The 139,405-nt window shown below is 51.0% G+C and overlaps 6 protein-coding genes, 2 long non-coding RNA genes and 1 pseudogene across 18 annotated transcripts in view; 6 read left to right on the top strand and 3 right to left on the bottom strand.

The window, feature by feature from the left end:
* Positions 1 to 14,320, bottom strand: part of ASB2 (ankyrin repeat and SOCS box containing 2) — a 42,858-nt gene extending 28,538 nt beyond the window's left edge. The window contains exons 1-2 of the mRNA XM_082449201.1: positions 14,175 to 14,320; positions 622 to 898 (exon numbers count right to left, since the gene is read on the bottom strand). Coding sequence (XP_082305327.1) covers positions 622 to 827 — 206 coding nt within the window. The 5' untranslated portion in view covers positions 828 to 898; positions 14,175 to 14,320. The remainder of the gene's footprint in view (positions 1 to 621; positions 899 to 14,174) is intronic.
* A 208-nt stretch (positions 14,321 to 14,528) lies between these two features.
* On the top strand, positions 14,529 to 24,638 carry LOC309654793. Of its 2 annotated transcripts, XR_014260444.1 has the most exons (4): positions 14,529 to 14,606; positions 22,833 to 23,069; positions 23,613 to 24,536; positions 24,567 to 24,638. It is a non-coding gene; the product is annotated as an uncharacterized lncRNA (long non-coding RNA). The 2 variants fall into 2 exon arrangements; XR_014260445.1 differs by lacking the exon at positions 14,529 to 14,606 and having other exon boundaries at positions 20,197 to 23,069.
* Positions 24,639 to 33,795: 9,157 nt separating this feature from the next.
* Positions 33,796 to 44,599, top strand: CCDC197 (coiled-coil domain containing 197). The gene is given in 7 exon segments (XM_082451961.1): positions 33,796 to 35,362; positions 36,649 to 36,989; positions 38,161 to 38,342; positions 38,344 to 38,379; positions 39,992 to 40,169; positions 41,157 to 41,302; positions 44,256 to 44,599. Coding segments are annotated over 7 exon segments (1,194 nt in total). The 5' UTR covers positions 33,796 to 35,255; the 3' UTR covers positions 44,460 to 44,599.
* A 9,990-nt stretch (positions 44,600 to 54,589) lies between these two features.
* Positions 54,590 to 79,670, top strand: OTUB2 (OTU deubiquitinase, ubiquitin aldehyde binding 2). The gene is made up of 6 exons (XM_082449222.1): positions 54,590 to 56,817; positions 69,490 to 69,585; positions 70,883 to 71,001; positions 74,364 to 74,448; positions 75,081 to 75,275; positions 76,615 to 79,670. The coding sequence occupies exons 1-6, from the start codon at positions 56,815 to 56,817 to the stop codon at positions 76,819 to 76,821; spliced, it is 705 nt and encodes a 234-aa protein (XP_082305348.1). The 5' UTR covers positions 54,590 to 56,814; the 3' UTR covers positions 76,822 to 79,670.
* On the top strand, positions 66,855 to 69,533 carry LOC309654785 (regulatory factor X-associated protein pseudogene; annotated as a pseudogene). Its single transcript has one exon. The product of its transcript is annotated as a regulatory factor X-associated protein pseudogene (transcript).
* Positions 79,671 to 81,388: 1,718 nt separating the features above from the next.
* DDX24 (DEAD-box helicase 24) lies at positions 81,389 to 99,943 on the bottom strand. Of its 4 annotated transcripts, none has more exons than XM_082449199.1 (9): positions 99,826 to 99,943; positions 97,419 to 98,138; positions 91,402 to 91,953; positions 90,177 to 90,330; positions 89,400 to 89,915; positions 87,321 to 87,396; positions 84,971 to 85,159; positions 83,444 to 83,573; positions 81,389 to 81,944 (listed from the first exon to the last, which is right to left on the bottom strand). In XM_082449199.1, exons 2-9 carry the CDS (start codon positions 98,131 to 98,133, stop codon positions 81,673 to 81,675), a joined length of 2,604 nt encoding a protein of 867 aa, XP_082305325.1. In that variant the 5' UTR covers positions 98,134 to 98,138; positions 99,826 to 99,943; the 3' UTR covers positions 81,389 to 81,672. The 4 variants fall into 4 exon arrangements, 3 of the variants coding, with proteins under 3 accessions (XP_082305325.1, XP_082305324.1, XP_082305326.1); XM_082449198.1 differs by lacking the exon at positions 99,826 to 99,943 and adding an exon at positions 98,755 to 98,843; XM_082449200.1 differs by lacking the exons at positions 89,400 to 89,915; positions 99,826 to 99,943 and adding an exon at positions 98,755 to 98,843.
* A 4,040-nt stretch (positions 99,944 to 103,983) lies between these two features.
* LOC309654784 (uncharacterized protein) lies at positions 103,984 to 116,194 on the top strand. 2 transcript variants are annotated; one of them, XM_082449223.1, is made up of 5 exons: positions 103,984 to 104,109; positions 104,504 to 104,653; positions 114,180 to 114,209; positions 115,226 to 115,387; positions 115,937 to 116,194. In XM_082449223.1, the coding sequence occupies exons 1-5, from the start codon at positions 104,037 to 104,039 to the stop codon at positions 116,170 to 116,172; spliced, it is 651 nt and encodes a 216-aa protein (XP_082305349.1). In that variant the 5' UTR covers positions 103,984 to 104,036; the 3' UTR covers positions 116,173 to 116,194. The 2 variants fall into 2 exon arrangements, with proteins under 2 accessions (XP_082305349.1, XP_082305350.1); XM_082449224.1 differs by lacking the exon at positions 114,180 to 114,209.
* On the bottom strand, positions 113,933 to 128,874 carry LOC309654791. The gene is made up of 2 exons (XR_014260442.1): positions 127,646 to 128,874; positions 113,933 to 114,215 (listed from the first exon to the last, which is right to left on the bottom strand). It is a non-coding gene; the product is annotated as an uncharacterized lncRNA (long non-coding RNA).
* LOC309654786 (interferon alpha-inducible protein 27, mitochondrial-like) lies at positions 124,859 to 130,619 on the top strand. 5 transcript variants are annotated; one of them, XM_082449226.1, is made up of 6 exons: positions 124,859 to 124,991; positions 125,959 to 126,030; positions 126,955 to 127,083; positions 128,881 to 128,910; positions 129,727 to 129,888; positions 130,409 to 130,619. In XM_082449226.1, exons 1-6 carry the CDS (start codon positions 124,874 to 124,876, stop codon positions 130,489 to 130,491), a joined length of 594 nt encoding a protein of 197 aa, XP_082305352.1. In that variant the 5' UTR covers positions 124,859 to 124,873; the 3' UTR covers positions 130,492 to 130,619. The 5 variants fall into 5 exon arrangements, with proteins under 5 accessions (XP_082305352.1, XP_082305351.1, XP_082305354.1 ...); XM_082449225.1 differs by having other exon boundaries at positions 124,859 to 125,027; XM_082449228.1 differs by lacking the exon at positions 125,959 to 126,030.
* The last annotated feature ends 8,786 nt before the right edge of the window (positions 130,620 to 139,405 follow it).

Below are 139,405 nucleotides of genomic sequence, written 5' to 3'. Positions count from 1 at the left end.
CAATTCAAAATTGCATGTGTGGAACTGCAGTTGTGGCCCATGTCATATTTCTACTGGTGCGACATGGTACTGCTGTAGATGGTCCTGCTAATGGGATGATGAGGTCGTGCTGAGATGGGGGAGCCAGAACAGGAGGCAGGATGGTTTTGCTGGGCAGATGTCATTGCTTCTCAGACATGTTTTGCCAGGGAGATGGCATAGAAAGGGTTGGAAGCCCTGGCCAGATTCAGAACATCAGTTCCTTTGCATCCAAACATAAAGCCAGTGGTACAAGGCCAAGCCATGGGCTCTTGAATCAGATAGCTCCAATCTCTGCACCACTGTCTGCTAGCTGTGTGACCTTGGACTAGTTACTCAGCCCTGAGCTTCAGTTTCCTCATCTGTAAAATGGGAATATAGCATACAGCCTCCTAGAAGGTCCTTAAGAGGGTAAAATGAGGCAAAGTGTGTACAGCACCCAAGGTGGTACTTGGCACCTTCAGAGCTCAGTAAGTTTAGATAACAAATGTAAATCATTACAGTGTGAAAATGCATCTTAGACACCAGGATAATTTGGTCTTGGATTAACAGTGTTTGGGATCTATGCCTGATGGACGCCCCATCTGGCCTCCCCTCGCTCACCTGGTCCATGGGTAGAAATGCGCAGGTTCGCGGTTGACACGTGTGGACACAGCGGCCTCACTGGTGGTTGGGCCCCGAGTCTTGTCAGCCAGGCTCTGCTCAATGGCCATCTGGACCAGCTCATCCTCGCTCAGGCTGCTGTACAGGTTGTACTCCTCTTGCCCAATGGCACGCTGTCTGCCCCGAGCACTGATCTCCGTGGCCATCCTCTTCCACCTCTCACCTTGGCCTCCAGAAGACACTCAGCAGGGAGGTGCAAGCATCAAATCAGAAAAGTCTGTGCGGAGATCAAAGCCACCCTGGTCACTAAGAGTTTTGCGAGGTAGCTATGTTTACACACAGGGAAGGCTGTGCTTTCTTGTGGCAATCACACAATCATTTTTCATCCATTCATTTTGTCATACGATCCACCCAACCACTCATTCATCTACACATCCATCCACCCGCTCATCTATTCATCACTCCACCAGCCTAACTATCCGTCCAACCAGCCACCCATCTGTCCAATTACTCATCATCCCACACATCCAGCTGTCCACCCACCCACTCATTTATCCATTCACCCTCCCATCTGTTCACTTAGCCATCCATCTGTCCAACCATCTAATCATCCATCCAACATCCACGCTCCTATCCATCCACTCATCTGTCTAGCCAATCATCCAACCATCCACCCGTCTCTCCATTATTCACCCTCAGATGTATCTGTCTATCCACCACCCATCCATTTATCCATCCATCCATCTATACATCTATATATTCAACCAACCATCCACTCATCCACCATTCATTTTTCCATTCCAGACAGCCTATCTATACACGTGTGCATGCATCATTCACTGAGAGATTATTTACTGAGCACCTCTTCTATGTCTACACCCTTCTAAGCACTGGTGATACAACAACAACGATCCCAAGAGACAGAATCCCTGCCCTCGAGGAGATTACACAACGGTGCCCACATTCCTTCCTTCCAATCATCCAACAACACCCTATCCACGCATTTCTCTGCCTTGTGCTAGAGTTGAGATTATTAGAGATGAATCACCTGATCTAGTTAAAACCAACTGTTAAAATCATTTGCCATGTAATTCCAAGGACTGTCTTCTTAAAAAAATTGCCTTAAGGAGAAATGGACTTTGGTTGAGTCAACTGCTTTTAGGAAAAGAAGTAAAATCAGCTGAGCCTGATTTTTGTTTTGACTGGCTGACATGCAGTGTGACTGTAGGTCAGTGATTCTGAGCCCTGACTGAAGATTAGAGTCACATGAGATCTTTTAAAAAAATATCCAAAATACCAGTGCTGTAATTCGGTTTGCTCAGCAAATATTCACCCTCCCCTTTCCCCTGGAGGCAGAATGTTGCCCCTTCCTTCCCCACTGAGATTGGGCTTGGCCATGTAACTTGCTCTGGCCAATGAATGTTAGTGGACATGATAAAGCAGCCACTTGACATGCGCGTGGGCAGTGGCACTTGCTCTTCTGCCATCGCCAGGACTCCCCCTTGGAGCCATTGCCCTTTAGCTGGGCCCCAGAGTGAACCCACCTGGGGTAGCCATAACCCAACCTGCACAGAGGACCTCTGTCCAGTGGGCCTGCAGCCTGAAGCTGAGTAGCCCAGCCTGGCCTGGCCTAGATCCGCCCATCGACCTGCAGAGCCAGAGCACGAGAATAAACGCTTGTTGGGGGTGCTTTGTCATATAGAATTCTTGTGGCTCTAGTTAACCAATACCCAAAAGACTAGGCCAGGCACTTCACAGAGAGGACATCTAAAAGGCCAACCACCAAACGTAAGGGTGCTTAACTTCCTAAGTGTTTGGGAAGAATTCAGATTAAGACCCCAATGCAATACCACTCTACACCCACCAGAATGGCTCAAGTGAAAAAGATGGGAAATGGCAAGTGTTGGAGAGGAAGTGGAGCAACCGGAATGCCCCCCATTCGTGGCAGAAGTGTCAAAATGGGATGGCATTTGCTAATGCTGAACATATACATGTCATGTGACCCCCAAATCCCACTCCAGTCTCTATGCCCAAGACAGGTGTACATATGTTCACCAGAAGACAAGTTTGAGAATAATTCATAGCAGCGTTATTCAAAATAAACCCCAATGGAAACTCCCCAAATGTCTATCAGGATCTGAATGGATTACTGCACTGTGGTATATTCACGTGATGGATAATATGCACCATTGAAATAGTCAAACTGCCACTACACACAATAACAGGAGGCATCTCACAAACCTGAGTGAGCAAAAGAAGTCAGATAATGAAGAACATACATACACGATTCAATCTGTATGAAGTTCAAGAACAGGCAAAACTAACTTCTGGTGATAGAAGTCGGGAGAGTGGTTACCTTTGGGGGTTACTAGGTGGGAGGGAACATGAGGGGGGCCAGTCACGCTGTATTTCTTGATCTAAGTGGTTACATGGTTGGTTGGTTCCCTTTGTAAGAATCCCTGGAGCCGTTCAGGTATGATCTGTACATTTCTGTACATTATACCACAGTAACACATCTACTTAAAAGAATATAAAACCGGTTCTAACAAGGATTGGTGTTTGGGCCCCGACTCGGACCCATTAAGTCAGAATCTCTGGGAACGTGGCCTGAGCATCACACTTCTTCGAAGGGCTCCACGGGTGACTGGGAACCACCACTTGGCAGGAGGACCAGCCATAAACCACAAGCCGGGGGGGGGGGGCACCCATCTGGGGTGGGGGCGGGGCGAGGGGTGGGATCTGACATGGGCTGAACCCTTGGTAGATATTCTTCTGTCTAATTCCTGTCACAGCCCTAAGAGTAACACCTGCTGCTCTGTAAGGCACTAGCAAATGAGAGTTGTTATTATCAAACAAATCTGGGTTTTCCAAACACAGCTAGAAAAGGCTGCAGCTCCGAAGGCAGCAGATGAGCAGCACAAGGGCACCTGGGGACGACGGTTCTGTGTCCTGCCTCAGCCTTCCTGGTGTCACTCCCCTCCACCTGCTTCTCCCCACCGATTCTGCCTGGTACAGGCCTTGACTTCCTCCTGCTCGGCCCCAGCAGTGGCCTTCATGCTGGTCTCCCAGCCCCACACCCCAGACCTCACCAAGTCCTTCCTCTGCCTAACAGAATAAAGCCTGCACGCCTTGCCTTAGCCTTCCACCTCTTCAAAATCTAGTCCCCACTCTCCCTTCACCCTCTTCCTCTGCATCCCTGACTTTCCAAGTAAGGCGAGGGCACACCTCTCCCCCAACCCAACCGTGGCTCCTACCCCAGTGCCCTTACTTGAGCTGTGCTGGACACATCTCCCTCCTTCCTGCATTTTAAGAACTCCTCATTCCTCAAGGCCCAGAGTAAGTGCCTCCTCTTCCAGGAAGCCTACCCAGTTTCTTCCAAGGAGCATTCTGCTGCTAGAACTTCTCCCTCCGGGCTGTGGTCAGTAGTTCATGTGTGGACTTGACCCTGGGTCGTCTTCCCAAGGCCAGTGCCTTACGAGGGGAGAATGCCTGGTTCAAGTTTACTGTGCGGGTGGCTGTCTGTCTCCACTATCGTAGGGCAGCACGGCAGACCCTCTTGATTGCCCACCCAACAGCCATTTCCCCCAATTTCTCTGATAGCAGAACCTGGCTTTGTTCAGGCAGCAGTGTGCCCTCTTCCATGGATGAAGCATGACTGTTCCAAGACAATTGGGACAATCTCACCCCCTTGGCCAGTGACTAATTTAGGGGTAGGCATGTAGCCTGGTTTTGTCCAAAGAGACATAAAGGAAATTCTGCGGGGGTCTCCCAGGAAGGACTTTCCTTTTCCTAATAAAAGAGAAAGCAGTGAAGAAAAAGACTCCTCGCCCACACCCCTGTTTTGTGCTGGAGGACTTGCTGCTTGGAGTGGTGGCAGCTATCTTGTAACCATGAGAGGGACAGTGTCACAACAGTGAGTTTGACGGAGTGAATGACAGGTCTTCTGAGTCCTTCATTATATTGTTGAGCTGCTGAACCTGTGCTGGGTCTGCCCATCCTGGCCTGCTTATTAGGTAAAGACTGAAGATCCTTATGGTTTAAGCCAATGGTAGGTGGATTTTTTGCTATATGCAGTCAAAAATCATCTTAAAGCATGGTTCTTAGCCCTGACCGAGTGTCTTGAACACATGCCAAGGCTCTAGTCCCACCCGAGACCAAGAGCTCAAAGCCTCCAGGGCTGGCGGCCAAACATTGCAATGTTCAAGGCTTCCTTGACAATTTTAGTAGGTAGCCAGTGCAGCTCCACATCAACTGTCACGTAGCTGCTCTGTGCTCCACACTAGGGGAGGGAAAAGGGGCATTCTGACCTCAAAATCACTTTGTGCCTAACGTTTGAGGTACTATTATTATTATTATTGTTACCATTATTATTATTTTGCAGCACCGACAACCTCAGTTTTGTTTATTGTGTAAAGAGCCCAAGACCGGCAATCAAGAGACTTGGGGGTTTACGTCCCAGCTCAGCCATGAGCATTTCTCTTTCTCTCTCAGGCTCTCAGTTTTTCCATCTGTTAAATGGCGGGATAGACTAGAACCTGCCCTCCATCCCTTCCATCCTGGAAGGGGGCACCGTGCAGCCAGGTGGTCCCCACCCCCAGCTGACCCAGGCCCTGCTTCCCACCCCTTCTTTGCTTCCCTGTGCCTGAGGTCCCTGCCTTGGCTTTTCCAGGGCTGGAGTTTGGCTCTACCCCCACCTGGCACAAGGCAGAGGCTCAGTTCATGTGGTGCTACCTTGACCGGAAGTGCTGATGCCCAGTGCCTGCCCAGCGTCGTGGTGCCCTCGCCTGAGGGCATCTGCTCCAGACCAGGGGCGAGGGGGAAGAGCACTGGACTAAGAGTCAGAGACCTGGCTTATAGTCTCCAAGTTGATGTAAAGTGCTGTGTGACCTCGGCCACATCCCTGTCCCTCTCTGGGCCTCAGTTTTCTCATTGCAAAAAGAGGGTTTTGGCTAGAAAGTTTCCAAGAGTTCTTCCAGTTCTAAAGCTTCTACAACTCATTGAGATGTTTGGTTAGCTCTGTGCTAGTGAACACCAAACTCTCTGTCCCTGGGGGTCCCTTATGGTCACTTCAACAGGTCCACCATATGTATGGAGCTTAGCATTGTTCATGGGGGAATAGCTAACCAAGCAGGAATGGAAAGGATCTCAGATCTGAGTGTCAGGAACCCTAGGTCTAATTTCAATTCTGCAACTTACTAGCTATGTGACCTTGGTCAAGTCACTTCCCCTCTGGGCCTCCGTTCCTTTATCAGTAAAAATGGGAATGAGACAACCCTTCACCATGTTGAAGGAGCCATATACATGTGCTGGTCAAGTGCAGGCAGCTGGGAGGGGACCCCTCCAGCCCCTCACCCTAAGGCAGCATTGGCCCTGCAGCCTGGTATGGGTAGCTCAGAGGTACACGGACAGCACCCGGCTCCAGCAAGCACCCCTTCCTTGACCAGATTCCTAGGGAGGCAAGGGCAGCCAGGTGATGGTTACCTGGAACTGCCATCTCCCGCAGCTAATTCCAGACTCCCCAGGCCCTCCCCCATGGATCAGACAGTGTCCAGAGACTTTCCCTTTTGTCACTTATTCCATGGCATCGCCCTGACAACAGCCCTAGAAAGTAAGAACATTTTTTGTTGAATTAACTTATTAATTCTTCTGCATCCTCACTCTTTTCAAAAAGACTTGATGCCCCTACGTGATTGATCCCATTTGATAGACGAGGCAATTAAGGTACAGAAAGGGGAAGGGAAAGGTTTGCATGAGGACAGGCAGCTGGAAAGTATGGATTTGGAGCCCAAGCTTCCTACCTCAAATCCAGTGCTCCTTCTGGGAATTCCAGGGACACCCATCCAAGTAAGTGACACTCACAAGGGTTCTGAGCAGGCAGGGGTAATATAGCCATCCTCACCCAACCCGGCACCTGCGCGGTGGGGACCATGGTGGGTTCCCACAGATGGGGGTTGACCTTGAAGGGACCTTGAGGGAGAAGAACTTCCCTACCCTCACTGTGGGGCCGGACATCTCTTGATTTTCTCACTGAGATCCTTAGCCTTTGAGGGGCTTTGAGTAAGTCCCCATCTTTAGAATCCTCACGTTCAAAACAGAGACTCTGGTAAGTACTGTTGTTAAGGAGGTGGTAGTAGAATTAAGAGATTCAAGCATGGACAGGCCTAGCACTGGGCCTGGCCGTTGGGAAGGAAGGGTGTGATACCAGGCTACTTCCCCATCATTGGGCCTGTGCGATTACAGGCTAGGGCTGCTGCCAGGGACACTGGCAGGTGGAACTGCTCAGCCTTAGCATGAGGGGGCAGTTAGGAAGCAGCCTATGGGGGACTTCCCTGGCGGTCCAGTGGTTGAGACTCCACGTGTCCACTGCAGGGGGCACAGGTTTGACCCCTGGTCGGGGAACTAAGTTCCTGCAGGCCACGCTGCACGGCCAAAAACTGAAAAAAAAAAAAAAGAAAAGAAGCAGCAGATGGGGTCAGCTTGGCCAGGGTCAAATCACAGCTTTGCTGGTTATTAGCTCTGTGACCTCTTAGAAGCTCAATTTCTCCACCTGTAAAATGGACCTAAAAGAGTATCTATGTCATGGCAGAGTGAGGGTAGGGGTGAGGAGGTGAGATCCTGGGTGATGCCCTGCCCCTCTCTTGCCCTCAGTTTCTCCTCATCTTCGTGCTGTCCAGCATGATTTCTGAGGCCTCAGCCTGGGGGCTAGGCTACCTTCTGGGCCTGAGTCCTGGAGAGAGGCCAGCGGTCTCAAGGGACCCTCTGGAAGGCTGATTGGGATTAAAAAATAGCCCTTTCCCAGGGAAAGCGAGAGTGTAGTGGGCCCTGCCAGTCGAGCCAGGGGCTTGCAGAGGGAGCGGTGGTCGAGAGTGGCCGATCCAAGGCCAGCTTGGAACAGGGGAGACTGGAGCCACCCCTGAGGCTCCCAGGGGCTCCTCTTTTGCTTCCTTTGTGGGGCCCCAAATGCTGGCTCCAGGGGAGCCCCCACCTCTCCCAGGGCAGTTATAAAATGGGGATAACAGTGGCTGTGATGGGGCTCCTTGAGTTAACACAGTAAAGCACTCAGAACAGTGCCTGGTCCATCCACAGCCAGTGCTCTTCTAAGTTGGGCCTCGGTTTTTACATCTGTGAAATGGGCATAGAAACATGGACCCCCCTGCAGGACTGGAGTGAGGACTAAATAATAACATTTGAAAAGTGGTCCTTCTTCTCACCAGTTCCTTCCCCTCTCTGCAAATCCAGGCTCCCTGACAGCCAGGGTCTGCCTGGGAGCTGCGGTGGGGTCTCTGTAGTCGTTTGGGGGCCTGTGGTGGGAAGAGTGGCTTCCTGGATGTTTTATCAGAAACTGGGCGTGGGAGGTGTGGCTGGGAGGGTTGGGGGCAGGAAAGTGACTGGTGGTCATCCTCCAGGGCATCAAGCTCCCCCTCAGCCGGGGACTTGAGTCAGGAGTGAGAGCCCAGACAAGCGGCTTCCTGTCCTCCACTCATCTGCCTTCCCTTCCCTTCCCGGCCTCATCCCCTGGCTAGTCATCCTTCCAGACGCAGTTCATGCAGCTCCTCCACCAGGAAGTCTCCCTGATCTGACGGCTGAGGCATCCAGAGCTGCCTCCAAGGGCACCCCTGACGTTCTAGTGCTCTGACTGCCCACTGTGGGCCTGGCTCGCTAGAGAGTCTGGAAACTTCCACAGAGCAAGCCTGTATCACATTTGTGCCATAACCCCAGGACATACCCAAGGCCAGGTACACAGTAGGTACTTAATAAATGTTGGATGAGCAGGTGAATGAATGATTAGGTCAAACCTTGGAAGCACAGCTATTATGAGAAGACACTGCGTGGTAGAGGGCGTGACCACAGGTGTCTGACTGCCTGAGTTCAAACCCCGCTCTGCCACCAGCTGGCCGTGTGATAGGGAGCAGGTTACTCTACCCCCCCTCCTCGTTTTGCCCCTCTGTAAAATGGAGATAATAATAGCATCTGGCCTACACAGGTGCTGTCAGACAAAACGAGGTAACATATAGAAATGTGGGACAGGGCACTCGGCATGTGCCCTGTGGCCCAGTAAAATCTGCTAACATTAGTCCATGGCTCCCAGGATGCTGCAGTTCTCTGCTCTGACCCATTCCTGCTGAGATGCTGTCACCTGGAACTCGTTCCCAGTTGGCAGTTTCCATGCAAACTGTTTTCCCCTGACAGCTGTGGTCAGGAGGGTCGGCTGTGGCTGTCGGCCCCCAGGCTGTCCCGGGCAGCCCCGAGGGACGCTGCAGAGACCCGCTGGGTGGCCCCAGGGGTCAGTAATGGGGTCAGAGCTTGGGAAGGAGGGAGATCTCCATGATCTCCCTAAACCCAGCCTGGGTGCAGGATGGCTTCTCCCCACCACTTCCAAATCCACTGCTCCCCAGGTCCCCTCCCTCTGCCGCCTCCCTTCCTGCTGACATGACCTGCTGTCCTAGGAACTTCAGAAGGACCCACAGCCCAACCCACTCCTCCCCATCCTGGGTTTGAAGTCATGTATGAGGTGACCACCTACAAATGACAATAGTGGGTTTCTGGTGAACACTTAGTTCCTGGATCAGGGCCACACATAGTAAGGGCGGGATGAGTATATCAGGCAGGGTCCACTTGGATGTTTTAGGTGTGAGTGTGGACTGTGCAATTCAGCTCTTATGCAAAGCACTATGGTTCAGACACTGCAACAAGCACTGGGAGAACCACAGCCCTAATGCCTCCCTTTGCAGCTCATTTACACTCTCACGTATGTTGTTAGCTTGAGCTGCGTGATAGATTTGTGATGAGGGTACTGTTCCCATTCTACAGATGAGGAAACTGAGGCACAGCAGGAAGAAACTGATGAGGAAGAGACCAGAGGCTACATCTTCTGACTTCACACCTAGTCCTCATCCTATGTAACCCACAGCCTCCAGTTTTTTTTAAGTTTTGAGTAAAGGCCTGGGTTAAACTAAATTAATTATCTATTTATCTATCTATCTATCTATCTATCATCTATCTATCTATCTATCATCTATCTATCTATCTATCCATTTCAGGGCCTCACATCACATGACCTTAGCCCAAGGCAGTCCTAAACACCTGCTGCTTGGCGAGCCTGGGGCCATATGAGGAAGTGAGGAACTGACCTGGGCTGTTCCTTGGCCCCCAGGGTCCTCAACCCCACTCCTTGCAATGCCCAGTATGTTTACGTCAAAGCTTATCTTTCTGATCTGCTGTTCCCCCAGGATCCAGAGGGGTCCTAGGAAATCTGGGGAAACACTTCCAGCTGGAGAGCTCGTGATTGTAAAACATTAAAGCATTCTCTCCCCTTCCTGGGTCCTATGGCTTTAAAACCTAAACTGTAAAAAACGCTGGTGCTCACACTACTATATATAAAATAGATAAACAACAAGGATCTTCTGTATAGCACAGGGGACTATATTCAATATCTTGTAATAACCTATGATGCAAAAGAATCTGAAAAAGAACATATATATATATATGACTGAATCACTTTGCTGTACACCTGAAAAAAATAGCCCTTTCCCAGGGAAAGCGAGAGTGTAGTGTGCCCGGCCAGTCAAGCCAGGGGCCTGTGGAGGGAGCGGTGGTCGAGATCCAAGGCCCGCTTGGAACAGGGGAGACTGGCTCCACCCCTGAGGCTTCCAGGAGCTCCTCTTTTGCCTCCTTTGCGGGGCCCCAAACGCTGGCTCCAGTATATCAACTACACTTCAATAAAATTTTGAAAAATAAAAATAAAAAGGCTGGTGCTGTGGGTCCCTGCACTGTTTCCTGGCCAATTTCATGTATTGCACCATTTGACTTCTCAAAACCTCCGGAGTCAGGGGAGGATTCTTCCCATTGCCCAGATGAGGAGACTGAGGCCCAGATTGTAAGTGGCAGAGAGCCTGCCTGCCCCTCTTTTCATCGGACCTCCTGACACCGAATATTTAGGGCAGTGGCCAGCGGTTAGTTACTCTGGAAGTCTCTGCTCTGGCTAAGGGGCGAGCCGGCCTTGCGGGGAGGTAGAGTGGAATCCAGGCCACCATCATTGGCCCCCAGAAGGGCCCAGGTCAAAGCCCCAGGGTGGGCCTTTGTAACAGGCAGTGCTGACAAGCCTTTGGCTGGTGGTGTCCAGGGCCTGGCAGCTAATGGGATTTGAGCCTTTTGTCCAGACTCTAAGGCTCCAAAGCCCCTCCAAGCTCTGCTAATCCAAGAAACTTTGATGCTGGTTACACACCGCCGGCTTCTCTCGGGAGTTAGGACTTTAGGTTTCCGAAGCTGGGCCAGGGTTGTTGGAGGTTACCGAGGGGATCTGACCACAGCTGACCCCATAGCCCAGGAGGGAAAGCTGAGCCCCAGGGACGGGGCATGACAGGCCCAAATTACCCAGGTAGGAGGTGACGGCCAGGGATCTGAACCTGTCCAAAGCTGCTTCCGCTCCCACGTCACCACACCCCCGGACCCTCTGTGCCCACTGTAGGTTTTGGAGACCAAAACCCCATCTGAAATGAGCTGAGCGCCCCTTGCTAACCTGAATCAGGATGAACCACTCACAAGTGGTCGAGGACCCTGATGACAAGTTTTAGAAGATTATTTACTTATCGCTGTACATTGAGGAAGCTACCCCAAAACAGGAGGACAGAAAGAGGGTGAGAGGGAGAGAGGGAAGAAGAACGAACAAGAGGAAAAAGTCCTCTTTCCTGTTTTTGGTAGAAAATATTCCATTTTCCGAGGAGAAGCATAAACTCCACACAGGCCCAAAGGCCCACACTCTGAAGCGGTGCCATGAGCACCAGCTAAGAAAAGCATCAGTGAATGCCAAGTTTTATCTCTGTGGGCCCCATGCTATTGAGTCCCCAGGCTCGTGGGTTACCGTCAGTTCAGCCTCCCAAGTGGAGGACACGTCTCTCACCCCCGGGCCCTGCAGGGGCTGGAGGTGACCCCTAGCTATTCTGACCCTGGCACAGCTAGGCGCCTTCCCAAGCTCCTCCTGGTCCATCTCCCTGCCTTTTCCTGCTGCAGCCAGCCTGGCTGGCTTGGCACCTACAGGTCTGGACGCAGGACTCCAGGGCCCTGCCCCAGTCTCTGTCCAGGGCTCAGCGAATGCCTTGTTTTGCCATCTGTGCCAGCACCCTGGGCTGGGGTGAGGAGGGGCCGGCTCACCGGTCTGGGGCTGAGCCTCTGACAGCTGCAGCGCCACCCCTCTGCAGCCCACGTATGGCCTTGCCTAGCCCTATTCTGGGTACCTGGAGGACAGGGACTCTCCCTCATCTTGGCCCCTGGGTGGCAGAAGGTTCTGGAAGCTCTCACTCCAGGCTTCAGAGGGGGAAGTCTCAGGAGGGGCAGGGGTGCCCTCCCAGAGCCCCCCTCCTCACCCAACCTAACCACACGCAGGACTGGCTGAAAATTGTTTTATTTGTGATCACACCAAAATCAGCTAGGATTGTTCTCCTTTCTGTTTTTGTTGGTCTGCTTTTTGCTCTCCTGCCTTTATTTAAATCTTTTTCTTCTCTCTCTCTACTTCTCCTCTCTTTTTCCACCCCTCTCTTCTGTGTGCTTTTCTTTAAAAAATTCAGGCAGATTAGGAATCACCTGACTTTTACCTTACCACCATCTCCCCAAAACGTTTCCCTCGACCGCGAAGCTCTTAACGACTTCACTGATACTCCCAGGCATTAATGAGTCCAGAAGAAGGTGCTGAGGATGAGAAGTAAAGATATAAACAAGTCCTGCGACAGCCGCCCACTCCAGGCAGCCTGACCCTCTACAGCTCAGCAGTGGAAGGACAGTGGGTGGGTCCAGAGATATTTTTGCGCCTCCTTTGGGAAGACTCTCTTGGATCCAGCCTGTCCACAATATACGGCACCTTATGATGCTTCGAAGGTGCCAGGACGTGTCTGTTTACCTCAGTGCCAGTCCCCTGGGAGGCTGCAGAGACCACGGCTTAGACTGTGGGCACTGGAGGCCCATCGGCCAAGAGGCCAGGATTTGAGTTCCAGCTCCAACTCCTCCTAGCTGTCCGGCTTTAGGCGAGACCCTTAACCTCTCGGGACATCAGTTTCCACATCCGGGAAATGGGAGTAACCATCACCTTTAACTTATGCCCATGAGAAGAGTCATTGAGAGCAACCACCGCAAGCCTGGCTCACGGTAAACGCTCAATGAACACTCACAGATATTGATTACTCTTATTAATTGTAAGGTCACCAGGGGTGGATCACACGGGGTCCCCACCCCGAGGAGGAGGAGGAGGGCATCATGGGCTGGCCTGTTTGTGCAAGAATGGATGATGCAAACAAGAAGGGTGCCAGGTGGAGGCAGCTGCCAGTCCCTGGAGGAGGCTGTGCTGTAAACAGACCTGCCACCAGCTGTCGGGACCCGTCCAACTGTTCCAGAAGTGACTGGAGCATCTGCCCCTGGCTGCCTCACTGCGCTCTGCCCCAGGCCTCCGACAGCAGAGATCAGGGCCTACGGCTGGTGGGCTGGCCCCTCAGGATCTGCCTGGGCCTCTGTGAACTCCCTCAGCCCCTATCTCACACATAAGCTCTTCCATCCTGGGCAGGGGGCTTGGCCTCTGCCCTGACTCAGGTCTTCATCGCTTACCTAAGGGTCACTGCCTCCCTGCCTCCTCATTCCAGGCCATCCCCCCGGCTTCCTGAGGAGATGCCTGAAGTCAGATTCCGCCCACGCCTCCTCTGCTCAAAAATGATCAGAAAATGTTCCATCTTCCTGCCTCGCCTGGTGGGACCTGCATCCCCCATCCCCACCCCCAGCTCCCCCTCCCAGCATCACCCCCGCTTCTCACCTCCTGACCCTTTGCTATAGCCACACTGCGCTTCCCACCATCAGCCCAGACCCACCCCGGCTTGTCTGCCTTTGCCCGAGCTGCCCCTCCACCTGGAGGTCCCTCTCCCACCCACCCTCCACCCACCTGAAGACATCCACCCATCCTTTCAAAGGCCATCACCTCCTTGAATATGTCCTCATGTTTACACACACACAACGCTTCTCATTCTTTATGTGGTGTCATAGTTCTTGTTTGCAGATTCTATTCCCTCTCCTAAACCCCACGTCATTGTAGGTATAGCCCATGGCATCCAAGGTTGCTATCACCTGCTCCCGCCACACACAGTACTGCACACACATAGACGCACCATAAATGGCACATGAAATTGACGCCCCCATGCATGACAATATCTTTCATTCAACCTAAAAGCATGTCTGAAATTCATTTGTCTGACACAGACATTGCCCAAGGCCTATGGAACCAACAATAGCATCATTGATAACTCCTTTTACATTTCCATTTTTAGAAGTGCACAGCAGAGTGATATTCTGAGCAAGAATCCTCCAGAAGATCGGACAAGTACGTGCAAACAGCCGATTCTTGTCCCCCAAATCCAAAATGAAAGTCACCAGCTCGCTTTAAAACTCAAGAGAATAAGAGAAAGAGGGAGACGCAAGAACATACTTTGACTTTAAGAGGTTACAAATAGGCACTGCAGCGGTAAGCCCCAGCCAGACAAGCAATCTTTCTGTAAAAGAAAGTTGAAAGCATGCATTACCTGTTAGGCTCTGAAACAAGGGTACAATTCAGGGGTAATAAAAAAGATTTTCTTGAGAGTGTCTTAATTCAGAACATGCTCCCTGAGCTTGCCTTCTGCCCTGGCCCTGGGCTCCTGGTTGCTGTGCCAGGCAGTTCTGAAACACTCTCCTTTGAAGCAGGGAGTTTATTTCGGGCCCACCGCATGACCAATGATGGCAAGCCAAGCTATAAGATGTTATGAATCTCAGATTTCCTGTTTAAAGATTACACTGGGGAAGCCGCGATCCTGGTTCCTCCAGGGCACGTCAATTACGGACTGCACTTCGGAGAGCATCTCGGAGCTTTGGCCCTCCCTTGATGTCATCACTTGTGATCCCTGACATGGAGGCCATATATGGATATGTTTCTGGAACTCCCCAGGAGGGAGCGAGAGAGGAGAGAGATGCAGAGGGTAAGAGACACGGAGCTGGGAGATAAAGACACAAGAGCAAGGAAGGAAGTGTAGAAAAGATGAGAAGGGAAGAGAACTGGCAGAAAAAAGCGGGACGAGAGGATGGAGGGAAGAGAAGTAAGAGGAAGGAGAGGAGACAGGGAGGCTGGGAAAGAGGAGAGGAAGGAGGGAGATTGAGAGCAGGCAGGAAGGCAGGGAGGAAGATGGGCTGAACGAGAGGGAAGGGAAGATGAGAGAGTTCAGTGTAAGGGCCTTTGCAGAAATCACTGCACGTGTAGCAGGTGGCAGAGCCTGATATTTAGAGGTACCAGGATCCAGTTGCTGGAGGCCATGGGGTGGGGCTGGAGCTACAAAGGGCAAATAAGCATGTGGGCAAGCCTTGAGCAGAGGCACACAGCAGAAGGGAGCCCTTCCTCCAGGGCCAGGGAAGAATACCCCGTTTCTGGAATCGACGGAGTGCCACAAAATGTCAGCCTCGGGTGGCAAAAAAACAACACGCATAGAGGCACACGCACTGAGCACACAGGATGCCAGGCACCCATATGCCTGCATCTGCGTTCAGATCTCAGGTGTCAGAGTCAGGGGGCTGCAAGTGTCACTTGGTGTTATTCCTCTAAATGGAAAATAATTTCAATTTCAAAGACCCCTTCCCCCTTTCAGGATATTGGATTTATGACCCCCTGGCGTGGCTCACTTTGCATAGTTCATCTGGAAATAAATCTCAGTGAGTTCAGGGTGCCCTGTGGTCGGGTCAGTGCTCTGGAGGGCTGACCCGCGGCTGAGGACATGATTAGTCTCAGGCTGTCTCCCAGCTACTCACATCACTCCCGCTGGGACAGTCCCCGCAGGCCACTGTGGCTGGCGACCCTTCAAGGACAACTCACACTCAGCCCCTCCCAGACTGTGTGCCATGGTGGCGGGGTGCAGGAGAAGGTGGCGGCTGTCTAGGGCTCTTTAATGTCTGGAAATTTTTCTCAGTGGTAAGGAGTTCTACTGGACTCCGTGGAATGCACCCCTGGGGTCCTGCTGCTTCCTTGGGATCCCTGCCAGACATGGGGCACAGATTCCTCTGCTGTCAATGTGTCACAGACCTCAGATTTGGCCTGGGAGGGCTGGGCCATGGGCAGACACAGGGTGCCTTCTCAGGTGACCCTCTGCCTTGCCTCTCCCTGCCCGTCCAGACAAACCACTTAGAGTCAAGAAAGCTGGAGAAACTCAGTCTCCAAATCCTGTTGCCTGTGCCTGCACTCATCTTTTGAAAATTAAGAGCCCAAATGGTGGGTGAAGCATCACGGGGTACAGAAAGTGCATTGGGGGTGGACAGCAGGGGGAGGGGACTGGCCAGATACACTTTGACTCATATATGATAACGTCTTCTGGCTGTACTCACACAACTTTTCCAGCAAGTGCTACTGTCACCCCATTTCACTGATGAGAAAACTGAGGCTCGGAGAGGCTGGGGAGTTTGTCCATAATCCCAGAATCTATAAGTGACGGTTTAGCAGTTTGAACCACATCTGCCTGCTGCAAAAGCCAATGCTTTTAGTCGCAGCTCTATCCCCCAGGTAATGGGAATCCAAATGTTGGGGCAGAACAAGGAGCCCTGCAAGGCTACGACTATAAATCGGTGAATATTTGCTGTTCCGCTGGTCCTTCACTCATCCCATTTAAGAGGCTTGAAGCTGCAGATAAAGGTCCACAGACCCTGAGATAAACACGGGTTGGCCTGTCTGTGGACATCACAGGTCACTCAACTCCAAAATGAACAGGTTGGGCTAACCTGGTGATTCCCAACCTTAGCTGTACGTTAGAATCCTATTAAACTTAGCCACGTCTGCCTCTCCCCCAGAGATTCTGATTTCATTCATCCGAGGCAAGGCCTGAACAGCACCAATTTTTTAAAACGTTTCATTAAAGAATAATATACCCACAGAAAAGCACACCTATCATAAGCATACAGCTCAATCAACTCACAGACACCCCAGCATCTACGTCAAAGAGAGAATATTACCAGCACCCCAGAAGACCCCTTTTGCTCCCTGCACCCATCTCAGTCCCACCACCCACCACCTCCTGCCAAGGGTGACCACTCTCCTAACAGCTAGTGGTTCAAGGTGGTTGAACTCCGTGTGAATGGAGTCACGCCTGTGTCTTCCTCCGCTGAACTGTATGGTGTGAAGTCCGTCTATATTGTTTCATGTAGTTATGGATTGTTCCTCCTTGTTGCGTAGTATATCCATGCTATGAATATGTCACAGTTAATTCACTCTGCTGCTGATGGACCTTTGGGTGGTACTTAGTTTTCAGCTATCATGAATAGCATAGCGGTGAACTTTCTAGACTATCTTCTGGTGAATATCCATACCCGTTTCCGTCGGGTCAGCACCTAAAACAGGAATCGCTGGATCAGAAAATCAGCATAGGCTAAGTTCCAGGAACACTACCAGTTTTCCAAAGTTGTTGTGCCAACTTACTTTCCCATCTGCCGTGTGTAAGAGTTCCAGTTCCTCCACATCCTCACCAACGCTTGGCATTTTCCATCTTTTCTCACATTATCCATTCTGATGGTCAATAGTGGTAGCTCACTGCAGTTTTAATTTATGTGTCCCTGATTACAAATTACACAAGCATCTGAGAAGTCCTGGCCCCAGTGATCTTTGGAGCCTTTGTGCAAGGCCCCAGAGGTGGTCCTGTGGAACAGTCCTCCAGGGAAGGTTTTTGTGGGGACAGAAAGGGCTAAATGGGGCATAGATGCAGAGGCAGAAACCAAACAACTGGTCAACCTGCAGGGCAGCAGAAAGAAGGCTGGGCCACCAAGAGAAAGCCCCCAGGGCTCACACATGGCACCAGGAGGGTTCTACTCTCCCGATCCTACATAGAGCCTCCCCTCCCTCCCTCTCCATCTCCTTACCCTGCTTCATTTTTCTCCATAGCACTTATCACCCCCCCTTAACTATTATACATTTATTTGTCACTTGCTTATTGCCTGTCTGTCCCATCTGGATAGTCTTTCTGTTCACTGCTGAGTATCAGTACCTACAACAGTTCCTGGCACATAGTAGGTGCTCATTAAATGGCTGTTGCTATATGTGCTTACACGCAAGCCACACAGCTCCTGGATCTAAACTGGGAAGGGCTGTGGCACGTCCACCAGCATCATCCTGGTTCTTGGCTGCACACACTCTCACACATAGACACAGACACACAGACACACAGACACACACACACACCAGACCTCTCCCTTTCAGGCTTCCCTCCATGTTTATTTTAATCTGAATTCAATGAGTAAAGTTTTGGGGAGGGAGGCAGTTCATAGAGCCCCAAACCTAGTAGGGACCAGAGAGGGAGCCAAGCCCAGCATGTTTTCCATATGACAGCGATACCTCTTTCAGGAAGGAGAGGAAGAGCCAGAGAAGGGTGAAAAGGGGGCGGGAGCTGGGATGTGGTTCAGTGCCTGGGACAGTTCTGACCCAGTGATGGAACATCATCTGCTAAAATAAGCACCTCTGCAGCCTTGGCGTCCTGGCTCCCAGCCCTGCTGCCTCTTAATATCAGTTTATTTTGGTTTCAAGAGATGAAGAGGGACAGGAAAGAGATCCACACCCTGGGCAGAGTTCTGGGTTGGAGAGGACAGAGGGCAGCCTGCAGGGGTGGGGAGGGCAGACGAAGGCCCCAAGTTCTGGGAGGGAGGGAGGTGCATCTGTGGAAAGGAAGGAGGGGACGAGGAGAAGGCAGAGAGAAGTCCCCCACCCCCTTCCTTTCTTTACCATGAGCACTGTGCCCTCTGGAGTGCGGCCAACTGACAGTATATTTCCTCTGGAGCAGTCTGGAACCCCATCAACCTCCCAGCTCTGGGGGCCAAGGCAGACTCCTGGGAGAGAAGACAGTCTGCCTATTCATAGAAAGCAGAGGGAGGGTGTAACCCCGCCCCTCAGATGGGAGAGAAGGGCAGGTCAGCCTCACACCTCATCAACACCCTAGATGTGGAGGTGACACCCTCAAGGATGAGGGGGGGCCCCTGGGGCCTGGCGAAGGGCAGCCTGATCCCGGCCCTGCTCCCTCCAGCAGCCCCCATGCATGTCAAGGGAGGAACAATGGGGTCTTGAAAGGGTTTGCATCACCGTTAGCAGATGTGAGGCACAGACTCCATTGTGGGACACGAGCTCTTTGCAGGCGGCTGGGGCCTTCCCGAGCCATGACCATCCACGACTGACCCTTCAGACCAGAGCGGCCAGGACAGACCAGCAGGACAGAAAGGAATGGCAGAGCCACGGCCTCAGCCAGCCTCACACTTCCCTGCTCTATACCTCATCCCCCGTCATACAACTCACCAGCCATCCTCAGCTGGCAGCCCCGAGTTATCCCGCCCAGAGACGCAGAGTGAGGCCGTCTACCTCGGCTCCTGGGCTTCAGCCCTCGGATATGGAAGCATCTGCCGCAGAAGCACTGTAGCCCCAGGGCCAACTGTCTGTAAGCTCTTTCTCCGCGGAGTGTCTTGCCCTTGGAGGAGGTCCCAGTAGGGGGTGGTCCTGGGCCTGGTGGGGACACGCTTGGTCAGCCCTGTGCAGACAACATCTTCCTTGCGGAGTCACCACCCACATGCAATCCCAGTTAGCACCGCCCTGTCCTGTCTCCAGCATGGGCACTGGTGCCGGCTAATCTCAGCCCAACCCTCGCTTGCTGTGGGACCTGGCTACAGCCCTGCACCCCTCTGAATCTCAGTTTCATCGTCTGAGAATAGGAGAGGGATGAGTCTTCTCTCCCATGGCTCTTAAGGGGTTAAATGAGGTCCCAGGGCTCAAACAGCCCACCCAGGGCCCAGCACTCAGGAGACGCTCATCCACAGTACTTCTTCCTTCCCACCTGCCACCTGCAGGGGGAGGGTGTGTGCAGGAGGGGAGGGCATCCCCCATGGGTCAGGCAGGCTCAGGTGACCAGTGAGTGGGCCTTGGACTGAGCCATCCTGCAGGCTGCTGACCCTGTGGGCCAACCTGAGTCACCATGCCTGAGTCACTGTTGGGGACTCGAGTTAGCTCTGTTAGCTGCTGGGAACAGATTAGCCACGAACATAAACATGTTCCAAGCAGATCTGGGAGCTCTCTATTGCCCTTGGGCAAGAGGGAAAGGCATCTCATCGCCCAACCAAGACAAGCATGCAGCAGGCCCTCCCTCCTGCCCCGGGGTGAGCCAGGCTGTGTCAGGCGCTGCATTTCCTGCTGGATCCAGCAGCTCCTTGCCGGCCCAGTGCCACCCCTCCATAACTGCAGTGGAGCGGTGAGGGCAGGAGCCTCTCGTATTCAGCCCCTGGCCAGCCGCTCTGGAGGCAGAGCTTGCGGGGAGCAAAGTGACAGCTCCAGAAATGCAGTTCTCACCCGTTTGGCATCTCTGCAGGGCAGCCAGCTGAAAGGCGGCTGACGGCTTCACCTTGGCCTTGTTTCTCGGGGAGTCCAAAGTGGCCATGTGACACTGCAGAGATGTCAGCCAGATCTGGCACTCCGAGGAAGGGCCTGGGCTTGCTGCGATGAGGAGGGCCTGGGTTCTGGGTGGGAGGCGGGGCTGAGGAGGAGGCAGGCAGTGGACCAGGCGCCCGACATCCTGGGGGTGGGAAGGGATGCAGATGCCCCCGTTTAGCAGCCCCTGCAGGGGTCCAGGCACCTGCATGGCCATCCCGGGAGGGAGGTGTTATCATCCTGATGGAGGAACCAAGGCCCTCCTGGGGCTCGCCTGCACTTGGTGATGGTGACACCTCCGCCCACATAGCCTCTGTCCCACAGAGAACTGAGAGGTCAGAAGATCAAGAAATGTCAGAACCAGAAGGTCCGGGGGTTCACCTGCTCCATTGTCCTTTTTCTGCGGAAAGGGAATTTGAGGCTGGAGAGTGAGAGGGGCTCACCAAGGCAGAAGCCACAGCTCCCAGAAATTCATTCTGCTTTTCCGCAGCTCCCTCCCAAGCTGACGGTGTGATCATAGTGGCTGCTAATCACATCATGCCCTGGACCCTAAAACCCAAGTTGCTGGGCAAATTGGCAGGAATCCCACCACATCAGAGGGGGATGGGCCCAGAAAGTAGGCCAGACATCCTCATGGGCACATTTACGATGCCTGTTACCCCCTGGAGACTCCCAGAAATGCTTCGAGGCAGGGAGGTTGTGGTTTGCAATAGACCACAAGCCCCAGTGACCAGCTGGAGGCTTAAGCACAGGCTATTTGGGTGTCAATGTCATTGTGCTTCCTTGTTCCCACTCCAATGGGTCAGGCAGGGGCCACTCCCAGCACAGAATTGCTTGTAAGTTGACTGCCCCAGATCTCCCTTGCGGAGCCAAGTGGCTAAGAACCAAGACTCGAGTCATCTGCCAGCTCCACTACTTGCTAGTTGTGTGACCTTGGACAACTTACTTAACCTCTCTGAGCTTTGGCTTTCTGATCTATAAAGTGGGGAAGAAATGATAGTACCTATGCCTCATAGGAAGGTTGCAAGGATTAAATTTTATATATAGTAGTCGTCCCCACCTTACCCTCGGTTTCACTTTCCATGGTTTCAGTTACCCTTGGTCAACCGCAGTCTGAAAATATTAAATGGAAAATTCCAGAAATAAACAATTCATAAGTTTTAAATTGCAAGCGGTTCTGAGTAGCATGACGAAATCTCACACCATCCTGCTCCGTCCTGCCTGGGACATGAATCATCCCTTTGTCCAGCATATCCCGGCGTTAGTCACTTAGTGGCCCTCTCAGTTATCAGATCGACTGTTGCGGTACCACAGTAGTTGTGTTCAAGTAACCATTTTACTTAATAATGGGTCTAAAGAGTAAGAGCACTGATGCTGGCAATTTGGATGTGCCAAAAGGAAGCCGTGAAGTGCTTCTTTTAAGTGAAAAGGTGAGAGCTCACAAATTAATAAGAAAAGAAAAAAATCGTATGCTGAGGTTGATAAGATGTAGCGTGAGAATAAACCTTCTATCTGGGAAATTGTGAAGAAGGATAAAGAAATTTGTGCTAGTTTTGCTGTCGAACTTCAAACTGCAAAAGTTACAGCCACAGCGTGTGATGAGCACTTAGTTAAGATGGAAAAGGCATTGAATTTGTACAATAGGTATTTTGAGAGAGAAAGAGAGAGGGACCACACTCACATATCTTTTATAATTGTTCAATTTTATTATTAGTTACTGTTGGTAATCTCTTACTGTTCCTAATTTATAAATTAAATTTTATCATAGGTATGTATGTATAGGAAAAAACAGTATATATAGGGTTTGGTGCTATCCATCATTTCAGGCATCCACTGAGGGCCTTGGAACGTATCCTCCATGGATAAGGGAGAACTTCTGTATATATACATTCCTTAGAATAAAAACTTACGTCAATAAATGTTAGATGTTGTTATTAGTTTAAACTTCCTAATAGAGACAGAGGGGATGGTGGTTGGTTGAAAACAGTGGTTCTTAGCTGGGGACAGTTTCCCCCCAGGGGACATTTGACAATTCCTGGAAACATTTTTGGTAGCCACAACAGAGGGAGGTGGGTTTCCTACTAGATGTTACTGCATCTAGTGGGTCGAGGTCAGGGACGCTGCTAAACATCCTATAGTGCACAGGACAGCTTCCCCAACATAGAATTAATGGTCAAAATGTGCACGGTGAGGTGGTGCAATGGGAAGAGGGCGTGCGAAGGGAGGAGGAGGTCTGCTAGGAGTGAGAGAGGCTCCCCAAGGATGGCTTTGGATTTCAGGAATAGCTGCCGTCAGGAGGGCCAGGTGTTTGGATTTCAAATACCTTGTGATTGTTATAGGGATGGCTCGCTGAAACGGGCTCATAAACAGCCCTGAAGGTCACCAGCAGAGGGAAATGCAGCCGTAGTTCAAGCAAAGCAGAAGCAAGAGCTTCAGGGATCACCATGAAGCTTAGGGTTCTCCATTAAGCAGGAAAGTTGGGGGGGACTCAGCCCTGCTAGTGCCAGGCGTCCCTGCTGGTAGCTGGTGCATTCAGACAGACACACAGACACACAGAACAGACACAGGCACACACACACACACACACACACACACACACACACACACACGTGCTGTTGATGCTTAGATCACACACACACTACACACACAGCTTACCTTCTTCCAGTGAAGAAAAGAGGTGAATTTAATCTACCAGTTGGCAGGGCAGTTAGCAAATGAACTAGTCTTATAAATATATTAAGTAACTGTTGATGTCTCTTGTTTCCTAAAAATATAGAACTGTCTCTCTTTCTTGGTGCATGTGTGTGGTGAGAGGCACCTGGCACCTTGGGGAGAGCTCAGGCCTGGCCTCTAGGGTGCTGGTCTTGGCCCTTCTGGAAAGTTCCGTGTGACCCTATGCAAGTCTTTCCCCTCTCTGGAGCCCTGAGGAAAGAAGGAAGGCACGGTCCTGAGAGCTGTTAAGAACACAGGCTCCTCCAGACTCTGAGCGCCTCTGAAACCAGAATGAGCAGCTGTAAGTTGGGGTACCCACGCCTCTTTGCTCTCTGAGAATAAAAATTCTAATTGTAAGTCAGCTGGAATTGAAATCAAGCCTATGTAAATATTTCAAAACCAGAAATAAAAAATGGGACAACAATGGTTTTGGACAAGTCTCTGAATCCTGGGATTCAGCCTCCCGTTACACATAATTGCAAAGTAACCGGCTGTTGGGCAGAATTCAGTCAATGCATGTGTTTGCACAGGTCACTCTCTCCCACACCCATGCACACACGGGCTTGTACACGCCCCAGCGAGGCTGACCCTCCAGGAGGCCCTGGGACCCCTGGGGTGAGCGGACACTGGAATGCGGTGGCCGAGAGCTTGAAAAGCATGGGCACTTGTGGTCAGTCTCACACTGTCCTGAGGGGCCGATGTGGCGGTCACCATTTCACGGATAAGGAGATGGAGGCTTTAAGATACGTTTCCAAGTTCACTCGGTTAATACAGGGGCTGGATTTAAAATTCTCTCTCTCTCTCTCTGTTCTTTCCCTTCCTCTCTTACTTCCCAATTTTCCAGATTCCACTGAAGCCAGCCAGCATCCCCTCCAAACTGCACTGTCATCGCTCCTGGCCGGGCCGCCGAGAAGCACGTGACCTGGGTGCACACCGGTGCTGCCAGCAGTCAGGGCTGTGCTGTGGGGGACGACTGCCAGCCCCTGGGCTCCTCTTCTTGTTGATGCAGGGCTTATGGGTGGCCCCAGATGGCCAGCTGGCCCCTCAGTCTTGTCCTTCTCTCCAGGCCTCTAGGTCTCTATTTAGCCTGACCAAATGGGATCAGGTGTCTGCTGTGTCACAAGTCCTGGGATGAGGACCATTGGGGCCTGAAGATAATCTCCAGGCTGCGGTGCCCAGAGGCCTGGTTTCTGACCCACGCAGTCTGGTGCCCGTCGGGGTGAGGGCTGCTGCGTCCCCAGGGGGCACATGGATGCTGAGAGAATCAAAACAGGCTGCATCTGACGCATGCTGCCCGGGCGGTCTTGGTGGGATCTCCGAGGCCTCTGCGGTCATCCCCCCAGAGATCATCCCCGCCTTCTGCAGCCTCATTCTCTCAGTGCCCCCAACCTTGCTCCATCCGTCTGCACGTGGCTGCACTGGACCCTCTTGGATCGGCAATGCCCTTTCCCTCCACCCTTTGGGCAGGTTCTGCACAGTGGCTGGTGCAGGATTAGAGTAGATGCGGCTTGGGTGGTCTGCTGAATGTCCCCTCTCCCGCTGCTGGACGGCTTACTCAGCCTTCTCGGGGCCCCAGGTTCTCACCTGTAAGTCAGGAGCCATAACCAGCACCTTCCTCATGGGGCCGATATAGGGTTTAAATGAGAAGGTCTAGAGCAGTGGCTGCTTGAGGCTCAATAACTGCAACTATCACTATTTTTATCCTCGAGGCACAAACTAAATGCCATGAGCTCTACTAAGAGCCAGAAGCAGTGTCGGCTGCTGGGATGTAGAAACCCTACATCCCAGCCCCAGGGAGGCAGAAACCCTACATCCCAGCCCCAGGGAGGCACAGCCTGGGGGGCAGGGAGCAGGGGCCAGGAAGAGGAGTAGGGGGAGGGAAGGGGGAGGGGAGGGGTGGGGAAGGGAGGAGGGGGAGGGGTTAGCGGGTGGGGGGGCGCGAGACCTTCCAACAAAGGAGGAACAGGCCGCCCTGAGTCTCAGCAGGTGAAGGTTGTCTCAGTGCACAGGTGGGGGCAGGGCATCGCAGGCAGAGGGCACAGCATGAGCCAAGGCCCGTGGCCTTGGAGCCCGTGGCCAGCTGGGCAACCACAGGAGGTGGGCCTGGGCAGAGTGCAGCGTGTGGGGAAGGGCAGACGTGGGGCTGGAGGAGTCGGCAGGCGCTGGACCAGGAGAGCTCTGCTGGCCACACTGAGGGCCTGGCCTGTGGGGGAGATGAGGGAGAGATGATCTGGTTTCCTTTGGGGCTACCAAAGACAGACCTTTACTGCTCTCGTGGATCAGTCCAAGGTCAGCGTTCCAGGTGGGTGGGTAGCTTGCTTCTCAGTCGGTGACCCAAATTCTCACGTTGCACTGACATCCCTTAAGGCCTGGCATCATCTGTATGTTTGAGGCAGGGTTGCCACTGGTTCCAGAATTCTGGAGGCTGGGAAGACCAAGATCAACGTGCCGGCAGACCCTGGCTCGTAGGTAGCTGGCTGTCTTTTCGTTGTATCCTCACGTGGCAAAGAGCAGCCTGTTGGGGGGGGGGGGTCCTTTCATTTCTACAGCCTGGTGCAAGGTACACGGGTGGGGGGAGGGAGGAGCAAGGGGGGAGGGAGGGAGGGAGTGAGGGAGGGAGAGAGACAGAGAGAGAGAGGGTCTTTGCTGAGAAATACTCGGATATATGTTTGGGGTGGATGTGACTCCCACCTCATTCTGGGCCTTCAGAGGAGGGGGAGAAGCTCCGCACAGCAGAGAGAGAAGATTGCGGACCCGGGAAGGAGACAGTGGGGGAGGGCGATGTGGAGGACCAGCCCTGCACCCAGGGGTGGTGGCGGAGGGGGGAGGGGTGGCAACCTCCCACCTGCCTGAATTTCCCAGGAAGGTCAGTCAGGCTCCTGAATGGTGGGTGCTGTAGACAGTGAGCCTCCGGGGGGAGGGGTCCAGTCTGGGTGGAGATAGCCAGCCTGGAGCAGGGGCCTTGCGGGGCAGGAGAACAGAAGCCCTGGAACTGGTGGAAGTCTTGGGAGAGGTTTTGGACTCAAAGGGCCAGAGACCCCAATGAGCTTGGAGCCAGTTGGAGCCACGCTTTGAGGGGTGAAAGGCCCCTGTGGACATCTGGCCACATGTGCTTGGCCTGCACTCGGAGCCTCTTCCTGGAGGACTGGGGGCCTATGTGTAGCATCTGTGACTCTGCCCCATCCCCGCCCAGCCTTCTGGGAAAGTCCTCTGTAAGTCTCGTCAAGGGGACAGAGCCCAAGGGGGATTAAGAAGCCCTGGTTTCCTTTTCCACACTGTGCTGGTTTCCCCTTTGCTGTCAAATCCCTGCTCTGCCCTTCTGTGCCCAGCAGGCTGACCAGAGCATCACCAAGGTCCCTGCCCTCTGGCTTTTGACTGGGTCCAGCCAATGGGAGGCCAGGTGGGCGGGACAAGAGAGAAGTCGGGGTGTTTATTTCTCCAGCTCCTCCTCTGCTTCGGGCCTAGGGTCCCAGGGACTCCATCCTGCATGGCTGCAGCTCTTCAGGCGGCTTCTCTCCAGGCTCCAGAGCATGATTTCCTCCCTGGGATGGTAACAGCTTCCCATTGCTCCTGGACTCCGGGTGCCTCAGTCTGCCTTGGTGCCCTTGACCCTGCCCACCCCTCTGTCCCCTCATCAACTTCATCAACTTCTCTTCATTTAATCTTTTGCTTGTGCCTGCTGTGTCTTGTATTAGATAAAATATAAGATATCCAGTTAAACTTGACTTTCAGACACATAATTAATCGTCCGTCAGTCTAAGTATGTCCCAAAAATTGCGTGGGATATACTTATGCTAAACAATTCCTTGCTGTTTATCTGGAATTCAAATTTAACTGGGAGTCCTGTATTTTTCTTTCTAAACCTGGCGATTCCACCTGCAGGGTCCCTGACTGATACACTAACATATCCCTCAGATCATGGGCATTTCCACCCACCCCTGACTAGAGGAATAGGTGGGTTTGAAGCTCTTACACTCTGCCCTGACAACACGGAGCTGCATACAGGCTGCTTCTTTCTCCTATTGGGGCAGTGGGAGGCTTCCCTGGGGGCAGGAGCATAGTCTAAAGATGAGGAGACTGGCCCAGACATCTCCCCAGTTGCATGGCATCAGCCCCTAAAATGCCCCCAGGGCCATGGGCAGAAACGGTCCCAGTCCCTGTTCCCAAGAGCAGGTCCTGGCCATCGGCAGAGACGTGGCCGAACTCTCAGCCTCAGCTTTGAGCTCACAGCAGAACCCCGAGGGGGTTGGCATCCAGGACAAGGACATTTGGAGAGAGAGGGCAGGGTGTCAGATGGACTTGGAATCTCTTAGACTCGCTCCTCTGCCACCAGCGGGAGAAGACGCGCTGCCTTTTCAGGGCTCCTGTGATTACATCAGACCCACCTGGCGATCTCCCACTTCTCAGTCCACTGATGCGGAACCTTAATCACACCTGCACAGGTGATGCAATCACGAGTGCGATGGCTCGTCCCGGGGACTGGGGAACCATGGAGCCAGGTTAGAACTTGGTTCACCTCTGCCCCCTTCCTCCTGGCCTTCAGAACTCCACACTCCCCTGGTCCTCCTTCCTCACTGCTGCCCCTGCTTGGTCTCCTTCGCCCCGTTCACCCACCAGCACCAGCGTTTTTAGGAACATCGGGATGCCCAGAGCACCTAGGGAGCTGGCAGATGCCACCCCAGCTGGGGATTCAGCCCCTACTCAGGGAAGCTCGTGGCCTGGGGTTTGGGGGCCTTGCCTCCAAGCTCAGTGGTGGAGTGACCTCCCAGGGTCAGGTAATCCCCCAGGAGAGTTTGGGAAGTGCTGAGACTCCACTGTGAGGGGTCCACCGTGAGGGGGCAGCTCTGGCATCTGGGGGTGCACGTGGGGTGGGTGACCCAGACAGAACTGGCTCTTTTTCCAGCTTGGCTGCAGCGCTTCAAGAGAGGGTCTGGCCTTAACCAGAAATGGCTGTGGACCCGAAAATGGCACAAATGCTGGATCCGGGAGTGGACTAACACCTGGCAGAGTAATAGCAATGATAGCAGCTTTTTTTGTGTTGGGGGCACTTACTGTGTGCCAGCTGCTAAGTGTATGTGTATATCAGCTAATTTAATCCCCACAACTACGTATGAGGTAGGTACTATGTTAACCCCCATTTCCCAGAGAAAGAAACTGAGGCTCAGCAAGGTCAGGAGACTTGCCAAGACCGGACAGCTCATGACTGGAGAAGAGTTGCTGAGGGATGTCACATCTGCCTGCCATGCCAAAATGTGACATAAATCTGTGCTCAACATTCACAACGTGGTTCTAAAGACACAAGACATTCTGTGGGGAAGCAGTTGAACTAGGACTTAACGAGGGACACTATGAGGAGACATATTTGGACTCAGTGTAAGGAAGGGCAGATGTTCTGGCGGCCAGAGTGGCCCAGAGGTGGACACGGCTACCTTGGGTGGGAATGAGGTCCCTGTTGCTGGATATATGCAAGTGAAGAGGCTGTTTCCATTTTCTGAGGCCCTGGTAACAACAGATACTGTACTGAACATCCTACACACGTCATCTTTAGGTTCTCACTGCTCCATCACATAGGCTCTGCTGTCGCCGATTTACAGAGGAGGAAACTGAAGCCCAACGAGATTAAGTGACTCAGTGATGGTTATGTAGATGGTTGGTGGGGGAGCTGTGACTCAAACCCAAAGCTGTGTATCTCCAAAGCTGTGCTTGTACCCACACAACTATCGAACGCCTGCTGTGTGTCTGGTACTATTCTTCTAGACACTAAGACCCAGCAGGGACAATTTAGTCCCAATCCTTGCCCTGATGGAGATCAGATTCCAGTAGGGAGGGAGACAACCCAGAGTAATGAGACCAAAATAGACCTCAGCGAGAATGAGGTGAGACCAAAGGTAAGCAGGAGTCAAGGGGGTTCAAGACGGTCAGGGGAGGCCACTCTGAGTGGCGCATCTGAGCTGAGATTGGAAAGGAAAGAAGAAAAAGTATTATAAAGAACTGGGAGAATGGTGCTCTAGGCAGAGGCAACCACGGGTGCAAAGGCTCTGAGTGGGGCAGGGGAAGAACAATGTGGGAAGAATGGCCAAGGTGGGGGCCAGATCACCGGGGGCCTGGTCATCCAGGGTTTAAACTTCATTAGTAGTTATTGGAGGGTTTTTAAGCAGTGGTGTGCTGCAACCAACTCATGTCCGCACATGAGAACCACTTGTTAAATCTTCAGGATTGTTGCACATTGTTAAACTATTTGTAGCTTGAAATCAGCCATGGTGGGAGTATTTACACCATGGAAATGGGCAGCAGGTGGGTAAACATTTATCTGCCTCACACTGGTTTTAGACAGGGAAGTGGGGAGAGTGGCTCTGCGCCTGAAGGAGCGCCCTCTGGCTGCAGTGGGGAGAATGGCCTGCAGGGGACAGAGAAGCAGGATGCCCTGCAGGGAAGGCCATTGCCTTGGTCCATGTTGGAGAGATGGCGGTTTGGACCAGGATGGGCCAGTGGATGGATCTGAGTGATTCTGAAGGCAGAACCAGTGGGCCTTGCTGAGGCGACCCCATTACGGGAGCTCAGAGCAGGGAGGTGACCTGCCCAACGTTACACGGCTGGAATATGGAAGCGGTACGATCGAGCCCAGGCCTGCCAGGCCCCTAAAGCCTTTCTGTTCCCTATACTTCAGTGTTTCCCTAAGTTGCCATGAAGATTCTTCCTGGGGAAGGTTATGGTCTAGGATGAAGAGGAAATCATTAACGATGTCCCTGGCTGCCCCCAGCCCTGGCTCCCGGTGGTCAGAGCACCCCTTTCCCACACCCCTTCTCAGGAGGGCGGGTCCTCTCAGCTGCGGTTGGGGGTGGGGCGTAGAGGGAGCCAAGATGTCACCGTCATAGACACGGGAGGCCCAGCTCCCACTGGTGGACGCTGGGACCATGGCATCTGTCCTCCCTCCCAGGAGGGCCCGGCCCCAGGAGGGCTGCCCCAGAGATGGCCTCGGAGGGTCCCATGACCTGCTTGGGCGATTCCCAGCTCTGGGATGCGGGACCTCCCCTGGGGCAGGGCAAGGACCAGGGCTGGAGCCAGTCTAGGACCTCAGAGGAGGGGCCGCCACAGCACAGCTTCCCGGGCCCGGGGCTGCTCTGGTTTTTGCTGGGGTGGGAGGGAGGGGATGGGGATAGATCTGAGAGTCTAGCTCAGTGGGAGCGGGGGATCTAAGCAGCGCCAGGTCTTAGCGAGATGCCGGCAGAATCACTAGGCCCTGCTTGTCTGCCCGCACCTGCTCCCCGCCCCCTCGCCCCGCACAGGCTTCACAAGCTCCCATCCCCTTCCCTGAAGCCGCCGTTGGCACCAATCCCAGCAACAGGGCTCATCTGCTCCAGCCCCTCCCTCTGTCAAAACTCACTCTCAGAAAAGGGTCCTGTGCTGCAGGATGACTGTCACTGTGACCTTCTGCAGGAAACGAGAAGGGAGGAACAGGAAACAAAACTAATCGAATACCTACCAGGTGTCAGGCAGAGCTGCTTGCTTTCCTCGAAGAGTTAAAATTACAGAAAGATTTCCCCTCATACTCTGCCCCTAAAACAAGGCTCTAAAAAGTTTATTCTTATCCTTCTAGACTTTCTTCTTTGTACACACACACACAGGCTATTTTTTTTAAAAAATGAGATAATGTTACGTGTTCTATGTGGATTATTTCATTTAATCCTAGCTTGTTATTATCTCTACTTTGCATTTCAGGAAACTGACGCTCAGAGAGGTTATGTACTTTTCCTAAGGTCACACAGCTGGTAGAACTGCCTGGCCCCACAGCCTCACTCTCTGCATCCTGGGCATCAGCTATGGGTGCAGAAGGCCAGCCTTGTTCCTGCTGGGAGGCATTTGGGGCTGCAGAGCAGGTGGGGCTGGAATTCTGGGCAGAGGCCTGATCCGGCCTTCCCTTCTGCTGTGCTGTGAGACTCAAGCCCTGGGGTCAAATTCCAGCCCCACTGAGTCCTTGTTAATGCTTTTTAAAAGGGGATTCTATTGCCATTTAATTGTGGCTCTGCCCTTGAAGCAGACTCCCAGCTGTCTGTAACGGACAGCTTGGCCTTGGATTTCTCTCTCCCAAAGCCCAGGGGATAGAGGCTGCACTGGGAGGTCTGCGACCTGGGCCACTCACCAGCTGTGGAACCTTGGCAGTTCCTGCCTCTCTCGCCTTGGTCTCCTCTCTTCAAAGTTCCTTTCAGCCCCAAGGTAAGCCCATGACTCCACCCCTAGTCACTGCAGCTTGCCGGATAGAGGAGGGGGAGGAAGAGGACGAACCAGAGCAGAGAGGAGGGCTCTGGGGCAGCTTAGTGGGTTTGGAAGGGAGTGGGAGTTTAAGAACAGGTTCTGGAATCCCTAGACCTGGGTCCAAGTCCCGGGGCAGGACCTATGCAGTTGCACAAGACCCAGGCTCAGAAGATTCCCTACTTGGTTTTACGTTCTGTCATTGCTGTCTTGAAATTCTTAACTTTCTGAGTAAGGAGCCCAGCATTTTCCTGTTACGCTGGGTCCCACAAATTGCACAGCCAGCCCTGCTACCGCTTATGAGCCGTGTGCCCTTGGCAAGTGATTTCACCTCATCGATACTGAGTTTTCTTATCTGCAAAACGGGGCGATGCTTACACCCGCTGGGAGGATTGTTCTGAGAATTCACAGAGACATGCCTGGTAAAGAGCCAGGCAGAAGTAAGTCCATAACCAGTGTCAAGCCCTGGTAATTGTGGCCATCTTTCTGTAGGGCTCTGTAGGGCCTGACAGGGAGAAATATCTCCGGAGCCACAGTCTGTCTCCCAGCCTTGTCCACGGGTGGGGGGCACGTTTCAGGCCAAAAATAAAATCCTCACTGGGAAGCGAATGGTGCCACCATGCCCACAGCAACCCCTGCCTGTGGCTATACTGGGTCAAGTGGTTTAGGGCCCTAAGTTCCTGGGAGATCAGGTGCTGTGGGGTTTGAGCCTGCAGAGAGATGAGGGTCTGGTGAGGCTGCTCCAGCACCTGCTTTCAGCCGGGAGAGGGTCAGTCACGTGACCTTCACAAATGAAGGCCTGACGCCCAGAGGTGCTGATGGCATCTCCCCAAGGGCCGCCTCCTTCACTCTATATCTTGGCTTGTAGGACCCCCAAGGTGTTGTCCCAGCACCTCAGCCTCCCAGATGTTTCTAGAGTCCCGACTTCCTGGATTCATATCAGCAATTTCCCAACGGTGAGACCTTGGGCAAGTTACTCAACCTCTCTAGGCCTCAGTTTCCCCATCTGCGAAACACTGACAGGTTTGACCTCGTGGACGTGTCGTATTAAGTCAACCCCCGCATGAAAAGTGCTTACAAGTGTGCAGACAAACGTTAGCCACTGCAACGGCTGGCCTGCCTGATTCCCCTCCCCGCCGAGCCCGACAGCAAGCTCCGAAATGCCAGTCTGACCACACCTCTCCTTCAGCCGCTCGTTGCCTTCAGGATAAAGACCAAACTCCTTGTTCTGGCTTCCCTGAGCCTCCATGCGGTGAGCCCCTGCTCAGGGGCCATTTCCCCTTCTAGAGTCCACAGCCTCAGGATTTGCTCTGGGAAACCTCCAGCCCCCAAGGCAGAGCCAATGATGTGACTGTCAGTCAAGCCAAGGGGCGGGCACATGACCCAGGCTCAGCCAGCTGGGCACCTTCTGTAAGGACTTTGATTATTATTATTTTTTTTTTAATAAATTTATTTATTTATTTATTTTTGGCTGCGTTGGGTCTTCGTTGCGGTGCGCGGGCTTCTCATTGCGGTGGCTTCTCTTGTTTCGGAGCACGGGCTCTAGGCGTGCGGGCTTCAGTAGTTGTGGCGCACGGGCTTAGTTGCTCCATGGCATGTGGGATTTTCCTGGACCAGGGCTCAAACCTGTGTCCCCTGCATTGGCAGGCGGATTCTTAACCACTGTGTCACCAGGGAAGTCCCAGGACTGTGATTCTTAAGGATGGAGAAGCTCATGGAAAGGGGTTGGGAGGGTTCATTTGGGAGGTTATCCCCCTGAGTTCCTGCTGCCTGGATCTCCAGGGCTGCCCTGGGCCCCGGTCCTCTCTGAGCCTGGGTTTTCAGCCTTTCTTCCGATTCTGTGCGATCTCTCACAGCCTTCCATTGATGCTTTGTCCAGAGTAGCCCTGTCAGTTTCTGTTGCAGGCATCCAGAGATGCTGGTGGATACACTCTGGCTCCAGACACACCCCAACTTTGACCTTCACCTTCTGCTTTTAAGTATCTGCCTGCGTTTCTCACAGTCCGTGCATGCTACTTCGTGCCTCTGAACCTTTGTCCCTGCTGTTCCTTCTGCTGGGAATGCCTTTCCCACCTTATTCTCCTCATTCATTCTTATCCCAAGAACCACCTCAGACATTGTCAACTCTGGCGGGACTTCCTCCAATCCTCCTCTGTACCACACCCCCGCCTCCAGGCTGGCTCTGACCCTCTGGGCAGCCCTAGGCCCTGGGCTTCTCTCCCTCAGCACCGGCATTCCCTCGTCTGAACCCAAGGCCAGATCCAGGCCCGCCCACCTCCATTTCTCAGTTGGCCACAACAAATGCTTTTGGGGCTCCAGAACCATGGGGGGTCATACAGGCAGCTCCCTTGGGACCTGCTCAGGGATTCCTCAGCCAACTAGGACCAAATCCATTGCCTGCTGATGAGGGGTCATGAGGGGAATTGCTGAGGAGTGGGAGATGGGGAATTGTCCCAGAATAACAATGAGCCCAACTCCTCCAGGTTGGCCATTGCTCCAGCCCCAGCCTTGGATCCAGAGCCTGTGCCAGCCTTTGTCATAGCCCCAGCCCCTGCCCCAGCTCAAGCCACAGACCTGACCTCACACCCTACCCTCGGCCCCAGCCCTGTCTCTGCCTCTGCACAGGCCCTTCCCTCCACCTCTGCCCTCACTGCAGACCCCCAGCATTCTTCCCAGTGAGACCCACCCAGACTGCCCTCTGTAGAGGCCCTGCCTCTGATCGAATGGGGCTTTTGGTGGGGAAGGACTGGCCAGTTAATTGGGCGGTGAATGGAGCAGGTATACCAGAGGTAGGTGCTGCGCCCAACTCCCCTCAGTGGCACAAGACCTGCAGCTCCAACAGTAGGTAACAGAGCCGAGCCTTAGGCAGGGGCAGGGGCAGGACCAGGTTTAGGTCCTGAAGGTTCCTTCTGTTCCCCGCCTCCCCTGCCCTGGGCCAGACTTAGTCCTGAGCCATGGACAGGGCTGAACCCTCCATGGTTGCTGAGTGCCCCAGCTGGGGAAGTGCCCGAGCTATAGCTACCCAAAATCAGGTAAAAGGAGGCAAAAGGGGGAGTCCCAGGACAAGCCAGTAGGATTGGGGAAGCTTGCAAGGTTGGGGTATCAGTAAAGACCACCACAGATGACCATCCTTGAAAGAAAAGCAAAAACAGCCCAAGTCTCCCCTGAGGTCACCAACGCCTCTCCACCCCTTCTCCTTGGGAACTGAACCAGGGCGGCAGGGGTGGGGAGGACCACAGGACCTCGGGGAATCAGGCCCTCCACTCCACCCACAGGTGGATCCTGCAATGGACACATCATGAGGACAGAAGCCAGCACTGTGATGTCACAGCTGAGCTGCGGCTTTGTGCTCCTGGAGCTGTCGAGTGAGTCATCTGGGCCCCTTCCTCCTTCCCGTGCTCGTGTACCCGTGTCCGATGCTCAGGGCTGGACAGGTTGACGTGTAGCCCCACCCCTTCTCTCCCTGCTCCTCCCACGTGCCGGGGCTGGCCCAGCAGATGGCCAATGAACAGCACGCTTAGGGAGACTGTCTTCTTTTGGCCATAACTAGCAACCAGACTTAGGTGAGCGGCCCAGGAACTCTTTGCAAGGCTGTGTTGAAACTATCTGTCAACTAGGCCACCTCCCAGCTTGACCATGAGCTCATTCAAAGTGTCTATCCCGGTCTCCATTCTAGCTCTGTAAAAGCTCAGAGTATATGATGTCAGTTAAATGCATAAATGGCTGGAGGGACGGGTGGGTAGAGATAGATGACAAAGGTATCTCCTTCCTATGTGGGCTACTCTCTCACCCATCCCCAGCTCTGACCCTCGGAGTCTTTCCTGAATGCTCTTGGAAGCTAGCACCTGTTGGAAGTCCCAGGCATCTTGGCACCCGTGGGACTTGATTGTGATGGAGCTGTCCCAGTTATGGGGTGACAAAGGCAATAATGCCACTGCAGAATGGCACATTTGGCTCCTCCAGAGCTGGGGGGCACAGCTCAAAGAACTCAGACTTTGAACTTAGTGAAACCCGAGTCGAAATCCAGCCCTGTTGTACATCCCCAAGCTGGTCACAGGGGCCTCTCTGAACCTCTGTTTCCTTTTCTATGAAGTGGGAAGTAAACTGGCTGCTGAGGACCGTCAGGAGAATCAGAAGAGAAAGCTGCTGCCTTGACTGTTGCTGTGGCCATCCATCTTCTTCCTGCCTGGCCCACGTGGCTCTCATCCTCCAGCGTAGCCTGAGGTGGTGAGGGGCAATGCCGGCGGCCGTGGACACAGGCCAGGAGGCTGTCCTGAGCAATACCGGTGACAAGGACAGGGACCTGCAGGTGCTGTTCCAGGAACTCTGCCAACTCCAGGCAAAGTACGAGCTGTCCCAAGCCCCGCCGTGCCCCCTGCCTCAGCCCCAGGGCCACCTGCAGTGGGCTAAACAGCTGGAACTGAGCAAAAAATGCCTGAGGAGTCCAGGCCAGGAAATGAACGGGGAGGGGACTGAGGCCCGGGAGTAAGTCAGGAGGGGCAGCTGATTTGCAAGTGGTGAGGAGGTGGGGGGCTTGGCTCCCGCCCTTTGACCTCAGACCTTGGGCCAGTCCCAGGCCCTGTGCAAGCTTAGTCTCCCTCCACGAAGGCAGGGCTGTGGGTGACCATCCCTACACATCTGTCAGCTTGGCCCCTCTAAAATCAACCTGCAGGGTTGCTGCCGTGTCTCCAAGCAGACGCCCTGAAGCCTTGCCCCTGGGTGACTCTTCAATTTCAGGCTGCCCACGAAAGCCTGAGTTAGATGCAAAAGGATATATTGATATCTGCGAGCGATTTTATGGAGAAAAGTCCCAACCGGTCCATCGGATTCTCATAGGGCTTCCCAACCTCCCCACCGTGGCTCACAGGGCCCCACGTGGTATTTGCCAGGAGAAGACAATTTTTTCCTGCATTTTCCAGGACTGTATGGATGAGAAAATGGGGCCTGAGAGGCAGAGTGGCTTGCCCTGGGGAAATCTGCAGTCACTCAGAGATACCCACCACAGCCCTTTCCTGCTCTGCCCTCTGCCCTTGACCACTGACCTTGAAGGCGCCCAGGGTGGGCAACCTATTGGAGACGCATCTTGCTTGGTGATGCCCCCTGACGGCTGGGCAGCAGCACGTGGCTGTCGCCCCTCTGGGGGCTGCCAGGGCCCCGACCACAGACTGAGTGCTTATGATGTGCTGGGAGCCCCAGACCCGGTCCCCACCGGCCTGAGAGGGAGGGGTCTGGTTACCCCTGTTACGGACGGGCCAGACAGGTACAGAGAGGCAAAGCCTGTGGCCGGATCACCGGCTACTGGGGCCTCAGGCCATCTGCCACCAGCTCAGCCTGCAGGAGGGGCTCCATAGACCCCACGCCACAAAGGCCCGGCCTCGCTGGCCCCCAGGCCCCTTCCTCATGGCCTGACCACAGGCATCTATTTGACCTGTTTGTGGCTCAGTTTACTCAGCAGTGAAATGGGGGTAGAGAGACTCGAGTCAGTGGCCCACTGATGGGGTCAGTGACCAGCCCAGCCCGGATCCGTGCAGATCCACAGAGGCTGGCCTTTGCCAGGGGTCACGACCTGGAAGTCTCCAAACCGTGTTCTCACGTCTGGCTCTCTCGCCGGCACTGAAATGTCTCTACAGACAGAGGAAGCTGAAGAGAGAGGTCGAGAAGCATAAGGTTTTTGAAGACTATCTGATCAAGGTCCTTGAGAAAATCCCCAAGGGTACGTATGTAGCTTCCTCAGCAGGCCTGTCCTCTCTGCAGCCACCTCCCAGCCTGGGAACCTGGGCGCGTGTGAGCTCGCTGAGCCTTGAGCTCGCCTGCAGAACGGGGATCCACAGGCCGGTGCCACCGTGGTCGAGCCAGCCAGGGCGCCAGCCACGTGGCCTGCAGCAAGTTCTCAACGTCTCTGGCGGGAACAGCAACAGTTCTGTGGACTCGATCATCCTTTCCGAGCACGTAGCCCGGTGCCCGAGGTTTAGCTAGCACCCAGTAAGTGTCCGCTGTTATTATTATCTCATTTGTCTTTGATTTTGCTCTTAGGAACTAAAACTACACAGGCATCTGAAATGAGTTTTGTGTTCTGTTTTATCATGATTTGCACCAGAATCCACTGTTATCAGTGCTGAAAACTTGATAGGAAAGAGAAGGGGAGCCAAACATACATAATTTTATTACCGTCACTGTCTTCACATCACCAATAATAAAAGTAACTATTACTGTTTATGAAATAGTCACTCTGTGCTAAGCTCTTTACTAAATCCTTTTACCCGCTTTAGGAGCTTCTGAGAACTGTATTACCCAGGCTCAGGGAGGTCAAGGGACTTGCCCAAGTCGCCCAGACAGGAAGTGGTGAGGCTGGGTCTCAGACTCTGGTCTATCTGATTTCAGAGTCACTGTGCTAAGTGCTCTGGAGCTGCAGGAGCCCCAAGGACTCTGCCCTGGAGGTCAGGGAAGGCTTCATGGAGGAGGGGGCCATTCATGGGGCTCAAATGTGTTCAGCAAAGGGGAACAGCGCTGCAGGCAGAAGAACAGCACAGATGTAGGCTGGAGCCACGGCCCTGTGCAGTGGGTTTGGGGTTGAGTTCCAGTGTGCTGGAGCGCTGGGATCCGGCAGGAGTCGCTGGGAGATGTGACTGGAAGGTTGAACAGCACCAAAGAGCCTTGAGCACCAAGCCAAGGAGGGGCGCAGGCCTCCCGGTCAGGCACGGGGTTTGAAGCAGACCCAGCACCCAGTGCTGCTTCTAGAAGCCTCCTAGTTTGGGACCTTCCTAATTCAGCAATTCAACCCTGTTCAACCCATCCAGAATGAGCAACCGCCAAAGCTGGGGATCCCGTCACTCGGGACAGCAACAGTCCCTGTCCTCTTCCTGCAGGCTCCCCCAGTCAGCAGTTTCTCCTGGGGTGGCGGTGGGGGGGTTCTCCTGCCTCACTGGGCAGCCTTGATCCAGAATCCTTGTTCTCAGCCCGCGGTGGCCTTTCAAATGCTGATTCTTCTCTTGAAGAGGTGGGAGGTCAGTGATGGAGTGCTCTCAACTTTGGGGCTCCAGTGGACAGCAGAAGCCCCACCTACCTTACTAAGATCACTGCAGGGGGCAGGTGAGGGCTGGGCATTCTGTGCCCACCCATCCTGCCATGCACTGTCTCTGTAGGCCACAACCAAGGGGAGGAGCCAGAGGCGGCCCCGGTGGAGGCCATGGTGGAGGCCCCGGTGGAGGCCGTGGTGGAGGCCATGGTGGAGCACTATGGGAAACTCTTCGCAATCAGCCAGGACATCCAGAAGCATCTGGAGGCCTTCTTCAAGATGAGCCAGGCCGTCCACCAAAGCCTGGAGGGAGTCTCTAGAGGGAGGCCATAGGGCTCTTATCCCGGTAACAGCTGTCTGATGCCTGGCCCATCCCCCTTGGCTCAGAGAACTGGGATGTAGGGACCCCCTTCCCTCTGCACCCTCAGAGAAGGCCTGGAGCAGGGGTGGGCTCCTGAGAGGGTCTGAGTGGGGCGGTCACTCCAGAGCCTTGTTCTGTACCCCTTTCCCTCCCTTTCTGCTGGGTTTCTCCTGAGGAAGAGTCAGCTTATACTTAAAAGGTGTTCTTCGTGGTAGAAAAGTCAGGATTTCTAGATTCAGACAGACTGGGGTTCAAATTCCAGCTCAGCCTCTGCCTAGCTGCATGACCCTGGGCACGTTTAGACCCTCTCTGAGCCTCAGTTTCCTCTTCTGTGACGTGGGGGCAATTCAACCTAGTTGGTAGGCTGTTGTGAGACACTGAACACAAACTGTCTCAGAGTTAAGTGCCCCAACAGGTCATCTCCCTCATAGTTGGTTAATCTTCTAATAAATTGAACTTCCACCCCAAGGGATGGGCATTCCATCCGGAAGAAACTGCCCTGGCAAAGGCATGGCATGATGAATTTTTGTGCTGCAGTTGGGGCCTGGGGACACGGAGAAGACAGAGGACGGGGACATGGAGAGGAAGGGAACGGGGAAAGTGAGGCTGATGAGTTGGCTGATTCTTGCAAAGGACAGTGGCATGGCATTTGCAGCCAGTCTCTGCCCCCTAGTGGTAACACTGAAAACCTACACCATTTTGTACGTTGTTTTTCCTTCGTGGACGGGGCACTGTGAGAAGCACTTAACAAGCTTTATCTCATTTAAACCTCACCCCAGCACCCGGAGGTAGGTGCTTCTATTCCTAGAGCTGAGACTAGAGGAGGGGAGTGAGGTGAGTATGCAAGTAGAAGGTTGGATCCCAACTTTATTGAGAATTTTAATACTTTGTTCATCATGGATTTTTTTTTTTTGCCTTAACTTTCATTTTCAAAAAACACTGCATTTGGGAATTCCCTGGTGGTCCAGTGGTTAGGACTCCGTGCTTCCACTTCAGGGGCACGGGTTCGATCCCTGCTTGGGGAACTAAGATCCCGCAAGCTGCGCAGTACGGGCAAAAACAAAAACAAACAAAAAAATTGCATTAAAATATTATTTATATTAATTCTGAGTTAAATGTTGCACCCTAGTCCCAGGCATGCTATTTTTCTCATTTTCAAAGTAAGAAAACTAGGCCTCAGAAAAGTGAGGACACATATATAACGTGTGTCCTCCAAACACATCTCCGCGGGGCCTGGCGTGGGAGTGCACACAGCACATCCTGTGCCCCGCAGGCCTGGGCCGCAGAGGCTGTCACAGCCTTGCCCCCTGGTGTCCTCCCAGCAGTTCCTGCAGCCGGAAGGGCCCAGACAGGTGGTTCTGCTTACGGTGAGAAAAACGGGCTCCAGGAGCTGAGTTGGGATTCAAACCCTAGTGATCCTAGACATACATTTTCCTGCATCTCCTGGTGCCTTAAAGGGCCCTGACCACCCAGAACTTTCCCCTCCTCCACCCCCATCATCGCTCAGACCCCCGAGCCGTGAGCTCCTCGGGACCAGGCCCAGGGCAGGTGCCCCGGGAGGTCAGCTGCACCGAATTGACCAGCCACCCTACCACAGAGCCTCAAGATCCGGCTGTGCCAGCTGCAGAAGAAGTGTCACCACAAGCAGGAGCAGTGGCGGCAGTTGGAACATGGTGTCACCTACCAGAAGGACACAGGCAGCTGTGATGTGAGTCAAGTCCACTGGCTGGGGTTGGGGGTCGGGCAGCACAGAGGCCGGGGGCTGCTGTCTCCTCGATAATGATTGGCCCGCAACACACACACACACACGCACACACACACACACGCACACACACGCGCACCACTTACCCACTTACCTCTCCTTGGTGACTGTTAGCTTTCACAGGGCTTCTCTAAGATGAGCCTGATGTCATGTGACAGGTGGGCGAACTGAGGCCACAGGTAGTTAAGGACCAGCTGGGATGCCCCCGTACAGTCCCTGGGCCTGGCATCTGCACTCCTAAATATTGGTTGATTCTTACTCATATCTATTCACAGATGAGAAGAATGCAGCTTGGAAAGAGTAAGTCAGGGCTGAAGTCCGGGGCCAGGATTTCTGGGTTTAATCCCTTGAGCTCCTCCTTCCTGGCCTGGAGAATGTGGACTAGTTACTCTCTGGACCCCCGGGTCCTCCGCGTACCAGAGCCTGTGCCCTTCTGGCCTTGGGGGCTGCCTGGAGGACACGGGGGAGCAAGGCTGGGGCACAGGGCTGTGCCAGGCCACTCCACCTGGGCAGGGTGCGGTCAGCAAATGTGGGACCTTCTCCGGCCCTTGTGGGATCCTAGTTTGGAAGACATGAGGGTTGGGGTCTGTGGGCTGCTGACTTCCAACCAAGGAGCTTTGAGGGGGAACTGGATTGGCCACAGTTTATAAAGTCTGTTATGGGTCTTTCTCTTGAAGGTGAGAAGTAAGGTTGCTGATCACAACCCTGAAGGCCTGAAGTCCACAACTCTGGAGCTTCCCAGAGTGAGGAGCCCTGGGTTCCCCCATGTCCCCTCCTGCCCCCTGCCCTGGGTGTGGACCACAGATGTGCCCAGCCGGGAGGACCCTCTTGGAAGTTAGTCGGTCCAATGTCCCTCTTTGCAGAGGTGGATGCTCTGGCCCCGAGGTGGGGGGGGGACTCGTCCAAGCCCCTTTGGTTGTGGAGCCGAGACCAGCAGGAGGAGGTGGCTCCTGGCTTCAGGACACTTCTCCGGCCTGAGTGAGCTGGGGACAGGGGGCAGGGAATTCTGGGAGGGGCCTGAGCCTGCGGAACCAACTGCTCAACTGCATGCAAACAGCCATCCACAGCACGGCCCAGCAGCGCTGCGCCTCTGCCCACGGCGTGCCCAAGGGCGCGGGTCTCTTCTCCAAGCTCGACCTCATCCGGCTGAGGACTCTCATGCCCAGGCTGGCCTCCGACTTGAGCCTGCCCTCGGCCTCGGCTCATGGGCATGGGTGGTGAGCTGCCCTATCAGGCCCTCCCTCCATGGCTGCATGGCTCCTGCACGGGTGCCGTAGGGTCTCAGGGTCTCTTTTAGGCTCTCAGCAAACTTGTAATGAACGCTCATTGGTGCAGGGTCAGAGGGTTGTGAAGGAGCTCCTGCCCTGCCTGGTCTTAATGTGGAGCTCCACCCCGGCACATCACACACACACACACACACACACACACGGGGTACACACTCATACAGACACTCATATGGGCTCTCCTCGCACCCTGCAATATGCATGAAACATACACTGACACACCTGCAAACAAACACACCAAGGAGCACACAGATGTAGTCACGTTTACACGGGGAGGCACATTTCAGTGACCGAGGGAGACTCTGTGCAGGGTCCTCAGTTTAAACTTCAGACTCTCGTCAAGTCCACTGAGATTGCCCTTCTCAGCGGGAGGGTCCCCACCAGGACCAACTCCCACCAGTCATAATGCTGATGCTGCAGTAACGGAGGTCATGTGATCAGATTGGCTTCCACCCACAGCACCATATCTTGTTTTCTTTTTAATAATAGCTTTATTGAGATATAATTCTAGTACCCTAAGATTTACCCTTTTAAAGTGCACACTTCAGTGTTTTCAGTACAGTTTCAGAATTTCACAACTATCATTAGTATCTAATTCCTGAATCTCTTCATCGCTTCCCCAAAATACATTTTGTATCTGGCTTCTTTCACTTTGCATGATGTCTTCAAGTTTCATCCACGTGGTAGCACAAATCATTTCTTTTTATGGCTGAATAATATTTCGCTGCATGGAGAGACCACATTTTGTTTATCTATCCATTAGTTGATGGACATTTGGGTTGTTTTCATTTGGGGGCTATTATGAATAATGCTGCTATGAACATTCATGCCCATGTTCTTGCATAGACGTATCTTTTCAGTTATCTTGGGTATATACTTAGGAGTGGAATTTCTGAGTCTTGTGGTAACTCACGAGGTAACTCAGCGAGGAACTGCTGAACTGTTTTCCAAAGTGGCTGTGTAATTTTACAATCCTATGATCAAAATATGAGGATTCCAGTTTCTCCATATCCTTGTTAACACTTGGTGGTCTGTCTTTTATAATTTAGCCATCCTAATGGGTGTGAAGTGGTACCTCATTGTGGTTTTGATTTGCATTTCCCTGATCATTAATAATGTTGAACATTCTTTCACGTGTTTATTGGCCATTTGTATATCTTCTTTGGAGAAATATCTATTCAGATCCTTTGCCCACCTTTTAACTGGATTGTTTGTCTTTTTATTGCTGAGTTGTAAATATTCTTTGTATATTCTGGATAAAAGTCCCTTATCAAATATACGATTTGAAAATATTTTCTCTCATCCTGTGGGTTGTCTTTTCACTTTGATGGTGTCCTTTAAAGCACAAAGATTTCAATTTTGATGAAACCCGATTTATATATTTTTATTTTAGTTACTTGTGCTTTAGGCATCATATCTAAGAAACTATTGCCTAATCCAGGGTCATGAAGATTTACACCTAAGTTTTCTTGTAAGAAGTTTATAGTTTTAGCTCTAGTATTTAGGTTTATGATGCATTTTTAGTTAATTTTTGTATATGGTATGAGATAGGGGTCCACTTTCATTATTTTGCATAAGGATATTCAGTTGTCCCGATACCATTTGCTAAAAAAACTGCTCTCTCCTCATTGAATTGTCTCCTCATTCTTGTCAAAAATCAATTGGCTGTAAATGTGAAGGTTTATTTCTGGACTCTCCATCCTATTCCATTGGTCCTTACGCCTGTCCTTAGCACCGTCTGGATCACTGCAGCTTTGCAGTAAGTTTTGTAATTGGGAAATGAGTCCTCCAGCCTTACTTTTCCTTTTTGAGGTTGTTTGACTCTTGTAACTGCATGTCTTGCATCGTGCGTGGAAGTTCCGTGTCTGGGTGGGTTTCAGGTCTGGTGTGACCCAAGGCTCAGTGGCACCACCAGGACCCATCCTTTCCACCCTCCCTTGTCTGCCAGCTTCAGCACTGGTTTCATCCTAAGTCATAGCTTGCTTTTCTCTTTCGAGGCAAGTTCAGTGGAGTTGTTTGAACTCAGGATTCTTAGCGCCTCTGGGACACTGGCGGCGAGTCCCATGGCCAATGTTGTCTAGCAGCAAGAGTCCACAGTGAGCGAGCCTTCGTCTTAGTTGAGAAGAACTCAGGAGAATTTCATAGGCAGTATCAGGGCCTCTCTGCTCCATGGCACAGCTCTTGGGGCACCATTCACAGTGAAGGCTGCATAACTGGCATCCCCTGGGGCATTGATCCTTCACATCATGATATGAATGAGCATTTAAGTAAGGGCACATTTGCCCTACAGTCACAGTGTGTTAATTTCGTCTTCTTCCCAAGAAAAAGGAAGAAATTACCCAGTGATGTCAGGGCATCCCAAAGATCTCCCTCAGCAATCACTCAGTCAAGACTCAGAGTCACCCACATGTGCTCGGCATGGTACTAGGGAAAGAGAGGTGGAGGGAGATAAAGGTCACCTGGCCCTTAAGAAATGAGTGCCCCTCAGAGAGGGAGGTTGGGGGCAGTCAGGGTGGGCTTCTTGGAGGAAGCAGTGAGAAGAGGCAGGCAACCACATTCAGGAAGCCGCACAAGGACCTGGGCTCTGAGCCATCCAGCTCTGCCACTGCTGGGCTGTGTCACTTCAGACAAGTCACTTAACCTCTCTGAGCCTCAGTTTGCTCATTTGCCAATTGGCATTGATACCACATCTTTGGCAGGGCCCTTGTGAAGACTAAAGGAGACACAGGTCAACCTTGATGTTACTTTGGTCCCTGGGAAGTGGTGTCCAGGGGCCAGAGTACAGTCAAGTGAGAGAGATTTCTTTTTTCTCCCAGGAATTTATGTTGGACAAAATGGAGACTGTGAGATTCATCTCACTGCTCACGGGACCCAGAGTGTGCCGGACAGCAGACAACCCCAAGGACCGGGGCCTCAGAAGTTACCCTAGACCATTCAGGAAACATTCAAAGAGTCAAGATTCGATCCCCAGGACCCCCTTTCCTAGCACCCAGACTTCAGAGTGCTCCAGCCTGTACTGACACAGCCCAGGGCCACCAGCCCTGCCAGCATCACGACCATCTCCTTACCTGCTTGGCCTCCTTTTTTCACCACCAGCGCTCCTGAGTGGGTGGGCGCCAGGGGAGGCGGGGCTCAGCGAGAGGCGGGGCAGCTAGGGCCAGGTGGGGTTGAGGGGGCGCTGTTCCCTGCATTGGGGGATTGGCAGGGATCGAGGTGAGGCCTGCCTGGGACGGTGGGCGAGACAGAGGGAGGTTCCCGAGTCAGAGGCAGCAGCCAGGTGGGAAGTCCCAGGTTGGAGACCTGCACCCAGAAGCTGGGGGTGCATTTCTCGCTGTCATTGGTGGGTCTGTCTGGGGCCAAGGAGCTTGAATGGATGCCCGACTATTGGGAACGCTGCAGTCATAGGAACTCTCACAAAGAGCCACCATAGGATGCGCGAGAGCTGGCCTGGCCCACGGCAGACCGTGGGTACTCAGTTTGTAGGAAGACATCTCATCACTGGTTCCCAGAAGCTGGATACCAGTTTGGTGCCTTCTGCCCACCTGAGGGTCCCTGAGCTGCCTGGAATGAGTGCTACTCTCAGGGGGACCGGGGGCAGGGCAAAGCCCCTCTCTGGGCTGGTTTTCCCACGTGTGAAATCGGGTGCGAGGATGTCTAAGGGAATCCCCTCTCCACTCTGATGTTCTTAGGTCAAGGTTGGAAAAGCCTCTCTGCGTGGATGGCACTGGCTTGGTGTTATTGAGCCACGGAGATGAAATCATCCTGGCGGCCACCGCAGCCCCGAAAAAGATTCTCTTCTGCGGGTCTGCTGATGTTAACTGATTTAGGTTAACTTTGAAAGTTTGGAGCAACCGATTTGCAGCAAATGGTGGGGCATCAGCAAATTACCTTTCAAAGGGGAGTTTCAGAAAAGATGCTGCTATTCCTTCAACAAGCACCGAGGGTCTGCTGTTTTCCAGGTGCTGTTGGGAGAGGGGACGGGAGGCTCGGAGGGAGGGGGTGGGAGGCTGAGTAGGACCTGGCCACTGAAATATTTAGGGAAGCTAAATATAAGAAAGAAGGTTATGTCGGGTCAGGTCTTAAGAGCAGTTTTCTTAAAAGGCCGGGGGTAGCTGCAGAGAAAACATCCTTTCGAGTTTCTGACTCTCAGGCCCTTTGGGGCAAAGAGAGCATCCCAGGTAGGGCTTGAGTCAGATTTCAGAAGGGAGAGGTTGGGGGAGGGCTGAAGAAACTGAAGGAAACACAGGGTAGGGCTTCCAGTTTGGCTGGAGCACAAAGAACCCGACAGGCAGTCTGAGATGGTGGGCTGGGGAGCCACCGTGGGGTCGCAAAGGCCAGGCTACGAGGTTTGGAGGCCATACCTGGGGGTGTCTTAGACCATTCTGGTTGCCATAGCAAAATACCATACACCAGGTGGCTTAAACAACAGACGTTTATTTCTCATAGTTCTGGAGGCTGGAAGTGGAAGATGACGGCATTGGCAGGTTTGGTGTCTGGTGAGAGCCCACTTCCTGGTTCAGGTGGTGGAAGGGGTGATGGAGCTCCCGGGGTCCCTTTCATAAGGACACAAATCCCATTCATGAGGGCTCCACCCTCATGACCTAATCGCCTCCCAAAGGCCCCACCTCCTAACACCATCACACTGGGGTTAGGATTTCAACATAGGAATTTAAGGAGCAGGAACATTCAGTCCATGGCAGGGAGCATCTCACATCCGTACCTCACTGCTTCCTTCCTCTCCACCCAACATCCACTTTCCAAAGAGATCTGAAGTATCTCGTTAGTCTCCCTGTAATGTGGGCACATGTTAGGCCAACAATTCTTAGATTTGAACATCCCTCAGGAGGGCTTGTTACAACGGAGTGTGGGTCTACCCCCAGAGCTTCTCATCCAGCAGGCCTAGGGTGGCCAGGCCTTAGAATCTGCATTTCTGACAAGTTCCCAGGTGATTCTGACGTTGCTGGTCCCAGGCCCACACTTTGAGAACTGCTGCTTGGGAGTAATGGCAAATCCCAAACGCCTAAGCGGGGCTCTGCTTCACCTGGAGTACCAACTCCCCCTGCCCGGATCTGCACAATGGGGCAAGCGTCATGGGGACCTGGCATCCTGGGAAGGCCATCCCCACCCCGTCTGACCTCCTGGGAGGTGCTGAACATAACACCCTGTTAGGGGCCCAGGGAACAGTCCTCTCGCTTTGCCCGCTGAGGCTCTGTGTGGAGCTGTTGTCCTCTGTCCCCTGCCATCTGCCTGCCGTGCACCTGTTGTGTGTACGTTTGTAGGTCTAGTTCAGATGTTTGGCACACTCCTTGGGGAGGAGGGCCATCAGAACAGATACCTGGTGTGGCAGTGACCTGGCCATTAGTCTAAGTTTGCAGCGGGCATCTGAGTCTTTTAGGAGCTCCCAGCCTCCTCTGGGCAGAGCTTGGGTCATGAAATGGACAACTGGGAACTGCGCTTAGGGGCCCTGCTCTCTCAGGCTGCTGGCATGTACTAGAACGCTGGGGTTTATCCTTGCTGGGCTTTTCTGTCAGACAGAAAGCTCTCTCAGCCCTGACCCTGTACCTTTAAAGCACTTTCCTCCTGGGTTCCATATTAGCTGGAGAAAGGCCTTCGAGGGCATTTGGAGAAAACTGCAGTGGTTCAGGTACCTTATGAAATGTCATTTCATCTGACTGCCCATCCGGATCCGGAGACCCCAAGACACTAGGAGGCCCTGGGCTTGGACATTTTCTGAGACTGAGAGCTCATTACCTGACATCGAATTCCAGCTTTAATTTTCTTCAAGTGTGAGGACATTCTTTCTACAGACCACTCTAGAAAGTGGCAGTTTCCCAGTTCCATTCTACAGAAGGGGCAGCTGCAGCTCAGTGCAATTCTGTGGCTTGTCCAAGGTCACACAGCCGCTCAGTGGTTGAGCTGGGACATTTAACTCAAGTCCATCGGGCTCCAGATGGAACAATGTAACTGGAAACAGTTTGGTAGCAAAAAGAACTATAAGAACAAGTACTAACATGCACTGGACGCTTGCTGTGTGCCACGTACTTTGCTAAGCTCGTCACTGTTCATGCAGCCTTCATACCCACCCTGTGAGAATGACTATCCCATTTTGCAGATGAGGAAATGGCGGCTCAGAGAGGTTGAAGGCTTGCCTGAGGTCACACAGCCCAGGGGGCAGGCCTCACATCTGTTTCCTTTCAGAGCTGATGTTATGGGCTGAAGGGGACATGGGTATGAATCATGAACTAGAGTCAGGAGTCAATGGCTTAAGTTCAAATCCAGGTGGAATCAAGTTCCCAGGTGGAATCAAGGGAGAGTGTGCTTCTATAGATCCCTGCTACTCAAAGTGTGGTCTGGGGACCTGCATCATGGGCATCACCTGGGAGTTTGTGAGAAAGGCAGAACCTGCATTTTAACAAGATCCTCTGGGGATCCATGTGCACAGTAAAGCACTGGTCTAATTTGCTCGGAGGCAAGCCTGGCGTTACCCTCAGGTGAAGGTGGGACTCCCGAGGACAGCACCAGCTCTCATCATCAGGCTTCTGCTGGGGTCTGGGAGGGGTGTCTGCAAACTGGGAGGGGTGTCTGCAAACTGGGAGGGGTGTCTGCAAACTGGGAGGGGTGTCTGTGAACTGGGAGGGGTGTCTGTGAACTGGGAGGGGCGATGTCTCTAGCCCGCCAATCAGCCAACTGGGCTCCCACTGAGAGCTGCACACGGTCCATATGTGCTTCGAGGGAGGTTCCTTCTGCCCTTTCTTTCCCTGCCTGTCCCTTCCCTATCCACTTCCAGCCTCACCTCCTTCATGAAGCCTCCCCAGCTGCCCCTGCCCCAGGCAGAGCGAGTAGAGCCCGCCTCTGGCTGCCACCCCCTTGTAAAAGGCTCTCAAGAGTAATTACCTCCTTATAGGTGTCACTTAATGGTTTACATTTGTATCTCCCCCACTGGAAGGAGAAGTTCTCAAGAAGAAAAGCTATGTCTTAGCCACATATTCCAGCACCCATTGTGGAGGCTAGCGCAGAATAGGCCCTCAAGAAATATGTGTTGAATGATTGCATCCTTATATCCTCTGAGTAAATGAAGAAGGAAGGAAGGAAGGAAGGGAGGAACGAACGAATGAACGAAAGTCTTAAGCAAAGGAGTGAATCTCTAAGTGAAAAATTGTAAGGACCATGTAGGAGCCCAAAGTGAGGGATATTTTGGGGGACAGAGGAATCTTGGCTACCACTTGGCCCTCAGGGTCATCCATGTCCCATGCATCGGTGCCGATGGATACCTGGGGCCATGCCACTTTCCAGGATGAGCTCTCTCCCCAGCAGTCACGTAGGGTGAGCCTTGCTAAACCAGGCAAGGGTTTAATGAGTCCTCCAAGGGAATTATTAGGGGAAGAGCTCCCTCTCTCCCCTCTCCATAACATCATAAATCATAGGAATGCTGTAGCCAGTCACCTGGGCTGTTCCAAGGAATGAGGAAGCAGGGGGCCTCAGGACAGCCAGTGCCCACATTGGAGCCTGTGACAGTGTCCACCTCTTTGGAGCCAGCAGAGACTTGCTCTGGGGTGAGTGAAGCCACACAGGCCCACAGGGCTTTTTCAGTCCTCACTGGCCTTTAACATGTGGAGTTGGGATGGATGAAATGCAAGGGAATAGAAAAACATGATTGACCTCTGTGTGTGTGTGTGTGTGTGTGTGTGTGTGTGTGTGTGTGTGTGTGTGTGTATTTCTGTCTATTACTAGTTTATGAACAATGGCTGGATACATTATCACCGGCTCTGGAGGATGGACTTGGGAAGTTCTGACTAAAAATAAGATCACATGATATCTATAAAGATGGCTGATCCGAAGGTTGGGAACTTTCAAATTTTCTTTTTTTTCTTTCATACCGAATAGTGTAGCACATCATTTTAAAAGATTTCAAAAAGTTGATCTAAGACCTTTATACAGTTTGGATTTTACTATAAAGTCTTTCATAAGATATAGTGGGGGGAGTGGGAATACCTACAGTTTTTTATTCCTGCAATGATTGACTTCATTTGTCTATTTCCTGTGATCTCATATAAGAAATTATTCTAGGCAAAATGCTGCCACTTAGAAGATGAACAAATTTTAATTCTCCTTCAGCAACTGGCAAAAAGGTGAGAATTGTGAGAGTTGGAAAGCCAGTCTGAGAGGAACAACTGCTTGAAGTATGGGAGTGGCAGGGTCTTTCGTGGGCAACTGAAACTGATACCTGGGCTCAGAGAGGTGCAGTAACTCACTCAAGGTCACACAGCAATCAGGTGGCAGAGCCCAAGTCTGGCTGACCTCAAAGTTAGAGCACTTTTCCTGATCAAAGCCTGGAACTCCGCCCCCCCTGCCCCCCACCCCACCCGCCAAATATCTCCAGTGGCAGAGAAAAGTTTACTCAGACTTTCAGGGGCCTGGTACTCAGACCTGAGGGAAATCAAATATTTTTGCACTTTTGCATTTTCATCTGAAAATTTTATGTGAGTCAATTTGCTTTCTATTTCGTAATACTTTGTTCTTATACAAAAAAATCATGTTTTCTTCCCTGTAAAAATCTTTGAGGAAAACAGATGATCCAGGAAGCTGCTCAGTGTTTTTGCAGCACTTCAAGCTCTGCCTGGCAGAGCTGGGGGCCCCCGGGACCACTTACCCCACACAACCTCCATCATCTGTAAACAAAAGCTCGAGTTTCAAGAAGCTTTTACCAACACCTCCAAGGCGAAGCTTTTCTGAGCTTTGCTCTCCAGGGGTCTAGAGAGTTTCCAGGGATCACAGCCCTGAACTTCTCCATTTTTCACGTCCTGGGGGATGGTAGTTGGGGGATTCACTCAGGCTCTGAGCTCTGCTGAATCTAACGGAGGCTGTGCTGTTGTGGCATCACCCCAGACCCTCTCTCTCCTGCTGCCCCACATCCAGCCACTGCAGGTCCTGTCCATGTCACCGTCTGCCCCTGGGTACTGTCCACTTCCCCCATCTCTGTGCCCCACCCTAGGCCCTAGCCCTCTCATCTCTGGCCTTCAGGTCTTCTGCTTCCACCCCCGCCCTCTAGAAACCCACTCTCCTCATAGCAGCCACAACGATCTGTCAAAAAAGCACATCTGATTGTGTCCACCCTCCCTCCTGCCCCTTCCAAGGCTCCCTATTGCCCTTAAGACAAACCCCTACCTGAGGCCTCAAGGCCTGCATGACCTGGTCCTGACCCCCTCTCCAGGTTGACGTGAACCACTCTCCCCTTCTTGACTTGCACCAGCCTGACGGGCCTCTCCCAGTTCTTAGAATTCACCAGCTCCTCTCCCCAGATCATCACCTATGCCATTCCCTCTGTCTCTAGTGCTTTGTCCCTTGGTCTTTGCTTGTGCCTACTCATTCGTTCAGTTCAGTTTTCTGGAGCACCTACTACGTGCCAGGCACTGTGTCACGTACTTGGTGTGCTGTGGTGACCTGGTCCCCACCCTCTTGGAGCTTCCCCAGGGCAGACACACATTAATGGTGATGAACGGTGATAGATACTAGGACAGGAAATCACAAAGTGCTAAGAAAGAGACTAACAGGCTGGGGGGACAGGGAAGAGGAGGACAAAGGAACCCTCCTCCAACTCAGCCTTCAGACCTCAGTCAAAATTCACCTCCTCTGAGGAGACTGCCCTCTCCCCCTGAACAAGGCCAGGGCCCTGGGTTACTGCTCCCACAGCACCCTGTTCTCTTCCTTCCCAGCGCTTGCAGAGTTTGCAGTTAGACATTGATTTCTGTGACTAAAGCAGTAGTAAGGAACGGTGCTGTGGAGCACCCACTCTGCATCCAGTGGGGGCTTGAGGAAGCAACCCCAGAGCTGGCTTCACCCACACAATTACCCAGAGATGTGAGTATCATTAACCCCACTTCCTAGAGAAGCAGACTGAGGCTGAGAGCAAGAGAGGCTGTATTAGTCATCTAATGCTGCATAACAAGTTACCCCCAAACTTAGCTTAAAACAATGAACATTAACTACTCATTATTCTTGTGGGTCAGGAATCTGAGCATGGCTTAGCTGCGTCCTCTGGCTCAGCATCTCTCCACAAGGCTTCAATCAAGCTGTCAGCCAGGGCTGTGGTTTCATCTGAAGGCTCAACCGGGGGAGAATCGGTTTCCAAGCTCACTCATGTGGCTGTTGGCAGATGAAGTTCCCATAGGCTGTTGGACTAAGGCCCTCCATTTCTCATTGGCTGTTGGCTGAAGGCCTCCCTCAGCTCCTTGTCCCGCGGACCTCCCCATAGGGCAGTTTACAGCATGGCAAGTAAGAGAGAAGAGAGAGTGAGCCAGACAGAAGCCACTGTCTTTGGGTAACCTAGTCTCAGAAATGACACTCCATCACCCTTGTACTCTGTTTGTCACAAGCAAGTCATTAGGTCCAGCCCATGCTCCAGGGGAGGGAATTACACAAGGGCATGAACACAGGAGGCGGGGTTGTTGGGGGCCATTAGAGGCTGCCCATCACAGAGGTCATGTACCTGCCCCAGATCTTGTAGCTAGGACATGTTCCAGCCTCCTTCAGGGGCCAGGCTCTCTGCCCCGCCTCAAGGAGGTGAGGATGGGGCGGGGACAGGAGGCTCTTGCCAAGCCCAGGACCCCCCAGTGGCCTTGGCTTTCTGTCAACCATACCCAACGCTTTCTCCTCCCATGGAAGCTGGGAGTATTCCCTGCTCAGCCCAGGAGGCTGTGTGGGGTATGAGCATTTGCTACCCAAACTGGAGAAACGTTAGCTTTCAAAACCCAGGCCTGGGTGGAACCCACAAATGGGCAGTTGGCTGGAAAACTGGCCTATCTATTAGCCTCCTAGGGCTGTGGGTTATGTTTAAACTGAAAAGTGAGCTGTGATGTGGTATAACTGAGCCTTGTAAAGTTATTTCCCTTCCAGATTTCCTTGCTTCATTTGAAAAGCCAGAGCAGCCTGGCAGGTACATTCCTTTTGTTTCTCCCCCCCCCCAAATTAACTCTCACTGTGCCTCCTAGGCTGGTGGAAAATTAAATCTCAGTCATCCAAGGGGCTCCCTCCTGTCCTGCCCGCACCCTATACGGGTTGTGTGGTCTGGACAACAGATTCAGTGCAGAGAGCCGGAGGTCACCACCCCACCAGAGTGGGAGCTGAGTGAGGCCAGTGATTTCTGTCAGTTTTGTGCACAGAGGTGCATAGTCGGTGCCCAGCACGCAGTAGATGTGCAATAAATCTTTGTTGAATGTTGAGTGAGGGGTCTTTTGTTCTGTGGCCACAGTCTTTACCCAAACATACATGCGCCTTGAATGGAGGGACAAAAGGGGTCTTGGCCAGCCAGGCCAGCGTCCAGCATTCCCCCAGGGAACACAGGCCTTTCCTCTTGTTCTGGGACACCTGCTTCCACCCCTTCCCCAATTCCAGAAAGTTCTCCCTATTCAGTCAGCCCCAACTCCCCATTCCCTAATCCCCCAAGTTCCATTGTTCTTTCCGGAAAGAACTTTTCTTAAAAATAAAAGCCTCTTTCTCAACATTGCCCCTAGGAGTGGGAGCCAGGGTAGACCACTGACTCCAGGGCTGGCCCACAGCTCTGCGGCCGGGGATGAGGGAGGGGGAGGGGGAATCTGATTCTATCTCATCCTTCCCAGCAGTGAAACAGCACACACGTTTGCATCTCAACAAAGTCTTCAGCTCAAAGTTGCATGCTCTGATGCGAGGGGTGGGGGCAGGAGGATGGCGTTGACATCCTGTAGGGAGGTGAACCACTTTACAACCCGGGGGGCCTGGTCCTCCTGCAGAGCACCCCGCCCTGCAGCTCGCAGAGCAGAGAAGGTCAAGTGCGTGAATCAGCACAACGTAAAGAGCACCAGAAAGTGGGTCTGCACTAAAACAGCTCCTGCCAACAGGGTACAGCTGCCTGAGATCCCCCATCATAGTCTCCGGACACTGATTTGGGAGAGGGCAGACGACCCTCCTTTCCGGCAAAGACACAAACCTCCCTGGGGCTCCTTCGTGCCACATGCAAATCCCTGCCTGTCCTCTTTAGGCTTCGCCACACAAGGATGAACAAGGCTCAGGCCCCAGTAAATGCCAGGCAAAGCCCACATGTATTGGGCACTTACTGGATACCAAGTACAGTGTCAAGTGCTTTTCATGATCATCTCATTGAGTCCTCCCGAATGCCCTTTGAGAAAGGTATGAATACCTTCACTTTACAGACGAGGGAACAGAGGTATGCCTTTCTCAAGGAGCGATGCCATGGCAATCACGACACAAAAATATACCTCAGGCCATTGCTCATACTTGTAATTACCAGGTCCTACTGCCCCCTCCAAATCACAGTTGCAAAGGATCAGCACCACAGAAGGACAGAGATGATGTAGTGGAAATTCAGAGGAATTCATGACCAGCCTGGCAATCTGGGATGGCTTCATGGAGGAGGAGCCAGAATTTGAAGGATGGGGGACTTTGACAAGTGAAGCCTGTGAAAAGGACATTCCAGGAGGAGCAGAGGCTTAGAGGTGGGAAAAATGGGGAAGGTTCTGGGCCCTTGGAGCCAGCCTCTTATGCTCGTGTACTGGGGAAGTGGGGAAGTGAGGGAGAGAGGGGATGAGAAAGGTGGGCACATTGTAGAGAATAAAATGGGGTCAACCTGTGAGAGCTCTCTGGGTCTGACCAGCCTGAGAAAGGCCAGACCATGAGTCACAGGGGCCACAGAGCCCAGCCCCAAAGTCTGGGGGTGTCCAGCACCCAGGTGCCCAGGTCCTTTCCTGGAGGACAAGACACCCCTCTCCAAACCTGTGAAGCCATAACAGCCATCCCCCAACCCCCACCCCACCACCCCACAACCCAGACACCTGGACGCCAGGCAGAAGCGGAGCAGGAAGAGGAGAGCAGATTCATTCCAGAAAGAACACGTTTACACCCAGCCAGGGGGTGGCCCCTAAAAAGACTGTTCACATTTGCAGCTCCATCTCAGCTTGAAAACTGGCTGAACTCCTTGGAAGCTTTTTTTCTCTTCTAACCAGACTTTAGGGAGCTCAGGAAGACGTCTGATTAGTTACAGACTAAAGAGATTACATTTTCCCTGCTCATCTGAGCCCCAGTTGAGGAAAGTTTCCATATACTGAGATTCTGGGTAAGATTGTGTTTTTGTTTAAAAGCTTCAATAGTAAAAATATATATATATATATATATTTTTTTTTTTTTAATTTATTTATTTATTTATTTATGACTGTGTTGGGTCTTCGTTTCTGTGCGAGGGCTTTGTCTAGTTGTGGCAAGCGGGGGCCACTCTTCATCGCGGTGCGCGTGCCTCTCACTATCGCGGCCTCTCCTGTTGCGGAGCACAGGCTCCAGACGCGCAGGCTCAGCAGTTGTGGCTCACGGGCCCAGTTGCTCCGCGGCATGTGGGATCCTCCCAGACCAGGGCTCGAACCCGTGTCCCCTGCATTGGCAGGCAGACTCTCAACCACTGCGCCACCAGGGAAGCCCGTAAAAATATATTTTTAAATCTTCTTTTAATGGCCTACATTGTCCAATCCCTTCATTGAGTGAGGAATCAGTGGCCTAGAGTGGGGCCTGGATGTCACCTGAGGCCACACAGCAGTGAGCGGCAGAGTCTAGAGCCAGCCTGGGGCTCAGGGTTGCCTGTGAACTCCAGCTCAGTGCTCCTTCCAAACGCCAGTGCTGGCTTGGGTCAGAGCTGCTGTGGCCTGGGGAGAGAAGGAGATGGGCCAAAGGCCCAGGGCTTAGTATGGCCCAGCATGAGGGCTCCTAGAAGCCCTCCTTCTGGAAGCCCCAGATGCCTCAGATGTGGGCTTGACCTGGGTTAAGCCTGAGACCAGGCCCCAGGCAATGCCCTCGCAGGCCCTTCTTCAGCAAAGACACCTCGCCCACACCCCCAGGGGCCACACCTGGCTCAGTCATTCCTCCAGCGAGTGAAGCCTACCTAACACAGTCTGGACCAAGCCCTGGATGAGGAGTCAGAAGTCTGGGATCCACCCCAGTTGAACCTCTTCCTAGCTGAGCAGCACTGCGCTGTGCCTGTCACCTCTCTGGCTTCCGTGGCTGTAAAAAAACAGAGCAGAAACTCTCCAAGTGCAAAAAGAGGTACCGGGAGTACACAGCCCCCTGCAAACACGGGCACTGTTCTTCAGCAGAGCAAATTCAAACCCAGCTCTGGAGTCAGGCCGCCTGGGATTGAATCCCACTGTGTGCTGGGTCAATGTGGGCAAGTAGCTTAATTTCCCTGTGTCTCAGTTTCCTTGTCTGTAAAACAAGGATAATAGGACCTACCGCCATAAACTAGTTGTGAGAAAATTAAGATAATATAGTTTGAGAGTTTTGGATGAGTACTCAGTAAAAATTAGCTTTTATTATAATGGCTCTTTGAGCCTTGATTGACCCCAAACTCCCCAACTAGTAAATGATATGCACTTGGAAGATACAGATGTTTGTCCACTAGAGCCTAGCCTGGTGCCTGGGGCAGGGGAGTGAGAGTGTGGTGTGGAATTACTTAATACATGCTCCAGGAAGTATTAATACTTATAAAAGGGGCACATACAATTCACTGGAGCCCCCTTTCCCCACCCAGAGCACCGTCTTCCAGCGGTCAAGGGCTGGTGAATGAATCTCTGAATGATACATATTCCTCTGTTTGATGTTCAGCAATAATGAGCTTGTATGCAGGGTGAGTCACCAAGCGTGGTTCACGGTCTGTGCCTTGTACATAGCCGTACAATTCCACAGGCACAGACTCAAAGATCCTGGAAAATCATTCATTCGACAAACATTAATTGGGTGCGTGGCAACCTACTGATTCAGGAGTTGGAAGGGTGTAAAATATTATTTTGAAGCTACACACGCAGGCAGGTAACAATGTTATTGGACACGTGTTCCTTAAGCACCTGTCCTCTGGTCTTGAGCAAACTATACTTATATGACCTGGTTTATGAATTAATGAGGGCCAGCTAATCTTTCAGAATTCAATTTGCAGTTTTGGTCAAAAGCCCTTCAGCCTTTACAACCTGTCTTCCTGGGTTGGGCTAACTCCTTTGCCAGTTAAAAGGTTTCTGTGTCTTTAAAAGGAGGCGGTACCCTGTCAAGTGTGCCCCAAAGGATAGGCTGGAGGTGCGTGAAGTCCCACCCACTTTCTGTGACGTCCTGTGACCCGGCTTCTGATTGCCCGCCTCAGACGTCAATCGAGGGGCGTGTGTCTCGCTGGGACACAGTGGTGGTCTAACCTCTGGTTTGCGGAGCGGTCGGGTGTATTCTCCGCTCGCCCCCACGCCTTCGAGGCCCCCGCCGCCCGACCCAACGGCGGAGCCAGCCAGTGGTTCCCGGGGCGCCCTCCCGCACCGATCCCTCCTCGCTGGGGCGGGACCTGGCCCGACGGCTCCGGTCACTATGGTCAGTGGTCGTAGCGGGGAAGCGGGGAAGGAGGAGTGGGAAAGGGGGCGCGGTAGGCGGGGTCGCCGCCTGGACGCATGTGCACTCGCGGGAGGGGGGCTCGGGCGCGAGGCTCGGCCCCCACCGTCAGACCTGCAGCGTTCGGACACCCCGGAAATACTGGGGGCCCAGTCCTTCCTTGGAAGGCCCCCGTGGACGGCCAGCGACGGAGACCCAGCCCGGCTCCCAGGCCCCCTGCCCCGGCGCGTTCGTCCCGGCTGTCCCCGGTTGCCGCTCGACGGTGGGCACCCGGAGGCTCTAGGGCTAAGGGTCGCTTCCTTTTTGTTAAGTAGACCTCCAGTCGGCAGCTCACGGCCCCACCCATCCGAGGGCTCAGCCCTGAGAGACCTCCCACTCCCAAGCCCCACGAGTGGACCTGGGGAGTGCAAGGGTGGCCGGACATCCTCTCCGTTCTACGCGTCAACAGAAGGTCTTTGGAGTTAGGACCCACGTGGAGAGGCTGTCTCAAGTTGTGGGACACGTGAATTAGGAGTCCCTGCAAAGCAAAGACTAGAGGAACCCCTGATTCAGAAAGCAGAAAGGGCCCCAGAGACCCTCTGAGCCAGGCCAACCGGGTCTTGGTCAGCTGGGGCCACTGAGGCCCAGACCGGGAGGGGGCCGGGACTGATCGTGGTGGACTTGGACCTGAACCCAAGCCTCTGGACTCCCAGTCCAGTGCTCTTTGTGTTACTACATCAGTCCATCTTGGGGGCAAGGGGAGGCGGGGGACAGGCGCTCTGCAGAGGACTGGGTGTGATGAGTGCCTAAAACTCTTCAACTCTGAGCCCCCCTGCTCCAGGGAGCTTGTAGAGTATAAGGACTGGTGGCCTGGCTTGTGGTCACACAGCCCTGAGTTCAAATCTCACCTCCATCCCTTGGAAAGCCAAGAGGCTTTGGTTGTTGCTTCCCATCCCCGGCACTATTTTTCACATCTGTATACTGGGCTGCTGTGAGGACCACGTGAGGTGATGCAAGTGGAGCCCTTGGCTCAGGTAATTGGGCACGGCTTTCCCCGTGAAAACAGGGTCCTGGAAATGCGCGTGCACGGGTGCCTGGCTTTTCGTGCTCGGCCTCCTCCCTCCCATGTCTGGGCAGAGAAATGGGTCACCGCTGCAGGGTGCCGCTGGCTTGGGGCACAGGTCAGAAACTGGTCACGGTCTGACACATTCTGACTGTGGTGTGGGCAGCCAGGTCATCTGCGCTGGCCTGTCCTAGACAAACCAGCCTGCTGCTGGGTGTGGCTGAGGGCTTCTGAGGCATCTGGAAGCACCAACTTCCTGCTTCTACCCAGTACCTAAGGGTTTACCTGGCTCTGCTGCTCCTGGAAGGGGACCCAGGTGTTTCTGCATCGCCTGCCAGGGAGTGGCCAGAGCTGGGGTAATAATGGGTTTAGCCACCCTGGAGCCGAGGCTGGCAGGGCTTCCAGCCACCTCTGGGTAGCTGAGAGCATGGCAGGGGTGGTGAGGGCTGGGACCTGAACTTCTGGCTTTCGTGCTGCACAGTGAGGCCTCTGACTCCATCCTCACGTCTGCCCTGGACTCACAAGACCGGAAGGTTTGTATAGAGGGCAGATGGAGTCAGAGCGCCAGCCCTCAGCCTGTGACGGGTGGCGTGGCTGCCTTGGAGAGGGATGAAGTGGTTAACTCACCAAGTAGGACGTCTGCCTGGGAATCCTGGGAGGGTGGGGGGCGGGGGAGAAGCAGTGCAGGGTGTGTTGTCTCCTGTTCACCCAGCATTTATTGAGCAACTACTGTTTGCCAGGTACCGTGCTGGGCCCTTTGGTTGTTTTCTGAGTCTGTGTGGTGTGGATGGTGGTGTGTGTGTGGTGGGCAGAGGAGAATGTCTTTGGAAAATACAGTGTTTTCTTTCTGTATTCATTTCAAAGTCACTGGGCTAAGCTTGAGGAAGGGTCCCAGGTAGAAGACACAGAACCCCTTGGGGACGCAGGGGCCAGGGCGAGCACAAAGCCTGGGGCTGCCTCTGGCAGAGGTTGTAGGTAGTGAGGGGTCTCATGCTCACTCAAAGGGCATTTCACATTCAGTGAAGAATGAAGGTCGGATGTGAATAGCAAAACCACAGGGCCCTTCTGTGCTTTGTTCTTTGGTTTGTCAGACAAGCCCCAGTAGGTACCCTAGTCCAACCCCATGCTGGGCACTGATGAGAAAGACAAGGGGCTTGCACACTCTTAGGAGCTCACTGCCTGTTGGACAAGGCAGAGCTGGACACAAGCAATTCCTGAGCTATCGGTTATGACCTAAGAGGCCTGACCATGGGCTTGGGGAGCACAGCAGGGTACCATGCACTCTGAGGGAGTAGGGAGTGTTGAGGAAGGCTTCACAAAGGAGTCTTTTGAATGCGGTATTGAAGGATGTATAGGAGTTTTCAGGAAGGATTTGAGGAAGAGTGTATTCCAGTCAGGGTGGGACAGTGTGCTTACAGGCTTGGAAACATGGTTAAGAGTGGGATATGCTGGGAAAGGTGAGCGGTCTGTATGGATGCAGGGAGCTTGGGGGAGGGAGGAGAGATGAGTTTAGAAAAGCAGATGGGGTCAGAATGTGCCATGAAGGGCTTCGCATGCTGCACTGTGGGGTTTGGATTTTATTCTGCGGGTGTGGCTGGAGAGGGGGGAGGACCATAACATATTTTTGACAAATAAGAGATGGTTGATTTGGATGCCATCTGGCAATGGAGTGGACAGAGGGTTGGAAGTGGCCAGGCTGGAGTCAGATACCAGCGCATACATCTGTTCACTCATCTGATCGTTATGCATTTTGGGGGCATTATTGTGTGGCAGACACTGGGGAATCTGGTCATGACAGGCAGGCAAAGTCCCTGCCCTCATGGAGTTGACATTCTCGTGGAGGGTGACAGACAGCATGCAAGTAAACGAGTGAACCTACATGTCAGAGAAAGCTCTAAAGACATAAAACAAGTCAAGGCAGTAGGGGTGGGGAAGGGGCAACTTTCACAGGGTGGTCAGGGAAGGAGGTTGCGCCATCTGAGTCATGTAAAGAGGCACAAAGTCATTCCATGCAGAGGAACAGCATGTGCAAAGGCCCTGAGGTAGGAATGGGTGTGTCTTGGGGGAACACAAGGAGAGTCACTGTGACTGGAGCTCACGAGAGTGAGGGGAGCAAGGCCGGATGGCGTAGGACCTGGGTGGTTGTCATCCAAAGGTTGAGTCTTCTCCCATGTGAAGGAAGCCACTGGAGGGAACTGGGAAAGGGCATGTCCTCATCTGCTTCACATGGTAGGAGCATGTGCTGGCTGCTGTGGAGGATGGTGGGGATGGGGGGTGGGAGTGGGAGCCAGGAGGTCAGTTGGGCAGACACGTGGTGCAGCCTCCCTTGGGGCAGATGGTGGCGGCTCTGGCCCGACACAGGAGCCGAGCTGACGGGGGAAGGGAGGAGTAGAAGAGGCCTCCCGGGTCTTTGGCATGAGCTCTGTCTGGATGGAGGGGCTTTTGAGGATCTGGTGACACCTGGAGGGGATGCAGGGGTGGAGAGAGAAAGCAGTTAGGGGCACAGTAATTCTGGGCTCTTGGTCAGACATCCCGCTGGCTGGCGGTGTTTGAGGCCGGAGCTCTAGGCAGAAGTCAGGGCGGGAGATCTGAGGGTCCATTAGGAGGATGCTATGAATCCAGGCGTCAAATGAGAGAGGGCCAGCATCTGAATTCGGGGTCTCTGCAAGGCCAGCCAATAACTGTGACCCAAGGCGGGTAAGGGTCCAGATGCAGGGGCTTCTCTATTTCCTGAACTGAACTGCAGAGATGGGGGAATGTGGGTGGTAGGCTGAGTAATAGCGCCCCGAAGACACCCACATCCTAATCCCCAGAACCTGTGACTAGGGTACCTCACGTGGCAACAGGGGCTTTGCAGTTGTGGTGAATTAAGGGTCCTGAAATGGGGAGAGTACCCTGGGGTACCCAGGTGGGCCCAATGATGTAATCACAAGGGTCCTTATAAGGAAGAGGCAGGAGGCTCAGAGTGAGGAGACGTGACAGGGGGAAGGAGGGATCATGAAGAAATGCAGGCGGCTTCTAGAAATTGAAAAAGGTAAGGGAGTGGGTTCTCCCCGTGAGCCTCCAGAAATGTCAGATAATAAACCTTGTTTTCAATCACTGAGTTTGTACTAATTGCTGTTTGTACAGCAGCAATAGGAAGCCAGTTCAGGACGCTAGGTCTCCCCTGAATCTTGGGCCTCCAAATGTTTCTGATCACTCATCAATAAGAATGTTTGATTATCCCGTATGTTGGTATATTATACATCATACCCTGAAGTAGACATTTAAAAAGCCATTTCCTTCCGGCCCCTGCAAACAGCCCCCTGTGGAGACCCCAGCCCCAAGCAGGCAAGGCCAGGCTTGGAGCCACGGGGAGCCTCTAGAAGTGACAGGGACCTTCTGAGGGGAGGTGTTTGGCTGAGTTCTGGGCCCTGGCCCTCTGGTGGTGAGCCTGCAGGCTCTGGCCTCTGCCATGGAGGAGCTGGTAGCTTGAGGTCAGGCCACGCGGTGCGTTGTGGCTTCTCGGGGGCTGGGCCTGGTTCACGAGGCTGACTCATGGCCCGGGGTCAGCACACCAGCAGAGCAGCCTCAGAGGGAGGTCCGGCAGGCTAACGGCTGGCCTTGCCCGCCGGGACCCAGGGTGGGCCCAGGAGAGGCCCACCAGCACCTCAGAGCCTTGGCTGGGGGTGCACACAGAGGCACCGAAGGGTACGTTGTGGGGGGTTTGTAGGCAGAGGCATGAGCCCTAGGCCGGGTTGCTGAGGAGCCATCAGGAAGTGATGATAGGGCGCACGAGGGCCAGGTGGGTTCTCTTTGTGGCGAGTTGGGGCAGAAAGGCACCCAGGTCTGTTGAATACCTTTGATGTGCTGGGTGACCAGCATCGAAGTTTCTCTCTGGATTGCCTCACTGTGTGACCTCAGGCGAAGAGCTTGACCTTTCTGGGCTTCAGTTTCCATTTGTAAAACAGAGCTACTGTGAGGCCTAAGTGAGATTATCCCCAGCGCCTGGCATACGGTGACCTCCCAGCAAAGGTAACTTAAGTCATTCAACAAGTGGTTACTTAGGGCCTTCCGGGGGCCAGCTGCTGTTCCAGGCACTTGGAGTACTGTGATAAAAGTGACAAAGGACCCTGTCCTTGTGGAGCTTCATTCTCCTATTGTTTCACCTCTCATGAAAGCTCAGAGAAGCTGGATTCAAACTCTGAAGTGAACTGTATCTGTTCCAAGAGGGGCCCACAGAGAACTCACAGGAGGAGCAGGGGTTTGGTTTGGGTCACAGGTCATGTCATGGGTCAGACCTTTACGGCCTGCAGGACTAAGCTGCCAGGGCCCAGTCCTTTCAGCGTGGCCCTCCCCACCCTGCAGCTCCCTGCCACCCCACCGTCTGCTGGGGGTCCCTGGAGACGGTTACACAGTGCTGGGCACATGGGGTTCCCGTGGGCAGGGGGCGCAGCAGCTTGTGGGATGGGAGCTCCTGCATCGCCCTGGCAATGGGACCTCACTCTGGCTCTGCTTGGTCACTGCCTTACCAGAAGCTTTCAGGGCTTCAGATGCCACACCAGTGGGGCAGGATCCATGGATTGGGGTATAGGTGGAGGGCTGGGGTGAACTTGGCTTTTCGCTGGTCTCAGGCTGGTTGAGGAATTCTTGGGGCTCTGTGGACAGGCTTTGGAGAGAAAACAGAGAAAAGTGGGGGAATCTGGTTTTCCTTGCGTTTGGAGGTGCGGGGGGTGTATGGATGAGAGATGGGGATCAAGCGCAGGGTCAGCTGGACTATTGTAGGCGGTTACATGCTGGCTCTGCGGTCTCCGAGGTTGTAGGAGGAAAGAGGACCCCACGAGGACTCAGATCTGGTCTGAACACCAAGCCCCCCGTTCCAGTGCCTCAAGCTCGTTCCCAGGGTTACTGGGAAGGAGCCAGTGATCGGAGAAACATCCTTCTCTCACTTTGAAATATCTTCCTCGGCTCAACAGCTCAAAGCTGTTTCCAAGCAGAGGTGCTATCTGCCTGACTTAGTTAATTAGCATCTATTTGCAAACCAGCGGTTGAAGGCTAAAATCCTTTAGGATTAGGTAACCTGATCAGGTCTGACGGGACATTGTCAGGCGAGGCCTGTCATTTTCCCATAACATCCTGGAAATTTGGGGCTATGATTTAAAAAACAAACCACCAATTAGAGTCAGCCAAGGTCAAACCCAGAGTACTGTACCTGATTTCTGGGCCAGTATACTGAGGCTGTTCTTCCAGGGGTGTGACCAGGGCCGTGCCGATGGGGACGGGGGTGGGGACCACCGGGCTGACTTGAGTCACTCTGGGCTGCCAGGCAGGGACTTAAAGGCACCAAAGCAGAAACCCACTCACCCCTCCCAGTGGCCCCAGTAAACACACCTGGGACCACGAGGGGGCACTGGAGCTAACTCAAAGCTCCATCACAGGGCAGGGCAACCAACCTGGGAGCCATTTGTCAGGAGGGGTGGATCTTAAATAGTATTGAGTGAAGAAAAAAAAAGCCACGATATCTATAGAATAATTTGTATGCATATTTAAAACACATGCATACATAAAACAACTCTGTATTTTAAAAAAGACATACATTCCACTTACATGAGGTCCCTAGGATAGGCACATTCATAGAGACAGAAAGCAGAGTGGTGGTTGCCAGGGGCCGGGGCCGTGTGGAGATGAGGGGTAGGGAATGGGGAGTTAGGGTTTAATGGGTAGAGTTTCAGTTGGGGATGATGAAAAAGTTCTGGAAAGGACGGTAGTGGTTGCACAACGATGTGAATGTACTTAATGCCATGGAACTGCACGCTTAAAAATGGTTATGATGGTATATTTTGTGTTATGTATGTTTTAGCACAATTTTAAAAAGGCAGATACGTATTGAAAGACATACCATAGGGAATACCTATAGAGGGTGGGGGGATGGCAGGATGGGAACAGCGATCAGGGATGAAGGGGGAAAAGGTGACAGAATGCCTTGCAGAGGCCGGTGCTCACAGTGGGTCTCTTGAACCCTGAGTGTGATGAGCTTGGCTCTCAGCGACCCAGAGCCCCCCGCCCCCCGCCCCCAAACTGCTGTTTAATATTTTTCTTGTAAGTTGACTTTTAAATAGCCTAAGTAAAGTTGTCTCAAATGCCCAGTCGATACGACTATGGCAAGTGGAAAAGCTAGGGAGGCTTCCCTGGGTGAGGCCCGTTTCCCCTTCCTGACCCACCTTTAACATTCTCGTTTTGACTGGTGATGGCGGGCTTTCTAACATCTTAAATACTTATCTCTGCATATGTAAGAGTAACTCCTTATACTCCTTTCCGCTGTCCCAGCGATACCTTCTCAGAAACTGCCCATCAAATAGAATTGATTGTATGCATCCTCCCACACCATTTGTCGTTTTCTTCGGGGGGCACTCCAGGCGCGAGCAGCGTTCTGTACACCTGCACTGCTTTTTAATCATCCGTCGTTTAAAAAGACCCAAGCCATCATTTTAAGTCTGCTGTGGGTAAAAACAAGACTTTTTGTTGGTGAGGTAGGTAAATAATGGGACTTTGGAATGAAAGGAGACGGCGGGTGGGTGAGTGAGAGAGATGGGCGTTGTCGAGTGGGGACACGTGCTGTTTCTGAATAGTACCTGTTTGTCATCCTGCCTTCCCCTCGGGTCAGCAGAGGTGGATTTTTAAATTCTGAAACTCATGGGATCCCGTGGATATTTGCTTTATGAGCACACCGTATGAGTGCAAAATTAACTGTACACCAGCCATTGGTATTTATTATGCCAATAATGTAAGTCTTCCATGATTTAGAATAGGTCAAAACATGTTCACTTTTTATAACTATGCCACTGAAGTTAATAAGTTTTGGACTTCCCTGCCGGTCCAGTGGTTAAGACTCTGCTTTCTACTGCAGGGGGCGCGGGTTCGATCCCTGGTCGGGGAAGATCCCGCATGCTGTGAGGCATGGCCAAAAAATTAAAAAAAAAAAAAAAAGAAAGAAAAAGTTAACAAGTTTTGTTTTAAGTTTAAAAAATTGCAAATGAAAATGCAACATTTTACGCTCCAAGTCAGGGGCCTTCTCACCCTTCAAAAGAGGCTAGCAAAGTGGAAAGGAGTTAAAGGTACACTGGAAGCCTGCTTTCTCCTTGGTGCAATTAGAAGGTTTGAAGAAAGTTGAAAAGAGATTAATTTTCGCTCCCAGTGTGGCCAATGTCTGCTAACCCCCGTGTCCAGACATCACCTATAAATGATCTCTCACTCCACCTGTGATGAGCAGCCCTCAGACTGGGGGACCCTGCTGTAGGCACTGAGGTCCGGAGCTGAGCAGTCTGCCTGTAATGCGCGGAGGGGGAGCTGCAGGGGCCCAGCCTGAAGGTGAGAAGGCCCCAGACTGCCCTGCACACAGTGTTCCTTTGAGGCCCAGCAGCCTTGGTCCCTCTAGAGCTCCTGGACTCTGAGCTCTGTCTGCTTAGCAGTTTGGCTTGGTAGAATGTCCATGGGCTTCAGAGTCAGACAGATCTGCAACAAATCTCTTCCTGGCACGAGGGACCGAACCTTGTCAGTAGAGTGGGTTTAGTAATTGTCAGTAGGGATTAAATGAAATAACGGGAATATGTAAGCCTCTGTCCCATAGCTTGGCCACACAGCTGGTGTACAGTAATAGCATCTGTTATTATTTCATACATCTTGGGCTTAGGGTAGCAGCAGATCATCAAACCGTCCTCCATGTGTTGGCTTTCAACCTCATGGTCACAGGATGGCTGCTGGAATGTAGACATTGCACCTGTATTAAGTCAGGAAGAAGGAGGAGAAGGAGGACATGCTGTCTCTGTTCTTCGCATCCAGAACCAAAAGCCTTCCCCAAAGCCCCCAGCAGATTTTCTGTGAGTCCAGTTGGCCAGCCCCGGTCACTTGGCTGCCCACAGCTGCAAGGGAGGCTAGGAAAATCATTGAGGAGGAGGGTTGTCATGACTTAGCCCAGGCATTGTCCATCACGTTGCCCAGAGTAAAACAGGAATCCTGTCTGTAGGGAAGAAATGGGTAATGGCTGATGGGAAAGCAGCCCATGCCTCTGCCCCAGAATGGTTATTTGATTCCTCCTGGTGGTTCCCCCCTGCTCTGCCAGCCTGCCACTGTGGTGTCAGAGCAGAAGTGAGGAAGGAGCCTGAGACTGACTTAATTTTGCAACAAAGTTTGGGTACAGAATAGAAGCTTCCAGAAACAAAACCTAGAATCCCTTCGCCCACCCACAAGCATTTGCACACTCTCTTCCCTCTTTTAGAAATACTTTTCCTCCTGTTTTTAGGGACAACATTCATCTTCTCACTGTTTGGCTTTCCTCTGGGAAGATGCCCGGGCTCCCCACATCTCGGGAGGGCTTGTTTGGGGCCACCAGAAAGGGAGAAAAAGGAACAAAGCATGAGTTCAAGGGAGGGCCCAAGCCTGACTCAGATGGGGTGGGGCAAGCAGGGAGGCTTCACCGGGGACATGGCTTTTATTCATTCATTTAGCAAACATCTCATCCCCTGCTCTGGTTTAGGCCCTGTGAGGGGCCCTGGGGAATCAAGTGAATGGCAGGCCTCAGATGGTTTGACAGCTGCCTGCTGGCAAGGGAGGCCCGCATGACTTTGGAGACTTTGAGGGGTGGGAGCTTCCCGGCCCCCCAGAAATGCCCCTTCCCAGTCACAGAGCCCGGATGCCGAGTACAGGAATCAGAGCCAGAGAAGCTCATTGTCAGACAGAAGTTTAGAGTCTGTCCAGGGTGGAGACCAGGTAAGCCTAGAAGTCACTTACGCCTCATTGTACGATTCTGTGGGCCAGCTCTCTGCTTCCGGTGGTGAGCTCTGGAGAATCTCATCATCAAAATCCAACACATTTCTCCAGATGGGAGGGGGTTTGTAACACCGAAGGCTCCTTTTCAAGCACTGCGGTACTGGGTTGAGGCCGCTGTCTAGTCAGTGAGGAGGCTGAGAGGCCGCCCGGTGACAGCTGTCCCCCGTGCAGGGGACACGGGTTCGAGCCCTGGTCTGGGAAGATCCCACATGCCGCGGAGCGACTAGGCCCGTGAGCCACAATTACTGAGCCTGAGCTCTAGAGCCTGCGAGCCACAACTACTGAGCCCATGTGCCACAACTACTGAAGCCCGCGTGCTTAGAGCCCGTGCTCCACAACAAGAGAAGCCACTGCAATGAGAAGCCCGTGCACCACAACGGAGAGTAGCCCCTGCTCGCTGCAACTAGAGAAAGCCCGTGCCCGACCAGCAACAAAGACCCAACACAGCCAAAAATAAATAAATTAAATAAATAAATTTAAAAAAAAAAAAAAAAAGATTGCCAGGGACTTTTCCTGTAGCGGGTTCCCGACCGTTGGTTTGCTAAGTGCAGTTGGGCCCAGCAGGTGCTGAAGGGTTGGGGTCGTGGACCCCCGCCAGGTCCCAGCAGCACGGAGGTGCAGGCTGTCGCCGAGGGCCGCGCTCTGCCCTGGGGCCCCCGCCCCTGCCCCGGCCCGGCCCGCTGCGGCCTCGCAGTTCACCCTGCTGGCGATGCGCCCCTGTGGAGGGCAGGACGAGGCTGTGGCCCTGGGGGGCAGCGCCCGGGCTGCCCGTTAGGTACCTGTGCGAAGTGTCAGGGGATGGCAAGGGGGAGGCGGGGGAAGACGAGGCAGACCTGCTGGACACTTTGGACCCCCCCGGGGGGAGGCGAGAGCACGGCTAGTTTGGAGGATCTGGAGGACGAGGGGACCCACTCTGGGGGAGACGGGGCAGTGGCGGGGGCAGCGTGAGCAAGACCTGCACCTACGAGGGCTGCAGCCAGACCCCGAGTCGGGTGACCAGACAGCGCAAGCCGTGGACGTGCAAGAAACACCGCAACAAGATGTACAAGGATAAGCACAAGAAGAAGAAAAGCGACCAGGCCCTGAACTGCGGCGGTGGGGCCGCCCAGGCTGGCAGCATGGGAAACGTCAAACTTGAGGAAAGCGCAGATAATATACTCTCCACTGTTCAACAGAGAACAGGATCTTTTGGGGATCGACCTGCAAGACCTACTCTTTTAGAACAAGTGTTAAATCAGAAAAGACTGTCATTACTAAGAAGTCCAGAAATGGTGCAGTTTTTACAGAAACGGCAACAACTACTAAATCAGCAAGTTTTGGAGCAAAGACAACAGCAGTTTACAGGAACATCAGTGTGAGGGAACTTATCAAGAAGTTCTACACGTTTTTTATCTTATTGTAGTGGATGGACATATTTTTATACTAAAGATAAATGGGGTAAGATTTGCCAGTGGAAGGTAAACAGTCATTTTCCTGTGAATGTGTGTGCATTTGGGGACAAATACGTATTGCGCATTGTGCATCTATGACCCTGTTTCTGTTTTGCTATATTTGTTCATTTGTTTTTTAGATTCCACATATAAGAGATATCATGTAATATTTATCTTTCTCTGTTTTCACTTCACTTAGTATGATAATCTCTAGGTCCATCCATGTTGCTGCAAACGGCAGTATTTCATTCTTTTTCTATGGCTGAATAATTTTCCACTGCATATATATACCACATCTTCTTTTGCATGTGTATACCACATCTTCTTTATCCATTCATCTGTTGATGGGCACTTGGGTTGCTTCCATATCTTGGCTATTGTAAATAATGCTGCAATGAACATAGGGGTGCATATATCTTTTCTAATTAGTGCTTTTGTTTTCTTTGGATAAATACCCAGAAGTGGAATTGCTGGGTCATATGGCAGTTCTATTTTTAATTTTTCTGAGGAATCTCCATACTGTTTTCCATAATGGCTACACCAATTTACATTCCCACCAATGGTGCACAAGTGTTCACTTTCCCTCACCAATACTTGTTATTTGTTGTCTTTTTGATAATAGCCATTCTGACAGATGTGAGGTGATACCTCATTGTGGTTTTGATTAGCATTTCCCTGATGATTAGTGATGCTGAAAATCTTTTCATGGGTCTGTTGGTCATCTGTATGTCTTCTTTGGAAAAATGTCTGTTCAGATCCTCTGCCCGTTTTTTAATTGGGTTGTTTGTGTTTCTGACGTTGAGTTGTATATCTTCTTTATATATTTTAGATATTAACCCCTTATTCAGATATATTATTTGCAAATATCTTCTCCCATTCAGTAGATGGCCTTTTCCTTTTGTTGAAAGTTTCCCTTGCTATGCAAAAGCTTTTTAGTTTGATGTAGTCTCATTTGTTTGTTTCTGCTTTTGTTTTCCTTGCCTGAGGAGACATATCCAAAACAATGTTACTAAGACCAATGTCAAACAGCCTACTGCCTATGTTTTCTTCTAGAGAAGTTTAATGGTTTCAGGCCTTACATTTAAATCTTTAAACCATTTTGAATTTATTTTTGTGCACTGAGGTATTATGTTCTATAAAATGAATCAGTTTGGAAGTTACAAGTTGATACCCCTACATGGTGGGCCTGACCCTGACTCCCTGCCCGCCAGGGACCATGGCGTCTGGGATACTAGTCACACACCGGCAGGTGCTTCTGTCGGGGGGAGGTAACATTCACTGTGTCCTGCAGCCAGCAATTCAGAGGCTTTCTGTTGGTGAAAGCCCAACAGTTGCTTTTGAAATTGTCACAGCTTCACTCCTTTTTCTGTCTTTCAGAGTGAAGCATCTTTCAACCTAATATCAGAAAAATGTGACATTCTATCAATTCTTCGGGATCATCCTGAAAACAGGATTTACCAGAGGAAAATCCAGGTAAGGCAGAGGGTCAGAAGAAGGGGAGCCTAGATGAAATGGGCTGGAGTTGGGAGCAGAGAAAGAGGTGCCACTTTGAAGGTAAAAAGCCTTCGCATTTGGACCAGGTTCCTGGGCAAATTAAAGGGCTTCCAGAATATTGTGATGTTGGCTATTTGCCTTAATGAGAAATCCTTTCGCTGCAAAAAAAAAAAAAATACACTTTTGTTTTTAAAAAGCTAGGCACTCTCCTGAGTGTTTCCTTTCTCCCTGAGACCTCATTACAACATTGCAAGGTCAGAACTTTTATTACCCATGTTTTACAGCTGAGGGAAACGAGGCACAAATTAAATGGCAAGCGCACGGCCCTACTTCTAGTGCCTGGAGGAGCTGGCATTTAGACCAGGCAGCCTGACCTCATAAAAGTCGTCTTTGTAACCGCCCTGCAAGGGCATCTCTCAGGAGGGAAAGCCCACTCCAGCCAGGCTATGAAAAAGGGGGGGTAGGGTTGCTGGAAGGATGCAGGGACAGTCACAGAACAAGGAGGAGCCTGGGCGCTCCCCTGGTGCCCCCTCTCCACCTCTCGGCTTCCCGCCGGGGCAGGAGCAAAGGCTGGGCAGCACACTGACTCTCGTGTCCCCTGGAACCCCCTCGGGAGCTGAGACGGAGTTTTCAAGGAGCGCATCCTTCCCTACGGCCTGCCTCTGGTAGGCCCATGGGGACTCCGGGCCATTTCAGAGGGAAGCTGACAGCCAGGAGCAGAGCTGGAGGGGGTGGCATGGGGAGGCCACACCTCCCAAGAAACCCTTTGAAGGACTGGCCAGACTGCTTGGTGAAGGCTGGGGAGGCCCTTCCTACCGACTCTGCAGCCTCCTGGCCCACCACACAGGCACACCCACCCTCACTGCCCCACCATGCACACCACTACTCTTCCTCTCGCTGCTCCTCCTCTCAGTGCCATTCCTCCAGGAAGCCTTCCTGGACTGCTGAAGTCTGATGTAGATGCCACTGCTCCGTGGCACCCCAGTGCTTCCCCTGTCCTCCTGTCACGATCATCTGACTGTCCATCTTACCCCAGACTGTAGGCTCCCAAGGGCAGGACTGTGGGACCCCCAGCCCCATTCATGCTCAGTGTCTGACACAGGACACACTCTGAGTAGTTTTATTTTTGTGGGATGAGAGTTGGGACACCGTGAAGGGCAGCCAGTCTGAGAGGAGGGAGCAGGTGTTACGTGGGGGAGGCAGGGGCCCCGGTCCTGACGGGACACGACAGGGGTGCTGTTGGTGCAGACACCCACATTTCCTCTGTCCCCCGCAGGAACTCAGCAAAAGGTTCACTGCGATCCGCAAGACCAAGGGGGACGGGAACTGCTTCTACCGGGCCTTGGGCTACTCCTACCTGGAATCTCTGCTGGGGAAGAGCAGAGAGATACTCAAGTGAGTGGGGCACAGGGGATGCTGGGTGGGCTGCCACGGGGCCGGCTGGGGAGGGACAGTGACCTAGCGGGCACTCTCAGCCCTCTGGTCTCAGTGTGCTTAGGCAAGTCGCGTTGGGTGCGTTCTCGAAAACTCACTGCAAGGAGAACACAAAGAAGCGTTGCCCCGTTGTTCTGGACGATCTCAGCTGACCTTGGATTTGAGTGTGTGAGTAACCCAGGGGTCCACCTGGTCAGCCTGGATCTAGAGTTGACGCTGTCCAAGGTCCCTCTGCCCCGCAGCTGCTGCCTGTAACGATCCTCCCTTAGACCCTCGGGTTTTGGCTTAGCTCGAGGCTTCTCATACTTCATCATTTGTGCAAACCCCCTGGGATCTTCTTCAGATGCAGATTCCAGTTCAGTAGGTCTAGGGTGGGGGATTCCGCATTTCTCACAAGCTCCCCGGAGAAGCCGCCCCTGCCTGCCGCTGGGCCTCGGACCACACTGAGGAGCAAGGAGCTGGGAGCTGCTTCTTAACCTTGGAGGTCTCACAGCCCTTACAGGATTTGATGAAGACCCCGGGCTTCCTTGTCAGACACCCTCCCCCCACATACCCTGGGGAAGAGTGCAGAGTGGCCATGGATCACAGAGCCCCTGTGGTTGAACCGTGGACCCTGGCGCCAGAACTCCTTCGCTGAGGCAGGTTTCTACCCTGCCTTCCTTCCGGGGCCCCCTTGCTCCTGCAGCCGTCGCCCAACTGGGTGCCACACGCAGACCGTGTTGTGGGCCCTGGGGATGCAGCAGCAAACAAGAGAGACAAAACACCCTGCCTGTGGAGCTGGCATCCTAACCGGAAAAGAGGGACAGTGGATCCGAAGAGTACTTGATGTGTCAGACGGTGATAAGCGTTGTGGGAAGAAAAATCAGGCAGGAAAGGAGGCCAAGTTGTCCAGGGGTAGAGGCTGCAGTTTTAAGTAGGGGTTGGAGAGGTAGGAGGGGCAGGTGGGGTAGGGCCTCACGGGCCTTTTTAAGGACCTTGAATGTCGGCCTGAATGAGATGGAGCCACAGAGGGTTCAAGAGAGCAAGGGGCCTGATCTGCGGGCTGCTGCGTGCAGGATAAAACACAGCGCGCGCAGCCAGGGAGCAGCAGGGGACGTGATCCGGGAGAGCCCAGAGGAGGGGTGGTGACGGTGGCCTGAGCAGGTGGAGGTCGATCGCAGAGCCCTGCAGGGGTGGCGCCAACAGGATTCACTCGTGGCTGGAGTGGGGTGTGTGAGCAGAGAGAGGAGTCGAGGATGGGTGCCTGGGGTTTGGCCTGAGAGTTAAAAAAGCAGGAGCTCCATGTTGCTAAGTCCGAAATCCCCGTGAGCCATCCAAGCGGGGTCCAGTGGGAAGTACCAGGCGGGTGTTACCCCATTTTACAGATTAGTAAACCGAGCTTTGGAAAGGTTAAGTGACTTGCCCAAGGTCCCACTAAAGCTGGTGCGTGGCCGAGAGGGCCTGTGCTCCCAGTCCTGACGCCGTCCTTCTTCTCCTCCCTCACCTCGTCGGGGCGGGAGTCCTGCCCTGGGTGTTTGTCCCTCACTTGACTGGGTCTGTGTGTCGCCGTCTCTGTGTCCCCAGGGCTGGCACGGCGGGGCCAGCAGTCGTTGGTGAGGAATGAGTGTGGGGACGCGGCGGGGGCTCAGGAGCGCGTGGCCAGGGAGGGGAAGGGTGTGAAGGCAGGAAAGCTGGGAACATAGCTGTGCACATTCACAGCCTCACAGAACGGTGGCCAGAGGGGCCCTCCCAGCACCCCTCGTGGAGGCCTGTTACCATCACCCATGCCGTGCGAAAGGGGAGCCTATGGCCCAAAGCCGGAGAGCGACTTAGCAGCAGGGCTGTGGCTCCCGGCACAGCACTCCTTCCCACACCTGCCCTGGCCAAACCGGGCTCAGATACGCCGGCCCAGCCTTTGGCGGTTTGCCTTTCGGCAGAAGCGCCTCACCTTCCAGGTTAGGTGATTCCACTTCACACACACCACCCTCTCCGCACCTCCCCTGTCCCACAAGGCGCCTAAGCCTCCCAGGCCTTTCTCATTGTGCCTTTAGTCCCTCGTGAAAACCCCTCCCGTGTCCTCCCTAGAGTCTGGTCTCCCCTCCCAGGGGACAGGCTGCGGTTACGCCCGTGCCAGCTGGACCCCCAGAGCCTCTCCTCTTGGTCCTTCTTGGGGGGGGATGCATCCTTCCTTCTGTGGACCAGTCACTTGGACTGTATCTCGTCTCTGCTGCTGAACTCTGTGTCCTGGGGCGGCTCCCCGCCATCCCCAAGGGGACCAGGACAGGTCCCAGATGGGGCCGTGCCAGTGGGGGGCCTGCAGTGGGAGCACTAACAAAGCAGGGGTCCCTGGACCCGGTCTTGAGGGATGGTCACTGCTGGCAGAAGTTTAGTGGCTGTTTGGCCGGGAGGCCTGATTTGTGGTGTGAGTTGATTTCTGTAGTATAAATACTCTTGTCATGATTTTTTTTTTTTCAAGCTACCATCATGGGGTCACTGAACAGGGAGTTGGGAAGAGATACGTAACACACGCTATAGTCCAAATCGTGTTTCCACCATCCACGCACAATAGACAAAGATTACGTCAAGAGCATAGATTATAATTTGTGTTTTAAAGTTATTTAAGTTTACATAACTTGATTCTTAAATAATGGCTGTTTAACACCTGGATGGCAAAATGCGTAAATTTAACAACTAGCTCTTGTGAGCAGGTACAAACCAGCGCTAGCACACCTCTGAGAAGAGCATCCCTGGCCAAGGGGACAGTGGATGCTAAGGGGTGAAAACGCAAATGGGTAGTGACTGTGGGATGTGAGGGAAGCTGTGAGATTTGACTAGAGATGAGGCTGCTGAGCTCGGCAGGGGCCCTTCCAGGACACCTGTGCTGGGGAGCTGTGTCCTGAGGGAGAAGGCTGTGGCAGGTCACTCTAAGGTCCCTGTGGAGAGGGGACCAGGAGTGAGGGAAGGCTGGGTGTGGCCCAGGCCAGAGATGGTGTTGACATACCAGGAACCATGGGGACAGGAAGGAGGGACAGAGTCAACAGACCTTCGAAAGGTAGTATCAATCTATCTGGGAGTGGGTGGTGATTACCTCAATTTCCTCATCTGTGAAATGGGTATACTACCCACCTCCTGTGACTGTACAGGGGAGGACAGAACAAATCAGTGTGTGGTCCACGTGGAAGTGCTTTGAAAAGTAGAAAAGTCCTGCTAGAAAAAAAGTCTTAGTAGAAAAGTGACACGCACCCTCTCAGGTGTGTATGGGGTGGTGGGTGAGTGGGATGACAGCTGACGTCACAGCAGCGCCCCCTGCCATTTCCTTGTAAGTACCAGTCTTTCCCCTCCAGGTTCAAAGAGCGTGTACTGCAGACCCCAAACGACCTTCTGGCTGCTGGCTTCGAGGAGCACAAGTTCCAAAACTTCTTTAATGCTGTGAGTTAACCTGGGCACGACAGCTGAGGGGCCAGGTCCTCCCTCGCTGGCAGAGCAGACAGGAGCGGGCACTGGCCGGAGTCCCCTCACCGCCCAGGGCTCTGTGGTTGCGCCCCTCTTGCTCCTCCCAGCTGGGGAAGGGCTGAGGGTTGCTTCCTGCTTGTGGGGACGTCGAGGGAACAGGGAGCCCAGGGCCCTGCCCTCTCTCTGGGAGGAGGTACCTCCTTTGGGGCACTAGCTCTCAGGCTGGAAACTTCCCCCAGCCTCCGTCAGCCCATCCCCTCTCCACCCCATTCCCCGGACCCCACTAGTGAAGGCGGTGGGGTTGGAGGACTGTCAGTGCTGAATCTGTAAATAAGAATTGCAACCACGGCAGTGAGGAGGGAGGCTAACCGCTGCTCCTTAGACGCGACTCACTACAAAATATCTAAGGGACTAAGGGATATTAGCTAAGGGACTCACTACAAAATATCTCTAACCCTGTTACTGAGCTTTGGCGGGATCTCTGACTGATTGATTTTGGCGCCTCAACTTGAGGATTTGGAGATGCAAATGCCCGTGGAGGGAGGCCCATGGAGGGAGGGGCGGGGCGGGGCTTGCCCGTCCCCTGGCTGAGGGCCCAAGGGCTGCAGTTTTACAGCGTGGTAGAGCTCGTGGAGAAGGACAGCTCCGTGTCCAGCCTGCTGAAGGTGTTCAACGACCAGAGCTCCTCGGACCGCATCGTGCAGTTCCTGCGCCTGCTCACATCAGCCTTCATCAGGAACCGCGCAGACTTCTTCCGACATTTCATCGACGAGGAGATGGACATCAGAGACTTCTGCACTCATGTAGGTCCTCGGGGCCCAGGCTGTGGGGACTCGGCCTCCGGCGCTGGGCTCCGCTCCCATCCCTCTCTCCGTAGGAGACTTTAGCACCAGCATTCCCTAACCAGGGGACCTGGCTGTCATGTCTACATTGCAATTCAAAGAGCACTAGGTTAGCAAGCCGGAACGCATCCTCCTTCTGCCCAAACTGTGTGGCTTTGGGCAAGTCACTTTCCCTCTCTGGGCCTCAGATTTCTCATCTGAGAAATAAGGGCTTTGGACTAGACTGTTCACAAAATTACAGAGTAGCAACCCCAGAGTCACATTTGCCCAAGACCTGTTCTGTTTATGATGTATGGTATTTACCTGAAAGAGCTGCCAACATTTAAACATTGGGCAATTTTTGTATGAATGTCTGGATTTCTCTGGAAAAATCAGAAGATCCAGCTCCCCAGGCCTTATTCCTTTTTGTTTTTGTTTTTTTTTATAAATTTATTTTTTATTTATATTATTTATTTTTGGCTGCATTGGGTCTTCGTTGCTGCGCGTGGGCTTTCTCTAGTTGCAGTGAGCGGGGGCTACTCTTCCTCATGGTGTGTGGGCTTCTCATTGTGGTGGCTTCTCTTGCTGTGGAGCACAGGCTCTAGGCACGGGTTTCAGTAGTTGTGGCACGTGGGCTCAGCAGTTGTGGCTCACGGGCGCTAGAGCTCAGTCTCAGTAGTTGTGGCGCATGGGTTTAGTTGCTCCGCGGCATGTGGGATCTTCCCGGACCAGGGATCGAACCCGTGTCCTTTGCATTGGCAGGCGGATTCTTAAGCACTGCGCTACCAGGGAAGTCCTCCCCAGGCCTTATTCTTGCCCGGCAGTAATCAGCAGGAGCTAAATGGCAGCTGCCCTAGTTATTGGGACTCAGTAGGCAGCTTGTCTCTCCATTGACTCACTCACTCGCTCACCTAGCCCTCTGTAAGCACATAAGCTTGAAATCCCTTTATGATAAAGTCCCTTTCTGCTGAGATTCTTTGACTCTGTGCATTAGGAAGCCCAAGCTGAAAAACTCCTGCCCCCCTTTCCAGATTCTTCAAAGTAGTGTCCTCTTCTCACAACTAGGGGGTCCAGAATCAAAAAGATCTAGATTCAAGCCTTGCAATTGTGGCAATTTCTATCTGTTACCTCCTCGGTGAGCCTGCGTTTCCTCCTCTGGAAAATGCAGATGTCAACATCTGCCTCACAGGTTGTTGTGGAGATTATTTCCCAGCGCAGAGGTTTTGACCTAGGACCACGAAAGCCAGGGTTGGACCTCTCACTTGTCCTCTGCCAGGCTTCCATCCTCAACTGGGTTGTTTTTTCATTGTGGCCTTTGCAGGAAGTGGAGCCCATGGCCATGGAGTGTGACCACATCCAGATCACGGCCCTGTCCCAGGCACTGAACATTGCCCTGCAGGTGGAATATGTGGACGAAATGGACACGGCCCTGAACCACCACGTGTTCCCCGAGGCTGCCATCCCTTCCGTTTACCTGCTCTATAAAACATCCCACTACAACATCCTTTATGCAGCCGATAAACGTTGATTAATCTTAGGGCGTGCAGTGGAGCCTGTCACCTAACGGGACTGCATTCTGAATGGAACATTACGGCTTTTCAATTTTTTTAAGTGATTTCGACTATAGTTAGAAAATGTGCAGCCTTTTGGGCAAAGTCACTGGGAATAAGGCCTACTCACTACGGACTGGTGGTAACTTGGCGATATTTTTAATATTTATCTTCATGGAGGATCAAATGTTTTCCAACTCTGGGCTAGGAAGCCGTATGCCCCGGCTCTACCCCAGTTCTGAGACCTTGCATAGATCACCTCCTCTCTCTGGGCCCAATTCTTCATCTGGAGGTTCCTGCCAGTGTTGACATTCCAGTGTTGTATAAAAATGGGGTCCTCCGGTTTATTTCCACCAGGGGCAGTGCCTCTCTTTAGGGGAAGAAAAGCTCAAGATCAGCTGTCTTCAGTGACTTAGCAGTTCTATAAAAAATCAAGTCCAGTCAGCTGTTGGACTGGACTTTGGTGCACGGTGAATTGAGGCCAATTTGAATGCGAGGGCTTCAGTGCACTTCCAAGCATTCATGACAGTGTTTTCTTACCCCTAACTTGAGGAAAAAGATACTTTTATGCCAAAGCCTAGGAAGAGGCCTGTAGCCATCAGCATGAAGCCCAAGCTGTTGGGCCCCTCTATCTCCCTCAGGGCCAGGACTGCCTGCCTTCTGGTGGGCAGCCCTGCAGGGTTCTGCCGCCAGCCCCACCTGGACAGACACTGAGAAAGGTTAGGGTCTGGGACCAAGAAGGTGTCTCATCGTCCCCAACACATCCTGGAAGTAGAATATGGGTACTCAGCTAGGTGGAGACATCGATCAGCACATGCAGCCGTAGACTCCAGCTGAGCAGAACAGACAAGTTTTTTTGAGGCTGTCTTTGGCTTCCTTTCCCCTTTCCCCCGCTTCTATTTGGCTCATGGGCTGGCTAGAGGTTGGGTGAGAAAGAACAGAGATAAGCCGAGGAGACTGGCAGTGGGGGAGATCACCACTGGGGAAACTGCCTGGTAGCCAAGAGCCCTGGCTCTTGCCAGTCTCCTTGTTCATCCTCCTGGACATGCCCCTTGATAACCTCCTCACCTTGCTGCCTCAGGATCTCGAGGAGCCCTGGCTGGGCTGGGGCACTGCCAGCAAGCTCTCTTCCTCTCTGGGAAGAAATGGAGAATGCAGGGGTGTGGAATTGCCTTCCTTAATCGAAGGCCTCACAGGTTCCATTCTGCAGGGATTTATTAGAATCTATTGGTGCTGCAGTGCCAGACTGTGGTGTCTGCCGACAGCCAAACTGTGCACCAGGAGGACTGGGTAACAAACTGCTCCCAATCCTTGTATACAAATGTCAGATGTGTATCAGTCTTCCGCCTTTGTGAAAACTGATGTCAGGGTGCTTTTAATCCCAGGCAGGGACCCAGGTTCCCATACTGCCCTTGGCTGGAATTTGGACCCCAAGGGCTCAAGCTAAGTGACTGTCACTTTTTCACAGGAATGTAAAGCTGACCGTGATCTCTGGATTGGGTCAGTGGCTCCACCTTGCTCTGGGTAGGAGTGCTGTGACAAGTACGCTGTAAGAGTCGGGTAACATGTTACATGATTAGTGAGTATCACGATCCCTGTTTCCGAACTGAAGGACACGGAGCTGAATCTTGGCTGCTCTGAGCAGTGGTGAGATGGGTCCTGGGCCTCCAGCTGGGCTCTCAAGCACAGTATAATCAGCACTGGCTGCCACTTAACTGCATCTGTAGCTCGTGTAGCATTCACAAAAGCAAAGCTTTCTCTTCGGCAGACAGGCTGGAGAACTTCCCTCTGAGGTGTGTCTGCGCTGTGTTTCCAGGCCTGAGAGGCTGCCGGTGTTCATGTGGGACCCTCTTCCCAGGAGACAGCCTATCAGTTTAGAATCAGAATGCCCAAGAGAGGCAGGCTGTTTTCATGACCTTGCTCTCTGCTCTCCCGTTTTTTCATAAAACCGTTGGCCAAATCCAAACCACTGCTCTCTTCCCTTCACATCTGCCCTCAGATCTTGCCTCTGAAGGGAGAGCACTGTGGAGGAAAGGAGTGGCAGAATTCAGAGACGCTTTAAGTAACAAATGTAAAACCCCGTCATCCGCGGACACTACCCTGCTTGTGTACGGCGGCCAGCCACGCCAGCAATCTCACTTCCGGGTAATTCTTCACCCACCCCACAAAGCCTTCTCTTTGCAGACCAAAAGCTGGAAGGAAGGTTGCTTTCAGAGTTTGCCTTTACAACTGCACATGCGTTACCTTCCTTCCAAAGGGAACTTTACAAACCAGTGTGAATATTTAGCAACAGAAAAACTGTCCTTGCTTTTGGTTCCTACTTTAAGCACAAAGTGGCTCTGGAGCCAGACTGCCTGGGTTCAGATCTTCAACTTTGCCACTAACTAGTTATATGACCTTGGCCAAGTCCCTTCACCTCCTAGTTCCAACTGCCACATTAGTGAAATGGAGACAATACCAACACATCACAGAATTATCGGTTCAAGTGGAACAAGATTACACGTGAAAACAATCGCAAGACCTGACGCATAGTGAGTGCCCTACAAATGGGATGCTTCCCCCCACGGACCCTTCCGGATGGGCTGCAGCAGAACACTGCAAGATGGGAAAACACGCCACCTTGGCAGTGGCACTGTGGTTTCCCAAAGAGGGAAGAAGTCTAAGGACCAAACGCATTCTCGTGCTGAGCGGAAATAGGGGCAGGGGCTGTGGCTCAGTAAATGGTTCCCCAGGGGCCCCTGGTCCCGTGGGATGTAGGCCAGGCCCACAGCTTCCTCGGGCAATTGGTAAAAACATTTTCCTAGCATTAAAATGGTTTCCATAACAACTGTTTGTCCTGGCTTCTTAATAGTTGGTATCTGGCATGCACCAAAAATCAACACTACTATCCCACGGGGCTTGTACGTGTGAGCGGATTAGCAGGGGTAGGAGTGTCCTTGTTTAGTGAAAGGTCCAGACACTCAGGAAGTTCTGTCCTTGGGCTGGGCTGGAGGTGCCAAAGGAACCACAGGCCTCGCCAAAGCTTCACCTCATCAGGTCAGAGAGCAGAACTGTCAGGGAGGCTGGCCCTATCTTTTAAAACCTAGCTCTTTAACATGTTACCCCACAAAAAAGAATTTGCTGTTAGAGGGCAGGGACAGGATGTCACAGGACATTAGTGGATCTGTTTGGCCTGTGACAAGTGTCGTCAGGCCTCTCATGGCTCAGGTGCTGCTAAGGGACCTTGACCCTGCTTATAACTTCCACTGTATCATCTGGAAAACGGAGAGTCCCCCTGCCATCCTCTGATAGCTATCACTCAGGAGCTTCACAGACTAGGGCTGTTTTCTTCTGCCTTCTCCTCTCCCGGTCACTGGTGACACTGGGGAGACAGTCTCTGGCAACACTGCTGACTTTTAAAACCAAAGTAGTTTTCTGAACTTGCCTTGGGCCTACAAGGAAATACCCAAGGTTCTTATCCCAGCTCTGCCACTTGACTGCTGTGTGACCCTGAGCAAGTCTTAACCACTCATAGTGCGCTTTCTCAACTGCAAAAAAGGGTACTAAGACTTATGTCCCAGGGCCTTGACGGAAAACTGACAATCGAAGTAGATAAAAGTACCTAACCGACACTCAGTGATACCTGAATCTGAGTTTAGGCCAACTACCCTGTTGCAGTTGCCCACAGGGACTGACGGAACACAGCTGCCAACCATGAGGCCAAGGGAACGTCTGTTTAGAAGCCCAGACTTCGCTGTGCAGAAATCGGTGCTTCTCCCGTGACTGTGGCTACTCACCCAGGCTGACCCAGAGGAAGCTGCGGTGGTGCCGGGAGGTCTCGCGTTCCCTCAGCACATACTTACACCAGGCCCTGGTCTAAGCGCAAGGGCTGCAAGGAGTAATAAGCAGCTTCTGCCCGCAGGGAGCTCAGCAAGGTGCCGGAGGCCGGCGTGGCAAGTGCTGTGAAGAGGGTGAGCCTGGGTACCGTGGGAGCTCACGAGAGGACACCTCACCTCCTGGGTCTCAGGGGCCAGCAGCGCTCAGGGGCAGGAAAAGGCAAACAGGCCAAGGAAAAGCCTGGACAAAGGCTCAGGGCAAAAGGATGGGGGCGTGAGACCGCGGGCAGCAACCAGTTCCGTCACACAGAGGAAGGGAGCAGAGACGAGGCTGGAGAGACTGGCCAGGGCCGGATCCCAGGTGCCTCACAGCCAGACTCAGCAGACTGCTCCTGGCTTCCCTACACGTGGCTCTGTGATGTCACGGAAGCTGTGTTCTCTTGGAAGCCGAGGACGGCAATCTCTTCCCTGCCCACCTCCCAGCGAGGCTAAGACAAGACAGCAGCTGTGAGGCAGAGCTAAGGAGCTGCTAGGATTCTGCTGTGGAGAAAAACGGGAACACACGTTGGGGACCCAGGCAGAAATGACTTTACAGTGATCTGTGAAGCTCACCAGCCTCTCGCTCTATCCACGCCGTGCAGCGGAGTGAGACGCACCCCGCGTGCATCCTGCAGCCAGAGGACTATGACGGTGTCCCCCATATCCTGGCTAAAAACTCAAGAACGTGAGCTGGTTCTGACCATTGTTTTTAATTGAGGAAATCAAGTTAACCATACAAGAAGCCTGTAAACACTGGAATGCAGAAATATATAAGCTGCTACATAGAATTCTTACTGTGAAACAACACAGATCTGCATGAGGTCTCTCCTGCTACGGGAGGTGGTGTGGAAGAGAGGGAGAGTTTTGTAACTGGGGCTGACAGTGGAGTGAAGTCAAAGGTGCGAAGGTTTTCCGTACAACCAGAGAACACAGACACAACGTGCGGTCACCAGCAGACGCTGACCGGGGGGGCGGTTAGTTTGCACTTGTGCTTGGCTGCGGCTGTTCCTGCTGCCGCTCTTCTGGCTGCTTCTTTTTCTTCTTCTTCTGTTTGGAGAGGCAGCTCAGCGCAGACTCACCATTTCTTGGGGCGGACACGAGCTTGGGCAGCTTGCCAGACTGAGTGGGATACTTGGTTTTCAGGTCATCTTTAAACAATGGTTGGGAGAGTAAATGGCGCAGCTCCTTCTTCAGAACTTTCGTCTGCTTTTGTCGCCGACGCTCTTCTTGCTGGTCAGCTTTTCCTCCTAGAAACACAATTCAAAATAGATCATGTTTACTATGACTTGTAGGAGCATTCTGTGTCCCTTGATGGATAATACTTGTGATGAGAAATGTTTTGGGACTCTTGGGGAGGAAAGCTCTCTGCAGAAACTAGTGTTGGCTAACTTCCAACACGGTTTAGGAGAACCACTCAGGGCCACGCTGTCCTTTACTCCTCCAAAAAACCCTCTAAGACAGGAATTATCTTTATTTTACAGTTGAGGAAATCCAGGTCACTTGCCGAAGGTCACAGAGCTAGCTGTCAAATTGAGATTAGTACCCCAGTCTCCTGACCCGAATATCACTTTTCTTCCTATGACGCACCCACTGGTTGCCTGGAATTTGGTGACTGGACAGCTACAAACCCCTCAGGAGACAGTGAAAGCCACCCATGCAGGGGTCCCCTGCATCTCCCCGCCAGCACTGTAACTGCACCTGCAGAGGCGGACACGGCCAGAGGGCTCCATGCCAGCCTGGCCTCAGGAAGGGAAGCCAGGGCCTCACATCACAGCCCTAGCCCCAAGCCTGAGCTACCAGGAGGACCACTGACTGTCATCGAGCCTAGTGATTTGGTTCCTGGCTTCCATGCTGAGCAGAGAGCAGTTAAGCCTGCCTCTGAATTTGTTGGCTTTGGCACCGAGATGCCAACACCTCAGCTGAGCTGCCCACTTGTGGGGTGGAAAGAGCACGGGACCTAATTCTGCTGTTAGTTCTAGATGTGGTTCTACCACTTCTTAGAGTCAGGAGCTTTCCCAGAGCAAGGACCACACAGATTCATCCCTGAATCCTTAGTCTCTGGCCTAGGTTCGGAGCAGGGGCTCAGTCAACACCTGGTGCTGGAGCTGCTTCCCTGTACAAATCGCTTCTGTGAGCCTCTAGTTCCCAAATGTAAGAACAATTCCTGCTCTGTTTACATCATGAGACTGGAGAAGATCAACTGAGATGACGACAGAAGTGCTTTGTCAGCTTGGAAGACAGGTGGCAATAAATAACTTAAAATGTGCCCAATACTTTCTATTTGCCAGGCACCGTTATCAGCACTTTATACTCAGTAACTCAAGCCATCTTTGCAACCCCACGAGGTAGGTAGGTACTTTATGACCTGTGTTTTATAAATGAGGACAGCCTAGGTACAACAGAGAGGTTAAGTAACTTGACCCGGTCACATAGCTAGTTAAGGGATGAGGCAGCAGTCAAACACACGCAGTCTGGCCGCAGAACCGGCCCTGACATCACCGTACTCCACTGCCTCTCCACATGAGGGATGGAGCTATAGGCTCCAGACAAACGATGGCAGAAGGAGACAAAGGCTGAGGGCTTTAGGCTCATCTGAGATTAGGGCCTGTCACAAAGAAGGAAAAGGGGTCTTGGCAATTTTGATAGGACCCATGGTGGTGGGGAGGTTCCAACAGACAGAAGTTGAAGGGAAAAACGAAAGATAGAAGCTGAATGAACCCTTCCTCAAGTCCATCTTGCCCCTTACCCTTATACATTTCCTCTTCCAGCTCGATCTCAAGGGCAGCTGCTGCCTGCTCAATCCAAGAGTTGTGCAGACAAGCCTGGAAGTTGCGATACTCAGCTTTTTCAATCTGTCGAGCTAAACGGATTCGCTCCTAGGGGAAAGGAACAGAAAGTATTCATCTGACAGAGGATTCAGGGCTCTGGGGAGAAAAGTCTCATTTAAGTTGTGTTTTTAAAAAAGCTCTTGAGATCAGTGTTCAGTGAGATGCACCTCAGCTCCCATCGAAATGCATTTGCTTTGGTTCCTGATTAAAGCGCACAGGGCAACTGCTACTTGTGAGCGTGTACACATGAACCACAAGAGCCGGCTTGCCAAACCAGCTCGAACAGCCCCTCTTCTTGGCAGCCCACCTCGGTCAGACTCCCGACCTACACGTGTCAAAGGGAACTGTTTCCCCAGACACCGCAGCTGGCTTCCATAGCTGAGCTGAGACCTGGAGACACCCCGAGAGCCCTCAGTTAGGGCCCCGCTCTCACTCACAGGGACAACACAGAACTGGCACAGAACTGCCATCCCCCTCTTCCACACTGTCCTCTGCCAAAAACACTTCAGTTCTCCTTCTCCTGGGTTCTGGGTTCAGACCGCAGCGACAGGATACACCAGGAAGATGGGAAAGATCTTGTGATGTAGGGGAGAAGAGCCACGGGAAGCCGGAGTGGCTCCTAATCCTCTCTGCATTCTCCACCGTTCCATCTCATCTCCCACCATATTTCCCCACACAGCTAACATTCCTTTTGAGCCAGAGGAGCCAACAGAACTTGAACCATTCCTTGCTTTTTGCTCCCCCAATTCCTGGAATTCCATCCCTTCTTCACCTCTTCACACCTCTGCCTGCAAGAGGCTTGGAGGAAACTAAATCTCCTACCAATGTTACCATATACCCACCAGTCCACAGAGCTCCATTTGTACCTGAACTTCAGCCTGGACCCAACCTGCCTCACAAGCCAGTGGATTTCTATGGAAGAGAACCCACCCTGTTTTGGTGCCTGACACGCTGCAGCCCATAATAAGCAGCACCCACTCAGTGAATGTTTATTGAGTTAAAAATAAAACCCCGAAGGTAGGAATTACAGGCATCTGCTTCAGGGATGTGACACACCTTTAGTTTCTGCCTCAGCAAGACACACTGACCTCACTCCCTACAACCACCCATCCAATGGCATGTCCAGACAGCCATGCTCACCGCCCTTGTCCATGGGGGGCGGGGTACGGGGGGTGATGGTGGAGGTTTCAGGGGCAGAGTGAAGGAAGGGTTCATGAAGAAAACTCACTCTCTGGCCACTCACCCTATCCTCCCTTCTGCCACACACGGTGCCCCTCCACCCATTTCTTATTTATTTATTTTTTTTTTACAAATCTCCCTGCTTAGCTATTGGCAGAACTACTAATTAGTTTCCAAGGGTGGTACTGCAAGAATCTCACAGCAAAGGGACGGAGCAGCACAATCCCTCCACTCATTAGCACTGGGCTTCTAACTTTTCTTTTTACCTTGACTGCATCCATGTACTTTGTCTGCACAGGGAACAGTGGGATGTCCTCATCTTTCTTAAGGGTTCTGTAGATCTTCTTAAAGTTGATCACGTCCTCAGGCCCAACCAGCATCAGGCTGAGGCCTTCACTGGCGGCACGAGCAGTTCGACCGCTTCGGTGGACATAAATCTCCGAGGTACGAGGGACCTGCCAAGGAGGAACTGGGAGGTCATCGTAGCTGTCACCAAGCACTGCTCTTCCCCTCAAGGCCAACAACCCAAGGCTGGACCCTCCTCCCTCTCCGCCAGGCAGCTAGAAACCTCTCCAGCACTGTGGACAGATCCAGCCCTTCTCCCTAAGTCCCACATCCAAACTGTCCCCAGGTTTAGCCCATTCACTGTGCAGGCTCTGCCCTCCCATGCCCCCTGCCCTGGTTCAGGTCCTCATGACCATTCAACTGGACAACGGCAGTCGCTTCTTATTTGGTCTCCAGTCCTGCCACCGCCCCCCTGACCCAACCCAAAGCTGCCAGTGTCATCTTCCTGAGTCAAAGCTCTGACCATAATAACCCCTCTACCTAAAGAAACTCTTAATGGTTCTTCATTAACTCTGCATGGATGACTGATGATGATAATCATAACCAACATTTATTAAATAATTACAATGTGCCAGGCAATTCTAAGCACTCTGCATGTATTACTACCCCATTTATCCCTCAACAATAATAACATGAAATAGATGCTTTCACGATTATCCATATTATAGACCGGGAAACTGAAAAACACAGATCTTAAGCAATTTCCCCTAAGTTACCCAACTAAATGGTGGAGCCAGGATTCGAAATGAAGCAGTCCAGCTCCAAAGACCACGCTAACGCCTGGGCCATGCTGCCTCTACTCCAATCAGAACTGGGCATATTATCCACACATAACGTGGCACGGGAGCTGACAACCCCTCCCTTCCCACGCCCGTGGCACACACCACTAATCAAGAACAGTCTTCTCCACTGAGCCGCAGTAAGGCTCCGTATCTTTTCCAATGCAGTGCTCCAAGCACGATCATCAGTGGTTCATAATGGTGCTGGAAATCATGCCATTCTTCACTTTCCTCTTCTAACATACACCCCCTTCTTCTCACTCCCTGTCAGCTGCCCACTTCCACATGTTTTCTCCTTCTCCTCCTTCCTTCTCTACCTCTACATGCCCAAATCCTCTCCATCCTTAAATGCCAAGCACCTTTTAGAAAGCACTTTCCAACCTCCTAACCTCCCAAACTAGCAGTTATCTCTCTCTCCGATTTTATTTAGCAACTTTCTGATATCTTCTGCCTTAAATTATGGGTATGGTCATCTCACGTCCTCTGGTGGATGTGATACTTCTTAGGGGCTAGAACGGTATTTTGTTCATCTGGATATTTCCTGGAGACTGACCCAGACTCTTTCCCAAAAAGAGGAAGAATAAAGATTTGTTAAACTGAATTGGCACCCTCAAAGATGGTTAAAAGCATGAAGGATTTAAAGGGGAAATAATCTTGCCAGAATAGCTCCCATTTTTTGAGTACTTACACTCGCTAGGCGATCCGTCAGCATTAGCTCGTTTAATTCGGTGATTACCCTATGGCGTAGGTAGCGTTATTACTCCCAATTTACAAACGATGACACTGAAACCAGACATACTACTTAACAGGCTGAAAGCTCACCCACTAAGCAGCAGCCAAGAAGCATTCAAACACTGGAAGTGTGGTCCCGGAGCCCATATGCCTAACCGCCACTCTACGCTAATCTTTACCAGGTACATGTGCTGATATTAATGTCAGGATCAACAGCAGCTAACATTTAGGAAGTGCCACCTGGCTTTCTAAACTCCTCACACGTAATAACTTATTTCACCTTAATAAGAACTTAAGAAATCGCTACTGTAATAACTGCCATTTAACAAATGAAAAAACTGAGGCACAAAGACACTAAGTAACTTGCTCAAGGGTACACAGCTGGGATTTAAGCCCAGGCAGGACTTAATTACCACACTCTTATTTCTCTACAAGCAGGGTAATCATTTTACATGCTAAACTTATTATGCCCATTTCATGGAAGAAATTAAGACTCTAACCTGCCAATATTAAGTAGCCTGCCCAAGTCAAAAGGAAAGGGGCTATCTGATATTTGACATCAGACAGTGTCAAGAGGTTTTGGAGAATAACTCTCACCACAGTGTTCCAAAAGTGGCAGCAGCCAGTTGGTCACTAGATGCTCGTGGGATTCTCTGTTGCATGAGGCCTTGGGACCAACAATTCCTCCTCCCTCAACCCTTGCTTTAAAAATTCCCCACTCAATGTTGGGAGATGCCTACAAATTCCCTGATGTCCCTACCTGGTAATGGATGACATGCTGGACTTTAGGAATATCCAGGCCCCGAGCTGCCACATCTGTTGCCAGGAGAACACAACTGTGGTGGAGAGAGAAAGCTCATTAATAATAACTAACGGCTATCATTAATCAAATTCTTACCACTGAGTACTCTAAACACGACAATCCTTACAAACACTCTATGAGACAATACTATTACATATGTCCCTTTGACAGATAAAGAAGCTGAGGCTCAGAGAGATTAACTTCCCAAGGTATATATATGGCTATTCAGTTGTGCAGCCAGGATCCAAACCTGGATTTCACTGGCCGCAATCGACAAGCCACACTCTGCAATAATAAAGACTACCTCAAGTGCATTAAATGGGGCCATACTCTAGGTCGGTGACCTCATCTCCTATCACCCTCCCACTTAATTCCCTCCAGTCGCACAGGCGTCCTTGCTCTCCTCACTCTTCCTCAAACATGCCAAACCTGCTCTTGCCTCCCAGCCTGTGCACTTAGTGCACCTTAGGCCATAAAGGTCTTCCTCAGATATTCACATTTCCTTACTTTCTTCTACTCTCTGCTCAAATCTCACCTTATGAGAAAAGCCTCCCAGACCACACACCCACAGTCTGCACAACTCCCTATACAACTTTACTTCTTAGCACTTAGCACCACTTGACGAACTGCATACTTACTTTTCAGTTTATTACCTCCCTCCCCTGGGATGTAAACTCCATGACAGCAGGGACTTTGCACTACTCACTATTCTATTACCAGCCCCTAGAACAGTGCCAGGTTCACAGCAAGCACTCAATAATATGTACTGGGTGATGTTTCTTAATGTATGTGTAGTTTGAGGGGAGTCAAAAGCACCTGACCTATGTCTTAAAAACTTAAGATTTTAGGCCCTTCAGGGTCCCCACTTCCTGTATCTCTGAGACAGGGCTGCGGAATATGATGCAAACTAAAGTTTGTAAAATATTAAACCACCGCTCTAAGTCAAGGTCAGCAAACTTTTTCTGTCAAGGGCCAGAGAGTAAACTATTTTTGGCTTCGTGGCTGATGTCTGTTGAAATTACTCAACTCTGCCATTATAGCACAAAAACAGCTATAGACAATACATAAATAGGCCTCGCTGTGTTCCGATAAAACTTTACTTATAAAAACAGGCAACAAGCCAAATCTGGCCCATGGGCTATAGTTTGCCAACTCCTGATCCAATGAACCACTAACTCTACTTACTAACATTCAGAGGGAAGTGAACCACTTGTTCTTGAAACTAATCTGTAACCGGTAACCTGACAAAACAATGTGGGCAGAAGCCAATTTAAAGCCCAGCTTCCCAGGCCCTCATTTTGACAATCTGCCCCGTGCTGCCTCCCTGACCATCAGTCTGGCCCAAGAGCAGATGGACACGACAGCGTGAGCTCCGCAGTCTGACAGGCTGGTCTGAGGCCCAGCTCTACCACTTCCAAGCTGAGAAACCTTGGGCAAGCTTAAGTGCTTTTCTAAACCTTACTTTTTTTAATCTATAAAATAAGAATAATGACAAGTGGTAAGTATTAAAGCTAACATTTAGCAAGCTCATACCATGTGCCAAGCACTGTTCCGAACACTTCAAATGCATAAATTCACTTACTCCTCAGAGCAACCCTCTGCCATAACTTCTATTATTATACTGATTATGAGAAAACTGAAACACAAAGTAATCTGACCAGCTAGAAGTGACACAGCCAGGATTTGATCTCAAGCAGTCCGCTTCCAGTCTGTGCTCTTAACCATGACTCTATTCTTCTTCTCAAGGATGTTACAAGTGAATGAATGTAATAATGTATCTAAAATGCAAGCACAATACTTAATCTATTGTTAAGTATTCAATAATAATAGGTATTATTGTCACCATTACTCATTATTAAAGAAGTTTCTGTTGGGCATTACCAGCAACCAAATGTACTAGATGAGAGTAAGCCTGCCTCACGCTGTGCAAAAAAAAAAGGCTACATTCTACCGATAAGGCTCCCACGAGAGAAGGTAGCTTCCCACCATCCTGGCAACCTAGACCCAATGGCTAATCTGTGCACAGCCCTGACTTACTCCTCCAGATGGGCAAACTGCTCCAGGTTTCTGAGCCTCTGCTTCTGGTGCATGCAGGCATGTAGGGTCAGTGGCATGATATCCAGGACTTTGAGGAGCCCAGAGAGGCGTTTGATGCAGGAGATACTGTTGGCAAACACTAAGGTGCGGCCTGGATACTGCATCAGGAAGTAGTACAGATATAAGTCTTTCTCATCAGTCTCACAATGGATCTTGGTCTCTGTCAGTGTCTCTACCGTGGCCTCCTTTCTTGTAAGGTCGATGACCTTGGGCTTGCCCCTCATGCCAATCTTCTGCATGAGGAGGTCAAGTTTGGCAGTTTTGTCGATTTTCTTAGCATGCTTCTTGTGAAGGATTCGAGCAGGAGCCTGATGTACCAGGGTCAGCGTGGCCGAAAAAACAAGTGTCTGTCTCTTTGGGTTGTACTGGGAATCACTGAGCATCTCTAGCAGCTTTGAGAGCTCAGCAAAGTGGCCTTTCTCAACCATGCGGTCAGCCTCATCGACCACCAGGCACCTACGGATCCAGACAGACCCCCCACATCACCTGGTTAGCAGCAGGTAAGAGGAGTCATCCACAGCATACTCTACCACCCACCACCCCCAGGGCCCTCAACCAATCTCCCTCACACATGCTCGGTTTTCTAAAGGCCCAAGTCTGGCTAGTACCACACCATGGCACTTTGTAACAGGGAGAAGGCACTGCACACTGTACCATGTCACCTCAGGTCCGCTTCAGAACAGGGGGTGGGGGCAAGGGGGAGGTACTGTTTCTCACCTGAGCTGCCGAAGGTTGCTCAAATGAGGGTGCTTTTCTTTAACTAGCTCCCACAGCCGGCCTGGAGTGGCAATCACAATCTCAGGCTGACGGTTCAGCATCCTCTGCTGTTTCTGTGTGGACATTCCACCAACCAAAATCGCAGTTTTAATGCCTATGGTACACAAAACAAAAGGGACACTGTTATTCAGACTGATTGCTCATTTCTTCCAACGCTGACACAGGCGCCCCCAGATTAGTAAAGGCTGCCAGTCACCAGCACAGCTCCCCTCTCCAGGGGGGTGCTAAGAGCTGGCTTGCCCTGTTGACGCCATTGCTAGAGGGCTTACCAGGTCTTCTATGATCTAGGCCCTGACTATTTCCCCAACCTCATTTTTTTCTACTCTGTCCCCTCCAACCACACCAGTAGGGCTGGATTTGAACCCAGGCATGGTGACATCCAAAGCTCTGGAAAAAATGAGCAGTGGTGCACCACAGTGCTGGGAAAGATGTAACTTGTAGCTGTGACACACCTCCCCTAGGAGTTCCTGCCCATGCCCCTCAATTAAAATTAAACTGAATCTCCTCTGATGGCTAGTGTTCTCTTCTCCTCTCTAGTGGAGGACTTCACAAGGTAGACAGTATGGAAGGAACACAAAGGATCATGCAAGCAAAGCGGTTAGTAAAGTGCCTTGTAATACACAGTCAGAGCTTGATAAGTAACTGCTCCTTTTACTATAAAATTGAAACCCTGACTCTGCAGCCTTTCCCAAAGAATTCCCTGAAAAAGTTAAGTTCTAATGCCCTAAGGCAGGAGTCAGCAAACTTTGCCAACAGTAAACATTTTTGGCCCTGTGGGCTAAATGGTCTCTGTACAATTACTACCTCTATTCCACTCTGCATTGGTGATGCAAAAGTGACCACAGACATATGTAAATAAGTGGGTGTGGCAGCACTTTATTTACAAAAAAAAAAAAAAATCCAAACAGTGGTTTGCCAAACACTGCCCCAAGTACCTACTGTATCCAGTAAGTAAACCAATTTCCTATGCAGCTAGAACAGCATTAGCTATGTGTTATCCTTGGGAGAATAAAGAATGTGTCACTCAAACAGTTTTCTGTCGGGCTTAATTCTCTGGCAGAAGAGAAAGGTTCCTTCTAGAGGGCGGGCACAGCTGATTCACCTCTGCCACACCAGCTACTGGAATCCTTTCAGGCAACATTTATTAAACGGAATTAAACCTCACCTGTAAACTTGGCCACAGCATCAATGTGTTGTTTGACTTGAACGGCTAGCTCTCGAGTGGGAGTCAGAACCAGTCCAAGCAGAGGACGCCTTGGATGTGCAATTCTGCCACCCAATTCTTGTTTTAACTTTCTAGTCTGCTCTTCATCAAGCTCGTCCTCCTTGTTTTCATCCTGTTTGGGAATGGGCGTCTCCCTGATCAGGGAAGAAGGTCCTTCACCGGCATCATCATCATCATCATCATCATCACAGGAGGGCAGCACCTGGTTTGAGACTGTAGCTCCAATCTTGGCTCTTGCCTGGCTGGGTGGTGCTCTAGCCTTCGCTCCAGCCTCACTGGGCAGTGCTTCACCCTCAATTCCAATCTCAGCAGGCAAAGCTCCAGACTCAGTTCCAGCCCTGCCTGGTGATCTTGTCTCAACTTCAGCCTCATTACTGGTCTTCCCAAGTGGTGCTCCTGTGTTACTTAGAGCTGGGATAGGCTTCTTCTTCACCTGCCACTGCAGCACTGCATGAATCATTGGAATGGCAAAGGCAAGGGTTTTCCCACTTCCTTAGAAGCAGAACAAAAAACAAACAAAAAACAAAAAAAAACAGTGTCAATCAACAGATGTACATACTTTTGCCTGAGGTTCTATCCTTTACACGGAATAAGGGACCCTGACATAGCCAAGTGCCACCCTGACCAATCCAAAGCTCCTTCTGCCCTACACAGGTACGGTACCCCTACAGCTCTGCAACCAGAGGGCACCTGTAATTAGGAGTCTGAGGAAAAGTCTGACAGACTGGCATTGCGGGCTGAGGTCACCAATAAACTACAGACAAATGTCCAAACAATGAAACCCTAAAGAGATGGGCAAGTTGTGTGTGTGTGTGTGTGTGTGTGTGTGTTGCTCTTCTGAAGGAACACAAAATTGAAGGGTAAGGAATGAAAATCTATATAATACTTTCTCAAAACCTTTCTCTGGTGGGGAAGGAGGGAGTAAAAGAAAATTTTCTTAGTTTTTGAGAAAACTTTAAAACTTTTGTCTATGCTTGAACATTTTCAAACTAGCTTTTGAATGTATATGGAGCCCAAGTATTCACACCATCTGTGTGGACAAAAACAAACAAACAAAACAAAACACTTCAAGCTGAGAATTTAAAGTGGTTCCAAAATTAAAATGCCTCAAGCAGAAGCAAATAAGTGATCAAGCAATGATGCCCACTATAGCACTTCAATTCCAACTGTACTGGAGTTATAGCCAGTGCAATACATAAGACAAAAATAAACAAAAGGCACCCAGACTGGATGAATAATCATCTTTGAAGAAAATCCTATATAATCTTCAAGAAACCAGTTGATGGTACCAAGTTGCAGGATACAAGATCAATATACAAATATGCAGATTTCTATTTATTAGCATCAGAAATAGGAAATCTTAAATTACCATTTACAAAAGCATTGAAAATATGAAATACTTAAGGATAAATCTAATAGATGTGCATACACTGAAAACTACAAAGCACAGCTAAGGAAAACTGAAGACCTAAAAAAATGGAGAGCTATACCACATTCATGGACTGGAAGATTCTATATCGTCCAGATGTCACGTCCTCAGTTGGCTCTATAACCAATGCAATCCCAATCCGAATACCAGCTGACTTTGTTGTAGAAATTGAAAAACTGACTTTAAAATTCACCTTGAAACGCCAAGGGCCTAGAATTGCCAAAATAACTTTTAAAAAGACAAAACTGGAGGACTTAACTACCTGATTTTAAGACTTATTCTAAAGCTACTCTATCCAACATAGTGACGTATTGGGAAAACACTAAAGATAGACAAATAGATCAATGGCAAAAAGACTCCAGAAATAGACCCACACCTATATGGTCACTGATTTTCAAAAAAGATGCAAAGGCAATTCAGTGGAGAAAGAGTAGTTTTTCAACAAATGGTGCTGGAATAATTAGATAGTCACATGCAAAACAAAACCAAACCTTTGAGCTGTATTTCTCCCCATAAAAGTTAACACAGGAAGGATCAGACTGAAACACAGAACCTAAAACTAGTAACACTTCTACAAGAAAATATAGGAGAAAATCTTTGTGATCTTGTGTTAGGCAAAGGATTCTTAGGTAAGCACATCTGTAAAAGAAAAAATTATCATTTAAACTTCATTAAAATAAATAACTCCTGGGCTTCCCTGGTGGCGCAGTGGCTGAGAATCTGCCTGCCAATGCAGGGGACACGGGTTCGAGCCCTGGTCTGGGAAGATTCCACATGCGGTGGAGCAACTAGGCCCGTGAGCCACAATTACTGAGCCCGCGCGTCTGGAGCCTGAGCTCCGCAACAAGAGAGGCCACGATAGTGAGAGGCCCCCGCACTGCGATGAAGAGCGGCCCCCACTTGCCGCAACTAGAGAAAGCCCTCGCACAGAAACGAAGACCCAACACAGCCATAAATAATTAAATAAATAAAAATTAAAAAAATAAATAACTCCTGCTCTTCGAAAGACACTGTAAGGAGAATGAAGAAAGAAGCCACAGACTGGGAGAAAAAAATGCCCATCACATATCTGATAAAGGAGGTGTATCTAGAATATATTATGAATTCAATAATAGGAAAACCACAACCCAATTAAAACATGGGCAAAAGAACTAAACAGACACCACCAAAGAAGATAATATGGATACAATTAGGCACTGGAAAAGGCTGCTCAACCAGTCACTAGGGAAATACCAATGAAAGCCTCAAGGAAATATCACTAAAATTTTTAAAGTCTAAATCAAATTAAAGACTGACCACACCAAGTACTGGCAAGGACATGGACCAATCTGAACTCTCATAACCTGGTGATTATGTAAAATGGTACCATCACTTTGGAAAACTCCTAAAAAGTTACATTTACCATAAGACCTAGCCATTCCACACCTAGGTATTTACCCAACAGGAATCAAAGCATATATCCATACAAAGACTGATACACCAATATTTATGATAGTTTTACTTGTAAATGCCCACAACTAGGAAGAGCAGAACTATATCCATCAACAGATAGATAAACAAACTGCACTCTATCCATACAGTAGAATACTACTCATCAATAAAAAGAAATGAACCATTGGTATTTGCAATAACATGGCTGAATCTCAAAGTATGCTGAGTTAAAGAGCAGACACTCTCCCTCCCCAAAATACATATTGTATGATTCCATTTTAAAATTCTGGAAAATGCAAACTAATTGATAGCGATAGAAAGACTATCAGAGGTTACCTGGGGATGAACAAGGAGGGGAGCCTAGGTAGGGAAGCAGGGATTATTAAGGAGCCCAAACACCTTTTGGGGGTGATGGATATATTCATTATCTGCATTGGCAGCAGTTTGCCCACAGCCCCAAAAGTCTTTGAGACTTGGACCTGTGGAGTCACAGCATTCCATAGAAATAGCCTGATAGGAGCTGTGGTATAAATCCAAATGTCAATCTCTAGCCACAGTGGTTCACATCTCTCCTCTGCCTTCCGGAAACAGACTTCCAGGCCTCTCTGCACATACCAAAGTAGTGTAGCAGAATGCTTAACAGCACAGAGACCTAGTCTACAACTATTCAACCACTACCACTTTCAGTGGGGCAGTTTTAAGGACACTGTCTCCCCTCTGTGAGGCCGAGTTTCCTCTTCAGTAAATGGGAATAATAACGGAACCTACCTCAGGGTGGATTTGAGAAACTGAGTTCATGCATGTAACACAGGGCGTGATGTATTTTAAATATTAAATAAATGTTCTAAGCTATTACTGTTACCTCCATCCCCCTTTCCTGGGGTTTCCTCCCTCTTCCATCTTTATGACTCTTATACAGGACCTCACCTCAAGTTTCCTGACCACTCTTCCAGAAATCCAAGGCACAGTGTCTAGATCAGGGGTCCCCAACCCCCAGGCCACGGACCAGTAGCGGTCTGTGGCCCATTAGGAACCAGGCCGCACAGCAGGAGGTGAGCGGCCGGCGAGTTAGCGAAGCTTCATCTGTATTTACAGCCGCTCCCCATTGCTCAAATTACTCCCTGAGCTCGGCCTCCCGTCAACATTATGGTGAACTATATGATTATTTCATTATAAATCACAACGTAACTAACAATAATAGAAATAAAGTGCACAATAAATGTAATGCACTTGAATCATCCTGAAACCACCACCCACCCCCTTCTGTGGAAAAACTGTCTTCCACAAAACCGGTCCCTGGTGCCAAAAAGGTTGGGAACCGCTGGTCTACATGGTCTAGCTGTGAAATGGAGCAGGACCCTATGGTCCTCACCCCCCATGTCCTCTGCCTGCCTTTGTCTGTGGAAAAACTTCAGCCAAAGAATAAGCTTAATCAGAGAAGTGAGAAAATGCAGAAGCAAAGGAAGGTAGTCCAACAAGACCAAATCATAATAGTTTAGTCAATAAGCATAGCTAAGGACCTTTAGTTCCTTCTCGAGGGCTATAGATAATATTCTGAGCCATATCCTGTGAGCTGTCTTGTAGATACCCTCTGTGAATCTACAGATAAACGCCCACCAGGGGGAAAAAGTTAACTACATGATGACCAGACTGTAGCCATGACATAAGCTGCCATTCCGAGAACTGGCCTCAAGAGAATGGAAACAAACCGACCCTGGAACTGAAGATTAACTGTACTTAAAACAATGAAGACGATGCTGGTCAGACCACCAATGACCAATTTCAAGATGACTGTCAACAGCTGACTCTGCTGTTTCCGCATGCGGCCCCCTCCCCTCCATGTATAAAAGCCCTTGTCCACTGGATGGGGGGGGTCGGCCTTCAGACAGAAGCACCCCCCACCCCCCCCCACCGCCCCCGTTGCCGGCATCCAAAATAAAGCAAACTTTCCTTTCCACCAACCTGGCCTCTTTATTGGCTTTTGAGCGGCGAGCAGCTGGACCCACTTTTGGTTACAGTTCTATGCCATACAATATAGTAGCCACTAGCCACATACAGCTGTCAAACACTTAAAATGTGGTTACTCTAAACTGAGATGGGCGGCAAGTTGAAAATACACATCAGAGTCTGAAAACAGTATAAAAATAAGAATGTAAAATATCTCAATAATTTTACATTCATTGAGTACTGAAATATGCTATGTAATTGGGTAAATATATTGTTAAAATTAATTTTCACTTTCTAAAAACCTTTTTTAATATGGCTCCTAGGAAATTTTAACTTACATATGTGGCTCACATTACATATATATTTCTATTGGTTATTGCTGGTCAAGTTAGACTAATAGTTCCAGGCTTGTATTGCTCCTTCCCCCATCAGTAGTTGAGTCTCCCCAGGGTGAGTCAACCTGTCCTGGCTTCACAAAGTCTTAGATGGCCCAAGGAATGAGACATCTTCAAACAATGCCTAGTCCCAACAGTCACCTCCTGCCCAAATCTGCCTACCAAATCCACCCAATGGTCATCACAAACTCAAATCCTTCCAAGGCCAATAAACCCACCAACTCCCAACGCAGCCCTTTTTATCTTTGGACAACTCTTGCGAATGAGACACTTCTTCCTTATACTAATGAAGATCTACCTCTCCAGAGGACTGATCTTAGCCCTTCTTTACCTCTGAGCCATTCAGAAAAGGCTCAAGACCTGGAAAAAAACTACCATTTACAGATCACTTACAATGTACTGTGTAAATTTTAGTTTACTATTGTTCTTTGTTACTAGTTTGCTATTGTGTAAATGTATAACTTTAGTAGGCACTTACATTTAACCCACATAGCAAAAGAAGTAGGTACTGTAGTTGTCTATCTCCATTTTATAATAGGGTCTACAGGGCGCAGAGAAATAAAGTGACCTGCCTAGGGCACCAATCAGGAAGCGGCCTCTTTCAACCCAGAGCTAGCCGACCTCTGAAAACCTTCACTCAACAGTGCTTTTGTGGTCATGCCCCCAACATTCCCGTCTCCCAGCCAACCAGCCTGTTAGCAGCCACAGCTCAATCCAGAAGCAATCTTGCCCTGGCCAGATAAGGATGCCCTTACCTGTCTCAGCAGCCCCAAGGATGTCCAGTTTGTCACGAATGGCAGGTGCCAAGGTCAGAGCTTGGACTGGTGTGGGCGCAGAGAAGCCTAGGAAGCTGAGCGCTCGGAGAACTGGCTTGGGTACAAACAGATCCTTCCAAGCTGATACATCTGCCTTGTGATCACGCATTTCAGGCATCCACGTCTTCGCTTTTTTGGGCACCTTCGGAATAGTACCCTGGGGAGGCTCTGATTTTTTTTTTCCTTTCTTGTTCTTCTTTTTTGGAACCGTCTGGGCCGGGCTTTCTGATGCCATCTCCCCTACCTCTGGATCAGGACAAACTGTGCCATCTCCCTGGGGCCCTGGCTCAGTATCTTTGCCCTCAAACACTTTCTGGGCACTGGTTCCTTCAGTTTCCACATCTCTACTCTTCTTCAACTTCATCTTCTTCTTTGAGGAGGTAGACTCTCCTTCCTCCTCTCCTTCTGAAACAGCTTGTGACTTTCTCTTCTTGGGCTCCTCCTTTGAGAAGAGACGGGAGGAACTCTCCCCAGAGGAGACCAACTGATAATCCGTCAGTTCCTCAAAGCACACCAAGTCATCCATCTGTCCGTTTGCAAACATATTTGGGTCAATCTTCACCTGCTTCCATTTTCCCACAACTTTGATGCCCTTCCTCTGAATTCTGCCATAGTTTGGTGGCTCTGGCCTCGATTTTTTCTCTTTTAGCTTCATGGTTGCTGAAAAGGAGAGAAATGTTCCATTAGATTGGCAACTGAGAAGCACAGGGTTCTGAGGCAACACATAGTTTCTAAGCAGCCTACAGAGTATCAGGCCCTGCAAAGAAGTGAAGACACAAAGATGGCTCTAACGCTGATGATGCCAGCTAGAGAAGATCAAAGAAGGAAAGAACTGTACCCGCAGAGTGGGCAGCCTGGCCTGCAACAGAGGGGACACAGGAGGTGTGGCAAAGACATATGAGTGAGATCTGGTTTGGATTCCAGATCCAATGCCAACCGCTCGTGTGCCCTTGGCAGCTCCTGCTTAATCCTCTCTGAACCTCAGCGTTCTCATATTTTTAAAAGGGGGGAGAGGTTTACTAGCTAGGTCACAAAATGTTCTCTGCAATAAATAACATTCTGTAAAGCGTGGTGGGTGAAGCCTGCCACTCCCAAGCCATTTTGAAGGCTGAATAAGAATCTGAGGGGGTCGCTGGAGGGTGGGTGAGGCGGACAGCTTTATTAAGAGTGCACAGAGCCTTCTTCCTTCTCAAGCCTTGCCCCAAGAGGGCAGATGCCTTTGCCACCACTCTGGCCTTTGCCAAATGGCTTAAAACCCAACCAGCTTTTTCATTACCTTTTAAGTGATTTAAAAACAAGTGATCTATGCACAAGTCGTCAGACTGGAACTCGAGCCACTTTCTCCCCTTTCAGAAAGGCCGAGAAGGGATTCCCTGGTGGCACAGTGGATGAGAATCTGCCTGCCAATGCAGGGGACACGGGTTCGAGCCCTGGTCTGGGAAGATCCCACATGCCGCGGAGCAACTAGGCCCGTGAGCCACAATTACTGAGCCTGCGCGTCTGGAGCCTGTGCTCCGCAAAAAGAGAGGCCGCGATAATGAGAGGCCTGCGCACCGTGATGAAGAGTGGCCCCCACTTGCCGCAACTAGAGAAAGCCCTCGCACAGAAACGAAGACCCAACACAGCCATAAATAAATAAATAAATAAATAAATAAACCCAAAGTTTAAAAAAAAAAAATTCTAGTAGTATTTAAAAAAAAAAAAAAAAAAAAAAAAAAAAGAAAGGCCGAGAAAAATAGATCCTGTGGAAAGACAAAGGGAAACCTTGGTTCAAATCTGGACCCGTCACTGGCCAGCGCTGGGTCTGGGGTGCACGTATTAATCACTGTGAGCCTCAGTTCCTCGTCTGGAAAATGGGGATGATGAGGGTGTGTGTCTCCTTGGATCGTCACGCGAAGACAAAAAGGTGACGCACGTCCAGAACCGCTCAGCATGGCGCCCCGCCGGCAAAGCAACCCAGAGCGCAACGAAGGTTCACCCCCAGCACGGGCTACGCCGCGATCACAAGCAACCCGGATCGACGATGGGGGGAAGGGAGGAGGCACATGGGGGCGAGGACGCGGACTGCGACCCAGAGAGCAAGCGGGGTGGGGGTGGGGGTGCCTCCTCTTGTCACCCGGCCAGGAGCCCGGCGCTGGCGCCTCGCGTCAGGCACGAACCGGCTCACGAAGCACAGAAACCGAGGGGCCCCCGGCGCAGGGTCGGCCAGGCCGCTTGACGAGGCCGGCGGCCGCCCTCTCTGGTCCCGAGAACACAACGGCCTGGAGAGCCACGCGCTGGGAGGCCGCCTCCAGCTCCTCTCGGGTGCCGGCTCCGGGCTCGGCCCCGCTACGGCCTCGGTACTCACCGTGTAGGGGTTCAGACCAACCGCCTCAGACACTGCTGCACCAGCCCTCCTCGGCCGCGTCCACCGCAGTTCCGGGGAGGGGCTTGCGCTCACGCACGCCTGCGCGTTGGGAAGGAAGTCCCGCCCCCATCCTAGACCCCGCATTTAAATCGCTGCGCGGGGCGGGCTTTCGCAGTCCGGGTACCGAGAGCGCGGAAGGTGAGTGGAGGAGGCTGCGCAGGTAGGTCCTCCTCTCGGGCTTAGGGAGCAGGAGCAACAAGTGGAGCCCGCCGTACCTCCTCTGAAGGGGCTCTGTTCTAGCTCATGTATGGGAACGTAAGTTCTTGTATTCTTCCTTTGGTTTTAGCGCAGTGGCTGTTTACGTACTGGCTGTGTGCCTGGAGCCTCGCAAACGTTTTAGCATTTAATTTATAACTCAACCAGCCTGTATTGGAGGTGTTGTTTTCCGCAGGTTTTCATGCCTCGCCTGTTGCTCACTGATGGTTGGGGAAGGTCGGGCTGCCTCCAATAATCAAGCTAAACTGGGTCCTTTGTTATATGCAGAGAAATCAGCTTCACGGTAGTTAATCTTTTTTTCGATGTGGGGATCACCAGACCATCTGGGAAACCTTTCCCACGCACTGTCTCTATGTCCGGTGACTTTGGGAAGTCCTAAAGGACAATGGGGGAATTCACCAAGCTTAGGTCGAGTGAGCCTCCCCACCACCCCGGAGCCACCATGGGACACAGCTTAACTCATTTCTTGGAGGAACTTGACAGTGTGTCCCTAACAGCCTGGGTGGCAAAGTCTGTGCCCAACTGGTGCCTGAAGTCTACGGGGACTGCACTTCCTGTGCTCCGAACTTCCTCATAGGTACTTTTCCATCTGGCTGTTCATTTGTATCCTTTAATATCCTTTGTAATAAATCAGTAGTGGTGAGTAAAGTGCTTTCGTGAGATCTGTGAGCCTTTTGGCAAATTATCAAACCCAAGGAAGAGGTCATGTTACGGAACGCAAGTCTGTGTGCCTGACAAACAGTGAGGCCAAACAATACCAAAACGTCAGTTTGGAGCAGAGAAAGGTATATTGCAGGGCCCTTCAAGGAGACGGGTGGCTCATGCCTTAAAAACCCAGAACTCCCCAAGCTTTCAGCAAAGCCCTTTTATAGGAAAGGTGAGGGAGGGGCGTGGTTAGTGGTTGCAAACTTGCTGGTGTCACATCCCTTGTTCTTGAGGTCAGGTCACAGTCAGGTTACCATGTTCCTGTTAGCCTCCACCCAACAAATGTTATTCTCTGTTCTGACAAGGAAGGGCAAGGTCCCAAGGCACAACTTTCACCCTTCGAGGTCCAGGCACTGCCTAAGAGGAGGGGTTCCCTGTGCAGACAGGTTACCCTGCCCGGGAGCCTTAGTCCAGCAGCCGGTCTGGGTCCTCCCGCCAGTGCCCAGGCCCCGCTAAGGAGGCAGATCTCAGCTGGTGGCGCCCGCAGGGCCAGGTCCCCAAACCCTGCCCAGCCGTCATCACTGAGGGACCCAGGCTCCCAGAACCCCAAGGGCCCTCAGGCTCATCAGGCCGCCCAGACAGAGGCCGGTCCCATGGTCGGTGACCCATGGAGACCGCTGCACGACCAAAACAACCCAAAACACCTGTTCTGCTTAAGTTACCGAGACTGACTTCTGTTATCTGCAGCCGAACCCTGACTAATAGATGCATGGAACACATACACACACACACACACATACACACACACACACACACGCACACACGCACACGCACAAAGTTATCTCTTAAAAATGATTTTTAGTATTAACAAGATTGAACACGTTTTCAAATATTTATTGGCCATGTATAATTCTTTTTTTAGGAACCACCTCTTCTAATCTGAGTTCCTTTTTAAAGACAGTTCTTTTGAAAAACTGTTTCATAAGAACTGTCTTTACATTGGGGATTCTAATGATGCAAAGGGTATTGGGTTTCTTTTTTTTTTCCCCTCAGTAGATTCCATGTCTCTTACCCTTGTTTGTGGTGATTTTAATGTCACATGTGGTCTGATGGTACCAATCTCTACTGTTCCATAGGTTGTCTTTCTAGCTGTCTTCTAGTGACAGGAAATTCAGAGAAACCAATAGGCCTGTTTCTCCAGGAGGGGGATGTCCCTCATGCCCTGAATTCTGCCAGGAAAGTAGATTGGATACCAAGTGACGTGGAGGAGGGGCTCCTGCAACCTTGCTCTGAAAACCTCTCCCCTCTGTGTCCCATGGACAGTGTCACCCAGTATCCCAGGGGAAACTGGAGCAGTTTTTGCTGAGCTGTTTGGGGCTGTTGTCCTAAAGCTAAGCAGGGGTGGGGGTGGGGGACAGACAGGTCCTAGGTCTGGTCCCTCATGTCCTTGTATTGCACAAGGGACAAAGCCTCATTTCCCAGGACATTCAAGCATATTCCAAGCAGAGGCCTCTTCCACCCCTGATTCTGCCCCTTCTTTCATTTCCTGCCCCTCCTTTTCCCCCCAGCTTCACACTGAGATTCTCACTTTCCCCTTTTTTCTCCTTATTCATTCTTTCATTCAAAACACATTTACTGGGACTTCCCTGGCGGTCCAGTGGTTAGGACTTTGCCTTCCAATGCAGGGAGTGCAGGTTCGATCCCTGGTCGGGGAGATAAGATCCCACATGCCTCACGGTCAGAAAACCAAAACATAAAACAGAAGAAATAGTGTAATAAATTCATTAAAGACTTTAAAAATGGTCCACATCAAAAAAATCTTTAAAAAAAAATATTTACTGAGCTCCTGACCCAGGGGAAGACGACAGACAAATCTACACTTTTCATGAGACTTATTCCACTAGGGGTAAGGAACAGAAAGAAGTAAATGTAATAATAGCACCTATTTTGTGAGTGCCTATGTGCGTCCAAACTAAGGCACATCAAGGGTAATTCACTTGCCAAAGGTCACAACTAAGGATTCCAACCCAGGCACTGGTCAGAGATCATGCTGTTAACCACCAACCCATACTGCCTCCTTGGTTATTACAGATGTGAGATTAGGGCTCTGTGCCATTTGTCAGCCAAGGTAAAATGTTTTGTGCTATACATTTGTAAATCATGGCAGGCAGGGGAAGGATGATCTCATATAAAATAAAGTTCACAAGAATTGCAGTCGAGTTTTATAAAAAGGAGGACTATGGATTTGTCACATATCCAAGAAGGGATTTTGAAAGGGAAAATAATGCTCCCTCGGAAGACTCACCCACGCAGGCCTCACCCTTGCATTAGCGTGCAAAGGTGAGTTCTACCTGGCACCAAGCCTGGGAAGAGATAGACTCACTTCCTCCTTGGACTTTTGGGCTTAGACGTCATCCAGCATGGAGGGGATGGAAAAAGATATGCCATGCAAATGGAAATCAGAAGAAAGCTGGAGTAGCAATTCTCATATCAGACAAAATAGACTTTAAAATAAAGACTCTTCCAAGAGACAAAGAAGAACACTGCATAATGACCGAGGGATCAGTCCTAGACGAAGATGTAACAATTGTAAATATTTATGCCCCCAACATAGGGGCAACTCAATACATAAGGCAAATGCTAACGGCCATGAAAGGGGAAGCTGACAGTCACACAGTCACAGTAGGGGACGTTAACACCCAGCTGGCGTCCTCGGCAGCCTCACTACCTGCAGAACTTCTGACACTGCTCTTCCTTCCCAGACAGTGACCTCGCAGGGTAGGCAGGGGCGTAGGAGGTGGGGGAGGGGAGAGAGCAACAGGACTTCACTCACTGTACCCTCTCTGCTTCCATCCAGGGCTGCTGTCACCGTGACCAGAGGTGAGTGTGCTGGGAAGGGGCTTGAGCCCACCTTTACCAGGAGACTTTGGGAACCTCCAGTCTTGTATCAACCCAGGTCACCCTGAAGCCCTAAGACTTAGGCTGGGTGGGCAGTGGGCGGGGCAGGGATGGATTATCAGAGGTGAACAGGATTCTGCAGATCAGGGAGCCAAGCAAAGTCATTGTTAACTTTAAAAGCTGTGGTCTGTGCAGATTTGGGGGGCAGGCTGGAAGTGCCCGCAGGCTCCTGTAGGACAGAGGGCAAGGCTGGGGCAACAGAGAGGTGCCCTGCCCTCCCCCCGCCAGTCCATCATAAATCAGGCAGAGCACTTCTGATTTTCACACTCTGTTTCTCAGAAAGATAGTGGTGTCCTTGGCTCTGCACCTAGTGTTCCCACACTGCCTCCAAGATGTCAGCTAAAGCCATAGAGAGCGGGGGAGGAGATGCCACTGACCCCTTCCGGCCGGAATCTCCCTCTGATGGTGAGTGCCCTAGGGAAGCTCCAGAGGGCGGGGTGGCCCAGGGCTTGGGGTGCCTGAACGAGGGCAGAGGGGGTCTGGGTTCTGGCCTGGAGCTGCCACCAGGTGCACTGTGCCCCATCAGGTCTCTAACCTCCTGGGCCTCACACTCCTGCTCTGTGAAGTCTGGAACCTGCCAGCTCCGCGTTGGTGCTGGATCTCCCTCTCTCTGTCTTCTCCTTGGGTTCACCTCCAAGCATCTTTGTCACCTCTTAGCCCAGCTGCCATTGATGTCCCCTCCCAACATCAGAGTTCTTGGGAGTTTCGGGAGATGGTGGAGGGCGCCGTGTGGGGCCTCTGGTCCCTCAGCTGCCCACCCCGCTGGGAGCTCCCCCACCTCTTTTTTTTGTTTTTCCAGAGGAGGATGAACCTTCCCAGTCATCCGACCAGGCCTCTGATGGTTCTCCTCGGAAGCCACCACAGGGGCCACCCCAGGGGCCAGATGGATCTGGCTCTGACCCCAGAGACCCACCCAAGGATGGAGGCAGCAATTTCTCCCATAAAGCAGGTAACTGATCCCTGACCATCAATCCATGGGCCCTCACCCAACTCCCCACTGCTCAGTTCAGCCTTCTGAGTTGTCAGTGTCAGGCCCACGTTCCTGATAGAATCTCTGACACTCACATTGTCAGAAAAAGGGCACAGTATACATGAGAGATGAAATAAATGACGCTCTAGAATCAGAGGAGCCACACTTCAGGACTTGGCTCTGCCTCTGACTTGCTGAGTGACCCAGAACCAGTCACTTGCCCTCTCTGGGCCTTGAATGGTTTGCTTTTAAGCACAGGGTAGGATGAGGTCCCTCTTAGGGCTTTCCCAGAGCCAGGTCATATTCTGTTAGGAGGGACGGAGGTGCTGCTCAGGCTCCAGGGCAGCCGGCAGGCGCAGGCGCAGGCTCAGGCACGGCTCCTTGCCGGTTAAGTCCACTGGCCGTGCCCGACCTTGTGGCCCCATAGCACCCAAGGCGGGTGAGTACCATTTCTCCATTTTCGCTCCTCCCGTGATGCCCCAGGGCCTGGTTGTTAAAGTCCACCCAGGACACACCCTCGCAGAGCAGTGTCACATGTAAGGGTGGGGCTAGCCTGGGGCCAGGGCAGCAAAAGACACAGGCTTTTTGTTTTATTTTGTTGGGGGTCCGGTAGAATGCACATAGCATTAAATTTACCAAGGTAACCATTTGTCAGCGTGCAGTTCAGTAGTGTTGACTATATTCGCATTACCATGCAGCCAACCTCCAGAACTCTCTTCATCTGCCCAAAGTGAAACTCTGTACACATTAAACATTAACTACCCGTATCCTCCTGCCCCCAGCTCCTGGCGACCACAGTTCCTTCTGGCTCTATAAATTTGACTAATCTAATCTAAATTCCATGGAGGTGGTATCATACAGTGTTTGTCTTTTTGTGACTAGTTTATTGTACTTAGCATAAGGTTCCCAAGGTTCACCTGTGTGTCAGAACTTGCTGTGTAAGGCTGAATGATATTCTATTGTGTGTATATACCACATGGTGATCATGCATTCATCCGTTGATGGACACTTGGGTTGCTTCCGCCTCTTGGCAATTGTGATCAATGCTGCTGTGAACACAGGGGTGCAAATATCTCTTCAAGACCCCGCTTTCGATTTCTTTGGATATATATCCAGAAATGGGATTGCTGGATCATATGGTTTTCTATTTTTAACTTTCTCAGGAACTGCCGTACATTTTCCATAGAGGTGATGGTGACTAGGGTGGCAGTGGTGGAGCCAGAGACAGATTGGAGTCATGCAGCCACAAGCCAAGGATTGTTGGCAACCCCTAGACAATGGTGCTAGAAAGAGGCAAGGAAGGATCCTCCCCTAGAGCTTTCAGAGAGAGCCTGGCCCTGCCTACACCTTGATTTTAGACTTCTGACCTCCAGAACTGTGAGGGACCATGGGAGAATCAACACAGTTTGTGGTAATTGGTTACAGCAGCCTCAGGAAACTAACATGCGCAGACCTCATTTTATTGTACTTTGCAGATACTGCGTTTTTTACAAGTTGAAGGTTTGTAGCAACCTAGCATTGGCAGATATTGGTTCACATTTTTAGCAATAAAGTATTTTTTTTTAAATTTATTTATTTATTTATTTTTGGCTGTGTTGGGTCTTCGTTTCTGTGTGAGGGCTTTCTCCAGTTCCGGCGAGCGGGGGCCACTCTTCATCGCGGTGCGCGGGCCTCTCACCGTCGCGGCCTCTCCCATTGCGGAGCACAGGCTCCAGACGCGCAGGCTCAGTAGTTGTGGCGCAGGGGCCTAGCCGCTCTGCGGCATGTGGGATCTTCCCAGACCAGGGCTCGAACCCATGTCCCCTGCATTGGCAGGCGGATTCTCAACCACTGCGCCACCAGGGAAGCCCCGCAATAAAGTATTTTTAAATTAAGGTATACTCCTTGTCTTTTTAAACAAAAGGCTATTGCACATTTCGTAGACTACAGTATAGTATAAACATTAACTTCTATATGCAGTGGAAACCAAAAACTTGACGTGATATTCGCTTTCTTGCGGTGGTCTGGAACCGAACCCTCAGTATCTCCGAGGTGTCCCTGGACAGAGGTTGAAAATCCCATTGTGGTTGAAGGCTGTATTAGAGTCAGAATCTGTACAAGGAGGAGGTGGGAGTCTCTAGGGGGGTGCTGGACATTGGTAATAGAAAGGGGGCAGTTTCTGTTAGTGATAGCATCTAGGGCAGCACCGTCCAATAGACCTTTCTGCGGTGATAAGCATGCTTTCTGCGTGATCCAGTATGGTAGCCACTAGCCACATGTGACTATCGAGTCCCTGAAATGTGGGCCGTGGGACTGAGGAACTGAGTTTTAAATTTTATTTCATTTTAATTAACTAAGATTTAAATAGCACACATGGCTAGTGGTTCCTATAGTGGCCAGCATGGGCCTAGTGTATGACCTTGGGTGTGTGTGGCATAGAGTTCAAGATCCTTGGAAGTGAGGCATGAGAACTTCAAGGCCAGTTTGTTGGAAATATCATCTGTGCAGAAACGGAAACCCTCAAGACAGGTCAGGGGTACTGATGGAGAGAGAGGTGATGGTGAGCCATGAGCTGCAACCTTCAAGAAATGACTGCAGGTCTGAGCCTGATTTCGTACCTTCTCTCCCTTGCCTGGGACCAAGGCTTCTCTTCGTGGGGAGCTGGCTGAGCTCACTCCTGTAACTCCTGGAATCTCCGGAACTCCTGGTCCCAGCTGCCCCAGCACCCCAGTCCCTGCCCCTCTCATATGTCCCTGCCAGCCCCAAGAGCTCTCAGCAATTCGACATGGTCCAGGCATGCTCTGCCCCGTGGTGCCAGGGGCTCCAGCCACAAGGCAGGACACACACAAGGAGCAGGGTAATTTCTCTCTCTTTTTTTTTTTTTAATTTTTGAATTTTATTTTATTTATTTTTTTATACAGCAGGTTCTTCTTAGTTTTCCATTTTATACATATTAGTGTATACATGTCAATCCCATTCTCCCAATTCATCCCACCAGTACATCTCCCACCACTTCCCCCCCTTGTTCTCTACACCTGTGTCTCTATTTCTGCCCTGCAAACTGGTTTTTCGAGGTTCCACATATATGCGTTAATATACGATATTTGTTTTTCTCTTTCTGACTTAACTTCACTCTGTATGACAGACTGTAGATCCATCCACATCACTACAAATGACCCAATTTCGTGCCTGTTTATGGCTGAGTAATATTCCATTGTATATATGTACCACATCTTCTTTCTCCATTCGTCTTATGATGGGTATTTGGGTTGCTTCCATATCCTGCCTATTGTAAATAGTGCTGCAGTGAACATTGGGGTGCATGTGTCTTTTTAAATTATGGTTTTCTGTGGGTATATGCCCAGTAGTGGGATTGCTGGGTCGTGTGGTAATTCTCTTTTTAGTTTTTTAAGGAACCTCCATACTGTTCCCCATAGTGGCTGTATCAATTTACATTCCCACCAACAGTGCAAGAGAGTTCTCTTTTCTCCACACCCTCTCCAGTGTTTGTTGCTTGTAGATTTTCTGATGATGCCTATTCTGACCAGCATAAGGTGATACCTCAATGTAGTTTTGATTGCATGTCTCTAATAATTACTGATGTTGAGCAGCTTTTCATGTGCTTCTTGGCCATCTGTATGTCTTCTTTGGTGAAATGTCTATTTAGGTCTTCTGCCCATTTTTTGATTGGGTTGTTTGTTTTTTTAATATTGAGCTGCATGAGCTGTTTATATATTTTGGAGATTAATCATTTGTCCGTTGATTTGTTTGCAAATATTTTCTCCCATTCTGAGGGTTGTCTTTTCGTCTTGTTTGTGGTTTCCTTTGCTGTGCAAAAGCTTTTAAGTTTCATTAGGTCCTATTTGTTTATTTTTGTTTTAATTTCCATTACTCTAGGAGGTGGATCAAAAAAGATCTTGCTGTGATTTATGTCAAAGAGTGTTCCTCCTATGTCTCCTCTAAGACTTTTATAGTGTCCGGTCTTACATTTAGGTCTCTAATCCATTTTGAGTTTATTTTTGTGTATGGTGTTAGGGAGTGTTCTAATTTCATTCTTTTACATGTAGCTGTCCAGTTTTCCCAGCACCACTTATTGAAGAGACTGTCTTTTCTCCATTTTATATCCTTGCCTCCTTTGTCGTAGATTAGTTGACCATAGGTATGTGGGTTTAGCTCTGGGCTTTCTATCCTGTTCCATTGATCTATATTTCTGTTTTTGTGCCAGTACCATATTGTCTTGATTACTGTAGCTTTGTAGTATAGTCTGAAGTCAGGGAGTCTGATTCCTCCAGCTCCATTTTTTTCCCTCAAGACTGCTTTGGCTATTTGGGGTCTTTTGTGTCTCCTACAAATTTTAAGTTTTTTTGTTCTAGTTCTGTAAATAATGCCACTGGTAATTTGATAGGGATGGCATTGAATCTGTAGATTGCTTTGGGTAGTATAGTTACTTTCACCATATTGATTCTTCCAATCCAAGAGCATGGTATATCTCTCCATCTGTTTGTGTCATCTTTGATTTCTTTCATCAGTGTCTTATAGTTTTCTGAGTACAGGTCTTTAACCTCCTTAGGTAGGTTTATTCCTAGGTATTTTATTCTTTTTGTTGCAATGGTGAATGGGCTTGTTTCCTTAATTTCTCCTTCTGATCTTTCGTTGTTAGTGTATAGGAATGCAAGAGATTTCTGTGCATTAATTTTGTATCCTGCAACTTTACCAAATTCATTGATTAGCTCTAGTAGTTTTCGGGTGGCATCTTTAGGATTCTCTATGTATAGTGTCATGTCATCTGAAAACAATAACAGTTTTATTTCTTCTTTTCCAATTTAGATTCCTTTTATTTCTTTTTCTTCTCTGATTGCCGTGGCTAGGTCTTCCAAAACTGTGTTGAATAATAGTGGTGAGAGTGGACATCCTTGTCTTGTTCCTGATCTTAGAGGAAATGCTTTCAGTTTTTCACCATTGAGAATGATGTTTGCTGTGGGTTTGTCATATATGGCCTTTATTATGTTGCGGTAGGTTCCCTCTATGCCCACTTTCTGGAGAGTTTTTATCATAAATGGGTGTTGAATTTTCTCAAAAGCTTTTTCTGCATCTATTGAGATGATCATATAGTTGTACTTCTTCAATTTGTTAATATGGTGTAGCACATTGATTGATTTGCATATATTGAAGAATCCTTGCATCCCTGGGATAGATCCCACTTGATCGTGGTGTATGATCCTTTTCATGTGTTGTTGGATTCAGTTTGCTAGTATTTTGTTGAGGATTTTTGCATCTATATTCATCAGTGATATTGGTCTGTAATTTTTTTTTGTAGTATCTTTGTCTGGTTTTGGTATCAGGGTGATGGTGGCCTCATAGAATGAGTTTGGGAGTGTTCCTTCCTCTGCAGTTTTTTGGAAGAGTTTGAGAAGGTTGGGTATTAGCTCTTCTCTAAATGTTCGATAGAATTCACCTTTGAAGCCATCTGGTCCTGGACTTTTGTCTGTTGGAAGATTTTTAGTCACTATTTCAATTTCATTACTTGTGATTGGTCTGTTCATATTTTCTGTTTCTTCCTGGTTCACTCTTGGAAGGTTATACCTAAGAATTTGTCCATCTCCTCCAGGCTGTCCATTTTATTGGCATAGAGTTGCTTCTAGTAGTCTCTCATGATGCTTTGTACTTTTGCGGTGTCCGTTGTCACTTCTCCTTTACATCTCTAATTTCATTGATTTGAGTCCTCTCCCTCTTTTTCTTGATGAGTCTGGCTAAAGGTTTATCAATTTTGTTTATCTTTTCAAAGAACCAGCTTTTAGTTTTATTGATCTTTGCTATTCTTTTCTTTGTTTCTATTTCATTTATTTCTGCTCTGGTCTTTATGATTTCTTTCCTTCTACTAACTTTGGGTTTTGTTTGTTCTTCTTTCTCTAGTTCCTTTAGGTGTAAGGTTAGCTTGGTTATTTGAGATTTTTCTTGTTTCTTGAGGTAGGCTTGTATTGCTATTAACGTCCCTCTTAGAACTGCTTTTGCTGCATCCCATAGGTTTTGGATCATCGTGTTTTCATTGTCATTTGTCTCTAGGTATTTTTTTATTTCCTCTTTGATTTCTTCACTGATCTCTTGGTGAAGAGATTTAGTAACGTATTGTTTAGCCTCCATGTATTTGTGTTTTTTACGTTTTCTTTCCCTGTAATTGATTTCTAATCTTACAGCGTTGTGGTCGGAAATGACACTTGATATGATTTCAGTTTTCTTAAATTTACCGAGGCTTGATTTGTGACCCAAGATGGGATCTATCCTGGAGAATGTTCCATGTGCACTTGAGAAGAAAGTGTAATCTGCTGTTTGTGGATGGAATGTCCTATACATAGCAATTAAATCTCTCTGGTCTATTGTGTCATTTAAAGCTTGTGTTTCCTTATTAATTTTCTGTCTGGATGATCTGTCCATGGGTGTAAGTGAGGTGTTAAAGTCTCCCACTATTATTGTGTCACTGTCGATTTCCTCTTTTATAGCTGTTAGCAGTTGCCTTATGTATTGAGGTGCTCGTATGTTGGGTGCACGTATATTTATAATTGTTGTATCTTCTTTTTCGATTGATCCCTTGATCATTATGTAGTGTCCTTCCTTGTCTCTTGTAACATTCTTTATTTTAAAGTCTATTTTATCTGATATGAGTATTGCTACTCCAGCTTTCTTTTGATTTCCATTTGCATGGAATATCTTTTTCCATTCCCTCACTTTCAGTCTGTATGTGTCCCTAGGTCTGAAGTGGGTCTCTTGTAGACAGCATATATGTGGGTCTTGTTTTTGTATCCATTCAGCGAGCCTGTGTCTTTTGGTTGGAGCATTTAATCCATTTACATTTAAGGTAATTATCGCTATGTATGTTCCTATTACCATTTTCTTACTTGTTGTGGGTTTGTTTTTGTAGGTCTTTTCCTTCCTTGTGTTTCCCACTTAGAGAAGTTCCTTTAGCATTTGTTGTATAGCTGGTTTGGTGGTGCTGAATTCTCTTAGCTTTTGCTTGTCTGTAAAGCTTTTGATTTCTCCCTCAAATCTGAATGAGATCTTTGCCAGGTAGAGTAATCTTGGTTGTAGGCTCTTCCCTTTCATCATTTTAAATATATCGTGCCACTCCCTTCTGGCTTGTAGAGTTTCTGCCGAGAAATCAGCTGCTAACCTTATGGGAATTCCCTTGTATGTTATTTGTTGTTTTTCCCTTGCTGCTTTCAATAATTTTTCTTTGTCTTTAATTTTTGCCAATTTGATTACTGTGTGTCTCGGCGTGTTTCTCCTTGGGTTTATCCTGTATGGGACTCTCTGTGCTTCCTGGACTTGGGTGGCTATTTCCTTTCCCATGTTAGGGAAGTTTTCAACTATAATCTCTTTGAATATTTTCTTGGGTCCTTTCTCTCTCTCTTCTCCTTCTGGGACCCCTATAATGAGAATGTTGTTACGTTTAATGTTGTCCCAGAGGTCTCTTAGGCTGTCTTCATTTCTTTTCATTCTTTTTTCTTTATACTGTTCCACGGCAGTGAATCCCACCATTCTGTCTTCCAGGTCACTTATCCGTTCTTCTGCCTCAGTTATTCTGCTATTGATTCCTTCTAGTGTAGTTTTCATTTCAGTTACTGTATTGTTCATCTCTGTTTGTTTGTTCTTTAATTCTTCTAGGTCTTGTTAAACATTTCTTGCATCTTCTCGATCTTTGCCTCCATTCTTTTTCCAAGGTCCTGGATCACCTTCACTGTTATTATTCTGAATTCTTTTTCTGGAAACCACTTCATTTATTTGTTTTTCTGGGGTTTTATCTTGTTTCTTCATCTGGTACAGAGTCCTCAGCCTTTTCATTTTGTCTATCTTCTGTGATTGTGGTTTTATTTCCTCAGGCTGCAGGATTGTAGTTCTTCTTGCTTCTGCTATCTGCCCTCTGGTGGATGAGGCTATCTAAGAGGCTTGTGCAAGTCTCCTGATGGGAGGGACTGGTAGTGGGTAGAGCTGGGTGTTGCTCTGGTGGGCAGAGGTCAGTTAAACTTAATTCCCCTTGTCTGCTGATGGGTGGGGCTGGGTTCCCTCCGTGTTGGTTGTTTGGCCTGAGGTGACCCAACACTGGAGCCTACCCGGGCTCTTTGGTTGGGCTATTGGCAGACTCTGGGAGGTCTCACACCAAGGAGTACTTCCCAGAATTTCTGCTGCCAGTGTCCTTGTCCCTTGGTGAGCCAAAGCCACCGCCTGCCTCTGCAGGAGACCCTCCAACACTAGCAGGTAGGTCTGCTTCAGTCTCCCCTGGGGTCACTGCTCCTTCCCCCGGGGTCCCGATATGCACACTACTTTGTGTGCCCTCCAAGAGTGAAGTGTCTGGGACTTCCCTGGTGGCTCAGCAGTTAAGAATCCGCCTGCCAATGCAGGGGACATGGGTTCAAGCCCTGGTCCGGGAAGATCCCACATGCCGCGGAGTGACCAAGCCCGTGTGCCAGAACTACTGAGCCTGCGCTCTAGAGCCCGTGAGCCACAACTACTGAGCCCGCGTGCCACAACTACTGAAACCCGCGCCTAGAGCCCACGCTCTACAACAAGAGAAGCCACCGCAATGAGAAGCCTGTGCACTGCATCGAAGAGTAGCCCCCACTCGCCACAACTAGAGAAAGCCTGCCTGCAGCAACGAACACCCAACGCAGCCAAAAATAAATAACTAGATAAATTTATAAAAAAAGAAAAAAGAGCAAAGTCTGTGTTTCCCCAGTCCTGTCAAAGTCCTGCAATCAAATCCCACTAGCCTTCACAGTGATTCTCTAGGAATTCCTCCTCCCGTTGCCGGACCCCCAGGTTGGGAAGCCTGACGTGGGGTTCAGAACCTTCACTCCAGTGGGCGGACTTCTGTGGTATAATTGTTCTCCAGTTTGTGAGTCACCCCCCCATCAGTTATGGGATTTGATTTTATTGTGATTGCGCCTCTCCTACCGTCTCATTGCAGCTTCTCCTTTGTCTTTGGATGTGGGGTATCTTTTTTGGTGAGTTCCATTGTCTTCCTGGCGATGACTGTCAGGAAGCAGGGTGACTTCTGATGGGGGAATTAGAGATGCTTCCTGCAGAAAGTGACAAGTAGGCTGAGCCCTGGAGGATGGGGGGCTTTCACTCCAGCTGTAGCCTGGGATGGGTATAGGGTGTCTGGAAGAGGGAAAGACCAGAAAAGTCCAATTTATTCCATCGCAAATGAAAATAGCATGCTTTTCTTGGGGTTTTTTTTGGTTTTTTTTTTTTTGAGAAAATGATACCAAATGTATTGACTTCACAGAGCAGCATGAAACCTTTTCAAGGCAGGTGCCCCTCGCCATCTGGAGCATAACAGAGCTCCGGACTCTCGTCCATCCACCTCTGCATTCTCAGAAAATCAGACTTCTCGGGAAAAGCAGGAAGAGGCCAGGCAGGGTCTGCTCTCTTCTCTGATCCCAACTCCAGGGAACCCCTCCCACTGTGGCAGCAGTGGGAGTGCAGGGGGAGGCCAGTGCCATGCACTCATGCGGGTGCTTTTTGTCTCCAGGAATGGCCTGTGCAACCGTGATTGGAGGAGGTGAGTCTCTTTGGGAAGAAACTCAAGCCCCCATCTGACCCTGGCCCTGGGCCCCCGGGACCACCTGGCCTTGACCAAGCCCAAGATTGCCTTGAGCCCCAGGACATGGGTGGGTAAGGGTGCAGTGGGCAGGGGACAGAGTTGGAACACTCGAGGTGACAAGAACCTTGCCAAGAAGGAAACGAAGCAAAGCCATTCAAAGCACCCAGGTCCAATCTCAGCTTCTCCAGGCAGGTTGTTAAATCTGTATGAACCCATGATTCCTCCCCAGAAAGCAGGGCCAGGGGTACCTCCAGAGGGTTGTAGGGGATGTGTAAGCTGAGCTGTAGGGATTCCTCGGACTGGTTTACAAACCCTCTAGCTTATCCTGTGAGCCCAGAGGTTTCCAGCTGTGCCCCTGGCCAGCATCCTCTAACACGGTGGCCAGAATTCAAGAAAATGAAAACATTTCTGTCACACCAGCCACAGTCTCAAGTGCTCATTGGCTACATGCAGCCAGCGTGTTGGACACTGCAGATACAGAACGTTTCCTGGTTGCAGAAAGTTCTATGACTGCACTCTCTGGAGATGTAGGGGGCCCCTGGGGGGACGCCCACAGGCAGCTGCAGGGCCGAGGGCAGAAGCTACCACCCCAGCACCTCTTCAGAAGAGCAGCTCTGTCCTTATTCTGTGGGCCCTGTGATTGGGGGAAAGACACTATTTTCCCTGCCAAAAGGGGGTGCTTGAAGACCACCACTCCTTTAATTTTATTTCACACAAGGGCGGTTGAGGCACAGGGAGGACAGGTGAGCCTTCCAGGACCACAGCAAAACAGAGGAATGCACAGGCCTGGGATCCAGCTTCTTGGGGGGGGCCCCGTCCACTCGTGCCCACTTCTACAGCCTTCCTTTGCCTCAGGCCCCGTGGCTCTCACGAAAGCCAAGTGGACCCCTCACCTCATCCCTCCAGGAAGGTATCAGGGAGATCTGGGCAGTCTGTCCCCTGGGGCCAACCCTAAAGCTCCTCTCCCCTTACAGCCCTGGCCGTGGGGGCTGTGCCCGTGGTGCTGGGTGCCGTGGGCTTCACCGGGGCAGGAATCGCCGCCTCCTCCTTAGCGGCCAAGATGATGTCAGCGGCCGCCATCGCCAATGGGGGCGGAGTTGCCGCCGGCAGCCTCGTGGCCACTCTCCAGTCCGTGGGTAAGTGTCCGGGCGGGAGGGGGGGGGAGGTTGTGACACCCCAGCACAGGATTCAGGCCAGAGGCTAAGCCGGAGGGAAGGCCTGTCTCCTTCCTCCAGCTTCGTGGGCATCAGTGTCCCTGGTCCTTTGTGTCTCCCTCACTGTCCCCTCTTCTGGTTGGGGATGGGTTTGGGGGCACTGGGGGCGTGCAGCGCAGCAGGTGCGCGTTCCCCATGAGCCCTACAATACCTGCGTAGGGCCCTCCCCTCGCTGGGCCCAGCCTCGTGCTGGGGAGGGAGAGGCAGAGACCCTCTGCCATTTCTCAGAGGGTCTGTCCTGTCGCTGGTGGAGTCACCACCAGAGTGCGTGTCTCCTCTTCGGGCAGCCATGGGCAGCAGCCCCTCCCCAAGCAGACCTCCTGGGGTTTCAGGAAGTAGAGGAGGGAACAGGACTGGGACGTCTGGGTCTTGGGCCTCCTGAGGGTCCTGGGTTCTCTGACCTCCACTGTCCTGCCGGGAGCTGCCGGGGCTGCCTGTCCCCTTGTGCTCTAACACCCTCCTCTCTCCCAGGGGCAGCCGGACTTTCCATGTCATCCAACATCATCCTGGGCTCGACTGGGTCAGCTTTTGGGGCCTGGTGGTGGGGTAGAAAAAAGAAAACCCCTCCCCCTCCTCCACCAGGATCCAGTACTGAAGCAGAGAGGGGCCCCTGTGCTGGAGAGGACCCTCCAGGGCCTCAGGATGTCAGTCCCCCCAATGACAAGTCCTCTGCCTCCCAAAATTCTTCAAAGAAGCATGGGAAATAAAGACGAGACGCTGAGACCTTCACGAGTGTCCGCACTGCCTTCTTGTTTACCAGGCAGGGCGCAGCGCATCTGCAGAGCCGTGGCTTCGGGTTGGGGGGCAGCAGGAACTCTGTAAGAATGGGCACTGATATCTGCGACAGGAAGCCAGGTCTGTTGCAGTCCTGCCACCCAGCTGTGACCCTGGGAAGGTCATGTCTCCCCTTTGAGCCTCAGTTTGCTGCTCTTTGGATGGGATCGTGGATCACATGTCTTCTAAGATGTCAGCCAGAGGCAGCATTATAGGATGGCTTGGCCCTGGGGTCACTTTGAGCCATTGACCCTCAGTTATGAAACACTTTACCCTCAGGGATTATTGACCCCTCCCCTCTCCACCCAAGACTCCGGGTCTGACTGTACCATGAGTCTAGGAACTCAGCAACACTGTCTGCCTGGCCTGGTGGCCTTTGGAGCTCTTCAGGTAGGTAGAGAATTTGCATTTCTCCAGAGAGCTCTGTCCCGGTTGGTGTAGAGCTCAGGGTCTTGAGGCTCCAAGGGAGACTGGCCAGAACCTGCAAGGACAGACAGGCCTCCCTCCCCTGGTGGGGCTCCCAAGAGGCTTGTCGATGCAGAACACTCATCTATCTCCTAAGGCCCACTGGCTGCCTGGCCCTGGATCAGGTGGCAGGCATTCTATGTGTGTTGACCTGGCCTCTGCCACCTGCCTGCCTGCCCATGCAGATAACCCACACCCAGCTTCTGGCAGCCCTGCTTCCACTTTAGACTTGACTCTCAGATCTCATCCTATTGGCTCCAGGACCCCGGCCCAGGTCCCCACTCTGGCCTTCACCCTTGTCTTCCTTTACTGCCCCTCCTCCACCAGGCTCTCTCCCTCGGATGCTGCCTCAGCTCACTCATACAGCTCCCAGCTAGCCTCAAGGGCTCCATCCCAGGCTCTGTGGCTTCAGTGGATCCAAGGGGTCCCTATCTGCTTAGGGTGTGTAACAGAGAAGGACAAACCTGACTCCACAATGGATCTATTCCTTGAGCTCTAACCTTTGTGCTCTATTGCCTGTGCTTAGTCATGCTGGTTCTGCACCTGTTGTAACAGAATATTCCTGTTGCCTGAAATCTACAGGACAGCCCATTCTCAAGGCTCTGACCCTTAAAGGTATACTACTTCTCCATTAAAGCTGGAGAACAGAGAATAACATTTGTCTTGTTGGAGGTTTATAGGAACATTGTGACCAGACCTATGGGGGACAGCTGCAAGAACAAAGGCACCAAGAAGATTGCAACAACCTGCCACAGCCCCTCCCCTTTTAGCATAAAAGAAACCTGAATTCTAACTCAGGGAAGATGGTTCTCTGGGACAGGAGTCCCCCATCTTCTCGGTCTGCTGGCTTTCCGAATAAAGTCTCTATTCATTGCCCCAACAACTTGTCTCTCAATTTATTGGCCTGTCGTGTGGCAAGCCATAGGAGCTTAGACTTGGTAACAGGTGCAGTGTTGGTAGGGGTGGGGGGAGGCAAGCACACAGTTGATGGCGTTAAGGGACCTGTGGTCAATTACAGTAATGACCACATTCTCCAAGCCCTTTCGATGTATCTGTACAGCTCCTCTCACCGAGGGCTGGTATTTATTGTCCCTCCCTGAGCCTGGGCTGGCCTGCTGGGACAACAAACACACGGACAGAACGGAATGCAGGAGTCAACCCATTTCTTCCAGACGAGGTCCAGACACCCGACTGAGCCCAGCTACGATCCACAAAGCCAGCCCACCGCTACCTGCTGATGTATGAGGGAGCCCAGCTGAGACCAGAGGAACCACCTGTCTAAACGGCTGACCCACCGAATCCTGAGCTCTCTATATTAATCTTTATTCGTTAAATTTGGTGCGCATTTGTTACATACCAATAGCTAACTGATAACCTGACACAATGTGTGCAAGCCATTGAGAGATTCAAGCTATATTGCTTGGAGGAGAGAGAAGACAGACATTAATTGTAGCTATCTGGGAAGATTGCTTGGAGGAGGTGCTGCTTATTTAAGGATTATGTAGCTATAAGTAATAGAATTTTGATTAAAACTGTCTCAGAGTTCAAGGGACTTTATTGGCTTGCTAACTGAACAATAGAAAAGTCATTTGGCTTCAGGCAAAGTTTGATTCAGCAGCTCAACACTGATGCCAAGGACCTGTTTTTTTCTATCCCTCCTCTCTTTGTTACCCAACACAAGTTTGTGTGCCTGAGGCACAGTGAGGCCAGACAAACCGAAATTTTGGAGTTTGGGGTTTATTGCAGGACCATGAAAGAACGGGGTGGCTCATGCCCCAAAAAACTGCAACTCCCCAAGGGGTTTCAGCAAAACATTTTTAAAGGCCAGGTGAGGGAGGGGCATCCCAGGGCCTGTGATCAGCTCGCACGCAATTCTCTGATTGTTGATTGGTGGAGGTAACAGGGCAGTTAACATTATCAGTCCTTACATGCCAGTAGGCGTGAGGGCTACATGCTCATGGTCATCAATCTCTTCCATTTGGTGGTGGTTTTTAGCATCTGAAAATCTCAGGAAATATGCACAAGATACTGTTATCTGGGTACTTTAGAGAGGAGCTACAGCAGAGGATACTGGGGAGGGGTCTGTCCCTCCCGGGAAGTCCTTTTAGGGTCCTGCTCAGTTACATCTGCTTTCTGAAGTAGCAGCTTCACACTATGGCTGCCGACTCTCATGGTTAACAAGAGGGCTGTTAGCACACGCTGAAGGCTACCTCCTTCTATTTCACGTCTCCCCCCAAAAGAGTATATTTTCATGATCCTTCTGCTGAAAAGCAAGGAAACTTCCTTCCCAAATATCTCTGGTACATGTTTCTGTAAGTATCTTATGGACTTCCCTGGTGGCGCAATGGTTAGAAATCCGCCTGCCAATGCAGGGGACAAGGGTTCGAGCCCTGGTCCGCAAAGATCCCACATGCCGCGGCGCAACTAAGCCCGTGCTCCACAACTACTGAGCCTGCGCTCTAGAGCCCACGAGCCACAACTACTGAGTCCGCATTCGTAGAGCCCGTGCTCCGCAACAAGAGAAGCCACAGCAATGAGTAGCCCGCCCACCACAAAGAAGAGTAGCCCCCGCTCACCGCAACTAGAGAAAAGCCCGCGCGCCGCAATGAAGGCCCAACACAGCCAAAAATAAATATGTATGGAAATATGTTAATATAAATGTTTCAGACATTACATGAAATTGCTAAAAATCTTATATGTTCTGGTATAATGTTATAAGTAATAATCCTAGTTATTACTTTAAAATGTATATCTCAGAAATAACTAATTTTCTTGTCAACTGCATTATTATGAACTTTCATCAAATCTTTTACCGTGGTCATTTTTAAGTCCTTTGTCATTTACAGACAGTTCTGGGTGTACTCTGATGATCTTGCAAATATGTTCCTATAAAAGGGTTTCATCTTCAAGAAATTCATGGAAAAGACTCTGACAAGTACAGGTTTCTGGTAACTGACTGTACTGCTGAACTGAATGAATAAGCATTTTCAGAACTCTGATGAAAAACTGATGAACTCATAAAAGTGCTAACAAAAGATCAAGATGAAAAAAAACAATTAATTACATGGGACTGAGTGAACTGATGAGGATGAGTATAATTTTTGTGACTTTCTGTCTGAATTTAAAAAAAAAAAAAAAAAAATCCCACAAGGACTCAGAGGCAAAGAATATACAAATCAATTTTCACTGCAAAGTAAAGGAGCTGTTACAGTGGAGGATTACTGGACTGAATGTCAATATTATGACATAGTATGAGTGTGTTTCATGTTTGGTAATTGCAATCATTGTTGCTTTTGTTGTGGTCATCCATGTACAATGCTTGGTGTCAGTCTATTTATCTCTTGTAAAAATAAAATACAGTGTGTGTGTGTGAAAAAAAAAAAAAATAGACTAAATATGAGTCTTTATTTTTAAAAAACAGATGTTCCTGTAAGTATCTTAAACGGAGTCATCTATTTATTCCTAAACTGGTTACTTTGGCCCAAGGGATGGATGTGATGATTGATTTCACTCAGTCTGGGATTGCGTTTGGAGGCTGGGAGGAGAGCCCAGGCCTCTGATAAACCCAGACTCAGGGCAGGGGCTCCAGTACCTGAAAGAGAAGTAAGTTCCTGTTTCTAAGAGGACAGGAACTTGGGACGCTACGTGGCCGAAGACAGTGACTGTCCCCTACAGAAAGCACAAGACTTGTCCTCTGACGGAAGACTGGCCCTTGTAGGGGAAGCCGGAGCAGTCTCCCGGCCAGGCTTGCTGTGCCTTTCTCTGTCTTTTAAAAATCTTCCTACTGCTTCAGCAATTAGGGAAGAGCATGATGGACCTGAAGCCAGGCCATCGGTAGGTTTTTGTCTTTTTATTCTTTAATGTTACAAAACGGGGTTTTTATGACTTGCTAATGAAAACTAACATTTTACTGCACTTAAATTACCTAAGGTGGGGCATGTTGATAACGGGGGAGGCCGTGCATGTTGGGGAGCAGGGAGTATAGGGGAAATCTCTGCCATGAACCTCAGTTTTGTTCGGAACCTGAAACTGCTCTGAAAAATAAAGTCTATTAACACAATTACCTAGTAAAGATTTACCTAATATATATTCATTCTAATAATACATTCACACCTGAGAAATATTATTCATTAATAAACGCATTCTGCTCTTAACCATCGGAATGACTACAGATTAGGCTAAAGCTGATTTGGGTCTGACAACCATCCACTCCTATCATCACAGTCCCTCACTCCCACTCCCAGAAGTGAGTGCTGCTACAATTTGATAAGTATTTGGTTGGTCAAAAATTTCGTTAGGTTTTTCCCACAAGATGTTATGGAAAAACCCAAACGAGCTTTTTGGCCAACCCAATACTTTCCATTCTCTTTTATAGTGACTTCCTGTGATAGATGAGAGATAGATAGGTAGATAGATGTGAGAGATAGACGACTTCAGAGAATATATTTATTTATTTAAATTCTTAATTAATTAATTAATTTTTGGCTGCGTTGGGTCTCTGTTGCTGCACGCGGGCTTTCTTTTTTTTAGTCGCAGCGAGCTGGGGGCTACTCTTCGTTGCAGTGTGCAGGCCTCTCATTAAGGTGGCTTCCCTTGTTGCGGAGCACGGGCTTCATTCGTTGTGGCACGTGGGTTCAGTAGTTGTGGAGCACGGGCTCTAGAGTGCAGGCTCAGTAGTTGTGGCGCACGGGCTTGGTTGCTCCGCGGCATGCGGGATCTTCCCGGACCTGGGCTCGAAGGATTCTTAACCACTGCATCACCAGGGAAGCCCCAGAGAATACATTTAATGTAGTGCTGTTATATGCATTTTTTATTGATATAGTTTTGTTTTAACTCATACATATTGTTGTGCAGCTGGCGTTTTTCTATTCTATAGGTCTTTCTCATTATTTTTAACTACTGTTTGGCATTCCATGGTAATCATACACCATATTTTATTTAGCGTTTTCTCATTTTACTAATATTTGTGTAGCTTACTTAACGTTAAAAAAAAAAGTTTCCTGTTTTGGAGAAATATCAACTGAAACTTCAGAGCTGAGAACAGTGGGGCACAAGGACCTTTACTTCCAAGGAGCGCTGCTGACCATGCCCCTTGGGGCTAACAGTTCTGTGACTATCAGCCCCTAGCACCTATATCCAGTCTATATGTGGGAGGGCTTGGGATTCATTGAAAGAGATGCTTTAAACGCAATTCGTTCAACCAATATTTGCTGAATGCCCACTCGTGCTCTGAGTGCTGTGACACAGGGTTTAATGGGACAGAGACCTCTGTCCTCATGGAGCTTTGATGGGGGCCTGGAGGATGCTTTAGCTTTTCTTGGTCCAGATCTCAGAGCCCCAGCGGTATGCAGTATGAGATCTCTCAGACATGCGACAGTTGGGTGCATCCAGGGCTGTCTACCCACAGAGAGTGGGCAGTGGAGGAGAGGTTGGACCACTGGAGCTTGGCAGTGTGAGGAAGCTGCGTTCCTGAGGGTCACATGGAGGCTTGGAGAGGCGATGGGGTTCGAGCCATCTTCAAAAGACTCAGCCAAGAGGGTGCCTGCCTATGTGTGGAGACCCGGGAAGAAATGGATGCAGCAGCGGCAGGGGCAGGGGGCAGGGGGACGGGGAAGGAAAGAGAAAGGGTCCAGAGAACTCAGGTAAAGAGCAAAATGGGAGGGCCCCACGGGGAGTCGGCAAAGAACTCCCTGCGAGTCGGCAAAGAACTCCCTGCATGACTCTTTAGCTCATCTGTAAAATGGGGATAATAGGACCTCTTCAGGGGGTTGTTGTGAGGATTAAAATACTTAATACCCGCAAGCACAGTGCTTGGCCCAGAGCAAGAGTCGGGCCCAAAAGTGTCCCCGTGTAGGAGAGCTCTGCGGATGCTGTGGCAATCTGTTTTTGGCGCCCTCTGGTGGGGAAGATTCAAAGTGCCAGCTCTCTGTAGGCTCTTGGACCCTCCGGTCAGCAGGGTTCACTCACCCACAGGGTCCTTGCCAAGGGGAAGCTTCCCCTGGCTGGACACCTCCAATTCTGTCTCTGGCCACCGCTCTCCAGCAATCCACCCATCCTGGGTTCCCCTCGACCTTCTGGGCTGTGTTTATGTCCGAGTTCTCAGCTCTTCCAGCTCTGCCTGCCTGATTCCACATTTGGGCCACGGGAAACAGTCAGGAGCTCTAAAGGAGCAGCTCCCCGCCCAGAGTGGTCCCCTTGCCCTCCTTTTGTTGCAGCAAAAATAGAAATAAAGTCTCCCCTCTCCTGAGAACAAGGAAAATAAAGGCAACAGTGAACAGGCTAGAGAAGAAACACAACCTGGCCTGAAAGAGTTAATCACGCCTAGTTTTATTTTAACTGTTACTAAAACTAGATTTGTACTTCACAAAGCTAATCTATCACTCTTTAACACTATGTGAATTACATCCTGCCCTGCCTTGTAGCAAATCACCCCTTGGAGCATTTGCATTTCAAAAAGAAGTTCACCTGCCAATAACCCTCAGACAAAGGGACCCAATTACAGGGCTGTCTGATGCCAGTTGTGACTGTTTTGAAATAATGCAGGAAGAGGAAGAATGCAAGACCTTCACTGTTTTGATCCTTATCATATACCGGGGACTGCAAGCCCCACATATAAAATCTTCTCCGAGTCCCTGAGGCGGGGGTGGGGGAAGGGTGGGGACGGGTGGGGGAGGGGAGGGGAGGGGAGGGGAGGGGGTGGCACAGTTCTTGAGGCACTAGCCTGTTGTGTCTTCCCTTCTGCCTGGCAGAGGAAGAAAGCCATCTCTCTTATCCTCCAAGATCTCTGTCTCTGTATTTCTGTAAGGCATCTGTGCACAGAGAAGCCGAGATTTCGGCAACACTTTCTCAGGAAGGCCTGTCAGCTACTGTCTTCTGCCTTTAGCCCTTATAGGCCCAACTCTGATACCTGTCCTTGTTTCCCTCAAATTCCAAGGGATTCATGTCCAGCTTTCCAAAAGGGGTCCCACTGAGGTGCAGCTGGCCAAAGCACTTTCCCTCTTGTCACCCATGGGACTTGAAGGAAAGCAACGGCCACCAGTGCTCTCTTGTTCTTTCCCCTTCTCCCTTTCCTTTCCTCTCCAATCTCAACTCCCTAATTCATCCTCTACTTTTAAAACTGGTTTTCCAGTTTCTTAGCATAGCTTTACAGCAGAGCTTAGAAGGTCGAGGTTCCTGGCCCATGATTGACCCGTTCCCTGTCTTTGAACCTCAGTTGAAGATAGCAATGAACATTCAACCAGTTCCAAGAAAGTTCTGCATTTAACATTTGTATGTGGTAAAAGTATAAAACCATGCCTGGGAATAATCAACTCTAAATTCTGGAGGGTGACTCCCTGTGGGGAAGGGGGCAGAGAAAGGAGGGAAATTAGAAGGGATTCTTGAGTCATGTAAATTGTATCTGTAACGCTTGAAGTCCTGAGCTGAGGGGTGGGCAAAGAAGTGTTTATTATTATCTATAGCTTTTTGGATACCAGAAAATATTTCATGTTCTAGACAGATTATATAATAATATGTCATAGTATATACTCATATTTTAAGAGTAAGGTGAAAAAGAGAAGAGCAGCCGTCTATGGCTCTTTCAACAATTTGTAGTAAAGGCAGCAGAGAAATGAAATGGCACTCGGCAAGATCTTGGTGTCAGGAAGTGATTAGAAAATTGATCTCTGTAATAAATAGGTTTGTCCTTTGGGGAAGATGTTACCAAAGGTAAGCTCGTGTGCCCCAGGCAGAGGGAGGCCAAACAAACCCAAACGTTGGAGTTTGGAGTAGAGCGATGTTTATCGCTGGGCTGAGCCCCCTCAAAACCGCAAACTCCCTGAAGGGTTTCAGCAAAGTATTTTTAAAGGCCAGGTAAGGGAGGGGCGTCCCAGGGTATGTAATCAGCTCCTGCACAATTCTCTGATTGGTTGATGGTGATCAATCCTTAAGCACCAGAAGCTCTGGGGGCTATGTGCTCAGAATCATCCAGCAGTTAACGTCTTCCATTTGGTGGTGGTTTTAGCATCTGAAAAACTCAGGAAATATGCATCAGCTACTGTTATCTAGGTACTTCTCAGAGGAGCTAAAGCACAGGACATGGGGGAAGGGTGTCCCAGGAAGGCCCCATAGGGCCCTGCAAGGTTACCAAGACAGGAGAAAAATGGGTTTGGCTTTCGTTTTCCTGGGAAAATGAAAGCTATCTCTCTGGCTGCCTGCATTCCTTTGGGCTGTACTTCAGGTGGGTGGAACTGCTATAAACATCCTGTCTCAGGCCTTCCCAGAACACAGACAAGCTCAAGACCCACAGGTCAGTTCCACATCTTCAGAAAGTCTGCTCCTTTGGGTGAGACAGGCAGGGGTGGGCAGGGGCTGCTCCTTCCTGACGCCCCTACCTTCGGGGGGCGGGTGGGCTCGGCGAGTGGAGGGGAGACCCGTGTGGATCCACTGGAAGAATTGTCTCATGTTTCTCATCTGGGTGGCTGCAGTCAGAGAAGCTGGGTCTTGGGAGGGAAGTGACCTAAGCCCCCAGCTGGGCTCTGGGACTCTGGAAGCCGTAAGCCTAGTCCGTGCCCGGGTGACCCTCCAGCCGTGAGCCTGGGTAGGGGTGAGGTGGGCAGGGGGAAGAGACAAGCATTAGGAGGAACCAAATCAGAGCCATTCCAAGCCCCCGCTTTGGAAGCAGCTGGACCTGGGTCGAGTCCCGCTTTGCCAAGCCAAGCTTTGTGATCTTGGATGAATCTCTTACCCTCTCTGTGCCAGTATTTCCTCATCGTAAAATGGGGATAGTAATCTCATCCTTCCCGTTGAGTTAGTGAGGAGAGTGCATGAGAACAGGAACCCAGAACAACCTGACCGTGGTATAGGCCTTAAAAACGTAATTCGTCCTGATTTCCTAATTCTGGCACATTTTAAATTACTCCAGGGAGATTTAAGGGAGTTCTAGAAATCTGTGTTTCAGGAGGAGGGAAGCAGCCCACCTCGGGAAGTAAGATCTCCCTCCAGCCCCCTCCCCACCTTCCCCTCACACAGGTCCTTCTGTAACCCCAGTACCATATCTTGGACCCTTCCCAGGCCTGCATCTTCCACAAGCTCAGAGCAGCCTCTCTACCCCTTGGAGCCCCTTGAGATTTTTAAGGGCAGTGGGTGTGACCCCAGTTCTGGTGTCCTCATCTCCCCATCAAAGCTCCACTGTTTCAGCAGTTTTGGTGCCGGTCATTTTCTGTGCCATAGAATTTACCAGCGCTGTCCTCTTAGCATCTAACCTGGCTTCCCAGATACTGTCTGCAGGGAGCCTGGTCAAAGTGGGCGGGGCAGCCTCTGGCGGTATCTTGGCAGGACTTCCTTGGGTGAGTGTTCCTGGCAGGGACTGGTGGGAGGTGGCATGGGGGCTAGGGAGGGCACAGGGTCCTGCCCAAGGACCCATGGGAGGGGACAATAGCATCACCTTCAGTCTCTCTCCCTCCCCTGTCCTTCCCCTTGGGCGTCTGCCCTGGCTTTCTCTCTGAGAGGGGTCAGAGGGAGGCAGGTCCCTGGGCACAGGGGATCTGGGCCCCCTGCCCTCTCCCGCCTAGAGAGGGGGGACCCTAAGGGACCCTGCGGCTGAGGCCTGCTCTCTGGCTCTCACTTCCCTGGGATTCACCACCAGAATTCTCCTCCTTTAGTTTTTTACCTAAGCATCCAACCAGCCTTTGGTAAGTTTGTCCTGATGGATCGATCTCAGATCCAGAGCATTGATTTGAACAAAATTCTTCAATTCAGGCCCGTTTTCTTCAGTTAGTTCTTGCAAGCCCCCTTTCTGGTTTTATTTATTTATTCTCGCTGTTTATCTTCCCTTTTGCCTGCAATTCCCCCCTCTCATATTAGAAAGTCAGCCTTTCTAACATGTTGAACGTGTATCTGTTTTTCGTATATTTTTTTGTAAAATGGGTGTTGCTTTTTGTTTGGATGTGGTTTAATTTACATACAGAAAAGTGTATTGTATATCTCATTTTATTTCTTTTATTCGACACTGAGAACTATGTTTCTGAGATCCCTCAGGGTCGATAGGTGAGCTTCTAATCCTTGCTTTCAATCGCTGCAAAGTGCTCCAATGTGCATCTGCCACCATTCAACTTTCTGCCCCTAGGGTGGACCCCCGGGGTCCTCCCACCTCTGCCAAAAGAAACTGTACAGCATGGAATTGGCTGGGGGTGGTGGTGGGCGGCGACACAGCCTCCAACCACCGCCCAACCTCTGACCTCTGACTCCTGTGCATCACCCTCTGTTCTTAGGGCTCACCATGGCATCCAGCGCTGCCCTGGCTGGGGCCACATCTACCCTGGGATCCTTGCTGGGGACACTGAACGGCTCCTACCTGCTAGGATGCCCTGCTGCGGCCCTGACCGCTTTCCCACTAGGAGGTAACTGGCCCTGGGTGATAGACACCCCTCCATGGACCCCTACCCAGCACATGGGAGTATGACAAGAAAGTTAAGACCTGGGCCACAACTGGCAGTCTTCCTCATGGTCAGAAATATGAGGACTCCTCAGCTTATGAGAAACAATTCATAAGATGAAAAGAATCAGAACAGCTGAATTTGATCAAACGCTGTGACATCCTAGTCACTAAGCTTAGCGCTTGACATTTATCAATTCATTTAAGTCTCATAACAACCCCAGAGAAAGATGAGATTGCCCCTTATTTACAAATGAAGGAAGCGTTGTCCAAGGGCCCTGGGCTGGGAGGTGAGGTGGGGTGGGTAGCTGCTCCGGAGCCTGCGACAGGAAGTAGAACAGAAATGCAGGCGCCGGGGCCTGGGAGGAAGGCTCAGGGCAGGGCAGGTTCTGAACAGCCCAGAAGGGCCATGCTCCTCCACCTGGAGATGCCCACTGGGGGAGCCCTGCAGGCAGGCCATCAGACAGACAGCACCCTTTCCCCTGGGCTGTCTGTGTGTTGGGGCCCAGGTACGCCAAGCTGCTGGCCAGCCTGGCATCATCTCTCCTCCCAAACAATAATGCTGAGCCTCAGATACCCTTTAACTGGGCTCTTGTTTCTTGAGTCTCTGGTTCCATACCCCAACCAGGTGGCCCACTGGTCACTTAGGGTTTCGCTTTCATACCCCTTAATCTCTTTACTTCCTTCGCTGCCACCCCAAAGCTCTCTTCTTGGGGAGCTGGCTGAGCTCACTCCTGCACACCTTGCTAGTGTTAGAACTCCGGGTCCCCACTGGCCCCAAAGATTGCAGTCCTGGCTGCTATGGCTGCTGCAGACCAAGACCTCTGCCAGGGAGTTCCAGGGACTCTCAGTGTTGGGGAGCCAGGCAACTATGGTCCAGTGTTGTGAGGGGCTCCAGCCACAGGGGATCAAGGATGGTTCTGATTGGGAGGGTCAGGGTCCGCTTTCCAGAGGAAGGGGCAACAGGTGGGGCCTGGGAGAATCAGGAACATTCAATGCGTTCCAGCACTGTTCTCAAGCAGCCTTCAGGCCTTCAGCAGTGCTTGCCCTGATTTCAGCCGGGTCCTGCAAAATGAAACACACCTCTCCACAAGGACTTACTGCTGTCGGAAGAGGTTTCTCTGGACGAAGGGAGAAGGGTGTATAACGCCCCACCCCAGACACACACTCATAAATCACCAGCCCTATTTCAGATGAACTAACATCCCGGCTCAGAGGGCGTGACACTCACTTCCTGCGCCTCTTCCTGCCCGAGTCAAACCACCATGCCCTAAATTACTTTGCCAAGAGTCCCGCATTCACTGTGAAGGGGGCTGCAGCTGCACGCCTTCCTTCCCAAATCTGTAAGGTTTTGTTTGTTTTTGTTTTGAACAAACCTGGCTTGGAAGGCAGAGAGAAAAAAGAACTTCTGTGCTTCCCACAAACAACCCCCAACCAACCCGTCCACAGACATTAAAAAGACACGCAGCAAAACCCCTATCTGATGGTTGGGTTTTTCTGGAACAAGGCCCTCAAACCCCGTCTCCAGATTACTCTAGGCCCACGCATGCAGGTCCACTGAGGACAGGTGACCCGCCTCCCCAGCAGCCCTTGCCAAGCTCAGGGCTGTGGCTCACCTTCTCAGGAAGAAGCAGGCGGGGGTCCTTCCTCCCTGTGTCTCCCAGCCTGGGGCAGACCCCCCGGAGGCGGGCTGTGGGCTCAGGGAGTGGAGGGGCGGGCAGGCAGTGTGGATCCACTCACAGAATGTTCTTTCGGTTTCCAGCCAAGGCTGCTGCAGCTGTGGTGGGAGGAGGTAAGTCCCTGCTGCGAGAACCTTCTCCTGGCCCATCCCCAGGCCCTGGGACTTGGGGAGCCGCTGGCCTTGCACCTGCCCCAGGCTTCCTGTACGTTGTAGGGTGGGAGGCGCTGGAATGAGAAAAATGAGGAGCTCCCATGCTCGCACAGAGGCAGCCCCAGCAGGGGCCCAACCTCCTTGCCCAGCCTCCACCGCGTGACTTCGGATGTGGCTTTGAACTCTTCTGGGTTCAGTTTTCCTCGTGAAAAACAGGCCAAGGCTGCCCCTTCAGGGTGATTGTGAGGGTTACGTAGGATGAGACATGCGCACAGTCTGGCCCCAGGAGGTGTGTGTTAAGGAGAAGCCATTGGCTCAGGGACTCTGGCTTCCGATTGCTCTGCGGTGACGCCGTGGGGACCCAGAGTTGGGATCCAAGCGGGGCTCAGACCGTGCTCCTTGCTTTATGCTGGGCCCTGGGTAAGATTTGCTTGTATTAAAGATTTCCTCAGCGAAGACAAGAAGCTTGCACACCTCCGCCCCGCCCCCAACTTAGTTCCAGGATTTTACTAAGGCAGAAACTGAGGCCTTTCCCCAGGAAGGTCCTGCTGCGGATCAGAGGCCTGACCCCGGTGACCCCGCGGCCCTCCCCTCCGCTTTCCCCACCAGCTGTGCCGCCCTCGACTCCTGACTGCAGGCCGTGCCAGGAATCTCTCCCAAGCTCAGGCTTTACCCCTTCTCCAGGCTCCCTGAAGTCCCCCAAGCTTGACGTGCTGTGCGTGTGTGATTTGGGGGCGTGTCCATCTCCCCCTCAACCCAGCTCCTCTCCCCCTACAGCCCTGTTCGTGGGGGCTGCGCCCGTGGTGCTGGGCGCCATGGGCTTCACCGGGGCAGGAATCGCCGCCTCCTCCTTTGCGGCCAAGATGATGTCAGCGGCCGCCATCGCCAATGGGGGCGGAGTTGCCGCCGGCAGCCTCGTAGCTACTTTCCAGTCGGTGGGTAAGTGTCCCCGATGGGGCTTGCTGTGGAGGGTGAGGGAGGACAAGAGCCTCAGAGCATCCAGCCCTGACCTTAGCCCTGGTGAGCCCCAGTCTGCCTGTGCCTTTGTCTCACCCTCCGTGGTCACTCTCTCTCTGGGTCTCTGAAGCAGGCATGTTGCCGGGGGCAGGTGCTCTGGCCTAGGGTGTGCTCAGCTCAGGCTGACTCTGCCCAAAGCAGACTTTCTGAGTTAGCTGGGGCATCTCTGTCCCACCTGGGGTTCAGCCTTCTTTCCCAGAGAGTGAGGCAGCTCCCAGCCATCGGTTTCACCACTGGAGTTCATGCCTTTGGGTACCTGCTTGCAGCAGCCTTTCCCAAACAGAGATCCTCGGGGGTTGGGGAAACAGAGAAGGGTTCTGGGTGGGATCTCTGGGCCTGAGGCCCTCCTGACAGACCCTGGAGTCTCGGACCCCATGGTTCTGCCCCACAAGCTGCCCCAGGCTGCCTGTCCCATTCTACTCACCCTCTGCTTCTCCCCCAGGATCAGCTGGACTCTCCCTGTCATCCAGAGTCCTCCTGGGATCCGCTGGGTTTGCCCTTGTGTCCCTCGTGGTGGGCTTGTGACAGCTCCCTGTCACTCCCTTTGCGGAGAAGAGGACCAGGTAGTGCCCTGCTCGCCAGCCTGATGCAGTAAGGGACCGAACGCTGCACCCCCAGAGGAAAATAAGAAATAAAAATGCGTTGTTGCGGCCCCTCTGGATCCCTTCCTTCCTGTTTGCCTGAAGTCGGGGTGCGGGAAGGCTCACTTCTCTTAGAGCGACATGGTGTCGGGGTGCCCAGAGATGGACTGAGTCAAACCGTGAAGCCTGGCACCTGCCCTTGCCCAGCTTCTGACTCTGTGTGTGACCCCGGGTGGGTCACCTCCGCTCTGGGCCTGCATTCGGCCCTCTCTATATGGGGAGTTGGTCTGAAAGACCTCAAAGGTCCCAGCCAGGGTGGGTGTTTTGGCTCAGTTCCTGTGCAGAGTCAGGAATGCAAGGGGAGGGCGCATCCTGTTTGGAGCCTCATTTGCACGCACCCCACTCCCACCCTCTGCATTGCAATGGCTATTTCCTAAGTGGCCTGGCTGAGGCTCAGAAAGCAACAGCCCCCGGATGTCACTGCTTCCTCCCAAAGTCAAAGTCCAGTGCCCTGGCCTTTTTCCCCCAACAGCTAGAAAGAAAATCTAGTTTGTCAAGGGCTCTGATCTTTCTGCTTCAGGGCCATGGTCCCTAAATATCCTTCTCCCCCCAGTACAAGGTCTTGTAGAAACTGCTCATCACCAGGATGGGATCTATCCCAGAACATCAGAAAATTCGCTTACATGTTGATTCACTCCTCCTTTCCACAAACTCTTTGAGCGTGTGCTGTGGGTCAGGCACTGGGCTGTGTGCTAGGGAACTTGGCCTTTCCTAGGTAGCACTCTTGGTCTGCTGGGTGGGTGGACCAACAGGCAGACAGCCATTGATGTTGCCCTCTGATGACACCAAAGGCCAGCCCAGGGCTTTGGGGGTGGCCAGAGGGAAGGCACATAAGAGCAGTGTCTTAGTCCGTTCAGGCTGCTATAACAAAAATACCATAAAATGGGTGGCTTATAAACAACAGAAATTTATTCCTCACAGTATTGGAGGCTGAGAAGTCAGAGATCATGGCTGCAGCAGATTTAGGTTCCTAGGTGGCTGTCTTTTCACTGTGTCCTCCCATGATGGAAGGGGAAAGAGAGCTCTTTGTGGCCTCTATTAGAAGGACACTAATCCCATTCATGAGGGCTCCACCCTCATGATCTAAGCACTTCCCAATGTTTCCTCCTCCTTATACCATCACTTTGGGGGTTAATATTTCAACTTCTGAATTCTGGGGGGGACACAAACATTCAGACCATAACAAGCATATTGGGGAAGGGGAGCTTGGATTCTATCCTGAGGGTTTTGGAGAAACACTGAAGGGTTTTCAATATGACCATGACCCTATCACAGATCCTGTTTTGCAAGAAGGGGGACCCCTTCCAGGTCCCGAGAGTGGGCTCTTGTCTAACACTTGGAAATGAATTGTCCAAGGAGACACAGGTGCTGGCAAAGCAAGAGACTTGATTGGGAAGGGCACCCGGGTGGAGAGCAACAGGGTAAGGGAACTCAGGAGAACTACTCTGCCACGTGGCTCGCAGTCTCAGGTTTTATGGTAATGGGGTTAGCTTCTGGATTGTCTCTGGCCAATCATTCTGACTCAGGGTCCTTCCTGGTGGCGCGCGCATTGCTCAGCCAAGATGGATTCCGGTGAGAAGGATTCTGGGAGGTTGGCAGGACACATGGATGGGCGAATCCTCTCTCCTTTTGACCTTTCCCGAATTCTTCTGGTTAGTGATATCTTGTTAGTTCTGTGTTCCTTACAGGACCTCCTGTTGTAAGATAACTCTTGCAAGTGGCTACTATCTTGCCTGGCCAGGGTGGGCAGTTTTGGTCCGTGGTTCCCCTAACACTACACCCCTGCACACCCTGTCCTAGATGCCATCAACAGCCTGACAGGATCTCAGTTTCCAACAAGAACCAAACTTGTGAGTCTGGTTTTATGGACCTTTTAAAAATTAACTCATCCATGTCCTCAAGAGGCTCCTAGTGGGGTCAGTGAAGCATAGTTGTACCCAACCATAGGAGTAAACTCCTTAGGGTACTAATTAATTCAACACTTGATTCTTTTTCTTTCCCATATTTTTTTGATGTGTTGGAGAATCTAAGAAAAGCTGTGAACGTTTCCCCCCAAAATGCACACATTCCCAAAATAATGCTCTAACTTCAAGTCCTTCATTAGAGCCTCCGAAGTTCCTCCTGGAGCTAAGGGCAAAAGCCCCTGCCTTAACTACAAGTCTGAGTCTCCCACAAGAAGGGCACTTGCTCTGATTTGGATCTGGAAGGATGGAGACCACCCTCCTGGGAGGTCAAGACCATCTGAACTTCTGACTGACAACTATTAGATGATAAATGCGTGTTATTTTAAGCTGCTAAATGTGTGGTAATTTATTACGCAGGACTGGAAACTAATACAGCTTTGATTCCCCCCCCCCTCTACCCAGCTGAGGTTGTTCACTCAGGAGCTGGCCGAACATACTCTGGCCACCCCAGCATTCTTGAAACTTCTGGCTTCAGCTGGCTCCCACCCTGCCCCTGTGGATCCAGGGGTCCCTGCCTGCTCTCAGGAGTCCCCAGGGTCGGAAGCCGGGCACATCCACTGCTCACCATGTCCCTGCACACAGGGGCCCAGCGTGCAGTAGTGAAACAGGAGGAAGGGGGCAGGGCACAGCCTTTAAAAGAATGACACAGCCATGGAGGATACAACACAAACTGTTTTGCTGAGAGACTTACTCTCAGGTTTCAGGTTCGGAGGATTGTTGGCAAAATAACCACTCTACACTTAATTAAGTAAGAGATAAGAAAGTCTATTAGGTTAGTTATAAATCGTAGCACGAAGATAAGCAAAATAGTAAGAAATAAATGTATTTACAATCACCAAATTGGGGAAACAGCTACATCTAGATCCAAGCAAGGCTGGGAAGTCCCTTGAATAACAATCCGGAGTCCCAGTTGGAAGTAGGAAGTTACAGCATAAGGACAAGCAATGTAGCAAGAAATAAATGTATATACATCACCAAAGTGGGGAAACACCTACATCCAGATCCAAGCAACACTGGGAAGTCCCTGGAACAGCGATCTGGAGTCCCAGTTGGAAGGTCCCGAGCAGTGCATCCACCCCATGGGTGAGACTTCAGAGTACTGCTCAAAGAACTCCTGTTTTTTTTTTTTTTTTTAAGTAAATTTAAATTATTTATTTTTGGCTGCGTTGGGTTTTCGTTGCTGTGCACAGGCTTTCTCTAGTTGCAATGAGCAGGGGCTATACTTCGTTGCGGTGCACGGGCTTCCCATTGCGGTGGCTTCTCTTATTGCAGAGCATGGGCTGTAGGCGCACAGGCTTCAGTAATCATGGCACGTGGGCTCAGTAGTTGTGGCTCGTGGGCTCAGTAGTTGTGGCTCGTGGGCTCTAGAGCGCAGGCTCAGTAGTTGTGGCGCACGGGCTTAGTTGCTTCACGGCCTGTGGGATCTTCCCAGACCAGGGCTCGAACCCGTGTCCCCTGCATTGGCAGGCGGATTCTTAACCACTGCACCACCAGGGAAGCCCAGGAGTCCTGCTTTTAATGCCAAGCCGCAAGCTGATAATCACCAGCTTATGTGCAAATATGCAGCTCTGGCTATTATCAGAAATGTTTTGCTCTCTAGTTGTAAGTCTCAGAATGTTCACTGATCCTTGGGAACTGGCCAGATTCCCTAGGCCCAGGAAGCTTCATGACTTACTCCCTTCCTTATCTGTTGGTTCTGAAGACTTGTTAGTGCTGTTTCTGTTGACCTGCACGTAGTCCAGCAGTTCGGCATGTAGTTCCTTTCAGGGTCTTCTTTTAGTCAAAGGCCTATTACGGCCTCTGAAGCCTGAACAAGCCTGTTAACTTCCCCAACACCTACTAGGTGCAAAAGGGTGGAAGATTCGACTTCCAGTAGACCTTGAGCCTCATTATATGCTCACTGTGATACATCAGCATGCTAAGTGACACACATACAGGCACCATGACAGTTCTGAGGCCCTAAAAGGGCAAATAGTGGGCAGTGGCCAAAATAGTTGGAATAATCCTCAAAATAGTTGGAATACAGTTAGAGCAATTCTCCCACTCATTAGCCTATGAGATTACCCAGCCCATAAAAACTAACCACCCCATATTTCAGGACCTCTCGCCTTCTGAGATGGCCCACACTCTGTCTGTGGGGTATGTTTCCCCCAGGGCTGCTCTTGCCTTTTGAGACAGACCGCATCCTGTCTATGGAATGTGTCTCTCTCTAAATAAGTCCACTTCTTGCCTATCACTTTGCCTCTCGCTGAATTCCTTCTGTGCTGAGACATAAAGAACCCGAGCTTCATTAAGCCCTGAGACCAGGTGTGCGATCTTAATTAAGATCGTGTGGGTTAGAGCCCCAGCCCGTGGGTCCAAGTCCCAATCTCAGTTTTAGCTGGATTTGAGTCCCGTCTGAGTTGTGCAGTTTCAGTAGGACACGGGGAGGCAGAGGCAAATTCTCACTGTGGGGATCTAGGATAGATTCCTGTCCTCATCAGAGTGGCAGAGGCTGCTAGCAGTCACCCGATGCCTACTCTTTCCTTCTGGTGCATATGAAGAGAGCCCTGATTTTTGGCCAGGTGCATGATTCCCAGCCAAGGATTGCATTCCCAGTCCTCTTGCGGGAAGGTGTGCTCACCAGACTGGGTTCTGGCCAGTGGGATGTGAGTGGAACTGAAGTATGCAACTCTCCGGGTATGCACTTAAGGGGAGTGGGTGAGTCCGCCTTGCCCCTTGGCTCTTTCCCATGGGCTCTGCTGCAGGTGGGGGAGTGACCATCTTCCACCCTGCAGATGACAGCAGCACCTTAAGGAAGCAGAGCAACAAGACTGCAGGAGCCTGGGCCTCCCTGAGCAGAGCCACCACTCCAACTGAGACACTTACACAACCAAGTAACAGAGAAAGAAACTTCTCTTGTTTAAGCCAAGAGGGCGTCTTTTACAACAAGCAAACGTAGATTTTCATGAACATGGGGGGATCTTTTGATTGCAAGCAACAGAAGAATCAATCCAACAAAGAGAGTTGCTTTCACCTGTTCCTTCTCAAAATCCCACTAAAATAACAGTAAAGGACTAAAGAAAGGCTTAAATCCACATCAACAAAGAGACAGGAAGAGAAGATGAGAGTAACACAGTTTAGAAGCCAGAAATCACATGGACATGGGGTTCCACTTAGCAGTCCCAAGAAAGCTGAATCTTAAGGTGTCAGTGGGGAAGGGGAGAAAGAGGCAACTTTGCCCTTAGGACCACCAGAACCTCAGTCATTGGAGTGGCTACTGGAGGTTGGCATTAAGGTAGACTGGCAGCAAGAGGGCTGGCTGGACGTCTATTTAGGAAGCAGGCAGACCCCCAGGTAGCTCCCTCCAGCAGACGCCTGGAGGTTTAGTTTTGGTGAGGTTGGGTCTCTGGGCCAGGAGGCACCAGGAGCCAGGATCTGCATACTAAGAATGACACTCTCCATACAAGCGCTGAGACCCTCAGTCTTCTTCATTGATAGGCACCAGAACGCTGCAGCCAGGTTATAACATCCAAAACAGAAGGAGGAAGATTCTTCTTGGGAATCTTACCAGCCCAAGAAAAGAAATGCTCATATTCTGATACCTGGGAAAGGGATGCCCAATGAAAGGTTCATCCAGACCACATACGGTCCCGAAGTTGACAAGAGCCACTCCTGTGGCAGAGCCTGTCATGGGACATCTGTGAAGACCTCAGACATAAATGGGAAGCAGACTAACCCCCCGCGTCTCTGGCCCTCTCCCGCCTTTCACCCTCGGCCCTGGGGCACTCACCTTCTGACAGAAGTGCAGCTTCACCACTGGCTTACCCACCCCCTGAAAGACTCGAGGGACCAAGGTGGCCGCATGGCTGGTCTGAGACTGTGGAAAACAGAGGTGGGGGGAGGGCAGTGGGCCCAGGAGGGATGTAGACCAAGGTGTCAGGACGTCCATAGCACCTGGGCTGGGGGAGGGAGGAAAGGGCTTCTGTTTCCTAGGAGCCCCACCGTCTGTCCTCCTGAGTCCCCACAGCAACTTCCGGGACAACTTTGGGGCACCCTAAATGCCCACAGAGCAATTCTAAAAGCCCTGGGACAAGAGGATCAAAGTAAATAACATTAAAAATATATTTACTCTGGTTATGACACTGCCCGTGACTCACCACATAAAATCCACACACTATTTCAAGAAAGGCAACACTGTTACCCCTGTTTTCATGGACATTGTTGAAAGAACCTATAAGCGATGATCCAAAGTCCCTAACGCCTGCTGCTGTTGAAGACGGGCATCTTTCCATAACTCGCATTTACTTCGCGGGTTATTTCCAGGAGATTTGGAGTCTTTACCTGGCTCGCTGCCCACCAGCTCTGTCCCAGCTGCCTTCTCAAGCAGTCGGCCTGTGCTCAGGGAGATAAAATAATTTTCATAATGAATCAATTTCAAATCGATGAGATTTGGGGTGGGGGACAGAGTAGTTCAACAGTTACAACTCTTGTCCAGCCAGCCCTGGCCAGACTCTCTCAAATGTTGTTGCAGCAGAAATAGAAAAGAGGCTTTTCTGACAAGGAAAATAAGGAAACAGTGAACAGGCTTGGGAAACAGCATAAACAGGCCTGAAAGAGTTAAGCAATCTTGGTTATTCTTTAGCTGTTACTTCTAACACACACTTGTAGCTAGACGTGTGCTTCACAAAGCTGATTACTCTCTGACTCCATACGAATTACCCTTTGCACCTGGCATTTCTTCTCCCCCTACACTCCCTCATAGCACTCTTCATTTCACAAAGAAGGTCATGGGGCTTCCCTGGTGGCACAGTGGTTAAGAATCCACCTGCCAACGCAGGGGACACGGGTTAGAGCCCTGGTCCGGGAAGATCCCACATGCCGCGGAGCAACTAAGCCCGTGCGCCACAACTACTGAGCCTGCGCTCTAGAGCCCGTGAGCCACAACTACTGAGCCCACGTGCCACAACTACTGAAGCCCGCACGCCTAGAGCCCGTGCTCCGCAACAAGAGAAGCCACCACAATGAGAAGCCCGCGCACCGCAACGAAGAGTAGGCCCCCGCTCATGGCAACTAGAGAAAGCCCGCACGCAGCAACGAAGACCCAACGCAGCCAAAAATAAATAAATAAATAAATTTATTTATTTATTTAAAGAAAAAAGAAAGAAAGAAGGTCGGGGCCGATAACTTCAGGGACACCAGACCCGGTTGCTGAGCTGACACCAGCTCTGGCCATGAATTTGCAGAAGAAAAGGAATGCAAGACCTTCATTACTTTTAGCCTTCCTACCCCAGACCACGAGCCCCGGGCTATATAACCTTTCCCTGTTCCCCAGGGAAGGGGGCACAGTTCTTGAGGTGCTAGCCTGTTATGTTACCCCCTTTGCCAGGCAGCGATTAAAGCCATTTTCCTCATTCCTCCAAAACTCCGTCTCCGTATTTCTTTTCAGCATCGGTGCACAGAGAGTCAAGATTTTTTGGCATCAGTGTCTTTGGTAACAGGGATTTTCCAGCAGAAAAGGAAACTAAGACGGAACGTTTTTCAAACTGAAATCGTGCCAGGCTTTCCCTGACAAATTGCAGAGACTTAGGGATTGTCCACTGGTTTGAGTGATCTCCCTCAAGGCCCTTGGCTTGTGGCTTTGTGCAGGGTAGGCCAGCTGGGGACCAGCCCCAAAGCTGAGCTGTGTTCTCTGCTGGGGTTCCAACAGATCTGGGCCCGTCTGGGGTCCTGACCTGGTGGGTCACCATGAGACAGACTGTGGAGCCTCCTGTGTGTGCCTCATCCTGATTGAAGGAGATGGGTGAAGCCTGAAAATAGGCAGGTTTCAGGAATAATCTGAGAGCACTGTGGCTGTCTGGGGTCAGACCCCTGGGCTCCTTCCTGAGTGGGGCTTGAGCAGAAGGCAGGAAGCTGTCTTAGGCTGAGACCCCAAGACAAGGATTTGAGTGCAAGTAGTTAATTTGGGACGTGACCCCAGAGAGCACCAACAAGGAAATGGGGGGTGACAGGGAAAGACAGGCAGCTGAGAAATGGCCCATTAGTGAGTTTGCACTGGGGGCAACTGAGGCTGACTCCTGCTGGAGACCTCTGGGGGTTTATCCGCCAACTAAAATCCATCACTGGCTGAGGGCTATTCTGGGGGGGACCAACACCTGACACCTCCAGCCAGCCTTGCAGGCCTCAGGGGCGGGGCCTGGCAGCAGGGAACAGCGGGCGGACGCTGGGAGACACATGGCCGGGGGACATGGGCAAGGCTCCGACAGTGTCTGTTGCCCCAGTTCAGTAGAGACAGAGGTGAACGGTATTTATGCCAGGACCTGCACATGGGAGGTCGATCTTATCAGGAGTTCATCTGGGTTTGGATTTTGTTGTTGCTATGGCTGCTGTGATCCACCAGCTTCAAATCAGGGTTCCCTGGGCTTGCGGTGGAGGCTGATTTTTCTGTCTTCTCAACCCTTGGCTAAAGACTTCCGTTTGGTCTGTGCATCTTGGAGAGGGTCTCTGCACGCCTGCTCCACCCGCAGTGTAGACATCTGTTGCTTGTCACTAGCTAGCCTGGCGGCAAGGGCAAAAGGGTTCTCTGTGGTCCCACCCGGCCTCAGTCTGCGCAGGCGCTGTGGGCCGGGGCCTGGGGGCGGGATTTTCTCAGAAGCGTTCCCCTCCCCCTGCTTCCCTAGTGGTGAGCCGATCCTTACTGTCTGAGCCCCGGAAAGTTTAACACCCCAAATTCAGAGGTAGAGGGTTTTTTTCTCTTTTTTTCCCCCATCTACACTGATCTTCACCTGTGCTCTGGGGGCTGCAGAGTTTACTGCCCTTCCCCCAGCAGCATGAGGCTTTTGTTCCTTAGGGGGT

Source organism: Balaenoptera physalus (assembly GCF_965194825.1).
Source record: "Balaenoptera physalus genome assembly, chromosome: 2".
NCBI classification, from domain to species: domain Eukaryota; kingdom Metazoa; phylum Chordata; class Mammalia; order Artiodactyla; family Balaenopteridae; genus Balaenoptera; species Balaenoptera physalus.
This window is presented reverse-complemented; position numbering and strand designations above follow the sequence as displayed.

Coding starts and splice junctions, on each gene's coding strand:
- OTUB2 (XM_082449222.1), top strand. Junction 74,449..75,080: donor TCCAAAACTTCTTTAATGCT/GTGAGTTAACCT, acceptor CAAGGGCTGCAG/TTTTACAGCGTGGTAGAGCT. Junction 75,276..76,614: donor TCAGAGACTTCTGCACTCAT/GTAGGTCCTCGG, acceptor TGGCCTTTGCAG/GAAGTGGAGCCCATGGCCAT.
- DDX24 (XM_082449199.1), bottom strand. CDS start 98,133: ATGAAGCTAAAAGAGAAAAAATCGAGGCCAGAGCCACCAAACTATGGC. Junction 91,954..97,418: donor CCTTGGGGCTGCTGAGACAG/GTAAGGGCATCC, acceptor TCTGCTTCTAAG/GAAGTGGGAAAACCCTTGCC. Junction 89,916..90,176: donor AGCAACCTTCGGCAGCTCAG/GTGAGAAACAGT, acceptor CTGGATCCGTAG/GTGCCTGGTGGTCGATGAGG.
- LOC309654784 (XM_082449223.1), top strand. CDS start 104,037: ATGTCAGCTAAAGCCATAGAGAGCGGGGGAGGAGATGCCACTGACCCC. Junction 104,654..114,179: donor CAATTTCTCCCATAAAGCAG/GTAACTGATCCC, acceptor TTTTGTCTCCAG/GAATGGCCTGTGCAACCGTG. Junction 114,210..115,225: donor TGCAACCGTGATTGGAGGAG/GTGAGTCTCTTT, acceptor CTCCCCTTACAG/CCCTGGCCGTGGGGGCTGTG.
- LOC309654786 (XM_082449225.1), top strand. CDS start 124,874: ATGAAAGCTATCTCTCTGGCTGCCTGCATTCCTTTGGGCTGTACTTCA. Junction 126,031..126,954: donor TCTTGGCAGGACTTCCTTGG/GTGAGTGTTCCT, acceptor CTCTGTTCTTAG/GGCTCACCATGGCATCCAGC. Junction 129,889..130,408: donor AGCTACTTTCCAGTCGGTGG/GTAAGTGTCCCC, acceptor CTTCTCCCCCAG/GATCAGCTGGACTCTCCCTG.